General features: G+C 39.9%; 1 protein-coding gene across 5 annotated transcripts; it reads left to right on the plus strand.

The window, feature by feature from the left end:
* The first annotated feature begins 19,677 nt into the window (after positions 1–19,677).
* Positions 19,678–81,889, plus strand: BCOR (BCL6 corepressor). 5 transcript variants are annotated; one of them, XM_051985028.1, is made up of 15 exons: positions 19,678–19,774; positions 45,175–45,301; positions 46,804–46,882; positions 47,862–50,708; positions 51,397–51,450; positions 51,919–52,105; positions 60,083–60,361; positions 60,861–61,217; positions 62,062–62,390; positions 62,805–63,069; positions 69,634–69,796; positions 74,230–74,375; positions 75,446–75,523; positions 75,796–75,949; positions 80,717–81,889. In XM_051985028.1, the coding sequence occupies exons 2-15, from the start codon at positions 45,216–45,218 to the stop codon at positions 81,009–81,011; spliced, it is 5,319 nt and encodes a 1,772-aa protein (XP_051840988.1). In that variant the 5' UTR covers positions 19,678–19,774; positions 45,175–45,215; the 3' UTR covers positions 81,012–81,889. The 5 variants fall into 5 exon arrangements, with proteins under 5 accessions (XP_051840988.1, XP_051840990.1, XP_051840992.1 ...); XM_051985030.1 differs by having other exon boundaries at positions 60,963–61,217; XM_051985032.1 differs by lacking the exon at positions 60,861–61,217.
* The last annotated feature ends 62,290 nt before the right edge of the window (positions 81,890–144,179 follow it).

The raw sequence follows: 144,179 nt of genomic DNA on the forward strand, positions 1-144,179 counted from the left end.
GTTACAAAATATTTTCCATATACTATCCCAATGATTCATTCAATAATCTGTAACATAGATGCTCTTAGTCCTGGATTTGGGATCCGAGGACCTAAGTTTAAATCCTTACAACTTGTGTGTCTTTGTGTAAATTATATCATCTTTAGGCTTTAACTTCTTCCAGCATAGAGTAACATGCTTGTTACTTCTTGACATTGAAATTTCTTTCCAGCCCTACATATAAGATCCTGTATGTATTATTCATGCTAGAGAAACTGAGGCTGAAATTAAGTGACTTCCTCATATAATACAGTGTGGGAGCATTCAAATCCAACACTTCATCCCTTACAGAACAATACTTAAATTGAAGAATTTGTCTCATATTTATTGTTTTCTTTGCAAAAATAGAAACCTGTAATATACCAATCAACTCCAGGAACTTATCTTCTGCACATTTTTCATGTGGCAATGATGACTATGTCCAAGACTGAGAAACTCTGGTGAATCTTGTGAAACAAATGCATAAACAAAAAGGAAGTCAATTGGAGAAGAAATTCAGTACTACATAAATCACCATCAGATTTAACGAAAGGACAGTGGCTATTTTAAAGAAAGATTGTTCTTCTATTATTTTATGGATTGATCTTCAAGACACAGTTGGGGGGAGGGTTGTTTTTCTTTGCTTGTGCCAGTAGGCAAGTCATATGAATTTCATATGCAAACAATGGGGCTCAGATAATGACATTTTGAAACCCAGAAGACATCCACTGAGGAACTTAACTGTCTACACTGGGTGCAATGTGACAATTATCAATTCTTTGAAGCAGACCATATTCTAGGTTTTACCTCACAGAGAAGAGGGTATCTTCTTAATTCTGTTTCAGTTATATCTTAAAAAGCTCCTCCAGGCACTATGACATCTCAGAAAGACCAGGAAACAAATCACGGCCTATATGAAACCAGGCCACGATATTTGGACGTAAAAAACAGAGTATTCCAGGGGTCCTCAAACTACAGCCCGCGGGCCAGATGCAGCAGCTGAGAATGTTTATCCCCCTCAGCCAGGGCTATGAAGTTTCTTTATTTTAAGGCCCACAAAACAAAGTTTTTGTTTTTACTATAATCCAGCCCTCCAACAGTGAACTGGCCCCCTATTTAAAAAAGTTTGAGGACCCTTGGACTATTCTCTCTCACAACCAATTGAAATACATTTTTATGATGAGCCATCAGAACACTAAAGCCACTATGGAGCCACCACAAAAACAAAAATGGCTAAAGTTTACTGGTTTGACGTTTAACATAGTGTCTGGAGGTGATTAGTAGGAATGTGGTCTAGAAAATCTACTGAACCTCTTCTTCCCACCTTTCAGGTACTATCAAGTTTCAGAGGGATGGTGTGTTTTCCTCTTAATCAATTTATACTACCTTTGCTCCATAGTTGAGAGGAGGGCAGAGTAACTTTTGTTAAAATTCAAATCAGAAAGAAAAACATTCTCCATAAATGTAAAAAGCCAACTCAAAATTACAATGTAGTATTGCCCCCCCCCCCCAAAAAAAAAAGTAATCCTAAAGAATTACAGTTTGGAACATAGTAGGGACAAGAAATTTTCTAGGTATAATTCTGCACATGTGTAAAATCTTTACTGCATTTACCATCCCTACATTTTATAATAAGCCTTAATAATTCACTTAGTAGAAGGCTTGATCTTATATTCAGATTACAGAGTAAAAGATATCAATACAATATCATTAGCAATGTTTCTTACAGGAAGGAACAAACTTTTAAAAAATTCCGTTTCAATTTTGAACAACCAAGGTAGATTGTAAAAACAAACCAAGAGAATCGCTAGATGTATCCACAAAAAGTTGGTTTGGAGGGAGGACTATTGTTGAGAAGAGTTAAAAAAAAAAAAAATAGGATCTAAGATCTGTGGCTCTATATGGCGACTAAAAATGTAGCACTATACAGTTACTATGGACATCCCTCCCCCCATGAGTAAATTTGGTACTCTTTTTTTGGATGGACACTCTATAGAATGCAGGAGCACTGAATTTACAGAGGTTCTAGAGCCAAGTCCTATGATTGTCCAACAGTTAATTCTAAGTGACCTTGGATAAGTCATGTAAGCAGTCAGATCAGGTTCCTCATCTACAAAATGGCAATAATAATAATTCTTTTTACAACTTATGTCATTAGTGTGGTAGGGTAGGTAGTGTGAAGATTATAATAGAGGATGTAAATAAAGCTCTCTATAAAGCTTAAAGACTAAATATCAGCTTGATCAGATGACCTCTAAAATTCCTTTAAGCTCCAAATCTATGATACTATTATTATTAACAATAACAACTGCTTTGTTTAAACAAATTTCATGGGGTTGAAGAAGGAATGCATTTTCTTCTCACCTTCATATCCTGGCTTCCTGACTTTAATCAAGATTTTTTCAAATCCCTTTCCCCAAGACCCTCCTCCAGTCTAGTGCCTTCCCTAGAGAAGGCCCTCTCTCTCTAGAGAGAATCTTCAGTAATGGGAAACAACCAATGGAAAGGCATAGAATTGGAGGTAAGAGTGACTTGTTGAAGGCACAGAGGAGGCCAATGTCACTTGGTTATAGAATTCAGGAAGGGAAGTGAAATGTAAGAAGACTGGCAAAATAGAAAGGAGCTGGGTTGTGAAGGACTGTCACAGAGAAAGAGAGCAATTTATATATGACTTAGGTAATAGGGAGCCATTAGAATTTACTGAACAGAGTGGTGTGATTGTTGGAGGTATGCTACATCTTGAGGATATCTGTTCAAAAAATACCAAGATACCTCCAGCCTTGTGATTACTTAGGTCCCTTCCAGTCCTGAATATATGATTCTAGAATAAAAATACATTCTCATCTGTTCTCTATTTTCAGAAAATATGATCATAATTTCTTGACGCCAGTAACTACCACACATTAATAATAGAAAATGGTTGATCACAGCTGAGGTGTATGCAGGTTATTATTTAGTCTTTTTTGCTTCTAGAGAATTAATCTACTTTTCCAGATGTGACACATATTCCTTTAACCAAGTATGTTACTTCTGTGGTCTATCAGACAATGCTTGTACTAATGACACTCCGATAAGCAAAAAAAGTTTCTATAAATGGATTAAATATAACATTTACGGCTTGTTATGAGGCCTTATTTCAGCCTCCCTAGAAGATATCTGCTCCACTTTCATATTTTCTTCTTCTATAACCCTAAATAAAACCGTTATTGCATGTACCGAAGCATATGAAATGACATTGCTTTTAGGTTTGCATCCTTTTCTATCTCATTCCTTGGACTGGATATTGAGCTAAGGCACCAGCATTATTCTTACTGTAAAAAGTTTCCTTTAAAACCCCACCATCACTTGAGGTCTATTATCAGAGATCGCTTGGGACCCAAATTTCCAATCTACCTTCTAAAAATTTCATTGAGACTTTAAATGAACTGATGGATTTGTTCCAAGAGGAAAAGCAAACCCCAGATAAAAATACTTCAAAATAATTTATCATAATACTCTTGTCTGGATAACTTTATGTAGAAAATCTCTCGAAAACTTTACTTTGTGAAAAACTCAAATAAGTGTTTGTTTTTTTAAAATTGGAATACCATTTAGACAGTACAGATGTTGGGAGAAAAAAAGCATAGGGCATTCTTTTATACCATCATTATTCATAAAAAGACATTAGTATTAGCTAAATGCTACCTATTAAAACACGTTAAGTGGGTAAATAATTACACTTTACTTGATTTAGTAAATGTCTGCAAAAACCTGCCAGTTCATCCCCTGACTTCAGCAAATAAAACTTGCCTTTATAAGTTTTCTAAGATTCCTAAGAGAGAGACACACAGAGAGAGATCGGTCAAAAAAAAAAAAAAAAAAAAAAAAAAAAAAGGACAAGAGCCCACTCATTCCAAACCAACATGTTTCACATTAGTCTTTATGGTGAGGAAAAAAACAGCCTCTAATCAAGAAATTAAAAGTAGTGGGATGTGAGATGGCAGGCGACCTCAGAGTCCTTTGTGTTTTCCTCAGAGGAAAAGTAGGAGCCAAATAATTAATAAACAAGTAAATAAATAAATAAAAATGGAGTTTCCCTAGTAACTTTGTGAATCTGAGTTGAGTCTGGCCCGAGTCCCTACCATAATATTCCTCAATATCTGCAATTCAAACCTTGGGGTTCCATTCTTCTTCTTCCTCCAATATCTCCCCCCTACTCCCCTAAACACTAGAAAGGACTGACCTTGGAGCCTTCTCGGCTCCGCGTGTACCAGGCTCGAGAGAACAATTCTTGTTTAGTTTGCAAAAGACGAAAACATGTAACTCTCCAAGGAGGCCCCTTCCCCCAGCATCTCGGAGCGCTGCGTGCATAAGCAACAATACTCCGCCATCTGAGGGCAAAGCCTCCGGGCCCCACCCGAGCTCTCCCGCCGGGCTCGGCCCGGTTCTTGCGGCCGCGGATGCCGCTGCCTCCGCCTCCGCAGTAAGCGCGGGGAGCTCCAAGCGAGGGACCAACCACCCAGATCCCGGACTGGATAAGGAATGGGGGAGGGGTTGGGGAAGGAATGACTGCCCCGAAAGCATCCGCAGAAATGGTGTGCCTGCCCAGGAATGTGCGAAGAGAGGGATGGAGGAGACGTGCCGAGGCTCTGTACATGATTGCTCTGTTTAGGGTTTGGTGCTTTTCTTTTTTTATGGTATGGGGATGGGAGGGGAGGCAGCACCTAGTAAATGAGAAATTTCCTGTTCGCAAGACTCTGCTTGCAGAGTTTCTGTCCTGCCCTTGAACTGACAAGTGAATATCTGCATCTCAACCAGGCAGAAAGTAAATCACACGGCGCAAGACTCGGGCAGGGAGGGAAGGGGGGGGGGGGGAGAGGAAGAGGAAGAGAACTGTCTGCTCACCGCAGCTGGGTTGCTAAGAGCTCAGACTGGAGGAGGCCTGCTGTTTCCTAACGCTGCTAAGCCTAAGTCTCAGCCTCGACCGTCTTTGGAAGGTTGTGGCTACTCTCCTGGTTTAGCCTGGCCCGGCCTTGAGTGGGGGAGAGGTCCTCCTGGGTCCCTGAGCTCACACGTGAGAACCCGAGGCCTAGTGGTGAGTAATCTCCCACTCAAGGCCCTCTGGCAGGCAGCCTAGCCCTGTCCTCCCTCTTGCCCTCCTTGGCTGTTTCCCGGCTGGGGAAACTTGGTAAATGGAATCACGCACAGGCCTTCACCTCCTCCCCCTCCCTGTCTCCCACTGCTGTGCCCTTCCCCCAAAGTATGAAAAGTCAGTCGACACGGTCCCTTAAGGAATTACTTTAACTTTGGCCCCTTTCAAACCTAGTTTTGAGTGTGTTTGTGTTTCCTTCCCAGTAAGCACTTTGATCCTTTCCTACCAGCCCGAGGAGGAGCCAGCGCAGAGTTGTGGCTTTTAACCCATTGTGTGCCAAGAGGATAGTGGACTATGGGTTTTATGGTAACCAATAGTGGTTATTTGGTTTGGATAACAGAAAAGCGGGGAGACCTTGCTAAACTACCGGGAGAGCAGCTGGGTGGGGGGTGGTGAGCCAACTCTGCTAGAGAGCAGGCCTTGACTGAGACTCGCTGGCCTTTTGGAGCAAGAATTTCTAGTTACTATTCACCACAGATAAAGTGGACTTGAAGGACAGGAACCTGCCTTCCCCCGATGTCAGAGAAAGGCTTGAGGAGGTGGGGGGGAGAGTGAGTGATAGAAGGGAAGGGCTGAGGGTCCACACTCGATTTTTACCAATCCTTCTTGCCCACCTATAATGCCTAGGGACCTTTCCAGCTGCTCCTACCTCCCTCTCACCAGGTCATGCCCCACCGTAAAGCTGCTTTGGAATAAGCCAGGCACCCGAGTTAATGATTGATTTATTGGCCTCGAGGCATTGGGCCGGTCTCCTTTATATTTGCCTAAACTGGAGACTGGCTGTAAAAGCTCCCTTCGGCTATAGCCACAGCTAAAGAGAGCGGGGCAGTGGAAACCCCGGAGAGAAAATCAATGCAGCTGAAATGAAGAAGTGGACAATTTATTAGACCGCATCACGCGACACACGATGTCAGGATCACGAAACAGACGAAGGTCCGTGACGTCTAAAGGAAACATTGGGAAGCGCCACACGTAAACGCTTTGGCAGCTGGTGATTAGGTAGCCCAGTTTTATGACTAATAATGGGCTGCTCGCCTGCCCTCCACAACCTGTTCGGTATGAACTAGGGCTGCCCGAGCACAGACCGAGGGAGTAGGGAAGATGAATGCTCTGCGGGAGTCCGGCAGCCCGCGTTGATAAGGATTTCCTCTAATTTCTCGCAGAAGGCAACACAAACACCTTAAATCAAACTGCTCCGACAACCGAAGTCTCCACACAGACACATCAATAAGGATTTCGCCTCTTGCGTTCAAACCAGAAACACTTGTCCTATTTTTATGCAAATGAAACCACACAAATGGATTTCGCCTGCTCTGAGGGAGGGAGGAGATGGGAAGGGGGGAAAGAAAAGAGAGAAAGGGAGAGAAGCCAAGGCTAAACCTTTCCTCACTAGCACTCGGTGTACTGTATTGGGATAGGTGCAGGCTCCATATCCTGCGCCCTGCTGTTCCTCCCCCCAGCAGGGTGGCTCTATGCCAGAACCTTGAAGTCAGCCACAAATAAATGCTGGCTGGGAAAGCCCGATTAGGAAAAGGGGCGAAGTGAGTCTGTGACTAATCGTAGAGGCCTCGGCCGGAGTACAAGGCCATGTGCATCTGACATAATCGACACTAAAAGAGGAGATGGCTTAGCCGCACTTAATTGCAGACTTAGAAAAAATTGCCGGGTGAGCAGTGCCGATATAGATTATATGGACCCCGGGAGATCTAGAAGTAACCTTGCTCTTGAGTTCAGCACGGAGGCCACCTCCTTTAAGAGGTAGCTTGTTTTTTTGTTTTTTTTTAATGTAGTTGGCAGTAGGGAAGACTGGGGGGGGGGGGGGGAGAGGACAGTAAGCCTCGGGAGAGCAGTTTAGGGGCCTGCATGTTCAAGAGAACGAATAAAAGGTCTTTCTGGCCAACTCCACACTCCCTCCCTTTGATTTTATATTTGCTTACCTTCACTCCCACTGCCCTCCATCCCCCATAAAGACAGAAACTAAAGCAAAACCTATCACTAGCTGACTCCTTTTAGCAACAAGTCTCCTAGTTAAAATTCTGTCCCCTCCCTCTCCCAGTCTTCTTTCTCTCATTCCAGGGTAAGCTGTGATTACTATTTCACCACCCCTCTCCTCAATTCAACGAAGTTGTTTGGTCTATTCTCTTTCTGATCCTTTTGCCAAAGAAATGCCCCCATCGACATAAAGCCCCAAGTGATAACCCGGAAAGGGTGTGTGTGGGGGGCGATTTTAGCAGATTTGAGAAAGTGTAGGTAGGTCATATTATTTCAATCTCTAGAGTAGGCAGAACCCCCCCCCCCCAAAAAAAAAAAAAAAAGGTTCCTTCCTGCTCTTGTGGTCACTAGGACCCTCTGGTTTAATCTCCTTCCTGGCTTGGAGTTGTCTCTTGAAGGAGGGAGGAAAGGGGAGGTACGACGCCGCATAGGGAGTGGGGATGTGTATATGTGTATGTGTTTTTGTGTTGGAGGGCGGTAGTGGCGGGGAAGCTCTGCAGGAGAAGTTTCCACCATCCTTCCGTCCCTCCCTTCCTTTGCTGCCAAAATCCCCCGGCCCCTCCTCACACGAACTGCCTTACATTAAAACCATAAGTTTAGTTTAACCAGAGCTCGAGACAAAAGCGAACATTTTGCAAAGGCAATGGAAAACAAAAGATAGAAAATGGTACAGACCCACCAAGAGGCGCCTGGCAGTGAATGGTGTCCAGCTGAAAGAGTGCGGGGGAGGAAGTGAAAGGCCAGGAATAGACAGACTGTGATATCTATCCTGTAAAGTGCTGGGGGGAGGGGGGTAGTGGAAAAAGGAATACTTCGCCATCTTTTCATCACACACACACAGTCGCTCTCAATTCGGCCGCTACGTCTAGCTTTTTTTTTTTTTTTAACAGCAGAAAACGTGCGATTAACAGCCAGACAGGCGGAGACTCCGTGGCCCCGCTGCTGCTACACACAACGCCCGCAGCAGCAGCGCTACCTCCCAGCCCTTCTTCCCCCACCCCTTCCGCCTTCCTCAGCCCGAGCAGTAATAATCCTCGCAGCCAGCCCTTGTGTGCACTCTCATTAAAGAAGGGAGTTTCTCCCTACCCCCACCCCACTTTGCGCTCTAGCTCAACTCTCGCTGGCACAACGTCTTCTCGACCCAGAACTCGAGCTAAGAGGAGACGGCAGGATGATCACGAAGTAGGTGTGTGTGGAGAGGGGAAGGGGATCAAGTGTTGTCTCAGATTCGGGAGTCAGCTCCCCGCGCCTTGCACCTCCACCGTTATCCTTCGCCTTCTCTCTCCCCTCCCCCGCTGAAGCGCAGAGTGGAGCAATTGGTTTTGGGAAAAGGAGCAGCGTTACCAATCCCGTAATGTTTCAATGCCTAATTTCCAAAACGGTGTGACTAGGACATCGAGATCTGTACTAGTATCTAGTATTCGAGCTGCAGGCCTCTACCCTAAGAAATTAGTTGCTTTTTTGGGGTTATTTCCCCATGTCGAGGACAGATAAGAGACCCTCGATCCTGGAGGCAAAAGATGGGCTATCTTCTAAACTGGAGTTTGAGATGGAAGTAGGAAAAAGCGAAGCAGGGAAAAGACATTTTATATACATACTTTTAAAATAGTTTTACTGTGGGAAGCTCTAGACCTTGAAGACAAGAAAAACTCGAATGGATTCTAATGTGGTTTGTTCACCACCACCCCCCAACCCCGAAAAAACTTAAGACAGTTTGGAGCTTGGACAGTTGTGCATGTACCGAGGTGGGAGTACAAATCAGTCAGGAGACAACTCTATCTAGCCTCGATTTTGCTGGGGCCCATTTTCCCCGCCAGATCCTGCACACTACTCTAGCTAAAAGCCACTCCCAAGAGAGACATGCCCCTAACTGTAGGGCCCAGAGAACAGGTGTTCCCGCGGGGGGATGGGGGGAAGAGAAAAGGAGGGGTGGGGAAGACCGTGCCCCAAGTCAGCAGCTAACGCTTGCTGTCGGCCTCCTGCCCAGGCTCCGGGAAGTCTCTGGGGCTGCACTGGGTCGTCCGGCACTGTTCCAGTGGAGAAGGGAATAAGGGAAGCTGACGATGCGGGAACATGGAACGCTCCTGGTGGCCCAAGGCGCCACATACGGCGGGGGGTAGGGGGGAGAGCTTCCGGGCCCGTGACTGCATCGGCGGCTCCGACTGTTAGGTTTCCCAGGTTCGAGCCGGAGGAAGCACCCGGCAAGCCGCCGAGTTGCTCTTTCGGAGCGGCACCCGCCCGGGGAAACCTCTCAGTTTCTGGCAGCTCCCGCAGTTCACAGGAAAGCGCGCTTGCTCTCCTGCTCCTCCTCCTCCTCTTTCCTGCCTCCCGCCCTTCTCACACACACACATACACACACATACACACACACACCCCTTCCCCCCTTCCTTCCCCCCCTCGCCGCCACGGCTGCCAGGCTGTGGGAAGAGGCGGGGGTTTGTGGTGGGTTGGGAGGGAGAGCCGCGGGGCTGCTAGGGCCTAGGCCCTGAGCCCAGGCAGGGCGGGGCGGGGGAGGGGATCGAGGAAGGAGGAGGCAGCGGGAGCGCTGGGCTGGGCCGGGCTGGGCCGTGCAGTGCAGCGCTGCTTGCAGCCGCCGAGCCTCGTGAACTGCTGCTGCTGCCGCCGCTGCCGCTGCCGCTGCCGCCGCCGCCGCGGCTGCTGATACGGCCGGGAAGATGAAAAGCTTCTTGGTCGCCGCGGCGCCAGGGAGGGAGCGGCTCGGCCCCGCTCGGCTTAGTTTACAGTTCCCTTTCCCATCCCCCACCCCCAGGCCGAGCAGGACCGAGCCCAAGCGGGCCGAGCCCGAGATACCCGGGTCCCGCGTTCCCTGCTCAGTTTCCCGCCCGGGTCCCCACTCCCCCACCCCCCTGGTCCGGGTTGGGTTTTGAGCCTCCGCCAGGCGGATCGCCCGAGGGGAACTCTGGCGGTGACTAATCGTGCTCGTGTGGGGCTTACGTGAGGCAGATGCTGTCATCGGCTGCCCACTCGCTTCGGAGCCTACGCTGCGGCCGGGCTTCTCGGAGAAGGGCAAGAGGAGGAGCTTCCCGGGTCGTCTGCAACTGCTGCGGCGGCTGCTTCTCCTCCCTCTAGGGAAAGCCAGTGGCCAGGCTCCTAGCCCAACCGGACTGGAGGCCCCGGGCTGAATGGGGAGGGGGACGTAAACGAGGAAACTGTCGGGGTGTGTGTGTGTGTGCATCCGCACTCTTGCAGGGTGCAAATATGTTCATCGGGTTTGGGAAAGTATATCCGGGTACAACTGATGGGTGTGTGTGTGTGTGTGTGTGTGTGTGTGTGTGTGTGTGTGTGTGTGTGTCTTTTACGGCGTCGTTACGCATCCTTCGGGAGTCTACTTGGGTGAAATGTGTAAGTCATTGGGACAGTGGATGGGTAGCTTCGCAAATGTACTTGGGCTAATGAGTACATACATTCGTTACCGTGCTATTACTAGTCAATCGGAAACCTGGATGGAGAGGGATCCTCGGTATATCTAAGAGAAGAATGGCAAAGTTGGGGCGGCACTGGGAATTTTGTCGGCTGGGAAAGCCGAGCCCTGGGCTAAGGATGGATATAAAAAAATGTTTTTTTGATTAGGCCTAGGAGCTAAAGGTAAGTAGGGAATTGACCCAAAAAGGGAGGCCCCAATCAAGATTTCTTTGTATCCCTGAGCTCTTCAGGTGTAGCCTGGGATCAACTGTCTAGACCTAGGCTTTTAACTTAAAAATCTTCAGTTTCATCTAAATCATCAAGGGTAAACAAACTCACATGGCGAGTGATTTGGCGGAATACTCTCGGAACGTACTTGTGCACGAAGTATTTTATATTTAAAACCATGACAATAATCATCGGGATACTACCTACTTTTGGGTGCTCCTGTGTCCTGTGGCGAGAGGTGCTTTGCCTTCTTTTACTGAGGATTGTAAAAGTCAGCAGAGTTTCTTTGCATTAACAACTATCACATGTTGACATAGTTATGTGACCCTCCCAAATGCAACTACCTGTTTAGTTTCAACACTGAGTGATTAGTAAAACAAAAACACCATTCCTTAACTAGAAGAAAAACCTGGTAGAATACTTGTGGTTAATGACTGAGACGGTAAGGTTGGATGCAGAATAAATTCCATACACACGTCCCAGGTTTTATTTTGTCTAATTACTGGAACAATCTTGGCCCTCAAAACCCAGGCTTGAAAACTCGAGTTTGAGGTCTTCTTTTGCCTTTTCGAGCCCCGAGGATTCAGAGGTAACTCCCGGTGAAAAGAAGGTGAATTTTAAATGCCATTTCCCTGGGAAAATGCTTTCCTTTGGCGCTCTCTTGCTCTTTTAGATGCAGCTTTCGAAAAGAGCATTTTTGCAAGATAAGAAGTGACCGATCAAAATCGCTGGGGGGAGGTTGTAAGCAGCCGCTTTGCCCCAGCTTAGTGTTATCTTATCTTTCACACTTGCATGGAGGAAAAAAAAGTGGCTTATCTTTATACCCACCCCCATCTCTCCTTAATTGCTAAAAAACATTGTGTTGCCTTAAGCTGCTGGAGGTGGGGGGGTCCTCTCGAGTGTCCTAGAAAAAGGCAGGTTCAACAGTTTAAATTGTGGGCCTTTCGGGGTATGAGTAGGAATATATATTTTCTCTTCTACAAGCCATTTCTTGCTTAAGTATAGCCTATGGGGAAAATACCCCAATTGCTATTCCTTCTCTCTCCTTCTAACCTTCCCTCCCCCTCCTCGCCCCCCCCCCCTCCCGGAAAATAGCCTGAATGTTTTACTTCCTGGAGACCACAGGTTTACTTAGGCACATCCCCTCATCTCACACTCCCCTCCCCCACTGGATTGACCCCAAACCCAAATTTACCAAAAAGCAGATTGCTTGGGGCAGGCTCGGAGCAAACCAAGTCTTTGCTCTATGCTTCCCCCGTTTACCAATGGCTTCGACACCGCCCGCCCATCTCCGCTGCACCCAGCCCTGTGACCATCGACTCCCACTTTGCCTTTGCTTCCACAGTCCTCCCCTTACGCACACACTTCTTTTAGAAAAGGGGACTAGTGAGTCAGTGATTCATCGCCTATTTCAAATCATTGAAATGTATGCTAGTGTCTACAAAAACACACTTTTAAATAATGTCGTTCTTTCCTTCCATGCTGTTATATTTAAACTCTAGATCTAGCTGGATTTTTCTTCTCCTAGCGGTCATTTGTCTGTGTCATGGGCAGGCCACTAATGGCCGGGATTCCAGGCGGTGTGCATTATGCATTACGCCTCCATACCATAGAAACACTGAAGATTCTCTCCGACTTTCTCGCACAAACTACCGGCCATCTCCAGCCTTATTAAAAACAAAACAACAGCAACAAAAAGATTTAAGTGTATCTCTGCAGTTAATACTTGGGAGTGGGGGAGTGTTAGATTGGTGAAGGTAAAGCGTCTGGGAATCATGAAAATTGACTCCTGCTTGCTTAGACTATGTGGACTCTCCCTTACTTCTTCGCTTAGGTACCATTTTTTCCCCTTCCTGGTTTAAGCTTCTGCATTGGGAGATAGTCCTGACAGTTCTGTTTCCTTTGCTGACTTAATCGATGTCAGTGAGGCGCTTGAAGGTTCAAGATCTTACCAACCATCAGTACTTGCGTTCCTGTTATTTGAATTCTCAACTCCTCTTTGTGCCCCTTGCCTTCCTTTACCTTTTCTGATGCCTCTTCTTTTCCTTTCCTCTGAATTCTTGCTCTCACCCCACCTGTCAACTTCTCATTATTTAGCTCCCTTCTTTTCCTTCCTTGTCCCCCGTCATTACCCACTCCCCTTTGCCTTGCCCTGACCTGCCCAACCATGTTTGCATCTTTGTAAATCTAACCAAGGGAAAGAACAGAATTCCAGATAGTTTTTTCAACTCCTGTTTTGTTTCTCTTGAGTGTTGCCTTTCGGCTGGCTACTACCTTTCCAGCATCTCCTATCTTGGCAACTGAATTTCCCTACCTGCCAGTGGCGTAAGAGTGGAAAGAGAATAGAGGATGGGGGTTGGAAGAAGAAAGATGGTCATCTCCCAGCATACTCAGCTCCTTTCTAAACTACTGGTCCTTTAGTGAAGAGTCAGCAAATAGGGAAATTAAGAAACAAAATGGTTAGGATCATACTACTGGGACTATCCTGGCATTAGCTTTCATGCTTTGTGAGTATCCAGGCATTTGAATTGCCCACTCCCAGCTTCCCACTTACCACCTCCTGCTGCCTGGATTTAAAATATGCACAAGGGGAGGCTTTCTATATAAGCATTAGAGGTGGGATGTGGTGTTCAGGTTTATCTAGGAAAAGCATCTGGCCAACCATATTTGGATTGAGAGCTATTATGCAGCTCTATGACTCGATGACTTGTTCCCCCGATCCAGAGTGCAGAATTCTGCCCTGCCAGGATCTGCTGTGCTAATCAAGACCCTGATACAGTTATTTTCCTTTGAACTGCCTGAATACATATTAACTGAGAAAGGTAAACAGTGGTCATCTGCCATGCAGCTGGTATTTCACAAACCTGAGACTTATTTTGTGTCAGGGTTCTATAGACCTGTGAAACACAAACTAACAGCCTGGTTATGTTGAGATACAACTCAGCCTTCTCTCTATTTTTTATCCCATTTTAATTTCCATTCCTTTACCATCACCCCCACAATTTTAGAATGCTGTCTTGAGGATTTGTGTTCCTGACTATGTTAAATTATTTAAAAAATAATAATAATAACAATCACTCCATAATCCAGGTATACTGCTATAGTTTGGGGAGAGATATCTCGCATCTTTTGACAAAACTTAATTAGTTTTGTCTCAGAATATGTTTAGACTTAGTTTAGACTCAGAATGTTTTCAGACATATTCAGCTGTTATCATTGTGGAGTGTCTTGAAGGAAGATAGATGATGCGATCTGTGGGAGGATGGAAGGTAGACTGGAGAGAAGAGAAGGTGAAAATGGGTTGAGGATGGATTCATTTAATGAATCTTCTATGTCACTAACTGCTCAGAGTTATTTTTTTCTATGGGATATGGAGGTGTTGGAGTCAGGATATGGAGTGTAAGGGAGGGGTAGTAGGAGTGATGGAACTGCTTTAGTTGATTTTCATAAATGTTTAGTATTAATAGACCCTTATCATTTTTAAAGTAAAAGTACAATGAATGTAATCTCCCAAATCCTTTCTATTGGGGAGGCAAGAAGCTCACATTTTGTGAAAATCTCACGTTCAGTATATGAAGTATGAAGGAGCAGCCTCTATAAAATGACGGTGGAAGATTGTCTTGGCTTTTTATTTTGATTCCTACACAACCAGTAAAACCAAGTACCACAATAAACAATGTTAGGGACACATGAACAAATTGCATAGAGGCTGACAGCCACTAAACGTTTACACACAGGGCAAGGAGATTCAGAATTGCTGCCAGACTAGGGAACTAGACCAGAATGGGTAGTGCTGATTTTTGCCTGTGGTCGTTGGGTCACCATGGTGGTAGACTTCATTGTAAAGAGGAAGCTTTGACCTGGGGACTGCTCCCTGGAGTCTACCCCATATGTCAACACCTGGCCCATTTTCTGAGAGTGTGAGATCCTGGATCGAATTTTAAGCAGTTGTTGCTGCCAGCATGAAGCTTAGTCATATTTTATAAATGCTGTATACTTACAGAGAGACTATAGGGAGATGGAGGTGGGGGAGGACATTAATTGTGTATCCCCCAAAAGCTAGTCTACATCCCTCTATTTCTTTATATCTTGTGTCAGTTTCTCTCCCTCCCTGGCTTTTTTGCTTCATTCGTCTCCTTATTCCCTCTCTTGCTCACTGGCTAGCTAGCTCTCAAGCCTTTTGCTCACTGGCTTTCATTGAAATCCTCCCTTCACTGAGTGCTGTGTACAGCGGACTGACCCCCGGGTCAGCTCCCTGAGGGGCTAGTGGGAGGGGAGGAGAAGGAAGAGAAGGGGGGAGCGGTGGAAGAGGGGGGTGGGAAGGAGATCTGGACGGCCATGAACAGACCGCGGACTCCTATGTGATACTAGACTAACAAGCCTATTCAGCCCTCTCGGCTAGAAGTCAGGTAGTGCACGGAGCTGCAGATGCAGTTTAAGGCTATTAGTCTCTAATGTGATAGGCCGTAGAGGTGGTGTGGTGGTTGTTTTTACGTTTTGGTGTGTGTGTGTTTGCGAGAGGCGGAGGTCCCTGAAGCAAGATATTTACCCACCCTCCGGTCTTCACTCGCTGTAGTCCACCTACCCGGAGTTCTCGCTTTAGAAGGTGGAAACAGGGCCTCGGGGCAATGCGGAGGAGTATCTCGGAACAGAAAACTAGACCAGGCATTTTTATTCTTAATTCAGCACGGAAGTGACCCCTCCTTCCCTTAGAGTTATGTTAAATGGTGGAAAGTATTCAACAAAAATTAGTGGACAAATTGGGAGTTTCTTCATTAGATTGCAGGAAAACCTTTAAAGTTTGAGACTCATTGTGGTGACATAGAGCTTAATATGGGCAAGACCTCATTTTCAAAAAGATGAACACAACAAATTTTGTCAAGGGTAAATTCACTGACTTGTTTTCTCCAAGCATCAGATTTCCACCAAGTGCCAATCCCTCATTGGCAGGCCACTTCATTTTACAGCATTTTGTTCTATTTATTTTAACTAGCAGACTTTTCAAATAAGACAAACATGCCCCCAGGAACTCGAGGGAACTGAACGCTATCAGTTCAGCCACCTCGTCCTCTTTGGTCCCCTAGGTTTTCCAGAAGTTCTGGATTATACATTTGATACTGATATCCGTGAAAAGCTTGTGCAAGGAATGGGGGTTGGGGAAGAGAGGAAGGAGAGGCCGACTGGGTTCTTGGTTTAAAGACTTTTCCCTGAGGGTTGAGCAGAACAGAAATAAACTGGAGATGCAATTGGTTCTCCCAACCCAATTCTACTGTCTCAAAACTCTTTGACCTTTTAACCCAGTAAAGCCAAAAAAAAAAAAAAATCAAAACATTCAATCTCACTCTCTGATTCATATTCACAAATATTTTCTTCTTTTCCCTTTTTCTAGGAACACCCCAACTTTCATTCTTGATAAAATGAGATTGAATAAAAGACCATAAGATCACTGAGGATTTTTTTTAAAACTATAGTGAGACTGGAGAAAATAAAGTACAGAAAACCAGAGGCCTTTTCTCCAGCTGTGCATCTGTAACTCACGTGTGTTCACTCTAATAACTTTTAATGTCTGGACCTAAAATGTCTTTATAAAAAATAGCTTTACAACGTAATAGTCCAGGTGTCTTTCTGCTTGTTACCGGAGATTAAAAAAATGTGTGGGACAGTTTTCAGATCCACATACCCCCAGAAACCCAGTAAGAAAAAAAGCCTGCATTCCATTCTCAAGCATCGCATTCTGGAACTGTTCTTTATCGACCTATACAGGAAGCAAACATCTCTCCAAAGCTTAACTTCGCCCAGCCTCATCATAGAAGCTAGCTAGGTAGACTCCCAGATTAAGGCACATAGGTGAAAGGCGGTAGTCTCTGACATTTTTCATCAGTTGCTCCAGCAATTATAGTGCTTAGAGATTGAATTCTGACTAGAGTTTGTCGATATAGTTCTGCCTTGAGTTTCGGGTTTCAAACGGTAGATATGTTTCACTTCTGCTTTGAGAGGGCCAACATTTTTTTAATAGACAGAAAGACCGAGGACTTAAATAGAATGATGCCAGAGGCCTGTTATTAGAAGTGAAGTAAAAGAAGAAAGAAAACATCTGGTAGATAGAATATTTTCCCTTTCCACTTTGGCAATAGAGATCACTTTGGGTTTTCCTTTTTTATTCATTTTAAAGGCTCTCAAAAATTCACATTTGTGTACCAATGTGTTAAAAAGAATTAGGAGAAAAATTTTGCAAAGTTTTCTTCCTATACGTTTGCATGCCTCATCCATTTCAAACTGATTTCTAGAAGGTTTTGTAAGTCTAAAAGCACGGTCTTTTACTTGGACTTTTCTACAGCTCTCTTCCTCTCCCCCCCTCCCATTTTCCTCTCGTCCCCTTTCCACTCTCTATAGTATATTTATACTGCAGATCCGAGAAGCTTTGAGCACCTAGTAAGGGAGATCGTTGAGTCAGGTGCCAGGCTTTCCCAGATTAGTCAGGCCCCTCTAGGACTTGGCTCTCCTATCCCGCAATGGTCAGATCTGGCTCCGGCACAAGGAACACCTCAGTCACAGGGCTTTGCGATCTGGATGCGGCGGCAGCTTGGCGCACTGGGGCATTATTCAAGACGGGCGTGATGGACTGGAAATTTATGTGAAGAGTCTGAGCCAAAAGTTGCTCGTTGCCAAGAAAAATTAAAAGCTATAGATAATTCAGTAACTAAGGGTTAAAGGTCCAGGTGGCCCCTACGAGCGTTCTGAGGAAGAAATTGCCTCGGAGGAGTCGGGGAGGGAATATTTCTACCCCCTTTAGCCCCGTAACTCCAGGGCTGTTCATTCCCCTCCCCCAATCAATTCCCCCTACTCCCGGACCTGCCATTTCCAAACAATTCCCACACTATTAAAATGTGTAAGGAAACTTGGGCCAGGAGATTGGGCGGAGGAGCCTGCTAACAAGGGTGGCATTTTTATGTAGCCCCTTGACACATAAATGTGAAAGAGCCCAGAAGAAAGGGGACTGGAGGGAGGGTAGGGGTGGGATAGGTTGGAGGTGGGAGAGTGGGGTGGGTAGGTTGGAGAAAAGGGGAAGGGCGAAGCTTGAACCCTCTCTCTCTCTTCCTTTGGTCGAAAGGCTGGCGACGGTGCCGGGAGGTGGGAACGACACCGGTTGGGGGTGGGGGGGAGAGGGGGTTGGTGGCGAAAGGCGGCGGCGGCGGCGGCGGTGGCAGCAGCAGCCTCGGAGCGGAGTCTGGCGGCTGCTGCTGGGGTTTTGACAGCTTTGGCAGAGCGAAGTGAGAGGAGCTTTATGGTAATTGCGGTTCTCCACTGGCCTTCTGGGTAGCGAGGGGAGTCTCGGCAAACGGCTGGGAGAGACCCCATTCTCCCTCCTCCCCCTAACTCCCGCGCCCCCTCCCTCCCTTCTCTTCCTCAGTCCCTCCTTCCCTCCCTCCGCCTCTCTCCACTCAGTCTCTGCGGGCCGCCGCCGTCGCCGCCGGAGTCTCCCCAGCTTAGACCAGGCGCAGTGCCCCGGCCCGGCGTGCGCAGCAAACTCAAGCTAGCCAGAGTCAGGAAGGGAGGAAGCCGAAGGGAACCGAAAGCGAGTATTAACGCTTGGAGAGCGAGAGGGAAAGATTGGTGGTGATAGTGGCTGTGGCGACGGTGGTGGTATTGGAAGGGGAAAAGAGAGCGAGGGAGGGAGAGCGAGGGAGGAGAGGAGAGGAGAGAAGAGAGGGGGGAGAAAGAGAGAGAGAGAGAGAGAGAGAGAGAGAGAGAGAGAGAGAGAGAGAGAGAGAGAGAGAGAGAGAGAGAGAATCCATTAAAAGAGAAAATAGTGGGGAAAACCTTTAAAGGTGGATACCTGTCCACTTCTCCCCCGACCTTAATCCCAGATACCGATTAGTGAAGGGGTCACGAGTTTAGGGGAGGGGGAAATCCCAAACTTGGGAGAGAGAAACGAGACGGCGGTGGCCCGAGCGCTGCGCCGGCGGGGGGGAGGGGAGGCCGCGGCTCAGAGGAGGAGGAGGAGAAGAGAGGAGGAGGAGGAGGAGGAGGTGGAGGGAGGGAACGAGGGCGGGGGGGAACTGTGTTGGGAGCGCAGCGTGCAGCAGACGGAGCCCGGGCTCCCAGCGGCAAGGTGAGGAAGAGCCGCTTTCCTCGCGGAACAACGGAGGCAGCCTGAACAACAGCAGAAGCAGGCGCCGCAGCGCACGAAGGAGAGGGGCAGACTGAAGAGCGGGCGGTGGGGCGGGGGCGGGGGCGACCCCGCCGAGGGCGGAGGGGGAGCCAGAGAGCCCGAGAGGGATTCGGAGCCGCGGCGTCTCCGCGTAGGGGACGAGTTCGGCAACACACCCAGCCAGAGCCAGAGCTAGGGACAACATGGCGCTGTGGATCCGGCCCGAGCCCGAGCGGCCGCGGCGCCGGCGCTCCTACTAGCAGCCCCCGGGAGCCATCCGTTCAGCGCTCACCCAGCGCCGCGGCGTGGGGCGCTCGGCCGAGCTCGGTCGGGTGCGAGCAGCCGGGGGACGGGGAAACGAAGCAGCCAGAAGAGAGGAGACGGGGCCACCCCTGTCGCCACCTGCCTAAAGGATCCAACCCTCCCCGTCCCGTCGTCCCCCCTCCCCCTTCCTCCTCGCCCTGTCCCCTCCCCCTTCGGAGCCGAGAGCCCACCCCCGCGGCCGGCCCGACCCCGAGGGCAGCCGGCTGGCTGGCTGGCAGACACCGGGAGGAGAGCGCGCGGCAGAGCGAGCGGGCGACCAAGAGAGAGACGGCAAACTTTGATTCTCGCCCCGCTTCCCCGGACTGGTTCTTTCTCAGTTCATTAACACCCCCCCTCTTTTTCTCTAACCCTCCCCCCTCTACCCCACCCCACATCCTCGCCTCTTAAAGACTTGGCGGGGGGGGGGGAAGGAAAAAAAAAAGCCCCAACAACAACTTCAAAGCGCCGGAGCGGAGGCTCTCCCTCGCCAGCCACTCGACGCAGCTCTTCCCAGCTGGAGATTTAAGGTCAGTGCCCGGAACACCTTTCCCCGGGGAGACTGGGGGGAAGGACGGGCGGGCGGGAGGAGAGAAGGCGCACCATCTGGAGCTGTCCCCCGCCCTCCGGCTCCCCGGCCGGGACTCAAGGGTTTCCCCCTATCTCTCTTTTAGCGATCTTCTCCTCAGGACCCCTCCCGCGTGCCCCGGGGCAGCTTTCTCGGATCTGGTGGTGCCCTCTCCCCTTTTATATTTGTCTTTTCCCTCGTTCGTTCTTTTTTATTCAGTTGCTATAAGTTATAAAATATGCAACAAACCTAAAGCAGCCCGGCGTGGGCTGCAGGGAGGGACGGGAAGGTGGAGGGGGGAGGGGGAGAGGATGGGTTGGGGGGGAGGCGCTCCAGCCCCCGCTGCCGCCGCCGCTGCCGCCGCCTGGGGGGTTTGCTGCCTCCTGGTGTGCCGGGGGTGGAGGGAGGAGGGGGGCGGCGGCGGGGGGGAGGGAGGGAGGGAGGAAGGAGACGGCCGAGGATCGGAATGGAAGTTTGGAGGCAGTTCGTGTATGTGCGAGCTAGCAGCAGCGACTGTGAGTTTGGGGGGAGGTTGAGGGGGGAGGCGGCCGCGGTAAAATGGGAAACTGCCGATCGCTTCAGGTTAGCCCGGAGCAGGAAGAGAAGGAGGTGGCGGTGGCGGTAGCGGCTGTAGAGGAGGAGGATTGCCGTCGGCTTTTTTTTTCGGATCTAGAGAGAACTGTTTTAAAAACAACAACAAAAAAACCCCACGCCGCTTGGTTCTCGTATGACGATCGTTCTTTTCCGTAGAAAGACTGGGCGTGTGGTGTTGGGGGGCCCCGAGAGCTGGGAGCACTGCTGCGGAGGGCAGCCCTCCGCCCTTCCTTCCCAAGGCCAAGAGGGCGAATCACACGGATTAAAAGGTGGGGGGCCAGAGCTGATTGGGGGAAGAACCGGAGGGCAGAAGGTGGGGGCAATCTCCGCTTCTCCCCTCTTGGTCAGGCACTTTTTTTTTAAACGTTATTTTATGGTTGGGTTTTTTTTTTCCTTTACCACCAAGCACCCCCCACCCCCCACGGGGGCGTTGCGGACTGCGTTGAAAGTTCTGGCCTGTGAGGGGTGTGGGGGAGTGGAGTTAAGCCTTTTTTGGGGGGGAGGAGGCGTTAGATGGTGCGGACTCTAGGAGAGAGACCTTGGTTGTGTGGAAACCGATTCCTGTTCGGATTCTTTTCCTTGTGTGCGGTTGTTTTTTAGTGGGTCCTTGTCCAGTGCCAGCGAAAAGTTTATTCCGTCCGAGGAAGCTCTTGTCCAGCGTGTGGGAAGGTGGTGGGGACGATGGGGGGCGGGTGGAACTTGCGAATGGGGCGGCGATGGAGGAGATGGGGAGCTGGAGAGTGCGGGTGGGGGGCGGGGTTCGAGCCGAGGTGGACGCCAGGCCCGGCTGAGGGACCGCTCCTCCCCTGGAAGGCTGGGTGAATTCCTTGCCAACTGTGGTGGCTTATGTGCTGCAGAAGAAATGTATTTGCTGTTGATAATGCGAGTCTGGAGCGACATTTTCTGGGCGTTCGTGGTTTAAAAAAAAAAAAAATAGTCCCTTCTCTGCTCCCGCGTTCCTCCCTCCCCCTGCAATTTCCTTCGTCTAGTCTTCCGCTGCTCCGAGGTCTAGGAAACTGCTGCTACTTGCGTGTGTACCTGACCAATGGTAGACCGAGATGGGTGAAGCTTTAATTTTTTACTAATGAGTTTTTCCCAGAAAGTAAGCTGACTTGCCACTTTAAATATGGACGTATGGAGGAAGAGGAGGAAGAGGAAGGCTATGTGTATTTAAAAATAAACAACAGCAGCAACAACAACAAAAAAAAAACCCCAAAACGTCATAGCTTCAAATTGGTATGCACACAGACTAGTGGAAAAGGCTTTAGAGAGTCCAGACAGCTTTGGTTTTAACCTTATATTTTTGAGAGTTTTGTTAGGTATGGAAAGAGGTCTTTGGTCTCAAAGATAGGCCTTAGCTAGATTCTATTCGGAGAATACCTAAAATTGGTCGGTTAGCAAAGATAAGAAGGAAGTCTCCCACCCCAGAAGGTGGTGGGTGGTAGGCACAGACAGCAACTTGGATATTTCTGGCCATCTAACACTTCCTGTGGCATTGGAAACAGACACTACCAGCTGAAATCAATGGTTACTTGGTGTTGAATTCGACTTTGCTAATAAGATGGCGAGTGCGCGAGGTATTTTAATTGTTGGTCTTGTGTGGGCAGTTCAGTGATATTCTTTTGCTACCCTCTCTACTCACCCCCACCCTCAAGCCATTATTCAGTCTGCACTTTGAAATTACTGTTCTTCTGGGAGCGTTGAGGGGAAAATTGGGATTATTATATCTTGCCTGGTTTTTAATTCGAAGGTGGCCAGCAGTGTGCTGAGCACCCTAATTGCTGTGGGGGTGGGGTGGGGTGTGGATTATTAGGTTTCTTCTTTTGAAGGTCCAGGGTTTTGGTTTATCCCCAGTGCAGTACTTTGAGACGCCTTCACCAATAGGTGACTGAGAGTTAATTAGGAAGTATTCTCTGGATCAATGAGTTGCACAACTCATTAACTATTCTTCAGCCTTTTGCAGGATTGGGCCTCTGCCTCCCACGCTGCATCCACCTTTGAGAAGTGGGGGGTGTTTTGAAGGTAGACGTGGGAACTGAGTGAGGGGGAAGGGGAGGAGGGGCAGGAAGGAGGTGTGATTAAGAGGCATTTAACTTTGCTGGGTATTGCCTTCCGTGTGAGAAGCAGAGCCAGCCAAGACATCCATTTTTCTTCCTGCCTTCTCTGTCGCTGTCTGTCCTCTGGCTCTGGCTCTTTAACACACTCTCACTCGCTAGCTCTGTCTCTGCCTGTCTCTGCCTCGCAGTTCTCCCCCCCCTCCCCCAGTCTCTTTTCTCTTTGAGCTGGTCGCGGTTTGCTCCCCGCCCAGTTCGGGATTAAACAGATATAAATAGGACTGCCCAGAGTTAGAGCTCCGGGGAAAAGCCCAAGCTGACCAGAACATTGGAGGAGGAGGGCGGCTGTTCTATTGGAATATTCTTCCCGGGATTATTAAAACTCATTAATGGGGTATTGGTCAGCCTTACTCCTCTTTTCACCCCCCAGGCATCTCTAAGGTGAATTGAGCAAGCAGAGACGAAGATTCCTGGTTTCTCAGGTGTTCTGGCTGGGCAATGTCACTTTATACTAAGAGTCTTACTTTTCTTAGAGCTGCTAGATTGGAGCACAAAAAGGGAGAGTGGGGGGGGTAATGAGGGAGGATTTTCTTTTAACCCTTTCATGATGTGAAAGGTAACTTGAAAAATTAGTTTGATTAAGTATGAGAAAGGAAAGTATGACCCTCCCTAGGATTCCTTTTCTGTTGTATGTATCAGTTGGTTCCTGGGGTACTCTGTTGTGGTAGGTATGGGATTGGTTTTTATTTGAATTTTTTGGGGGAAGGCAATCCAAATAGTTTGAGTTCTTTATCAGAAACTCCAGCTAACAAGCATATTCTTGTACTACTTTTAAGTGAGGCTCTCTACCTAATTCTGTGTGTGTATGTGTATGGGTATTACAGACACACACATACACAACTCGAACTCATTTGAAGACTAGGGACTTGAGTAAATGAGTACATTGACCTTCACATATACAGAAAGAAAAGTTAACTAATGCACAGGCCCAGGATGACATACAGAATATGATTGGTCACAGAATCTGATATCTATAGGTCAGATTCAGAGATAGAAGGAAACTGAATGGAAAGGCATTTTTAAGATTTATTAAGTTCTTACAATGTGCCAAACACTGTGCTAGGGACTACAGAAAGCCAGACAGTCCTTGTTCTCAAAGAGCTCACATAGTAATTGAGGGAGACAAGACATGTAGCTGTAGGGTGGTTAAAAGGCCAGCTGGTCCTTAAGATTCAATGGCATGATTCTGTAGTAGAAGGAGTGTGCCTTTTGGAGTCCTACAAGACAGGAAATTGAGATTTTAGTAGATGTATAGAATATGTAATGATGGGAATCCATAGGGAAAATGCAGGCCCACAGTTATATCGAGCTAGCTATGTGTATGCAGAGATAATCATGACAAGTTCAAAGAAATGTGTAGTATGATGTGGGTAGGACCAATGGGAAATTGGTTCAGAAAGTGAGGAATCATTTGCTAATGAGTTCCCTTTGTTAGAGTGGGATGGATGAGGGGATAATAGAGAATTCCTTCATTCTTTCAGTGTCTAAAGATTCTGTCTTCAAGGAGAAAGCTCTACACTATATTACTAGCAAGTTTTCCCATTACTTTGGTCATGGACCAGACTGCTCAGACACAGCCCTATAAAATCAGATGACAGGGTAGAGAAGTGTATTTAGACACAGGAGCAAGAGTTTCAAGGGCACACCTTAAGATACCGATATCTAAGTGTGTATGTGAAAAGACAGGCTACACAGATACTTACAGAAGAGAACACCAAGAGAGACATACAAAGTAAGAGACACATATATACATGTTCAGACAAACTCTGTTACAGATTCTTAGGGGAAGAGACCAGTAGAAACAAAGACCCATTAAAGGTGTATAAAAGGAATCGCTCAGAAATAGAAAATGCTTGCATACTTGTATAGGTAGTTCCTGAACACACAGACAACACACACACTTAGACACATAGTACAAAGTCACTACTGCAAAGTGAGACATAGGAGAAATAAGATTGTACTCTTTTCTGCAGAGATTCTTTATCCAGGCACATGTACATGCATGGGAAATACACTCATTGGAATGCATTCATTGGATAAAAGGCAATTAAATAAGTGCAAAGTGGGATTTGGAGTTGGGAAGATTGAAGTTGGAATTCTGTCTCACATTTAGTAGCTGTGTAATCCTGGGAAAGTCATTTAACCTCATTAAAAGCCACATTTTCTTGAGGTTCAAAAGAATACATGTAAAGTATTTTGCAAACTACAAAGTTCTAATTGCTAGATGTTATTAATATTAATAATAAAAGCAAGACATGTCTAAATAGACATTACAACCGCACTTTAAAAAAGGGAGATGTTGAAATGGCCTAGCCAAAGAGTGAGGTAGCAAATTTGGAGGTCAGTACTTGATATACCTCTTGTCTTTTGGCATCCTTAAAGTATCAAAAGTCATGAAAAGAGAATTTATTTGGAGGTTTTTGGGTAGAAACAACTTCCTTCACGTTTTACAGCCTCTGTTAATAAAGATTTGAAGAGAAGACCAGCTCTTACTGTTAATCATAATTTGTTTTATGGAATTAGGTACTTTTTGAATCACATTTGTTGTTTGATTTACTGGCAATACAAGGTCAGAAACTAATACAATAGAGGGCAACCAGGTAGAGCAGATTGAGAGATTAAGGTTGAAGGGACAGTGTTTCAGGGAGGAAAGAAAAAGAAGAATGGAGATTTTGAGGGTGAGGAACTTCATAGAGAGGAGGCCCACACTGAAATCTGGATTATGTTGAATATGTCTGGAGCATGCAACATTTGTGTTCCTTTTTGAGCCTAAGCTTGGGATAACCTAACCTTTATTGTATTGGGAATATAGTCTTCTTGAGGAGGTTGAAGGAGCCAGACATAGTAGGATAACAAAGGTAAGGTAATGATGTCCATTACAGCTAAATACATTTTCATAGTCAATAAACATTTATAAAGAGCTTCCTAAGTGATAGGCACCGTGCTAAGTATTAGAAATTTTTTTTAAAGACACAGGATAACCCCTGCCTCCAAGGAACTTAACAATTTAGTGAGGGAGTCCACATTTAAAGAGAATTGCAAAGGGGGATGATGTTTAGAAATGTTAACATTGCTTAGGGCCTGATGAAGTCCTGTAGTTGGGGTGGGAAATAATCTGAGATGGTATGAGTTTGAGTTGGTTTTTGTCTTGCATGGAATGATGATGAGTGTCTGGATATCATGATGTCCAGGAAAGCATACTGGTGAGAAGTGATAAGGAGGAATTCTCTGGATTCTCCTTAATGTGGTGGTAAATGAGAGAGGATCTTGTTATTAGAGATAGTCATATTAGAAACACATTGTTTGTGTATTTGTTAACTAATAATTTGTTCAATCATGCCTGATTTCTTAGTGATGTCATTTGGAGTTGTCTTAGCAAAGATACTGGAGTGATTTGCCATTTCCTTTTCCAGTTCACTTGACAGATGAGGGAATTGAGGCAAACAGGATTGTCAACTAGCCCAGAGCTACATAGTTAATAATAAGTAACTGACAACACTAGATTTGTACTCAGGAAGGTGAGATTTCCTAATTTAAGGCCTTGGCACTCTATCCATTCAGCCACTTAATTAGCTGCCCTAATGACAATAATAGCTAGTATTTGTGTAGCCCCTAGTATATATATTAGGTACTGTATTGAGAACATTTATGAGGTGAATGCAGTTATCCCTGTTTTAGGATTGATGAAACTGAAGCAGATAGATTAAGCGATTGGTCCAAGGTTACACAGTATTACAGAAGTTACAACTATTACTGTGAAATAATTCTAATGAGCAATAAGCGTTTATTAAATGCCTGTTGTGTGCAGAGACTGGATTTGAACTTGGGACTTTTGACTCCAGATCCAAGGGTTCAACCCACTCGTTTGAACTTAGGTGCCTAATCTTCAATAGAGAACAAGGCAGCCATCTCCCTCTTTACCCATATTTCTTGAACATTCTCTGCCTAATTATAACGTGGAAACTTTGTGTGAAAGACGCAGTTAGCTGACTAAAACAGCCCACCCTGCCTCTTGGAGGTCTCCTGGGTGCTTGCCTCAGGGCAGTTCTAAGAGTATTGCTGAGGTTTATATTAATATTATACTCCTGTGCAAACTTTGGCAGTGTATTTTAGAGAGCACCAGTGAGAAATTGTCTTGTTTTAATATCTTCTCTATAGACAAGGATCTTTTTTTTTTTTTTTTAGCCTTCCTAACAAATATCAATTTGAATGTATAGGAGTTGGCACCAGGAGGGCAAGGAAGCACCTCTTGGTGACCCAAACAGAAAATCCATTTTTTGGACCATAAAAGAAATCTTTTTGCTGGGCACCTGGGCCATAAGTCGTTGCCTGTGTAGTGATGGGCAGAGATTAGGGGTGGGGGGTGGAGTTAATTGTTTTATTTATTTTGGTGAGGCAGTTGAAGTTAAGTGATTTGCCTAGGGTCAAACAGCAAATAAGTATGAAGTGTGCCTGAGGCTAGATTCTAACTCGGGTCCTCCTGATTTCAGAATTGGTATTCTATCCACTGAGCCAGCTCGCTGCTCCCGATTATTGGGATTTTGTGATAAAAAGCTGATTTTTGGAGCTATGGTATTGGAGGTAGGGGTAGTTTACTTGTATTTCAAATCTTGTTGAATTGAGATTTTACAGGACTTGGACTTGGACTTCTGGTATTAGAGACTTTTTTCCTACGTCTTTAACTCTCCTTTATATACCTCATATATACCTGCCTTCAGATTTGAGCATCTCATTGGGTGTAGAAAAGGATTATAAGCTCATGGATTGTAAATTTAAGGGTCCTTAGAAGTTAGGGTTGGGTCAACCCTACCTCCATTTTACAGATAAGGAAATTGAAGCCCAGGGGGAAAGATAACTTGCCTAAGGTGACACTGGTGGTAGAACTAGAATTTGAACCCAGTTTTTATGACTCCAATTATCCTTTACACTCTTAACATTGAATCCTAGTTGTTTACTTTTCCTGAGTGAGAAAAAAGGAGGCATTGGAGCAATATGGCATTTTGTGGCAAATCTAAGCCCTGCATCTGAGAAGGTGAATTCACTCTCCTCCTTTAGCAGTTTCTTTTTGCTTACAATATATTCTCTTTAATAAAAAAGCATTTCTTCAGAAAAGGAAACCACCACTTGTCATTTTAAAACTCATGAGAGACATGTAGCCCATTTTAAAAGGAAGGGGGGGTGATGTTCAAAGTAGGGAACAAACATCTTTTGCATCTAGAATTTAGAAGAGGATGGGGAAACAGGGAGCTTTTCTTGGTGGGGTAAGCAATCTCAGGCCCTTGATGGAGTTGTAATAGTATTTAAACCGAGGTCCCTTTACGGAGCCTGCAACTGATAACTAATTCCAGCCTGGTCGACCTCTTAGTCCTGCCTGAAGGTCTAGGACCTGAACCTTTGGCCGGGCAGCTCTTGGCACTCTCTCCCAGGTCAGAGTTAATGAATGTTTCGCCCAGGACTTCTCTGGCGGGCCTCAAATTCAGCCAGGGTCTAATGAATGTTCTGTCTTAGTCTCGGCACAGGAAGATCTGAGGCCACCTACTCTCCGGGAAACCTTTTGTAGTGAAACCATTCCACTCTTTATTTTTGTGACGGCCCAGATTGGATGATTGGGGGGGGGGGGAGGGGAAGAAGAGGAAAAAAAGCAGGGGGTAGGAAACACCACTAGGTGAAGTAAGAGAAGTAGAGCACTGAAGGAGTAAAACAGGGCATTTTTCTCCTAAAGAAAAAAAGGAAGATGCTCTCTTCAGACTAGTTTTGTCATAGTTTAATCATTTTTCAATAGATGCTTCCTGGGTGTATGGATTCAGTGGAAACCTTACTTTTATTTTTTATATTGTTCTTCCCATTCGAAATTTCCCTTGTCACTTAATGGGTTTGGTGCCTTGTGATTAGACATGCAAGGAAGTCCGCTTGGAGAAGATCCTGACAGCATGAAATATAATTTGTGATCTGAAAGACAGTTTCCAGTATAATCTCATTATGCACCACAGACTCCCGGTGTTATTTTGTAGAAGGCGGACAATGATCAATTTACATTGACCCGGGGCTGGGCGAGCTTTTAGATGGTAATTGCCATATTGATTTGCATGCAAAAAGGAGACCTGCTAAAATTAAAGACCGGAAGCTAAATTAAACTAAATTTATTGTCTAGGTGAAAACTGGAGGATGGGGGGAGGGGAAGCAGCGGGAAAGGGAATAAAGTGAGGGTGCTTTGCAGTGGGTGGGGCTGATAAAAGTTTCTGGAGAGTTTCTAAGGATCGATACTCTAAGTTAAATGTAGAAAAGCCTTTTTCTTGACCTTAAAAAGGATATTTTTCTACATTCGAGAGAATCCCTGAAAATAGACAGTTTCGACGAAGCAAAAGCTAACTTTCCCATTAAGAGCAAGGAGGTCTTTTAATTATACGATACCTGAGAAGTGGTTTCATTTAAGGGTTCCACTGTTTTTATCCTTCCTTCCTTCCCCCCCCCCCTTTTTTTTTAATCAAAGGACTCACTCATCAGTTAACAAAAATACTATCTCGGGAGAGTTAAAATTTAAAATCTTCTTGCCTCCCCTTCCCTTTACTCCTCCCCCCCAAGGCAACAGTCTTTATTAGTCTGATAAGACAATTAAAAGAGAGAATGGGGGAGTCCACCGGAGCTGGAGCTGGAGCTGGAAACTCACTCGCTGCCAGTGCTGAGTGTATTCACTGGACCGTTAGGAAAGGGGGTGGAGGAGGTGGAGGAGTTCCGCTCTGTGGCACAATAATACTCTGGGCACAGTTGTATTGCCTCAATTCGGCGACGGCGGGGTCGTTTTATCGTTTTAAGGAAGCGTCTTTTTCGAGGCTTAACTAGTAGGAGCCAGGGATGCTGCCCGTTTTCTCACGCCTTTCAAGCCTAGCGAGAGTGGGGGGAGGGGAGGCCAGGCGGTATTCTTCGGAAAACCACGTTTGTGTGGCCCGCCAGCCCAAGCGTGGTTTCCTTAGACCTGTGGTCAGGTCATGCTGTTGGCCAGAAACTTGGCCTGGCCGTGAGGAGGCTGGTGAAACGTTGAAGAAATACATATGACTTGTCTCACCTTTCTGGGTGAAGTGGTAAGGAATCAGAGTGGTAGAAAGAGGGATCGCTTCAGATTCTCCAATCCAAACATATCCTTCCGCTTGCTTGCCTTTATGTCTTCCCCTTTCTTCTCTTTTAAAGAACTTAAGGAAGAACTTGAGTTCTAAACTTATTTCCTTAAAGGGGGGGGGGGGAGTGTGTCTGTGTGTGTGTGGGGGGGTGGCTTTAAAAAAGGAAACGACTTTCTGGCCTAATTCCCAGTAGCTAGATCTAATAGACATTTAGCCACCCCTTCCCAGGCCCTAGAAAAGTTGACTTCCACTCCGTCCCTCCCTTGCCCTTCCTTCCTCTCTTAGAAAGATGGCTCAAGTCACCGTTTCCCTATTGGATGCTTCTTTAGGGAGCTTCCGAATAACTAAGCTCAATTTTGATAGAGGGAGAGAAGTGCCATTTAGATCTACCAGATCAATTCTCATGGAAGCAGTTCCTAGGGATCTTGTTCTTGGATAAAGTCTGCCTGGTCCTCAATGGAATTGCTTTCCATTGGCAGCCAAGGCACACGCAATCAGGATTGCTTTTTTCTTCCCTTCAATCTTAGCATTGTCAGTGGTCATAGTTGGCATGACAGAATGGCCTATCCATCCATAACAATCTCTGGAAAGGTCCTTTGGTCCTGCTTCTCTAGTCCTGGATATTATGCATTTATTGCTTGGTATCTTCGAAAAAGTAAAAGGACTAGAAGAAAGAGGACGTTTTTAGTACCTCCTTTTGAATTTCCATCCTACCACCCCACTCATCATACTCCTCCCTTTAGCTTCATTTTCAAGGGTTTCATTAAGGAGTGAGGAAACTTTGTGAAGAATAGAGCTTATATGAGGGAGGAGGCAGGGGAGAAAAGTTGCTTTTGGAATTCAGTCACCCTTGAAGTGTTAGTCGTTCCTATAAAGTTAGGTGTGCTTCCAATAGCTTCCCCCATTCCCTTAACCTGGCAGATATTACTTGGGAGTATAATGACTCAAGTGACTTCCTGAGGGGAAGTACAAATAAAAATTAGGTTTTCTGTTGTGGGTACAGAAATAGTGGAATGGGAAAATTACTCTGAAAAAGTGGCTCTTTTTAAAAGCACACCCTCATTCTCCAGTGTTGGGGAAAAGGAGACTATCTTAATTTGTCTTTTTAATTTCTTAAAGTCTAGCATATTTTTCACATAGCAGGGATGCTAATATATATTATTATAAATAATATAAATATTGCATTTTTAAAATAATACATTAGGTTTCTGTTTTGTCCCTGACTTAGTCCAGGAGAAGAAACATTATGCTTATTCAGTGTGTATGTAGCCTTAACCTAGATCAGACAGGGAAACCCTGTTTTTTTGTTTTGTTTTGTTTTGTTTTGTTTTTAACCTGTTAAACTATAGCTCCAGATAAAGCTCCAATCCCAGATTCTATCAAGGGCGAGTGTCTGCCTGGATATCTTTTTGCCATTGTAATGAAATACATTTACTTTTCCTATCACTGTTTTGTGGTTCAGAAATGACTCCAGAGAATATTGATGTCTTCTTTGGAAAGTTCTCTTCATTAATTGGGAGAGGGAACAACAAAGTACAGAAAGATAAAATTAAAAAGATTAGAGAAAATCATCAGAAGAGGATGACAGGAAGTAGAAGTTTGAGATGATTTTTTTTTGTTTGATGGTGAATTAAGTCCTAATGTTGGGTGAGGTCTTAGATTGGGTTTCCAGTAACCTCTGGGGAATTTTTCTTGATTTATCTTGTATATATGAAAGAAGAAATCCTATCATTAGAAGAAAGACCTGGATTGTATGTAATGAAGCTAAAGAAGTAAGTCAGTGTGATCAAATTTCCCACTTAGTTCCCCTGGGAGCAGTCAGCATTTCACTTATGCTACACTTTGGTTCTTGATTCTCAAGGGATGGCAGCTCTGAAACAAGAGACCTCTCCTCCTTCCCTCATCTTTTTCCTCTTTTCCCAAATGCCTTTGTGTGGAAGGAACTTCAGTTGCTATGTATTGCTATTCTGTCTTTGGAAAGAATTTCTTTGCAGACATTGTTTTGTGAACACTAAGTAGATTTGTGTTTGTTTGTTTGTTTAAACCAGGCCAGGAGTTCTTTTCTCATTCTCTCTTAAAGGCTATACTTAGTAGTATGCCCCTATCAGTATGATTTTCACTTTGTGTGAGGCTCTGACTAACAGGTCCCAACCAGTTTTACTTTTCTGAAGAAATCTTAGCCTTTATATACCAGGTGTCCTTGGATCTGTGGGTTGATTTTAGGGAGAGCAAGGGAGAAGGGTGTAGAATCATCAGGGTCATTTTAATATGTTTTTATTTTTCAGCCCTCAAGAGCAAATTGGAGTTATGAAGTCAGAATTGATATACCTACTTTTAAAGCGATATTTCTTTAGATAAACTCCTAAGCATTTAACAGTTCTGTACAAATATAAACTTGAAATAACTCTAGACATACGTCATTTAGGAAAGAATAAATGAACTACAGAAATGTCCAAACTATGTAAATCCTAGAGTAGTCTGTTCTCCCATAAACACATTACAAGAGCCAAGACACTTCCAGTCAAAACATCATTGGAACCAGCAGCCTCTGTCCTTCTTATTTATTATTTTATTAACAGCATTTTACATGGTATTTAACAATTGTGGCCTGCCTGCTTTGCATCATGACAGAATACAGGCAGAAATAAAGGCAGAAAATAGATGGGGGAGGGTAGGAACATTCCCTCACTTTCTAATTTAAAAACATTCCTTAGATTGGAAGGACATGACAACTTGGCACTGGGGTGTCAGAGGAGTTGTTTCTACTACCTGTAAGTAGATAGAACAAACTAGTTTCTAAAATGCCCAATAAAGTAAACCATTACTTTTAACAGTTCTATAGCCCTCCCCTCCCCCCTCAAAAAACACCAAACTACAGAAAAAATATGTAGGAAGTTGTGTTTTGTAAACAAATGAAATTTTGCAGTATAGTTTTTACTTTCTTAGCTATCACGGGAAGCTGGGTGAGTTCCAACATGCTCTTCTCAATAAATTATTGGTTATTCTCTGAGAGAGGAACTATTTGCCTGATATCTTGCTGGAAAGTTTATAACGAAAACTAATGCCTTTCTTAAGTCATAAAATGAGCCTTGTGTGATTATTTAATTAAAATCTATTTAAAGACCGATTAGGCATGTAATTTGCACTAATAATGACGATTATGGAAATGTTCAACTTAACAAAAAATATCATAAAGGCTACGTTTTGATTAGTGGGGCGACAGTGTCCAGTGATTTGAGCAATTTCTGAGAGGCAAGTCATCAAGCTTCTCTTGAAGATTTCCAAGTCCTACCTTCTTAAGTTGCTTTGTAACAAAAAAAAAAAAAAAATATTTGAACTTAAAAAAATTCTATTTCTGCCCAAATTGACGTGCTTACAGGTATATGAGAATAAATAAACTTTACCTCCATGTCAAAAACCCCTTTCCCCTCCTGTGTCTTTAGGACAGTTTGAATGGATCCTTTCCAGGAGGGAAAAAAGTAGTTACAAAGAGGTGATGTATTGCAAATAGACAGGTGGGACATGAGGATAGCTATGTTGCTTGAATAATCAGCTGTAATAAACATGATTGTCGTCTTTATCCTTAGGTAGAGGATGGTGGGTAGATGGGGGGGGGTGTCCCCTTATCCAGAGGGACCAGCCAGCTGCAGTGGTTGGTGTCTTAAGGCACTGAAGGCAGACACAATGCTGCTGTTGTTGGTTTGATCTCTAACTGTGGATTGTTAGTCTGGATTTAACTATGTGGTAAGGGGGAATGTGAAGGCTGTTTACAGCTAGTGCAAATAATGTGACAGCTGTTGGAGCTCTAGCAGCCCTGCGCCTCTTCTGCACTTACACAAAGCTCTCACTATGGGAGCAGGGAAGCAACCCCTGCTGCAGTAGTCACAGCAGCAACAAGCAGAGTTGATTCCAGTTTGTCAGAGCCCTACACAGGGAGAGTCTGAAACTCCCATTGATATATTTACAGATTTGGGACTTGTTTTGTCTGAGGTAGAAAAAGATGTTTATTGTATGAGAGTTGAGTTGAATGTCACATTTTTAAAAAAATAAGTTTCACCCTTATATCTCTAAATTTAATTAGCAAAGGAGCTTAGGCTTAAGGTTGGTCCAGGTTTCAACTGCTTCTTGATAGTCTGGAATGAAGAGGAGGCTTCTTTTCACTTCAGGATATAAAGTGATGAATAAAACAACTTTTATAGGAAAGCAAGTCTGTTGGAAAGCAGGTGTGTATTTATCTGTTGGATTCTCTGCAAGTTGAAGGTAGAGGCTAAGCAAGGTCCTCTCAAAGTCAAAGTAAATTTCTAAACAAGAATGTCATGCCATTAGGTCTAAGTATGGATATAGTCTTAGGAGGCTAAGGGACTGTGTTTAAATTTCACTCCTATAATTGTTGACTGAATTGTAAATGCAAGTATGTACATTTGCATATGCTGAGGATGGTTTTGGTTTATAGCTTTTTTTTTTTTTTTTAATATTGCCTTTTCTCTGTCTTCCCTTTTTCTCTCTTGAAAGGTTCCTCCCTTCTATGACCTCCTAGCCAAAAAAAAAAAAAAAAAAAAAAATACTTAAATGAAGTAGAAGTGTAATCCTGAAATCTGCAATAGGATACCACCCACTCTGTGACATATTAAACTATACTGCACACTACCACAAACCTTCCACTGAATTACTGGTACAAGAGCCAAAGCACTGTTGAGTAGTCAAAATGAAAAAGCGGTTGGTTCAGATATATCACTCAAACCAAAAAGTGTTCTGCTGTAGCCATAGCTGCCTGTTTTGCTGCTTTTCTCATTTCTCCAAACTAAAATCTAAATATTATGTACCAAAGAACTGAGATGTTAGGATGTTTCAATCTATATAGATTCTAGTACCAAGTCAAATCCTGTGGTCTCTAAAATCTTGATCTTTAGGCCTTCCAGAAAATGTTGTAATATCGGCTTCTATGGTTTTAAAATGAAGATTTCCAGAATTAGTCAATCCAGTTAACATTTAATATCTATTATATGCAAGGCACTAAGTACAAGACCAGAACTTGCATTTGAAGTAATATCATTCCAGCTTCAATTCTGTAAATCATCTAATGTAGTCTATATAAGATGGGTGCCATTTTCTGTAGGAATGTTGCTTGCGAAACCAGTTTCACCTTGGCAAACAGATAAACAAGTCTCAATCTCCAAAACAGGCAATTTTTTTTTCGCCTTTCAAACCTCTTAAAGTAACCCAGCAGTATTTTCAGGATTATCCTAGTGCCTGGGAGGAGGGAAGCTCATTGTCTATTTTTTTTTTTTTATTAAAGGCAAATGCAAATTACAGAAAAATAATTTTCTCTCTACGATATGCAATGTATTAGTCACTTGTTATCGGACTTGGAGGCAGACCTCATTTGCCCGCCTGCCAACTCACATCTGCTCAGAGCCGTTCTAGGCATTTTAACCTTGGTGGTGTAGCATCTTAGTCCCACGAATCAAACAGGAGTAATTAAGGTCTAAACCAGCCACAAAAATTCATTGGCCTCTAAATGTATGAGTCTGTTTTGGTGCTCCAGACTGGTATCCTTCATATTGTTTTAAAAAGAAAAAACCAAAAAAACTGAAACTAAATTTTCTTTCCAAAAAAACTTTTTTCGAACCCACTCGATCTGTCTCCCTTTCCTCAAGTAGATTGATATGGCCCAATGTTGTCAAAAAAAAAAAAAAAGATGCAGAAGCTGTGGAAAACTTATTTTTAAAAGTAATGTAATGCCGCCATTGCCTATAGTCAAATATAAATATAACATTTCACATTTACTATCAGAAATTTTTTTGCACGGGGGCGGGAGGAGGTCACATTGGGATACAGTTGTAAGGTTGTGGTCAGTTTGGCTTATAAGTAAAATCGGAAGGCCTGGTTTTCCACTTGGCATTTTTCTTTGAAAACAAACCTTAGAGATGATTGGTGTTGCAATCTTTCTTTCTTCTCCTCCCCCCCCCCCCCCCCACCTCCACCCCCGTCCCTTGTTGTATAAAGGTCACTAGTTGAATCTGCCCGGAGGGTTGAAACGTAGGGGGTCCACGTTCTCTCGAAAAGAAGCCCCTGCTCGGACTTAATTAAGACTGGTTTTCCAATACTCCAGTTTGGCTAGCCGCAAACAAAGGCCCCCGTAACTGGAGGGCCTATTTTGAAAAGCACCAACTTCCCGATTTCCCTGTCACATTATGCAAGCGGTCTTGTCCCAACTTAAAGCATATATTTCCAACAACTTTTAAGGAAGAAAAAAAAAGACTGAGTGAAATGGCAGCCATTAAAATGACTCGACCTTTTTAACTATAGGTGAGCTGTTAGAGGCAGCGAATCATGTTTAATATCTGCCTGGCTGCACGCCGGCCATTTGCTGAATAATGAGGGAGCTGCTTTCTCCTCGGGAGTAGGGGATCGAGGATCATCCCATCATTCAAGATTCTAGGTTTTGGACGTCTGTGAACGAAGTGAGCTCGAGAAGCTCCTGACGTTTAGTAACGGGTGGTGTCAACTCAGTGCCACAGCTTTCTCCGGGGGTGGGGAGTGACGGGATATCGGGGTCAGGCCGTATCTGCCACGCTTAGACAAATGTGCAGTCCCAGGATCAATGCCTACTAACGTCCTCCAGTGGCAGATTTGCGGAGCCCCCTTTCCCAACCCCTCCGCGCCTCTGGCCCTTGGCTTCCTTGTTTGTGTGAAGGTTTTTGTTTTTGTTTTTTGGGGCGGGGTGGAAAGAGGAGGGAGTAAATCCAGAAGAATCGGAAAGAGGTTTGTGGTGTGTTGCCCTTCTCGATACCCTATCCCGCTCCATATCGGGGTATGGGTCAGCCTCGAGCTTGGTTTCCCGGTTTTCTTCTAACATCACCTTGCGCAAAGCTTTGCACCTTTTCAATTTAAATTGTAGACCAGCTTTCTATGGCAACGTGTGTGTTCCTCCCCCCCTTCCCCAACCCCCATGAAACTTCAAGACTGCAGCAGGAGCAACGGGGCGGGCACGAGCGAAGGAGTGCATACCTCTGCGGTGGCTGCTTGATGCCCTGAGCTTAGCTGGCCAAACAAGCTTACAGTGAAAAAAGCGAGAGGTCGAGTGCGCCCGTAGCTGTTGGTGTGCTGGCCCCCCTCCCTCCCCAGTCGGGCCGGACGCTGCAGGCGAAAAAGGGTTAAATTAGGGGCGGGTCGGGGTAGGGAAGGCCCAGGCCTGTTTCTCCCTGAGACTTTGCCCGGGGTATGAAACGTTGGCTTAATTACCTGAAGTGCGCATTAGTGTCAGGCTCATCGCCTCTACCCTTCTAGATCTCTCAGCCCGGTCTCCATCCCTTCCCCACCCCCCACTGAGAAGCCGCCGCCGAGACAGCCCCGGCGCTGCTGCCGCCGCCGCCTGTTGTCCTTGGCAGCAGCCGCGGCGGAAACCTCGTGTGTGTGTGTGTGTGTGTGTGTGTGTGTGTGTGTGTGTGTGTCTGCATGCGCGTGTGTTGTGTGTGTAAAATGGCGCGGCCGGTTCAGCCCGAGAGACTTGCCGCTGCAAGGCTTAATCTCCGGCCTGGCCTACTGGGTCTCGGGGAGAAGTAGAAGGGAAATCCGGGGCGGAGGGGGAGGGACAGGGAAGCCCGGGAAGGGGTGGGGTCAGAGTCCTGGCTTGGGCCTGAGGGCTGGTGCTGGTTGCTTGTCTCTAATCAATTCAGTATCTGGGCGCCTCTCGTCTTCCAGCGACTGAGGGGTGTGTGGGGCGAGATGAGTCAGCCGGGGGGCAGGGGAGGAGAGGGGGAGTTCCATTCCCGGGGTTTGTCGTGGCAGAAAATCTCTTTGTTGCTGATTGCAAGGCGGGGATGGAGGGGGAGAATGGTGGAGTATTTATCCCCTCAGTTTTTCGTTGTTTGGGGGGGAGATGCTGTCAATCCAGCGAAGTTCAGTAGCAGGACCGAGAATCGGGATAGTGGTCGTCTGCTTATTTGTTACCTGTCTCTGAATCCTGCTATCGTTTCCTTCTCTTCTCTCTCCCCTTCCCCCTTTATTAAAAATGTTTTGAATTGGTCGTCTCACCTGCTTGTCCCTAATGAAGGGAAGGAATAAACGGTCTGTCCTATTTTGTTATTAAATTCCCTCTCATCCCCCACTCACCTTTCACGCTGTTAAATTTATTACTAATGGGGGGGGGGGCGGCGAGCGCTCGCGAGGGAGCTGGGAACAGAAATATTTGCCTGGGGGGAGCATATGCTTAGGTGCCGCTGTGAGACTTTAGCCAGTCGGAGGCGTGACTGCCGAGAAAGGCGAACAGCCTCCTTCCCTGTCCCTGCTCTCCAGGCCCCTCACTCCTTCCATTTGTCCCCATCCCCCTTCTTACGACCGAGCTACGTCTATCCGTACCTCTCGGGTTCGCTCTTTCCCTCCTACTAAGCCCATCTGAGACTGAGCTAGTGGGCGAGCCAGAGACAGATACACTCACGCACATCCGGGGGCGGGGGGAGGGGGAGAAAGTGGGCCTGTGGGGCGGGGCTGGCGGCGGCAGCGGCGGCTCCAGCTGCCTCGGAACTGCAAGGCAGCCGCCGCCGCGTTTTGTTTACCAGCCTGCCGGGTGGAAAGTCCGGGTAGCCTCGCGCAACACGTGATTAGTATGGGAGCTTCGGGACTTTGTGGGGAGGGAGGAGTAAAGAGGACTGGGAGCTTTTGCTCCCTCCCCCCACAAAAAGCATTCCTAAAATAGAATCTTCATCACTTGCTCCTTTTTTTTTTTTTTTTTTAATTCAAAATGTATCGCTGTCGTGCATGACTCAAGATGTATTTTCGAGATCGAGGATTGGGGCGAGCTCTAGCTGCTCATTGTAGTTAGCTTTATGGTAATTAGAAATACCAAGGGATGGGTAAAGGTCAAACCTTCTCTGCTAATCCATGGTTGCTGGGAGGAGGCTACTTTGCTGCCTTCTGTCTTGGCTTCCCGACTTTTTCTGTACTTCTCCCTTATCCCTCCCTTTGGGGTAGGAGGTTAAATCAGGGGCAAGAAACTAGGCGAAACTAACTCTGGGAGATTTATTTGTTGTATTTTATAATCGAAGAATGGTAGACTAATGTCTGCAGTATTTTCTTACATAAGGTTTACCTGAAGTTTAAAAAGAGAAGGGCATTTAAAATAAATACTCTGGGGCCAGAGCTTGTTCAGGTAGTTGTGATAACTAATCTATTGGAGGTTCACAAGGGGACATAGGTGTGCCACACTCACTACATGGTACTTGACCCCGATGCTTAACGGAAACAGGCTCGATCCAAAGAGAAATGGTTCTGAGGTTTGTTTAATGGTAGAAGGTACCTGCCTGGAGATAGATATTTTTTGGTTGCTTTTTATTCCCACCATCCCCGACCTCCCTTATCTTTTTGACTTAGTCTGCTTCTGTGGGCTTTTTTTTTTTTTTTTAACCTAAAAATGATGGTTGCCGGAGCCTTGAACCAGAAAATTAGAAAGCTGAGGTAGTTTGTAGCATTGTTTATTTCTGAAAACCAAAATTGTTTGTTTTACCGTTTTTTTCTCATTGATACCACTTGACTGTCATGATGTGCAGATTTTAACCCCATCAGTTGTGCTGATGATCAGTCAGGGAAATTGGCTATTTGTCGGGAAGGTCAGATTGAAAATGAATAGAAAGAGATGAAGGGCTCCAAAAGGAACCTGGCTGCTTGCTATGCTTTCTTCTGTAACTTCATTGTAATCCTTCCATTTAATTTCTTGTCTGCCTCTTAGCACTCTCCCCCTTTTCCCTCCCCCCCCTTTTTTAAAATACAGCAGTAAAGACATCCTCATTTCAAAAAGTCATATACAGATGAAGTTTGATGAAGGTTTCATACTCCTGTACCTCTAAATGGCATCATCTTTCCAGATCCCAAATAAAATGTCATTTAATTAATACTTTTCTCTTTCTTGGCTCCAGGGCCTTTCCTAGCTCCATCCTCCACTCCCTTTCCCACAAAACTGGATTTTTTTCAGTGGGTTTCCTGGATGCAGTTCCCTGCTTAAAAGAACTTTTCTGCTAGAATCACAATGGGAAAGTCTCCCTGATTCTTTTTAACGGATGCCCAAAAAGAGAGACAGAGACAAAACTTTGAAGAACAGATATTGCATGTGTGTTTGCATTTTGCAAACTTCTTTTTGGGTGTTCCATATTTCAGTGGCTCTTTAGAAACAGATAGCAGCAAATCTTTACAGAATTTCATTTTTCTTTCTCTTTTAGAATAAAAAAGTGGGAGAAAAAAAAGCAAAACAAAGATTCGGTTTTGCAAAGTTAATAGGTAGGGAGTGTTTCTCATTATGAACTTAATAAAATATTGTCATTCAAAACTTCCCCATCCCCCTACCATAACTTTTTTGTCTTCTTAAACCCCATTGAGAACTGCAATCTGGTGACACAGTAAGACCCTCCTCCATTTCCCTAGTCCAGGCATTTTCACTAGTTGGCTTCCATGCCTGGAATGCTCTTCTCACCTCCATCTCCTGACTTCAAGGCTTCCTTCTAATTCAAGCTAACAGTCAAATTTTTATGGAAAACTTTTCCTGATGCCTTTCTCTGTTGATTATTTTCAATTTATCCTATGTGTAGTTTTGTCTGTACATTGTATTTTGCATGTTTTCTCTTCCATTTAATTGTGAGCTCTCCAAGGATAGGAACTCTTACCTTTCTTTGTATCCCTGTCAATTGGCAAGGTGCTTGGTACATGATAGGCATTTAGTAAACGTCTGTCACCCAGCTAAGTAGCATTTGGGCAGTTATTATTCAAACCATGATCCCTATGGAGATTGTGAAAAAGTTTAAGGGTAAATCAGCCTCTACTTTACACATTACAGTGAGTCGGGTCTACCAAGCATTTAGAAAACCTTCAAGTTCTGTATAAACATTAGTGTTCAATATGTTGTCTGTGTCTCATTTCACTGCACTGGCTATTCCTGTAATGTATTTCCTTTACAGTTTGCTTCTTAGAAGAGTCCTTTTTTCTCACTTCAAAATTCAGCTGCGGTACCGTCTCTTCTTCTCTCTCTCTCCCCCTTCCCCCCCCCCATTTATTTAATATTTTCCCCAGTTACATATAATACACACTTCTTTTTACATTTATTTTTAAAACTTTGAGTTCTTCCTTTCTTCCTGACCCCCAACTCACATTGAGAAAGGCACATGTGAAGAAGTTAAGCAAAATCTAGTACCATCTTCTAAATCAGAATTTCTTAGTCTGTCAACTTTAAAAATAAATATTTTTATAACTGATTGGTTTCTTTTGCAATCATATATTTCATTTTAAACATAATAAAACTTTTTCCTGAGAAGGAGCCCTAAGTTATGGGTCACAGAAAAAAAAATTAAACTATTGTTTTTATGAAACTTTTCTTGATTCATGACCATCCATAGTTATCTTTCCTTTGTGGGTGTTGTCTCCGTATAATAATATAATAATAATAACATAAATTGTAGTGTGTTTCATTTTATCTTTGAATCCCCAACACCTAGCAAATCATCTGGCACATTGTAGTTGCTTAGTAAATGTTGGTTGATTGACATAATTCTCTGCCACCACACATTCCCTAGTGTTCCATGGGTAGTCCCCTGCATCAAGGTTGTTGGAAGTCATTAGTTAATTGCTCAGTCAGCACTATCAATAGTTCTTGGTTGTTGTGGTAGAATATTTGTCAGAAGAAAGTGTCATTTTATCCATGGACATACACATGCTTTTTGCAAAGGTCAAACTATCAGTAAATCAATCAAGGAGCATTTATTAAGCACATATTATGTGCCAACACTGCTAAGTGCTACAAAGGCAGAAGTTAAAAAAAAAATAGCCCCTGGCCTCAAGGAACCAAAATTCTAACATACAACGGATTCAAAGTGATGAATACTTGAGTAGTTTGGGGAAGGTGTAAATTAGTTCTGCAGTATCAGGAAAAGGTTTGTATTGAAGATGGCAATTGAGCTTTTTAAAGGAAACCAGGGATTGTGGAGTTGCAAGGGAGGGGAATGTGCACTCTACAGAATAGGAGTTGAAGCATTATATGACTGAAACAGTAGGCCCATGTGACAGTATTGGTAGAGTATGTGGAGGGGAATAACATGCAAAAAAACTTGAAAAGATAGAGTTGAGCCATGTGAAGAGATTAAAATTTTAAGATGAAATTAAAGTTATGAAATTGCCTAGAAAGTAGTGAAGGGAGAGAATGACTTTATTACCCTGTAGCCACACATAAATAAGAAAAACAGATGAGGTGGGAAAGAAAACAAAATAGACTTTGGTGGTGATGGGGAGAGGGGGTGTTGGCTACAAGATTTGAAAATCAGCAACTACTTTGCAAAAGGTAAATCAGTAGTAGCCTGTTCTAAGGATCCCTGAACACTAGAATTCCTATTGTTTGCTCAGGGCAGGAAGAGATCTGCTTGATTTTCAGTGGACCTTTTCCCATCCTGCTTTCTGCTTTGACTAGGGAAGAAAGGAGAGCTTCAAGAGTTAAAAGTCTGTTGCTCGTTGAAATGAAATTATGGCTGGCAGTGGCGCCGCTGTTTGTACAACAGACCTCCACTTTTAAACAGTTCACAAAAAGTTCATTGGGGCCGGGGAAGATTATAAATATGTGTGCTTGTTGTATCCCACAGTACCATACAATAGCAGAAACCCCCTCTTCTATTCCCCTTCTCAACAGACCTAGTACCTTAAAAAGAGTTCCCCAAATATTAAGAAAAAACCTTTGTGCATTCTCTTGGAGAAAGAGAAAACCCATTCTCTTGAACTCGTGTCAGTTATTGATAAGATAATAAAATTGTGCAACTTGTAGAAAGAGGCCAGGAGTAGCATGTAAGTGTGATGATTTTTTAAAAACCTAGCACATTTCCCCTAGCAGCTGGTTTAAAGGACATATTTAAATATATTTAGAATCAGGTGCTTCTTATGCTGAAGCAGGAACTGCTGCTTCCGCTGGGGGTGTAGGGGGTTGGGGAAGGGGAGCACGGGGTAAGCTAGGTCTTGGAATTCAAAGTGTTTTCTGAGAAGGGGGTAAAAAGCTTAGAAGTCTGTGCTGTCTAGGCAAAGTATATCGTCCTAATGAAGTGAGAATTCAAGGAAATTATAGAGCAAATTTAATCAGTATGGATAACCAATATGGATAATTTTAGTAGCGCTTTCCCCTTTTCCCCCTATTTAGACCCATAGGCTTCTTTTAAGTTTGTTGTTGTTGTTATAGTCTGAATTGTTTCATTTCCCCATTGGATCCTTGCCCTTAAACATATTGAGGAAAGTGAAGATTGTGATTTTTTTTTCAGTGTTACAGACAGGATTTCTTAGATTTTTTTCTACTTGCTATTTTTTTTTTTGCTTGAGAAATTTTTACATGACCCCGAGTATATAGGTATATAAAATAGGCATACAAATCAAACATTTACTGTAAGTTATAACTTCAAGTTTAACAAACTTGGGCTAAGAGGGTTTTCACTATTGTAGCTTGATGCCCATTTGTTGAATAAATCTCAACAGCTTCCACATTTCATCATTATAGACATCAGGGGAATGACATACTTTAATTCAAACATAATGTAGCTTTCATAATGTAATCTCATGTTAATGATATAAGAAAGCAAAGATCAATGGCATAATTCTTTTGACATTAACCTATATTTTGTTTTTAAGTGGGAGGGTTTGGGGTGTCTTGGATTCTAAAACCATCTCTCTAAACAAAACTTAGCTAGCTCCATACATATGAGAACAGTTGATTACTAAGCCTTATGAAAAACCCTAAATCCATCTTGCCAGGCTGGTGCTGCAGACCTATCAGCCTCATGAGCCTGTGCATCTGGAAATCAGTAAATCTGTCTAAGAAAAGTATTTTCCTGGTGAAATAACTCCTGAATAACACTATCTTGTCTCATCTCTACAGATTTCTATTCCCTTTCATTGGATTTTTTTTTTTTTTTCATTTCCAATGTCATTTTTGAGTGATATATACTATTCTGGGAATGGAAGTAAAATTAATCTACTATTAATACATATTGTTCTAGGTGTTGGGTGGGAAGACTGGATGAAAGACCTTTCCAGGAGAAAGAAATTCAAAGGGATTTCCTAGCTTTTGGATTCCTCTCCTTCTTCCCTCTCCCTCCTATACACACATATACACACTCTAGTGAAATGTAGTGAAATGTTCTCTGGGAACGTGTGGTGCCTCCAATCGACCTCATGCAATCTGGTCCCCTGCTCTGCTCAGTACAAATGTAAAAGCAATCATTTGCATATTTTTCAGGCTAACAAAGGAAGTGTGTCTACTTGTGAAGCATTTGGGCTTTCGGAAACTGTGTGGGTGTGTGTAAAGGAGAGAAGAAAGAAAAGTTCCCCCAGTGGTCACATAGAGATTATTTCACGGGGGTGACACATTTGTGGGAAAAATGGGGAGGAAGGAAGAGCCCAGGGATGTCCTGAGCATTAAAGGATTCCTACTTATTAACCCAGCATTTAGCAGCAGGATTCAGGCAGAAACTCAGTCAAAAGAAACAACTCAACCTCCAAAGAGCAATTAAAATCCTGCACTGGGATAAATCATGTGCTGTGATAATCCTGTTAATAAAATGCAGCTTGTTCTGACACTTCACTCATGCAGCAAACTAGAATTTAATGCAGGTAGGAGATGACAAGAGGAAATAAAAGGTGAAGAGGCTTTCTCATCCTCCTCCCTCAGTCTCTAGACTTCTCCACTTAGCTGAAGTCTGGTTCTCTTTTTGCCAGCAGCTCAGTTGGGTCAGAACTGCTAATACTGGTGTTGCTGGCTAATGATTTCTTTCCCCAAGTGAGCAGATGTCATTGAATTGACTTGTCTCTCACCCTCAGCATCACTGAGGTGAAATAGCCCCAGGTTTGGTGCTTAATCTAATCTAGAATTAGGGTGGAGGGTCGCTTACCCACTTATTATTTTTAGCCCTCAGATCTTTAAGTTACTTAAGTTACTCAAATGGCACCATTCGGTGTTTGTCCTAGGCCTTAATGCTTAAAAAAACCAAAGCCCAAAATATGTATGGGAGCTTAACTTCGGGACAAAAACCACCACAAACTGTAAGATGACTTGGATTTGCCTTCCCTGGGTTTCTGTGAAATGATTAATCATTAATGTTAAACTTTAATTGTATCCTTAAGGGGAGGAGAAAGGCTGTTTTGGAATTTTGCTTGACTTCTTGTATCCACTCAGTCCGTTTTGAAGTATGTAGTAGTCCAAGTTGATCACTTTTGTCATTTCCCCAACTCAAATGAAATACACTAAAAGAACTTTGTTTTTGGATGGATCTATTTGTGATCCTTAATTTTATTGCTTGGTACTGAAAAAATTCCATCTTGTTTGACTTAGAAATGCCCTTCATTTCCTCTCTTTTCTGCTGGGTATCTGCCTCCTCTTCCAAGGCCAACAGCATACTATCTGCACTAATTTAGCATGTTATTAATTACTTAGGCCTGCCATGTTGTCCTGTTTTCTACTTCCCTCTCTGAATTTTATCTCAACTTTGTGGTGGTGTTGTGTTTTTTTTTTTTTTTTTAAACTTTCATAGCCTAAAACCGTGAAGAAAAGCTGCACATATAAGAAGACGTCATGCTTTCTGCAACCCCCCTGTATGGCAATGTTCATAGCTGGATGAACAATGAAAGGGTCCGAATGTGTGGAATTAACGAAGAGAGGTAAATGTTCTAGTTTAGGTCCAGAGACACCCTTTCCTAACCATTTCCCCCAAAGTGGGAGGATTTGAGCTCCTTGGACCTGATGCCCTTAGGTCCTGCTTGGAGGGAGGTACAAAGGGACTCTGACTATCACCTTACAGGAGCCATAGCTTTCCCAAAAGGGGTGGGGAATAAAGATCTGCCTGTCTAGCCTGCAGCCTTTGATTTACAGTTTTAACAGGCAACCTGGCTCAGTGAAGCATTGACGCCCTTTAAAAGATTAGCCCCTAAAGCGGCCTTTCAATGCACTTTCATACTTAATTTATTATTTCATATTTATGAAGGAGAATTAATCCCAGTCTATATGCTGCTTTAACTCTAAATGTCAGGAGTGTGGGCCCAGGTGGGTTGGCATTGAATATGGGTTTAAAACAAATAGTTTGCTCAGTAATAAACGGAGAAACAGCCGCCCTTTTCTTCATTTAAGTCTCAGGTTCCTTATTGCCCTCCTTGTGGCTTGCCCTTCCTCCAAACACATTTTCTCCTGATTTCAATCTTTCAACAATTCAGTTATGCTTCCTAATCAGTGATTTTGGAGCAGTGGGGTAAAGACAGCTCAGCATTAGATGATTGAAGCTGCTCTTCTGGGTAATGAGGAAACTTTGCTTCTGCTGCATGCCAGTGGTTTTATCCTTAGGATTTGGAAGTTGGCACCAAGGTATATTCTTTATCGATACTTTCTGTGATAACAAGTCTCAGTGCTACTGTGCCAGTATGGTACAGATGTGCACTTTCCTCTTTAGCATTGAACGGCTGACATGTGTATGATATTAATGTGTATCTCCCTACACAGATACTCTTTTAATCATTTCTTTATCCATAGTCAAATATAGCTTCAACATTGTAGAAACTAATTTTTGTAGTTCATGCCAAAGAACTTGACTTTAGGGACAGTTGTGGGGGTGATTGAGACTTTATTAGGAGCTTGTTCTCTGAGCCAATCGATTCTGGGCCATTCAATTCTGGATAATTCAGGGGTTTTTGGTCCAGTTGGAGTTTATTTAGGCTATTGAGCTTCTTTCCATCCCTTTTGGACCATCTTACTCTTGATAAATCTACAGTTTGGTGAGATGGCTAAGGGTAAAATGAAAAAGTTCACATCAGCCTAACTAGCACCTTTTCAACAAGACTAAATGGAGGGGGAAAGTAGTTACAATAGCTAGTGACTTTTTAAAAAATGGAAGTCTTGTCCATGAATTTAATGTGCATCAATGCCACTTATGGGCTTCCCTTTAAACTGTGTAATAAGGAGAATGGACTCTTCCTTTTAAGAAAATTTTTAAAAATCACCATCACTGGGACAATAGAAGTAATGGTCATAGTTTATTTCAGAATGAAATACTATTAGGCAGGTTTTTGTTTTTTAAATGGAGTTATTAGGAAGCAGTCTATCCCGGGGAAATTTGAGAATGTTTTCCTGAATGAGGAATGTTTCATGCAGCTGGTATAATCCTTTGTAATAGGAAAATTCCAGTAAGTGATGGTGAAGCTCCGAAAGCCAGACTGGAACTGAGGGAAGAAAACCCCTTAAACCACACCGTGGTAAGAGACAAATGGTGTCATACTGACATTTTCTGATTCTGTGGTCATTTTTCTGTTGCTTTACAATGAATTTTTACAATATTTTATCATGGGGAAACTGTTTCCTTTGTAAAAGGCACACACACACACACACACACACACACACACACATACACACACACACAAGACATTTCTGCTAAAAAGTCTTTGTCATGAGGGATCATGTCGAGCTTTCAGGCCTGTCTTCTCCCTTCCTTTCTTAGGAGAAGCACACCTGTACCTTCTGGTGAGTCGAGGCTACCAGCCTTTACTTTTAGCAGCAGCACATTAGCAGTTCTGGCTGGACCAATTTTCCAAGGCTTCAAATCGAGACTTAAGAAGCTTTAGCTTTATAGTGAAATATGAAGCATTGGCCATCCCTCCAGACAGTAGAGCCCGCTTCATTAGTACACACTTTTGGGCCAAAGCCATCTTGAGTCAGAAATGAGACATTTGAGACGCCCATTGCTAGTTTTCTTTGTAGCATACATATAGTCTCTTTTTAGGTTAATGACTGCTTTTTACTTCCAAGGATGGAAGACATTAGGGAGGTTTACTGTTTTTCTTAAGGGGTGTCACACTATATATATCAGGATTGCTCTAATGGTATTGGAACTATTGTGATCTCAATTGCAGCAGAGTTTCTGCTAAATAGATGGAAATTCAAGATAATATATTGAGTTAATGTAAGACAGGCCAGGCCCTAAGTAGAAAGGAATGTGTATGTTTCAAACTGGCTAAACAGAGGTGAGTTTTAAGAAACAATTTTAAGAGAGGCCTGTGGGCAATGGGAAAACATCTTTGGAGTCTTCCTACTTTGTGTTAATACCCTCGTGTTTAATTATTGTCATGACCCAGTGTGTATTGTTTCCCTTGAAAGTTAAGAATGCATCTCTAGTAAGTTAAGATTGGTTTTAGTCACTGAGCTCCAAATAATTTTTGCATTTCTTATTCTACAAAGGTGGATGCAGCTACAGCACAGCGCATTGACAGTCTTGCAGCTCTGACTATGGACAGGACTGGACTTATACGAGAAGGACTCAGAGTCCCCAGTAACATTGTCTATTCCAGTTTGTGTGGACTTGGCTCAGAGAAAGGACGGGATACTGCCACGAGTGCTATAGCTAGTCTTGGATTTACCCCTGAAAGAAATCCCGAGATTCAATTCAAACCTAATCCTTCAGAGACAGTAGAAACATCAGCTGTCCCTGGAAAACCCCCAAATGGTTTTAATACTATATACAAAACACCACCAGGAATACAAAAAAGTTCAGTTCCTACTGGGGAAACCTTAGGGCTGGACAGAACTGCAAATGACAAACAGAGTCCCCTTAACATCAATGGTGCTAGTTATCTGAGGCTCCCCTGGGGGAGTCCTTATGTGGAGGGTGGCGGTACACCAGCCATGTATCCTTTCCTTGAGTCACCAAATAAGTATTCGTTAAATATGTACAAGGCATTGCTACCTCAGCAGTCCTACAGCCTGCCCCCACATTTGGCCTATTCGCCGGTCTGCACCAATGGTGAGCGTTTTTTATATCTGCCACCACCTCACTACGTCAGTCCCCACATTCCTTCATCCTTAGCTTCACCAATGAGGATTTCTACCGCTTCAGCCTCCCCCGCCATCCCCCCTCTCGTTCACTGCCCAGACAAAAGCTTACCTTGGAAGATGGGAGTCAGTCCTGGGAATCCTGTTGATTCACATGCCTTTCCACATATTCAGAACAACAAGCAGCCTAGGGTCCCTTCTACCAAGACAGCTACTAGCAATCTGCCAGGGGACCCTGCCCTCTTGTTGCCCCCTTCGCCCCGACCACCCCGAGTCCACCTTCCCACACAGCCTGCAGACACCTACTCTGAATTCCATAAGCATTATGCCAGGATCTCCAATTCTCCTTCTTCAGTGACCCTGTCAAAGCCATATATGAATGTAAGCAATGAGTTCCCCACAGCTAGACTCTCCAATGGGAAATTTTCCAAGACCCATGAAGTGGGTGAAAGTGCACAGCCAGCCCCCGGGCACTCCAGGAAAACGACAGCTCATGAGAGAAAGGATGGTAGATCACCACCTCTCCTAGAAAAGCAGACAGCTACCAAAGATGTCACAGATAAGCCACTAGACTTGTCATCGAAAGTTGTGGATGCAGAGACTTCTAAATCTGACCATATCAAAAAAATGGCTCCCACCACAGTCCTTGTTCAGGGCAGGGCTGGAAGCGGGATAGTATTATCTGGAAGTGACGTTCCAAAAGAAACCGTTTCTCCTTCAGGAAATAGCTGTACCATATATAGACCTGAAATCATTAGTACAGCTCCCTCATCCTGGGTCGTTCCTGGTCCAAGTCCCAATGAAGACAACAGCAGCAAAAACATGCAGTTGAAAAACAAAGCTTTAGACTGGGTTCTACCACAACAGAGGAGTTCTTCTTGTCCTAGAATGGGAGCCACAGATACCATAGTCAATAATATTTCAGGGTCTTTGTCAAATGCAGGTCGCCCAGCATCCGCGTCGCCTGCTCCAAATGCCAATACAGACTGTGTGAAGACAAACAGAAATGCCCTAGATACAACACCATCAGTCATACAGCATGTGGGTCAGCCTCCTATCACAACAGCAACCTCTGCCAAGCATAACAACAGCAACAACAAGGTGACTAAACCCAGTAATCCAGAACCGAGTTTTAAAGCAAACGAGAATGGCATCCCACCTGGTTCAATATTTTTGTCTCCAAATGAGACCTTCCGGTCCCCACCGATTCCTTACCCTCGAAGTTACCTCCCCTATTCGGCTCCTGAAGGCATTGCTATAAGTCCTCTTTCCCTACATGGAAAGGGACCTGTTTATCCTCATCCAGTATTGTTACCCAATGGCAGCCTCTTTCCAGGCCACCTTGCCCCCAAACCAGGAATTCCTTACACCCTGCCTACAGGTAGGCCTGAATTTGTGACCTACCAAGATGCACTGAGCTTGGGCATGGTACATCCCATGTTGTTACCCCACACACCTTTAGAAATCACTAAAGAGGAAAAACCAGAGAGGAGATCCCGCTCTCATGAAAGACCACGCTATGAGGATCCAGCTCTGAGGAGTAGATTTCCAGAAGTGTTGGAAGCTAGCAGCGCTAAGTTACATGCTGAGGCGCCTCCTGATAAGAACCCGAAATTGCACTCCAGCTGGAATCACAATAAAGCTGTTGTCAAAACCGATAAGCTGGTCTACATAGATCTACTTCGAGAGGAGCAGGATACTAAGAATGAAACAAATTTAACCAAACCTGGCTTTGCAACTGAGAACAGCAATCAGACCGATGACCCTACCAAACCCACAGCTGAGCAGGTGCTGCAGCAGCACAGAGAGTTTATTGCAAGGAGAGAGGAGTACGGTCGGAGCAATGATTTCCACGAAGCATATAATTTTAAGCAGGCTTCAAACACACCAGTGTTCAGCTTGAGGAAAGATAACATTTCAGTTAGCCCTAACAAAGAGAACCTAGTTCAGCCTTCTGCTCCATTCTTGGAGGCAGCTCATGGAAATGATGGTACAACTGTAACTTTTGGTAAAGCCCAAGATGATACCAAACCATTTTGTGTGGGAAATGCCCCAAGTATTGATGTCAACCCCACATATACCAAAGATGGATCTGATGACTTAGATTCTGATAGCAAACTTTTGAAGCCCAAGCCATCTAAGTTGGCAAAAAGAATTGCGAACTCTGCTGGTTATGTAGGTGACCGATTCAAATGTGTCACAACCGAACTGTATGCAGATTCCAGTCAACTTAGCAGAGAGCAGCGGGCACTGCAGGTGAGTCCTGAATACTTAAATACCTTCAGCATTTGCCAGTTTTGAAACTGAACTGTATTAAACAGTATTGGGGGTGTGTGCTAGCTCTTGTCAGGACTCCTATCAGAGATTGATAACTTAAAGTTTATAATAAATGTGTATATGTTAAATTTGTGCAGTAAGAGAATGTGAGTAGTGATAGTAGCCAGTAGTTATATGAGGTACATGTAATCAAGCTGTTTAAAATGATAATTTTAAAAGAACTCCACTGAAAGGCTGATAACTTAAGTTTTGTTAAGTATGGTGGATGATAGCCAAAGACTGCATGATGTTAACCTATTGGTTTCTGTGATTTCTTGGCCTTTTAGATATCAAATGTACCTAGATAGAAGTTCTGATTAGTATGCTGTAGTAGGTGATACTTGGTGAAGTAGAATAGCAGCTGCTTCATGTGTATAGATAGGCTTCATGCAACTTTTGACCAACAACAAAAAGAATAGTTTAAATGGATAGAAGCTGTATTTATTTTGTTAGTGAGCTATAACAGATATTGTACTGGAATTTCCTAAGGTTTTTTTTTTTTTAATTTTTAGTTAAAAGATGAGTATAGCCAAATTGTTTTGCAATGTTAAGAAAAAATTGGTTTATGCTTATAAAAATGGATGAAATTATTTAAATGATCCATTGAGTGCCCATTTTAATTACATAGATGGAAGGATTACAAGAGGACAGTATTTTATGTCTACCTGCTGCTTACTGTGAGGTCAGTTCTTCAAATTTTTATTACTAGAATCTTACATAAACCTTTGAGTTAAATTTCGTTTCCAAATACACAAAGGGAAGTTTGTGGGCCATGGTCGTCTTTATTCATTGTGCAGTTTGTTTGTGTCTTTGTTTTTTCTTTTCATTTTTTCTTGTTTTCTTTGTTTTTGTTTTGTTTACTTCCAAAAGAGAACACTTTTGTCTTTAATATAGTGTGTGTACATATACACACCTCTATAGAGATATACACTTGTAACTGTAATAAAGAAATGTGTGGTTATTTGCATATAGATACTTTTAAGTTTTGTCTTGTGCAACTCAGATGTATTAAATTTCTATATGTCATAAACTTTGGTTGGTTTTGACCAGACTTTTCTTTGGAAATGCTTTCCTGTAAGGTAAGGTCAATAAAGTAGTTTTTATTGTGAGTTTTTTTTTTTTTTTTTTTTCATCTCCATTCTCTTTCTAGCGTGCAATGATGCGCTTCTCAGAGTTGGAGATGAAAGAAAGAGAAGGTGGCCATGCAACAACCAAAGACTCAGAGGTCTGCAAATTCAGCCAGGCAGACTGGGAAAGCTCTAAAGGAAATAATGAAAAGAAGCCAAAGTCTGTCGCATTGGAAGATGCCATTGCTGACCAGAATGATAGTGACAGATGTAAGTAACCTTATGGCTTTTTATAGTATGGGTGCCTACCGTGCCATCATTTCCCTGAATCTGCATCCAGAGTGAGGTGCTTACTTTAGAATCTTTCTGTGATCATAATGACAAGATTTAATAGTTCACTTCTAATAAACCAGATTAACATATGTTCAGGATGGGTTTGTTTTGATGTTGGGACATGAGTGGCAAATTATAGCTTTAATTCTTCTCCCAGTCAGGAACATAGCTTCTATGAAAACAAGTTATTGCCTTGAACACATCTCATGTTTGAAGGAAAAACTAGTCCCCTTGCTTGCAAATTTAGATCTGGTGAGATGAGTATATAATATTGAGAGCTTATTGTAATCATTTGCCTTACTAATGCTTTCTCCAAGAGTGATGCTTGCAAGATACCTTTTGTTTGTAGCTTTGGAATGATTTGTGCTGTCAGTTAATAGAAGGAGGCTTTGTTCTCTTTCTTTTCCTCCTCTGAACCTGTATTAACATTCTGGGATGGAATGAATGGGTACTACTATTCTTTTCCTAGAGGCACAGGTGTCATTGAAATGGAGTTGGGGAAAAAGAATAACAAGATAAAATTTTATTTTACTGGTCTAGGGTCCGTTTACCATCAGTAAGCGTAAATGGCATAATTCAGAATAACCTGACCTAAATGTGATATTGATATGGTGGGGTCCAAAGGCCAAATTATTCACTACTCAGGGATATTATGACTTGACCTGATTTCTTAGGGAGTGGATACAAATGGCATAAAGTCACTGGTGCTTTTTTCTCATTTCATGAATCTTTATTTCTGAGGCTCCAGTTAATACTACAGAAGTCCTCTTGACAAAAGTATTAGGGTATCTTGCCACAGCATGTTTATAGCCAAGATTCTATATCCTGATGTAATAAGCGACCCAGGGTAAGCTAATCTTTTTAGAAATCATTATTTGTTGGCTCTCTGTACATTTGAAAGGGGATGTATGGGGGTGCTTTATACTTGTGTTTTGTTATATTTTTTCTCTCAAAGAGATTTAGATTTGGGGAAGCCTCTTTCTCCACCCTCAGGTCCCGATAATAGGAATGGAATGCCTAGATCAGTCTCAAGATTGTGACAGACTCAGGAGAATAAACTGCCTGGAGACCAGTTAAAAGAGTGTTTCCACACTGACAGAGTCAGCCATTTCTAGTTGTAAGTGAGGGAGCAGAGCTTCTCATTTTCCAAGTTTTAGATGCCTGAGAACAAGAAGAGGCAGATCAGGTCCTTCCAAGAGGACAAACAATCAATCATAGGTTGAGAGTTAAAAAGAATTTTAGATGACCCGTTTTTTTTTTTTTACCTCATTTTACAATTGAGAAGACTAAGGCCTACAGAGATCAATTGGTTTTTTTATAAATAATGATAAAATGATCTGTTATTTTGCTTGTTTAGAGCCAGCAAAGAAAAACTATGGGCGAGTGGTAGGGAGAAAGGCTCACTCTGAATTCAAAAATTTTCTTCCATATGTGAAAACTTGAGTAAGGAGCTTGATTCAAGACGTGTGTGTATATACATACATACATATACACACTTACATACATTTGGGGAAGAGATGGTGTTAAAGGAGGTAGAAAGAATAGGAGAAATCAGCCAGCACGAGTCTTTAATTTGTCCTTTGTGTGATAGTGGTCTTAGATTTTAAGACTTGCTAGGAAGCAGAGACTCAGATGTGAGTCAGTGAGAGTCACTGATTCACTCCTCATTCTCCCCTCATTGGGTCTGTTAAAAGTGAGGGAGGAAGGAATCCTGTATTCTGGAAGTAGAGTGGCCTGCCAGCTCCTAATGGTGGGTGTTGGACAGTCCTTACAGGACAGGGAGAGGGTCTGGGTGGGGTTACTACTGCTGCTGCTTCCTCATGACGTAGAAGGCTCATGATTCAGGAGGTTCTTGCTTCATTCAGCTGTGAATTGATTAGTCAATACTGTCTTTTCAATAGTAATTTCTACAAATGCTTATAAATGTGCCAGGGAAGCAGGGTGAGAAAAGCATGGGGGGGGTGTAAGGTAGGAGAAGATAGCCTGTGTTGTACTGCTTGTAGCCGTCTTCTCTGAACTCTCTTGTGATAAAGCACAAAACAGAAGTAAAGAGGGTGAAGAAAATTGGCTGGCTGGGCTTCTTATTTGTATTTTGGCTTACAGTGATGTCATTGCCAGGCTCTTTTACTAGTTGGTGTTTCCAAATAAACTAACTGCATAGTGGCCAGTTTACCTTAGCTAGAGGAGGATTGTTTCACAAAGCTGATGATAACCATTTCCAGCTATGAGGAGCTTGATTTTTCCAAGCTTGGTTCTAACTTTTACAAAACATTGTGGCTTTAAATTCCAGAAGGTCTCTACTGAGATTTTGGCATGTCTTGAAAGTGCGAACCCCCTGATGTATCTGTTCCTTTACATGGTACTAACTGGTAGAGTGAGGTACAAATAGCTTTTGAATTTGACAGCTGGTTAAATATGGGAGGGGAAACAACGGAGACTGTTACATTTTCACAATCTTCTACTAAAACAAAGCACTTATGAATTCTTTTTCAAATCTGAACTAATTTGAACCTACAGCAGGCCAGGAAATAGAATGAGCATCCTTGAGGGTGTTTTCCATCACTGCAAATGTTCTAGCAGAAGCAGGATGACCATGTGTTAGAGATGTAATAGAGACTATTCATATATTGGGTGTAGGAGGTTGGACTTTTTACAACCTTTTTTGGCTTTAAGAGGTTTGGTTTTACTCTTTGCCTTTAAATGAGACAGTGCATCTGAAAGGGATTTTGGGATGGACCTGGACAAATATTTAAATATGGACAAATGAGGTCTACTTTAGTACCTTTAGTAAACAGTAACATTTATTAGAAGGGAAGTGTAACTACCAATTTCCTTTGGTTTGGAAAAAATGGGTCATAACATATATGATTACTTTTAACTTCCTGAAATTGCAAATGTATGCTTGTTTTCTGTGATTGCTACTGACAGATAAAACGGGGGATACTCAGTTTAAAGGGAGTAGTGATGATGTACCTAAGTATAAAATGTTTTCATGTAGCTTCTTAGCTCCTAAAACTTTCCATCTTTTTGGTCGAGTATACTCTTAAATTTCACACACTACTTTGGATACTTACTTGGAGAGATTTTGCACTGGCTTATTTAAAGGAATATAACCCTTATCAGTGGTAGAGTTTTGACGAGGTTAACCCCTACTAGATATGATTGACTACCTGCAGAAAGAAAGATTTAAATCAAGGATAACCCACAAATGTCTTTAATACTCTTCCATCTTGTTTAGGACTCACTGGGCATTGTTAGAACAGTGGTGAGGCTGCTTTGTTGCCACAGTGACTTGTAAATGTTACCATGGCAACACTTCTATGGAGCACTGCCATAGCACAAACATGATAAATTATGGGATGCATGTGCTGTGAGTCATATGATTGTGCAGCAAGCAAGTGATTTAAGCAAGTGACATGCAGACGCATTCACATCTGTTTAGGTCATGTGACCAGTATGCACTGTAATATAGCTCGCTTTTAGAGTGACATTAAAGTACATATGATGAGTGCTTTGAATGTCCTTGGTTCGTGATCTTGGAGGCAGTCATTCCCTCCAAACCCCTTTTTTGTCTTTTTTCCCTCAACAATAATTCTGTCTTTGTGGCATAAAATGACTTTGTGGCTATCAGAGTTGAGGTATGCAGGAGTTGGATGTGTATCTTAAGGGATCTTCTTGATTATTTTATATGGAAACCCCAATATCAGAGTGAGCGAAGATCATACCACAAAACATCTATTATTGCCCTAGTTGGGATTGAAGATCTTTGTGCTGTAGAAAAACACTGCTGCAAATATATTCCTTAGATTTTTTTCACAACAACATAGGGGATGAAGTGGCTTGGTTATTAGCAAGACTAATTTGGAAAATGGCCCAAATCAAGAGAGATGCAGAAGAAACCAGTAAATTATATGTGGGTGGGTATACTTTGGATAATTATGGAAAAGAACATTCCAGAGTTTCTTGTAATGATTCGATCTTTAGAATAAGAGACACATCTAGAGTAACTAATCAAGAAGAAAAAGAAGCTTCCTTCTGTTATCTGGAAAGAAGCTGATACAGAAAGTTAGAATTGGATAATCCTGACACCATGGTACAGGAGGTGATATTTTGAAGGTATAAGAATTTAAAACTGGACTAGAGATCCTCTACTTCAGGACTATTGGAGAATGGAAGAGGATGTTGAGGCTTGTGGAAGTTTTTCTTGACCTTTCTTAACATAGCAAGGACAATATTCAAATCTCAGTCTTTTAACTAAATCCAGTGCTTGATTGCTTTTTTCAAGTTCAATGGGAAAAAAGTGACACTCCAACTTGGTACATAGCTCCATCTCCTATCTCTCAGGTTTTGAATCATGACCTTTTTTTTAAGAGAGGGGGGTGAGAGTAATAGATTGTATGTAAAAGGGATCGCTTCCAAATTTGATGACTTTGACCAGATCATGATTGCCAGGTAGATTGGTGGTACTAGGCACAAACTAGAGAAAAATTCTTTAATTGGTAGTTAAAAAGTAGAAGGAAAGAAGAAAATGAGTACCTCTGCCCTGGAGCATTATTCAAAGGAGGTATCCTGAACATGGATTTTGGAGTGAGTTTCAAATCCTGGTAATGTGTTAACACTTGAAAAATAAGAATCAGGAAGTTGCTAATTTAAGTTGTTCTTCTGTGAAAGGTACCATTCCTCTTGACCAGGGTTCAAGTTATTGAGATGAAAGGTTTTCATCCGTGCACTGATTAGTGAGTTAACTAGATTGCCAATTTCTCTGCAAGAAAGAAAAGTACTTATGGACTTTCATGTTTGAACTTAGATAAGGTTGGATGGGATCCACACCATTATTAATCCAGGTGACATCATGAAACCTGTTGGTAAATTAATGAAGAAATTCTTGGAAAGTTGACCTCAAGAAACCTAAGTTTGACTGAATGAAATGAAGATGAGGGGTCATTATGGGAACTCATATGCTCTTTTTACTTGGAAATCTGATATAAGAAGAGCAGTACTGTGGCTATAAAGGGTAGTTCATTTTGAACCTGCATAGACCCTTCCAGATAGCTCATAAATTTTGCTGAATTTTGCTTTTATCTTTATAAAACATATTATGAGAAGTGAATGAGTCATTGTAAGGGGGAGGGGAGGAAGGAGAAAAGAAAAAAGTCAATAAGAAAACAATTTTCATCAGTTTCTCTCATTTTATCCTGGTTCTGAAAGTCTATCTAGACTGGAGTTATATCTAAGCTTCCCTGACAGCTATTTTTACTGTGTTTTCAAAATTCCTTCAAAAAGGATGTTGCAAAATTCTAGAAAGATAGGCAGAAATTCTCCCCCCCTTCTCTCCGCCCTCCCCCCCCCCCCCCCCCCCCCCCCCCCCCCGCCAAGGTCCCCTAAGTTTTTTTTTTTAAAAGCAAAAGCCCATTTTAAACTTAAAAAAAATTATTCAGTCTTCCCATAGATTCTTTGAAGGTATTGCTTTTTCAGTTTCATCATACATAAAGTTATTGGCAAAAAGTGTGGCTGGTTGAATCATTCATATAAAGAAAAATAAATTATTGTATTAAAATGAATACCATTCTCAAAAATTATATAAAGGAGTTAAAAATATAATTGGCTCAAGTGTTTGGCATCATTTTATTGTAATAATTTCCGTGGCAGTTAGTTTTGTAGAAGCATTTGGTAGTCTTGTTGGGGGCATGAAGGTGATGAAGCAGCATTTTTGGAAGATATCAGGTAAACGTTATTAGTTCTACTTTCCACTTTGAATGTAATTACATAGGGTAAGAAAAAATAAAGAGTGGATTAGAATTCACAACTCCCTCTTGTTTTCTAGTCTAATACAAAATCTATTGATTAGTAGTGCATTTTATGACTTGTAAACATTTGTCTAGTTCAATGTTTATTTCTCTTGCTGTTACAGGGATTTTAAAAAATTTAGACACCTTTGACTCTAGGTATCCTAGAGATATTTCAGACTCCACATATCCAAAAGAGAATTCCCTGGTTCCAAATCTCAGCATTCTCCTTGCTTTACATGTCATCTAGTTGTTTCTCCTTCTGCACCATATATCTGGCCCCTTCTCTTTTATCTACATCACAGCTACCCTCTTAATTCAAACCCTAGTTGTCTCTTGCTGGGTTTAGTGTGATAGCCTCCTTCTGATGGATTTTTCCAATTCATGCTTTTCCCCTCTCCAGTCTATCCCACATACATATACTTATATATGTCCTTACTGGCTTCCTGTTAGCTGTTAGATTTCTTGCCAGTAGGAATTATTTTATTCATTGTATTTGTACCCCCTGTTCTTAGCACAAAGTCTAGCACATAGCAGGTACTTATTAAATGCATATTGATTAATTGATGCTACTATTGTGCAGGACACCCAAACCTGGCACTTTGTTGAAATGCCTTCACTTGGTCTGGTGTAGTTCAGGCAAGTGGTAGGAATGACTCTCTAGAATATTGGGATTATTTGATCCACAGATATGTTCCCCTCATTTAGATATTGTGTCTTCCTATTTAGATACTATGCCAGTAAGAATACTTAATAGAAGTATTTTTAAAGTAACCATCTTCATTACTTAAAAGCACATTGAAGAATATGGCGTGAGAACAAATGCTCTTATAAAAGTAGGGTTTTGTTCCTGGTAGTGTCAGATGTTAATGAGTTAGTGATAGTATGCCAGTGATCAGGTTGATAGGAATGTTGCATTTACTTTTTCAGAGAAAGGATAGTGATCTAAAATAGTATTATCTGCCTTTACTAGTTATTCATCTTATTTTGTCAGTTCCAGGTAGGGCTTTTGCCTCATATTCCTACTTTTTAAACACGTACAGTCCATAGCAAATGAGTGTATGGGCATGGGGCAATAGGATCAATTTCTTTTGAGTCTGGAGTGATCACACTTTTTCTCCTGAGCTCTCCTTCATTTCTTGGTTTCCCTTAGGAAAGCTGCCCTTGGTTTTCTGTCTCTTGTTCCTCTGTGGGAACTCCCAGTCTTTTTCTTCTACCAACTCCTCAGTCTAAGAACTTTTATCAAATTTAGGAAATTTAATATCAAATTTATTTGTTTTCCTACATGTTTCTTTCTCCTTCATCTACCTCTTCTACTGCCGTTCTATTTTATGAGTTGGACTTCATTGTGGGGACTCTACTATCCTATTTGTTTCCTAGAAAATGTTATTGTTTTTAAGCTTCAATTTTTTAGGCCAGACGGGGGGACAGCTATTCCCTAGTTCTACACAATATTGAGGGTAACTAACTGTTCACAGCCTTCTTTTGCTATCTCTCTTTGTTTCTCATCAACTCTCATTGATATTGTCTAGTGAATTCAATCAGTAAACCTGTTTTAAAGTCTTTGCTGTGTGACAAGCACTGGGGATACAAAGACAAAATGATACAGTATCTGACCCTAGGAAGCTTACATTTTAGCTATCCATGGTGTCCCTGCTATAGGAGACAAGGAACTATTTTTCCTCTATCTGTATTAATCTATATATTGCCTAAAGGAAGGGAGAAATTACAGTTTTGCTTTAGAAAGTTCCAGGGTAGACATGTGTACTTTACATTTTAAAGGGGTTCTAATGAGTTCCTTTAAACATTCTAGACAGTTAATTCCTATATCTCCCTATCCCCAAAAGGGGGGGGGGGGGAGAAGATAGAAGAAATTTATGCATTGTCTCCCATTTCAGAAAGGAAATCCAACTTTCTTTTCAGAAGACTACTGTTGCAGGAATATCTCTTAAGTTTTTGTGCTTCAGATCTGTAACACCTTTCCCATCCCCAGTCTATAAAGATTTGTTCATAATAAATTGGTTTGGGAGAGAACTTACCCCTATGACCTCCCCTTTGTCTCTTCCTAATGGTAATTTTTTGATGTGGTCATTATTGGGATTTTTTGCTTTGTTTTTGTGTTTTTCAGGTGACTTTAATAATACAGGAAATAAACTTGATCGCTTTGAAACCCTAGAGGAAAAAGATCTTCACCTTGAGAAATGTTTCTTGGAGAGGCAGCCTCTAAGTGAAAGGACTGCAGACCTGCCGACCTCAGATATGCCCCATAGCCCTGGCCCCCGGCTGGACAGAAAACGAAAACTCTCAGGGGAGAGTCTGCAGCCTGATGGCAGCCAACCAGAGGCCGTGGCAGAGGAGCTGCAGGAGGATTCCCTACTGAAAGCCAAGAGGAGACGGGTCTCCAAAGGTGAGCTCCCCTGGCTTAGGCCAGGCTGGCCTTGGGCTTCCGTGCATGGGACTGTGGCGATGTGTGTGGATGTGTGGGTGTGGACACGAGGCACTCACCCCTCCAAGTACAGTCTGGGATAGTAAGGAATTACTCGCACAAGCCTCCTGACCATGCCCGTGCTCAGCCCTTTGGATTCGTGCTGTTTGCATTGGGGAAAGGAAAGCTGGCAGAGCCCAGTCAGAGCGGCGGCGAGGCACACATAGCCACGACCGTGCAGATACCCACAGTCCACATAACCCTCCAGCACCAGACTGACAACTAAGCCAAACAGAAACAACCCCCCACTGCCCCACCCAGCCACAGACAACAACCCGAACCACTCCCCGGCGTGCGGCGAGGGGCCGAAGCAGAGGCGCCCATGCCCTCCTTCCTCCCCGCGAGTGACTTGTAGCTCATTTTGTTTTTAGACTTTAGTTGAGGGGGCTTTTTGATTAATTTTTAGTTATTTTTCCATTAGATGACTGGCCTGAGAGGGAAATGACAAACAATTCCTCTAACCACTTAGAAGAGCCACATTGTAATGAGGTGACCAACCTGAAGGTGTGCATTGAATTAACAGGGCTCCATCCCAAAAAACAGCGTCACCTGCAGCATCTTAGGGAACTGTGGGAGCAGCAGGTGTCACCACCAGAGAGATCCCCGCCCAGCAAGTTGGGCCGGCCAAGCAGGAAAGATTTAGCTGAGGCTGTGCAGCCAGAGGTCACTGCAAAGGTTAAAGACTGCACCGAAGAAAAGCACCCCAGGAAAAGGTCAGAGGTCAAAAGCAATAGAAGCTGGTCTGAAGAGTCCCTCAGAACAAGTGACAATGTACAAGGTACGCAGAGGCCGCTAGGGAACTGGAGTTGGCTTACTCTTAGTAGTGATGCATGCTGGCACCACTAGCGTGAAGGGATGGATCGTCTACAGTTCGTATCTCTGTCTAAACCTATCCCCATACTACCCCAGTGGGGGGAACCTTACCTCCTTAGAAGAAGATGACTACTGAAATGTGCAGGCAAGGGAATTTTTATGATATGTCTGTGTTAGATTGGAATATATTCTCCCCCACCTCCCTTTTTTTTCTTCTTTTTAAAACCAAACTGATTTGGTTTGATCATATGACTTACGAGTGTTCAGGAAAGAACCCTCATTTCTTTGGATGCCTTTTGACACTCAGTAGCTCTGTGGCAGCTTAACTTAAAGGAGTGAGGGAAACCATTGTAGGCTGATAGTCCACAGGCTGGGTAAATGCCAGAAATAAAGTTGAAGCAGCACCAAGGAGCTAGCTAATAACTCCATCACTCCAGCCTCAGCCGATCTCCGATGAGCCTCAATGTTGCAGCACCTAGACTAGCTATAGGAGTGCCTACTGCCTTTAGATCCCTGCAGCACCTAGGCACAATAGGCAGGGGGGAGGGGAAGAAGGGAGAATTTGCATTTGTGTGCTTGTCAGGCCCTTTAAAATGACTTCCCAGCTCCGGGCTTTGTGGGTTAACCTATTTGCTGTTTGAATGTGGGTAATTAAAATATTAATGCTTTGAAAACATAATTGGTATATCTTTAAAAAATGAAGCTGCTTTGGTGATAAGTGTTAACAATACGCCTTTCTTTCAGCACCCGCTCGCTCCAACGGTGTAATGCCTTCTTCCTTTCCACCCTTCCCCCCTCTCCCCATTTAGGCTTGCCTGTATTCCCGGTGTCTCCGCACATGAAGAGCCTTTCATCCACCAATGCGAACGGCAAAAGGCAGACTCAGCCAAGCTGTACGCCAGCCTCGAGGCTGGCTGCCAAACAGCAGAAAATTAAAGAAAGCCGGAAGACAGATGTGCTGTGCACAGACGAAGAGGAGGATTTCCAGCCTGCATCCCTGCTGCAGAAATACACCGACTGTGAGAAGCCATCAGGGAAGCGCCAGTGTAAAACCAAACACTTGACTCCACAGGAGAGGAGGAGGAGGTCATCTCTGACAGGGGATGATACCACAGATATAGAAAACAACGAAGACAAGGTATCCTTATTTTAAAAAAAACAACCTATTTAAGGTCCTAGTCATACACTAACTTTGCCTCCCACAGTCACCACCAGTCTACGTCATAATATGCTGTAATAAAGCACCTGTTTTCATTGGCCCCTTCTGAAAACGTAACTTTCCTGTCCTTAAGGTACACAGAGGTCTACTCTTTCTCCCAGGAGAAAGTAAAGTTGCAAATTTAACTTTGATAGATTTTTTTTTTTTACACAATCCTTCCCCCCATGTCCATCTTCCATTTCTTTTTCCCTATGAAGCCTAAAGACATTATTTTCTGCCCTCAGTGAGGTTTATAGCCCATCAGGGAGGTGGTAGGAGGGTGGTTAAATAGACACCAGTAAACATAACCAATAAATGATTATTTTATTTGTTTTATAAATTTTTTTTGGACAGGTCATGGTAACAAGAAGGTTCAGGAAGCGACCAGAGCCAGCTTCAGATTGTGACTCTTTGGCATCCAAGTTGCAAGAGCAGAAGCCGTATGATCGCCTGCCACAAACTCCCTTGTTACTTTCCTCTCACTCTGCACAGCTTCCAAGCCCCCCTCAAGAGACCACCCCGACTCGCCCCATGCCACCCGAAGCCCGGAGGTTGATTGTCAATAAGAATGCTGGTGAAACTCTGCTGCAAAGGGCAGCTCGACTAGGATATGAGGCAAGTCTTGCTATAGAGCATGGAAGTTAAATTTCAGCTTTTAGGGGTCTGAGGGATAGGACCCCAAGGGAGATGTGTCTTAGTTTGGGGAAAACATGACACTCTTAGAATGGTGGTTCAGATTCAGAGGATCAGGTATCAGCAATAGTCCACTGGATTTGTTTGGAATAGTTGGGCATTTGCGTTCCTTCTTTTCTCCTTAACAAATTATTTAGGGTCTTCAGCGAAACAAAGGTCTTTCCAATGTTCACTTCATGTTCAGGCAGGTAAGATCTCTCTGCATCCAAGTTTCGCTGGTTTATCTGTGAAAGAAAATCTGATATAACCCAGAAGCTTCAGAACTTGAAGACTGAAGAATTTTAATGAGTCCTGTTGCATTTTGATTAGAGTGAAAGGAGGAAAAGTTGTTTTAGTTTCTGTCCTGCAAACATGCTTATAGATGTGGAGAGACATGTGGAAAATGTTCAGGGTGTGTGCTTTGCTTTTCAGGGTAGGATGAAAACTAGTTTTATGACTGGAAAATCAGTTGTTTTGTTGTCTTCCAGTCCTGGATACAGGACCGGAAATACAAAGGGATCTCTAAAGGTTGGGCAACCAATGAAGACGATAAAAGTGGGATCATCTTATTCTTTGATGACATTTTGTCTCTGCTTTCAGTGTTGTGGGCATTTCTCTGATCTCTTAAGCATGTGTGCGGCAAACTAACTTTAGACTATCCTTTCTACTCTCTCCTCTGTTCACAACAAACCAAAATAGTGAAGTTTGGGAGGCTCTGCCAAATATTAAAATTGCCAAGCTGCTTTGCCTGTTGATCTTTTCTTTCACTAGTTCCTCTTTAGGTCCCTGTCTGTTGTCAGTTTGAATGGTGACGGAACAGTTCACAAAGCAAAAGCATTTTTAGTGTTGGCCAGCATCAGCGCTTGAGGAAGTTAAATGCTGAAATGAAATGCAGTATGGCCACAGTTAGGCTTGGAAGCCAAGCTCTTGAATGAGTAGGTTTTGTTGGATGTATACATTTTTTGAAGACTGAGACCCGACTAAAATTTTTAATGCTTTGCAGAAATACACTTTTCACTTCCTGACCAATTCTCTGCGTAGTTTGTCATGGTTGCTTTCACTTTCTTTAGGAAGAATCCTTGATAGGGAATCTCTATCTCACTTGAGTTCATTTCTGAGGACCGATTGTGTTTTTAAAAATTGTAATTTGGTCATATACCAAATTATATGGTGGAATAGAATAGGTCGTTCGAGACTTGGGGTTCCGGTCTGTTTTTGCCACTAAGTTTAGCTGCTTGACATTGGGGGAAATACTTAATCCTTCTGTACCTAATCCATAAAAATGATGGTTTGGACTAAGCCAATATTTCCCTAGTTGTTTTTCATATAATGTGAATAGGGTGTCTTTGAAATATTTTTGATGCTTTCCCTATTATGTAGGTTTAGAGATAGAGTTAAGTGTTGAAAATTTTGAATATTTGCTTTTATTTTGCTGCAATTTCTCTCCTAAAACAGCTTTATATGTTTTCATCAGTATATTTTGAGTTCCAGAGTGTTCCATGATTAAATTAGTTTAAGAAATATTGGAGTAGATGATCTCAAAGGGCTTTTTCAGCTCTAAGATTCTCATGAAGTGTTCTAGTATATTAGCAACTTTCAGATTTTTTTTAGTTCACATTAGGATTTCTCCCCTCCTTTTTCCTCCCCTAACCAATTTGATCTATGTTGATAAGGGGGAAAGAATTATCTTAAATGAGACATGTTACAAGTTTCTCTCATCCATTAATTTTAACCCAGTTAATGCCTTTGGTTAGAACATGGAAATACTGAGTCAAGGTCATCCTCATGATAGTCAAAGGTTTTTGACTATTACCTGTTTCATAGCTGTCTGGCAAATATGTCATTAGCTAGTCAGGGAATTGGGTGAGAGATTGAATGTTAATTCATCATATCACCACTGGTGAGGAAGGAAGTGTTCAAATTCAGTGCCCTAAAAAACAGCATTGTTACACTCCAGACACAGGCAGATTATTGTGAACAGTTGGATTTATTAGTTTCTCATTTGGAAGGGGGAACAAGGGTTTTAACATTTGACCTCCTCTTTTCCCCATCTAACATACAAACAGTTTGCAAGTGAGGTCACAGTGCCAGAAAGATGATATGACTTGCCCTGTGTCACATAGCTCTCCTTCCTTCAGCAAATAGAAATGAAAGGGGAAGGAACAAAGAAGAGAGAGGGGAAAGTACTGCATACCGTAAGGACATAATAGTAGACAATGTTTGCCACTAAGTGGTTTTGTGACCATAGTCAAATCCCTTCCTCTCTATACTTAGTCTCATATGTAAAATGATGGGATTGGACTAGATATGAACTCTTTCAGATTCTTTCCAATACTGGCATCCAGCAGTTCTGATTCATTAGAGGGTGTCATCATCATCATTACTGTCATCTTGACTTCATTAAGAGTAGGAAAAAAGTTCATAGAAAGACAAGGCATGATCAAAGAAATCTACCAATGAGGATAATAACAAAACGATCCACCTATGGGAATCTGAACCAAAAGTACACTTGGAAAGTGACTGGGGCCTTCAAGTTGGAGAAATCACTTTTTATGTATTTTATTCAATGATTGCCTCTTAGATAGTTATAATTTCATTCTTATATCACTTGCATTCTTACCTTGGATGAATATACTACATGTAAATTATGCCTGTCACTGCTTATTACTTTTGATTCAGTAGCTTAGGCACTTGGAAAAAAAAAAAAAGTAATTGGAAGATTGTCTTGCAGTATTTAATCAAACTTTCTGAAATATCCTTCAGCATCATTTGAGATCCTATGCCACTCCTTGGGATGATAATAAGGACGAGAACTTTATAAGGTTTTCAACTATTTGAGCTCTAGTTGAAGGGCAATTTACTTAACCCTCTTTTTAAGGATGCACTTTAAATGATTAGCCATGCCAAGATATCCATGTAGTTAAGTTTTTGCCATTATGGATTATTGCTTAGTTGGGGGAACCACATTCAATAAATAGGTTATTGTCTAATTTTGTGTGTGTGAAATGGTTCTGAAATTCTTAAAAGGCCCCCTGTCTTCAGATACTGCTTTGAATAGACTACCTAAATGAATGTCAATTGCCATAGAAGCTATGAAATCTTTTCCTCAGTTTATAAAAGCTTAAGTTTCTGAGTCTAAAATCTACATGTCATCACATGCTTGTACTTTTAGTGGTAATGGTTAAATTTTTTATGAATTAAATCATGTTTTTTAAAAAGTTAATGAAGCATTTAATTAATTAACAATGTTGAGTTTTATGGTCTTTATAGTTACATTTTGTGGTTAATGGCATTCTACTTACTGCTTACCACTGTACTGTCCAAGTCTTCCTCCCCCAAAAAAAATTTTTCCCCCACAAAATTTTGGGGAGGGGATATTGTGTATGCTGTCCTTAAAAATGTTTAAAAAATTTTAGGTAAGCAAAATTGACAACTATATCTTGCATTTTTATTTAGAGGTTATAAGCTAATCTGTAGTTTCAGGATTGGAAAAGACAATTTAGATGTCATATAATCAACCCCTTAATTTTACATGTGAGAAAATTGAGCCCTACATGTAGAAGATATTTGTCAAAGGTCAGGGGTAAGAAATGGTACAATTCTGTTTGAATTCAGAACATTGGAGTGCTTTTCTCATTTTTAACCGTTAAAAATGTTCGTGAAAATACTCTTCCTAGGTTGGTAAGCCTAAATTGGACTGCATTACTCTATAGACTTTATTCATCCTAATGAGCAATACTTTGTCACTAAATATAACATACAGTGGAATTTATTCTGCTCTCCTGAAATAGCATGTTTTGGTCTAAGCATCAGCAAACCTGTGTGACCTGAGCTTAACTCTTAATATTCAGTAGCTGGATCACCTCCTTGAACCTTAGTTTCCTCATCTACAAAATGAAGGGAAAGGAAATTATCGTTTATATAGCACCTACTGTGTGTCCCAGGAGCTATGCTAAGCACTTAACAAATGACGATACTAGCTTCCCTGCCTATCTCACAGTATCTGTGAAGATTTTTACTTAAAGTGATCTTCTTGATTAGGCATAATTCTTTCCATCAGCACAAATTTCTCTCCCCCCCCCCCCCCACTCTACCTTTAACACCTGACTTTAACACCACCGCCCCCCTTTCCTTCCCTCCCCTCTTTATGTATTCATGGGGCCTATAGCCCATAAAGTTGGTTACCTAATGGTCAAACCTTGAGTAATAGCTTCTGTCCAGTTAAGTAGACTAATCCTTGGATAAAAGTTTGTCACTAGTCCATTCTAAATTAGGCTTTTTTGCTTGAGTGAGGTCTGTGCAGTGTTTATCCACATCTAGCTTCCCTTTTCTACCCCAGGGAAGTATTAGAAGAGGGGTTTTTTTTTGTTTTGTTTTGTTTTGTTTTTTGTTTTTTGTTTTTTCCCTGAGGCAATTGGGGTTGTCACACAGCTAGGAAGCTTTAAGTGTCTGAGATCAGATTTGAACTCTGGTCTTCCTCCTGACTTCAGGTACTTTATCTACTGCACCACCTAGCTGCCCCTAGAAGAAGTTTTGAATCAAGTTTGTGAGGACCCTTTGGAATATCATGTGAAACATGTTATTACTTGGTGGAAAGGAAAAATCTAAGTTAAAAAGGTGACTAGTTATTGATGTAGCTTGTATAATTTTATCTTCAAAGCAAAGAGAATTAAAACAATATAAATGCTGGGGTGAGTTGAGTATGGGATGGAGACAGACAAGAAACTGGGTTCATAAGCCTTGGAAGCTTCAGGACATCCTAGACATTAATTATATCCAGCTACTCCAGGTAGAAGTGGAGATTCCAGGTGAAGACTATAGTTGCTAAACTAATTTGAGTCCTTGAGATTTATTAATAGGAACAATTAAGCTCTTGGTTGGTGAGACACCAGACTTCTGGGATCTGGTTAAATTGATCTGTGCCCCAGCGGGAAGTGGCTCCTGCACTTGATCCCAGTGTCATGTGACCAAGTTCCTTTCCTTGGCTGGGGCATGCCACTCATTAGCTTGCTGCAATCCACTTTACTCTGGTTAGTGAGGGCCTGTGAAAAGAACAGCTTCATGCTGTATCCTAGATACCAATTCTCAGGTCAGGTATACTAAGAGCGCAGATTATTGTGGGCTTTCCGGCAGATCTCAAACTGAACGAATAAATGTGTTTGTGCCCCCTACTTTCCTGTTTGCCTGCTCTTGTTTGAGCAGAGAGATACCCCTCAGCATCACTGTGTGAATCAGTAGACAAGATGAGTAGATTAATAGGAATGCCAGTTAAATTTGTCAAGGTGGACTGTGTGACTTGTGGTTTTTCGAGCCTTTTGCACTGTCTAAATTCTTCTCCACTCCCATCTTCTTCCAGGTGATCATTTGATTGATCAGCCATAAATTGGTTTAAGATTTTTCATTTTTTTCTTAATTGATGTGATGGAGCAACTGTTATCAGATGGAAAAGATAGAGAGTTTTGAGAATTTCCTTTCAGTGGGTCTTAAGGGGAAACCTATCCACCCAGACCCAGCAGTCTGGCTGTCATCAAAACTAAGAAAAATCCACATTTTTCTTCCTCACCTTCAGGGAACTCTTGAAAACTGACAGTTCTCTGCTGGGTGACTTGGAGGAAAATATTGTAATATGTTTTCTGATGGCAAACATTGTTCTATGTGTTTGAAAACTTTCTTAATCAAGGTAATAAAACATTGAATAAATTACTGCTCTGCTTACAGGGAACGTTTCATATTAATATTTTAACACTCTAAGGAAGTAAGATTAATAACAGTGATTCTAAGGCAAACTATTTACTCAGAACAAAATCTGGAGGGGAGGAGGTGTGGCAGACATCAGCTTGTTTCATGTAGTTCCTGAAATGTGTAGGTTATATTGGTTGGATATTTTTTTCTGCTATTACCTCAAAAAAGCAGAAATATTTATATTATTGCCATCACTGGAGTGGAAAAAGGGCATGAGTGAGGTGTGCAGGACAGGGTTTTTAGAGTTGTATCACACAATTCTAGGACCAATGTTTAAAAAATCCTGAACTGATTTATATGTTCTGGAAAACTTCATTCCATGATATGGTACAGTGAGATCTTCAACCTTTCGGCACTTTTCTTCAAACGCTACCTATAAAAAAGCAAGACTGGGATTCTCTCTGATCCATATATTCACTTTATATAGCAACTTTCAGGGTCTCAGAAGTCAGGGGGGTATTTAATAATTATTAAGTATGTTCTCATCAATGTCTTAATTTCTTTGAATATCCTATTATGAATCTGTCACAAATTTATCAAAAACTAATTTTTGGACCTTTAGCTTGGATCTTTTTGGAGATACTAAGGACCATAAATTTACTCTTCTTACTTTAGTGTGTATACAACATATTATTATACTTCTTGCGTTTTCTGTACCCTAGACCACAGGCTTTCAAGCCTGATATTATTGATAGCACATCTGTAACAGTGCTGGTTACTTTTTGTAGGTCTTCCTAGTCATCGGTAATTCTGTTCTCTTTCTAGGAAGTGGTCCTCTACTGTTTGGAAAACAAGGTTTGCGATGTGAACCACCGGGATAATGCAGGTTACTGTGCTCTACACGAGGCCTGTGCCAGGGGGTGGCTGAGCATCGTTCGGCATCTCCTCGAATATGGAGCAGATGTCAACTGCAGCGCTCAGGATGGAACCAGGTCAGTGGTGTTTCAGGTTGCAGAATCCTGAATGTAGCCAAGGCAGCTTTGTGGGAGGGAAGATGTGTACTAGATATAAGGGAAGTAAAGAGAGTTGTTTCTTCATAGTTAATGGTTACTTCTTGGGGTTTCTAGACTTGAACAGTTGATTGACACAGAAAACTTAGAATGTTTCTTTAATTTGTTCTCCGGAAAGAGAATTAGTTAACATCGTTTTGAATCACTAAATCCACTAAACCTAAAACCATTATGAAAAATTCATGGTTTTGGGGGGCATCCCCCCTCCCCATAAATGTTTATTATGTTGGCTTCTAAAACATTCAGATTATTACTTCTCAGTTTTTAACTTTGATATCCCTTTCTCTCTCCCTTCCTCTTTCTCTTCTTTCCTCCCTTCTTTCCTTTCCTTCTATAAAAATGTTCTTCAGTAACACTCACTCTCTGCTGAAAAATAATCAACAATGATTGATCTATATTTAAAGTCTATACTGATTATAGAGTTAGTGTTAGTTTTTAAAATGGGTTATTTCTCTGATGTATAATTTTTTTTGGCCAGTTGAGATATGATTTGGTTTTGACAATTTGATATGTTGTCTTGTATTTTCCAAATTTAATTGTTTGTAATGAAGTGTCTTGTTTGATTTGCTAAAACTGGATTCCCTTCCATCCTGTTCCTTTCTTTCTCTAGCTCAGTGAACTTTTTTCATCTTCAGAAATACCATGGTTAAACTTATATAGGTATACTTTCAATTGTATCTCTTAAATTTTATCAATTTTTTTTTTTTTGAAGAGCCTTGCATTAAAATACTGTATCATGGTGGATAAAAGGGATAAAGTCAGGAAAACCTTAGTTTCTGTTTACCAGCAGGAACTTCCTATATCACCCCCAAGCAAGCCACTTAACTTTTTTATGCTCAAGCAATTCTATAGAACTTGGGTTGAACTGTTGTGATTTTAAAAAGAAAAGAAAGAAATTATTTTCAGTTATTGAACATTGTACTTTGTATATAAACAACTAGTACTATCAAATAGTGGTGGGTGCATACTGAGAACTAGCCATGACTCAATCTTCTTTCTCAAGTTTTAGTTGTCTTGAATTATATAAGTTCATTTGAACTTAATTTAAAACTTTTCTTACTCTTAAACATATTAACATACCTAATTAAAAGTACTCATTCTTTTTTTAAAAAAATCTATGTTTCAAATGAAATCACTTTGAGTGAAAGTATGTGTTTGTAATATATTTGACAAAGTTCAACAAGTTAAATGGAGGCACATGAGAGGAGAACAGAGCAGGAGGGATGCAACCTTGTCAGTTTTTTTTTTTTTTTTTTTTTTTTTAAGAATGGTGCAAAGTAGCTAGGTCATTAAATGCTTTGAAATACAGATAAATAGGGGACAAACAGGAAGAAGATAGAAAGGATGCCCAGATTTGTTGAATCTGTCAGGCAGCAGATTTTAATAAATACCCCAAGCCAAAACTTTTTGATGTCAGCACTTCTCTAGGCATGTGATAAAACTGTTGAAATGATCTAACTTGAAAATAGCAAGAAGAATCTGTAATTTTCAATGTGCACATTTCACATTGTTTTCCTAAAATTGATGAAAAGGGGACAGCTTCTTGCCTAGTTCATTCAGACAACTCCCAGGTGAATGGAGGGCCAAGGAAGACATACTAGCACATACCGAAGAGCAGTACTGGGATAATAAGACTTCCTGTTGCTCTGTTGGAAAACATAAGTACTGTAGTGAGCCTTGATAGAAACAAGATTTTTGTAGTTCATACTGCATATTACATATCATATTGTAATCATTTTAGCTAACTAATAAATTAAAATCATTCTAATGCAAAATCCAGAATTGCATTTAGATTGTTCATCTCCTTCAAATTATTATTTTTTTTTTTTTACTGTGAGTGTTTGAGTCTTACCTCTGATTATGAGAAATAAGAGCATTGTTTGTCCTTCAAGAAAGAAGGCGTTAACTTCCCTTGACTTACTTGTCATGGCCATAAGAGCAAATCTTGAAAGTCATTTGGTTTAACTTCTGGACAATGGGTATCCCAGTTGTGTAGTAAATTTGTTTTCGTAAATCTTTAGTCACATGGAAGCTCCTCCTACTTATCTCTGCAGATATAGGTCTAGAACACTACTTTTGCTTCTCTCTTGGTTAATTTTGCTGAATTTTTTCTGCACTGTTTTGTTCCCTTTATTTTAAGGAATGACTCTGAGGTGATAAAGTAAATGTAGGTGTCATAAAAACAAAATTCATTAATATGTATTTTTTAAAAAGGGAGATGCTAGAGTATATAACCAAAAAAAGCAAAAACAAACCCAAATGCCTGTTACCTCTAGATTTATTGACTCATACATCCCCTTAAGGTTTGACAGAGTAATTTACTGGCAATGATTTCATTAGTTAGCACAAATCTTAATGTATTCCAATTTTATAAGAAACCAAGAGTCAAAGACATCAGATGATTTTGTCCAGCCAGCATCAACACTAGGCTTCCTACACAGACACAGGAGTCTCTCTGAAGCAGCATTCACGTTACTCTCAGCACTTAAGGGTTTAGAGGGGAAGTGTCCTCTTGTTGCTTCCTCTTCATTTCCCCCAAACTTCCAGATGTTTATGTATACTCTGAGCTCTTGAAACAGTTATTTTTTGTCATTTCATGTTCCTCACTGGTTGGGTCTTACCTGATGTTTCATATTTTCTGTGGTTTTCTTGGCCCTTCTCATCTCTAGCTCAGGGTCCCCCTTACCCCTTGGTCTTGGTCTATCTCATTTGATCCTTACCTGTGAATGAGATAGTATAGTTATTGTCTTAGTCTAGTGAAAGGTTAAGTGCTTTGTCCATGGTCAGACTACAAAGTGGGGCTCTGAGGCAGAATTTGAACCCATTCAAATTCTAGCATTTTTGAATACTGTCTGTATTATTCTTGAATCAGAAATTCTTTGAAAGAGCCAAAAGTATTAAAATGTAGGACAGAGCTTAACGTCACTAAGGACTTTTAAAGAGCATTTTTCTCAGTCTTTTCTTCTAGAAATTACATCATAGACTTTTCTTAAAGATAAATTTTGGCACAAAAGAAGTATATGTATGTGTATGTCTGCATTTTTTTAATATATGAGTTGACTTTATCTAATTCGTTAATTTTTGTATCCCAAATTACCATTCTTGATCATAGCAGCCAATGGGTAGCCCCTGTCTTCATCATTCAACTACATTGGCAGAATTTCCTTTATTGTATCTAAGTCTGGTTGCTAGGGGTTATCGAAGGGAGATGCATATTAATGGCTCCCCAATTTCTTCCAGTTTTAGTAAATCTTATGAATATAAAGATGCAGGTCAATTTCAAAGCCATGTCTCAAGCTAAGTCTTTCAGAGTCTTGTGACTTTTGCACAGCCTAAAAATGCTGGATAAACAACATTGAACCAGTAGTTGGTGAACTTGGTCTCTAAGCCTTTTTGGTGACCTCCAACAAGTCGTCTAACCTCCTAGCTTTACTTTGCTTCTTTAAAAAATGAATGGATTGGACTAAATTATTTTCAAGGTGTATTTTCTCTACACCCCCTCCTCCCTCCCCCTCCCATTCACTTGTTTGGGGAGGGGGATGTAGAGAAAGAGAGACAGATAGATTTGTTCCTGTATCATTTAAAATTAATGAGTTGCTTGTGCCTTAAGAATATGGAGAAAAATTATTTTTTGAAGATCATTTAGTAATTTAAAATACCAAAGTAGTAGTAATTTAAAGCTTATGTTTTCTTGTGACTATTTTGGCCTCATCCTTGCATTATGGACTGAGTACTCTGTTCTCTACAAAGTACAGATTGAAAATCTGCTTTAGATACTTACCTCCTGACCAGGATCTTATGTAATGATCAAGAAGAAAAATGTTATTTCAAAGGGAACTCTCCAAAAATTCTTTCTATGTCAGGTTCTATTTCCCTTTTTTTCAGTATTTTCTCGTTGTTTTCGGTCTAGCAAATAGGAATACAATTTCCCATATTCCTTCCCCTGGTTTCTTTGGTAATAGATTGTTGAATTGATCTCTCTCAATCTCTCTATCTCCCTCTCTCCTTCTGAGTGTGAATGCCAGACTCTCAGAGAACTTAACTAATTAGCACCATTTTAACTCCATTTTCCCTTTTAAAAAGTAACTACTCTTTTGAACAAACTGTTGAGTTTTTGGGTTTTGTTTATCACTATAGCTTGCATTTTCATAAGTTTATTTACATACTCTCCTGCCTGTGCCCATTTAAAAAATCACCTAAAAACTTTTTTTTTTTTATGAAAAATGTGCCTAATGGTGCATTCTAAAGTTATAAATATAGGAAGAAGGTATTCTTTTTATTACATGAAGTAGACCATTGGATCTAAAAAAGAGGGATACTCAGCATGTTGAACACCAAATGCTGTCTTTTCCTAGGCCTATCCATGATGCAGTAGAAAATGATCATTTGGAAATAGTTCGCCTCCTTCTTTCTTACGGTGCTGATCCAACCCTTGCCACGTACTCAGGTAGAACCATCGTGAAAATGACACACAGTGAACTAATGGAGCTTTTTCTAACAGGTTGGTGATTCTTTAACTTTTGGCAAAGAAAATTACTAAAATGATTATTTGATAGCACTTTTTGAATGGAAGGCAATTGGAGAGGGGGGAAAAGTCTTCAGAACTTTTAACTTAATTTTTAAGAATATAAAATTCTGCTTATTTGGGAATTCTAGTATAATGTAGCATACTTATCATTCTCTTGACAAATAACTTAATGTGGGAATATTTTCTATGTTCCTTTTTCTAATACTATAAGAAATACATTACTAAGATATCAAAAAGAGTATTTTAATTCTTTTGTACTGTTGATATTTATATAGCAAGGTTTCTGGAACATAGTGGGTACTTAAATGTTTACTAACTGATTTACATCTGCTTTATTATTTCTAATAGAATGTAGTTTTTAAAAATTTTGCATGGAATAGAACAGTATTTCAGAAATTTTAGTATTGGGAATTTAAAACCATCTTATATATTATAAACAAGTATTTTCAGAGTGAAAGCTCTTAAATTGGTATTTTGGTGCCCTAATGCATGCTTTAAAAGAGATCCATCCTTAAAGTTGAAACCTAAAATCAACTTTAAAATTGATTAATTTTCCAAGTAGCTTAACTTAATAGACCCTACCTCAAAGTTGGTGTATCTGAGATTTTCATGCTTACCAAAAAAAAAAGAGAGAGAGAGAGAGAGAATGGAATTGCTTGAATACTTACTGTGCTTCTGGGAAAATATGTGGAATTACAGTTTATCAAGTGCTGCTTCTTTTTGCAGTTCAAATCAAGTTACAAATCTATTTGTCTTTAACACATTTGGCTGGCGGGGAGGGGGACTAAGTAAAGGATTGCTATGTCTTTTGTGGGATTAGGGTGAACAGAAAAGGATGTATGTGGGTGAAAGAAATTCTCAAGTGCAAAGCTGTGTATATTGTATGTGCATGGTAAGTCCAAAAGTCTGTGTTGTGGATTTAGACAGGAAGTGACAAGCTAGGCTGATTTGACTTTGCATGACATACGGTCCGACTAAATCTGTGAACATTTTGTTCTCATCAGCATGTTTTTTTTTGTTTTATTTTTTCTTTTTCTCTCTAGAGTATTTAACTGACCTGCAAGGTCGAAGTGGGGATGACCCTGGTGTCTGTTGGGATTTCTATGGCAGCTCTGTGTGTGGTGAGCAAATGTTATTCTTTTATTTTGGTCTGATCTAAGTGCATTTCAAAACATTCCTAGCTAATCCAAAAACTCCCCATCCCCTGTACCCTTCTCTCCCCTTTTTACTCTACCAGGCAATGTTGGGAAAGGGACTCTGATTTTATTTTGGGGAAAGGGAAAAGACTGATTTTATTTACTTCCACTTACTGGACTACACTTGAAACTGCTTATAGATTCTCTCTTTTCCCTGCTCTCTTCTGTCCCCTTTTCTCCCCTTCTTTTAACAAAAGATCCAAGTGATGAATCCGGGTTTGATGTGCTGGCCAATCCCCCTGGTCCAGAAGATGATGATGACGAAGATGTCTTCAGTGATGTGTTTGAGTTTGAATTTTCAGAGGGACCTCTCTTGCCATGTTATAATATCCAAGTATCTCTCTCTCAGGGGTAAGTAATTGACATTACTTGATTGAAAAATGATTGAGAAATGCTTGTAATGGCAGGCATTAGAGATCTTTAAAAACAGGTGGGGTAGATGAGTTGAGTCTTTTTGTGCAATAGATATTCTCTTTACTAAATGGATTTACTAATTACTTAATGAAATACCTTTGCCAAGAAAACAGTTATTCCCTTATTTTATCTGTTTTATAAATCTCGACTTCCTTCATATGATGAATTTGAAAGGGGAGAGAGATCAGGAGGATAATATACATTCTGAGAAACATTCAGAGGCTATGTTCTCCAACATGAATATAGTATTCTAAGGCACAGGGTGCTTAATATTGGGATTTTCTTCAGTTCACAATACAAGAATACTAGTATTATCCCTATTCCACAGGTGAGGAAATTGAGACTCAGGGAGCTGTAAAGTATCGGAAGCAAGAATTCGAATGATTCCAAGTCCTCCAGGGACCTGACACAAAGCCAGATTGGAAGTGAAGAAAATCACTTCCATAACCTATCCAAACATATAGTTTGACCTATATATTAGACTGAAGGTTAAAACATCTCTGGGATGTAAAGTTTAAGAAGCAAAATAGCCTTATTCTACACTTGGCCTTGGAATCTGTGCTATGTAAGCCTCTGCTTTATACTGGATTTCCTTGTATAGCATAAGGCATATCTGCTTTGCTAATCAATCCTAGCAATGTTTAATCTTCTTCAGATCCTAATTTTAGGTAATTTCTCTTTCCCAAGGTATTGGTTATAAAAATCTTGTGAAAGAATTTCTCTTTGCTTTTCCTTCCCCCTCTCTTACCCACTGAAAACAACTTGTTCTCTTTTAAGAACACTGTCATAAATAGGGTCTTAATTGCAGGCCCCAAATCCTGGGCAAAAAGCCAATGTTTCAACCATTATTTGTTATACAAGGTAAAAGAGACATAACTTATTTTGGACTGTAATCTCAAAAAGAATCTTCAGGAGGGATGACAGTATAGTTTTCCTTAAAAGTTGTTTGGAAAGTCCCTTCAGTGTTGGTGATTGCAATTTACAGGTGATCTAGTTAGCTAAGAAGATCGAAGATAATTTTTTTTTTTTTAAACAAAAACAAAATGTCTTGTTTCTTTTTCATCTGTTGTAGTAAGTTAATTTCACAGTAGATGTAAGACCTTATCCCCTACCTATCTCGGGTATCCTGAATCATAGCTTAACAGTAATGTTTATGAACCAATCTTAGGATATCCATTGTTGCGGTTGGAAATTGTGGAGCTTCTTAGATTCAAATATGAGGATACTTGTTTATACTCTCATCAACTCATCCAGGCTTTTAACTTTAACTTTTTCTTTTTTTCTTTTCTTTTTTTTTTTTAATTGAAGCTTTTTATTTACACATATGCATGGGTAATTTTTCCTACACTGACCTTTGCATAGCCTTTTGTTGCAAATTTTCCCCTCACTCCCTTCCCTAGCTGGCAGGTAGTCCAATACATGTTAAATATATTGAAAAAAATCAGATCAAGAAGGAAGAAAAAGAAGAACTGAGAAAACATAAATACAAGCAATAACAGAGAAAGTGAGAATGCTATATTGTGATCTACATCACACTCCACCCATGGTTCTCTCTCTGGGTGGAGATGGCTCTCTTCATCATTGAACAAATAGAACTGGTTTGAATCATCTCATTGCTGAAGAGAGCCACGTCTATCAAAATTGATCATTATATAGTCTTGTTGTTGCCATGGATAATGATCTCCTAGTTCTGCTCATTTCACTCAGCATCAGTTCATGTAAGTCTCTCTAGGCCTCTCTAAAAACATCCTCCTGATCGTTTCTTAGAGAACTGTAATATTCCTTAACATTCATATACCACAATTTATTCAACCATTCTCCAATTGATGGGCATCCACTCAGTTTCCAGTTTCTTACTACTATGTAAAGGGCTGCCACAAACATTTTTGCACATGTGGGTCCCTTTCCTTCTTTTAAGATCTCTTTGGGATTTAGACCCAATAGAAACACTGCAGGATCAAAAAGTATGTGCAGTTCCAGAATGGTTGCATCCAGTCACAATTCCACCAACAATGTATCAATGTCCCAGTTTTCCCACATCCCCTCCAACATTTATCATTTATCTTTTCCTGGCATCCTAACCAATCTGAGAGGTGTATATTGGTATCTTAAGAGTTGTCTTAATTTGCATTTCTCTGATCAGTAGTAATCTGGAGCATCTTTTCATGTGGCTACAAATAGTTTCAATTTCTTCATCTGAAAATTGTTCTTATCTTTTGACCATTTATCAATTAGAGAATGGCTTGAACTATTATAAATTTGAGTCATTTCTCTAAATATTTTAGAAATGAGGCCCTTATCAGAGCCTTTGGATATAAAAATGTTTTCCCAGTGTATTGCTTCCCTTCTAATCTTGTCTGCATCAGTTTTGTTTGTATAAAAACTTAATATAATCAAAATTATCTCTTATGATAAATAATGATCTGTAATTCTTCTTTAGTCACAAATTCCTTCCTCCTCCACAGATCTGAGAGATAAACTATTCTATGTTCTTCTAATTTGTTTATAGTACATTCTTTATGTCTACATCATAAACCCATTTTGACCTGATGTTGTTATATGGTGTTAGGTGTGAGTCTATGTCTATTTTCTGCCATACTAGTTTATAATTTTCCCAGCAGTTTTTGTCAAATTGTGATTTCTTATCCCAAAAAGTACAGTCTTTGGTTTTGTCAAATACTAGATTGCTATAGTCATTGACTGTTTTGTTCTGTGAACCTAACCTATTCCACTTCTCTTTTTCTTAGCAGTACCAAATGGTGTTGGTGACCGCTGCTTTATAATATAGTTTTAGATCTGGTACAGCTAGGCCACCTTTTGCTTTTCTCTGCATTAATTCCTTTGAAATTCTTGACCTTTTGTTCTTCCATATGAATTTTATTATTTTTTCGAGTTCAGTAAGATAGTTTCTTGTGAGTTTGATTGGTATAGCACTAAATAGGTTAGTTTAGGGAATATTGTCATCATTATTATATTTGCTCAACCTATCTAAGAGCACTTGGTATTTTCCCAGTTACTTAGATCTGACTTTATTTTCATGGAAAGTGTTTTGTAGTTTTGCTCATATAGTTCCTGACTTTCCTTTGGTAGATATATTCCCAAATATTTTATACTTTCAACAGTTACTTTAAATGGAATTTCTCTTTGTATCTTTTGTTGTTGGATTTTGTTAGTGATGTATAAAAATGCTGAAAATTTATGTGGATTTATTTTGTGTCTTGAAACTTTGCTAAAGTTGTGGATTATTTCTAATAGTTTTTTAGTTGATTCTCTGGTGTTCTCTAAGTATACCATCATATCATCTGCAAAGAGTGATAATTTGGTTTCCTCATTACCTACTCCAGGCTTTTAACTCTTTTGTAAAACTTCAACGTTATTGAAGGGCAGACTCTCCTATTTGGTTATTTTGTGTCTTGTGTTTTGAAACTTTATTTCCTTAAGCCCTTAGAAGGAAAATCTATCTGGACAATTTTAGAAAAATATTCATCAACAATTGCACTAATATCTTAAATATGGATATAGAATAAAATGAATAGCATATTTATTGGTTGGTGCTGATGTGAGTTGTACAAATAGATCACTTGGGAATATTTTTTTACTTCAGAACATGACATTGAATATTTTTTTTGGTCCCAACATAATTGCATTGGTGTAAGGGTCTTGTAACAGATGCAGAGAGATAAACTGCTCTGCCACTGAAAGTCTCAAGAGAGTTGCTTAGGACACAAACAGGTTAAGTAACTGTGTCCCCCAGTCACATGGCTAGGATGTGCCAGACAAGACTTGAACCTGGGCCTTCCTAACTGAAGCCCTATCATTTTATAGTATTTTTTCTCAAAGCCTGGTAAGAATATGTATCTTTATTGTTAGTGGGGTTTTATTTGTTTGGGGGTTAAAGGAGGGGAAGTTAATAGGGATAAAATGGAAATAACGGTCTAAGATCCAACTCCATTAAAGTTGTAACATGGTTTGAATTGTCTAAGGAAGGAACATCACTTCTTTAGAAGGTAGAAAGACACAAAACTCTTGCTCACTGATTCCATAGGGTGACTTCTATTTTCTCCTACACTCCTCAGATCATCACCTGATTCTTAGACAGAAACAGTGATGCAGTTTTTCCCCTAAAACAAAAACCCTGAAAAACTTGTTGAATCTTCATAAGTTTGCTTAGTACATCCTCTGATCCCTAATCCCCATACAATTATTAGTGTGTCTTCAAGGAGGATTGCTGCTAGAGGCATTTCTGCTATAAAGAGCATTGAAGTTGGAAACAAAAGTTCCCAGTTTGATTTTTTTTGGCTGTCATTGACTTGTATGGATGAGCCATTTTGTTTCTCAGAGAGTGCGTCTCCTCATTTGTAACATGAGAGTACAAATAGATTCAAGGCTGATTAAATAAGAAGACTAGAATGATGCTGACACATGAGGGACCAGTGGTCTCATTATCACCCTTATTTTACATCACAGGTACGATTCTGGTTGGCTGGTTCTTTTACCTTTTTGTTGGCTGGAGGAATATCCATAGACTACCCCAAGCTTGGGGCTAAGGATCACCATGCTAATGTGAAGCAGATCAGAGAGCCAAAAGGGACACTGCGGCTCAAGTTGGCTACTTAACATGTTAGACTTGTGCCTGTTATTTAAAACTACTCCTTGTTTTGCCACTAACTTAAAGCACTCATCTGCCTTTTTGCTTTTCCTCAGGCCTCGAAACTGGTTACTGCTCTCAGATGTGGTCAAGAAGTTGAAAATGTCGTCCCGAATATTCCGCTGCAATTTTCCAAATGTGGAAATTGTCACCATTGCAGAGGCAGAGTTCTACAAACAGACATCTCTGAGTCAGTTGTTTTCATGCCCCAAGGACCTTGAAGTCTTCAATCCTGAAAGCAAGGAATTGTTGGACTTAGTAGAATTTACAGCTGAACTTCAAAATCTTCTTGGATCCTCAATAGAATGGCTACATCCAGATGAAGACCTTCTTCCTGAGGTCCATTGGTGAAACCAACAGGCCACTTAATGTACAGTACATATATTGTTAATCCTTTTGCTTTATGTATATGTGTTATATTACAATTGTTTCTGTAAAGAAAGGACACTATTACATATGAAAATATCTTTTCCTTTATATAAGAAATGAATTCCAGTTGGAAGGACTTTGAAAGAATTTTTTTTAAGTAACTTTAATCAGTTTTTATGAAAATTGTTATATAATGTTTCTTTACTTTTAAATGCACACATGCTTTGGAATAAGTTTTGTTTTTACTTGGAACACTTTTTTTTTTTTTTTAAAGGAAAAATATTCACACATTGACTTTGTTTCATACAAAGCACTGATGATACAGACCATAATTTTTATAAGTGACATGATCGAAGTCATGTGGCCTGTTTGGGAGAATGAATTTGATAAAAAAAAAAAAAAAGGCACTTCATGATATTATTTTTTATGTTTTGTTTACAGAATTGCCTGCTTTGGCCAGGTAGATACTATTGGATATAATCCAGTAGTTTGTAATATAAATTAAAACCATATCCATACACAGCAACTAATTGTATGAACTTTTATATCCTAATTTAAAAGCTGTGAAATTAGTTTTCACGCATCAAACCGGATTGTTTATATATGTTTAAACATTTTATGCTCTTATTTAAAGAAGACTTTGAGCTATTTTTTCTGTACCTTGTAAAATATTGGAAAAAACTAACATAATATGTTGAGGTTGCTTGGAGATGTACATAAACTAAAATTTTCTGAATTGTGTGTTTATGTTTGAAATCTGTGTTTTAACTTTGTAAGTAAATTCTTCTGCCTTTGTATTTATATTTTACAAAATTTTTCTTAAAAGGCAATAAAACTGTTGAGAAAATGAGAACATTGAAGTAACTTGTACCTGGTGTGTTTCTAAAATGAATTATAAACTTCATTGTTCTTATTAGTGGATTGATTGGGGGGACAAAGAGAGGTATGCCAGTGAAGGAGAAATGAATAGCAGAAATTATTTACAGGAAGCTTCTCTAGATGCCCACATCAGGCATCTTGAGGTAATGATTGGTATGTTCTAAGGAATTAGAACTCAGAACAAACTAATAAGAATAATAATCGGCAATTAAAATTTTTTATTTCAAGATTTACACAGGACTTTGTATTTTTTCATTATTGTACTCAGTAGAAACTTGGGAGTAAAAATATTGTTATTGTCCTTATTTTGTAAGCATGGAAACTGAGCCAAATTAAGTGAATTGACTTAACAGATCCAGTTAACTACATTTGTTAACTTTATTTTGGTTTCCAAGCCCCAAAATCATAAGCAGATTTACCTTCAAATCCCAGGAAATAGAAATACAAAGTTGGTCTACTATAAAACAACATACTCATACCATCTGTATGAGTTGAGGAGTTATTGGTACGTTTTAGTACTTTTTATGTCGAAGGCCTTAATGGAACCAGAATTCAGTACATGTGGCTATGAGATGGATGCTTTTCTAGATGTTATTTTTCTTTCTCAGCAAACAAATGAGTAATTTTCTATACGTACATAATGGAACCAAATATAAGAGTTCTTTGTGAAACCTACAGTACTATCTTAAGTAGCTTTGAAAGCTGTCAGGTTTCCTTTTATCTTATATGGTATTTTTTTGCTTTTGTTTCTTTTAAGATGTCTCAATGATTCTCTTTCTCTTTCTCTCTGTTTTGTTTTGTTTTATTCGTATTCTCTCCCTGCCCCCTTAATTTCCCAACCACTCTGGGGAAAAAAGGAAGCAAACTTTTGTAACAATATTGGCTGTGTCTGAAAATGTATGTCTTATTTGACATTTGGAATCTATTATCTCTTAGGTTTCAAGAGATGGGAAGCAAATGCAGAATTGTAGTGGACACTGTATTGCTCAGAGTTCTCAAATCTTTAAAATTGTGTTTCTTTGGTATGTTATTGTTATGGTAGAAATTCTCAATTTGCTCCTTTCACTCAGTTCTTACAGATTTTTCCAAGTTTCTCTGAAATTCTCCCATTTTGTCATTTCTAATAGCATTACAATAATCCATTGCATTAATATATTACAGTTTTGGGTTAAGTAAATCGTTCCCATCTCATAATCAACTCTTTTAATTACCAGTTCTTATCTACTTAAAAAAAAAAAAAACACAACACAACAACAACAACTGCCAAAAACTGATTTTTTTTCTTGGACAGATATTAAAAAGAATTCCTGAATAGTCATCCTGGACTTTTTTCACATTTATCTCTAGGGTTAGAATGGTCAAGATTCAAGACCAGATAACAAAACTGACTTCAAGGCTTCACCAGGCCACTGAAAAGTTTTTCATGCTTTTTCCTGAAGACTGGTTATTTGACACACTGAACATTGGTCTATGTCCCTAGGGCAATATGTAGTTAGCTGACGAAAGTCTCATTGGTAGGTTCTGCACAATGAGATCAAAAATCCAGACCAGAAGAAATTTCTCCATTGCCAAAATTCAATATTTGAATAATATAAGGAACTCGAGTGCTTGTGATAAACATTGAATGTTTTGCAGACTCTGATACCTGTCTTGCAATATATCAAGTATTAATTTAACACTTAATATGTGGCTGGTACTGTTTTGTCTACCTCAAGTTTTATTGTCTTGGATGATGTACATGTATAAAATATATGCAGCAATTTAAGCATGGGTACTAGCAGTCATGGGGGTCAGAAAAGCCTTCAGACTATTATACTGGGGGGAACTAAGTATCAATGAGAGAGTGTATTCCAAACATGTAGAACGGGAGATGTAATGTTGTACATGAGAAGCAGTGAAGAAAGCCAATAATTTAAAATTCACTGTAAGTTGAAAATCTTAATATTTGAGGTTAACTCCATAATTCAGAAACATTCATTCCTTTTATGCTTCTTAAGATCTCTTTTTGCATCTGTAGCTTTCACATTCTCACTGCTAATATTTTAGTCCAGACCTCCTTCACCTCATACCCAGATTAGTGCAATATCTTCCATTATGGAGTCTCAGGGAGACAGCCTCCAATTAGTTCCACTTAATGACATCAGGTTAATCTTACTAAAACACAGGTCCAGTAATTTCTCTCTTCTGTTCAAAAAAACTAATGACTTCTCATGGAGTAGAGGAGGAAATCCACACTCCTTAGCCTGAGACACAAGGTATTCCATGTTCCTCTTTGGCTGAATTAAGAAAGATCTATCTTATCAGGAAGAAGGAGGTGATTGCCACTTTACCCTAGTCAAGCCACAGAATGAGGATTGCATTCTGCTTTTTTTCTATGATTATCTTTATGCGTATTTGCATCCTTAAATTATCATCTTCCCATTTCTTTGAGGACTTAATTGTAGATTCAGATTTTTGTAATCTGCCAATTATTTCTGCTATGCGGGCCATGAACTCAGCTTTTGTACTTCTTAGTTGTCTTTTAGAGGATTCACAGATCTCCTGCTATATTCTTTTGGAAATCCACGGGGTCTTCTGCCTCATTGGGTATTGATTTAACGTTCCTTTGTACTGAAATGTATTTTTTATGTAAGTATGTACTCTTTTACCAGACTTAGAGGTCATATTCCCTTCTTTTATTACTATCTTCTCTAATGGGATTAATCTGCTTATGCTCAAATTTTCATTCTCCAAAGCTGAGATGCAACAAAGTGTGCATTAATTTTCTGCTGCTTGTGCTAATTTTGGCCTAACACCAAGGGCACACGGTTCCTCCATCAACCAGCACCACACCATCCATCAATTACAGCAAATGGGGAAATTTTGAAGGCTGTGGATAAATTCACTGACCCTGCACAGTCTGCTTTCCAGGGATGTCCACACTGATAATGAGGTGGATACACATTGCCAGAGCTAGCTCGGGGTTTGGGAGGCTCTTGAGGAAAAAGTATGGGAGAGGAGACGCATTAGACTCGCCACCACACTGAAGCTGCACAGAGCCCTTGTTAGCCTGTAAAACCCGGTCAGGAAACTGAATTGCTTCTATTCAAATTCTTAGCAAGATTCTGAAGCTCACCCGGCAGGAGGAGGTAGCAGACACCGAAGACCTTAATGGAACCCTACTGCCAAGCATTCCACCTCCGCTGCAGAGAAACACCTCCGCTGGGCTGGTCCCCGCTCAAATGCCCAATGAACACTTGCCCAAAGGATTATTCTGTGGAAAAGCAAAGCAAGGAAAATCTCGAGGTCTCTCCTGAGAACTTTAGAGGTGGTTCCATGACGTGGGAAACACTGGCACAGAACCGCCCAACATAGCACACCCTCATAGAAAAGGGGCCGTGCTCCATGAGCAAAGCAGGAGTGAATTACCCCAGAAGATGTGCAAAGCTAGAGAGTCCACCCCAAATGTTCGTGGGGACTACTGCTGAGCCTTCTGAGCTCATTTTGGTCGGTTTAGCCGGTGGGACACATCATATCTCAACTCCAAGATAATGTTATCATTTTGGTCTGATCAGCAGGTCGGACACATGTATCTCAATTCCAAGATAATGTTATCATTTTGGTCTGATCAGCTAGTCGGACACATTGTATCTCAATTCCAAGATAATGTTATCATTTTGGTCTTCAAGAACAAAGGACGGAAAACCATTCTCCGGAGAGCTTTGGAAATTTCATTTCTCCCCTTTCCCCCTTCATTCTCCTGCTTTACCCTTTGGAATATGGTTAACTCTGGGATTTGGGCCTTGAAACTGTCTCAACCCCTTCCCTCACTAGGTGGATCACCATAAACCAGCCCCTAGTGACTTCCGGCCTCAGCAGGATTCGGGAGCCTTTAATTCAGATAGAGTGGAGTGTGATGCAGTGCGATGGGTGCCCTGCTCTCAGCCCTGTTCCTTAGATCTATGGCTAGGTAGGTTGTGACTTGGTATGTCGGGGAACAATCACAGCCCGAGCCTTGTGGATTTCTGTGCAAGGGAGAGGGAGGGAGGTCTGTGGGTCAGCTTATACAGCCTTCTTGGGATACGGAGGGCGGGAAGGAGACAGGTGAGTAAGCTCAAACTTCTCCAACCAATGCAGGAGAGTATAATAAGCTTATTAAATAGCGTCTAACACTACTAAACACGGTTTCAAATATCTCTTAAAACTAGGAAAACTGTGGGTCAAACAGTGTTTTCACCTTTTTTGTATTGTTGCTTTTCCTTTCTCATGCTTTTTTTCCCCTTTTATTCTTATTTTTTTCCTTGCTCAGCATGATGAATATGGAAACGTGTTTAGAAGAAGTGCACACATTTAACCTATGTGAGATGGTTTGCTGTCTTGGGGAAGAGGAAGGAAAGGAAGAAAAATCTGGAACACAAGGTTTTGTGAAGATGAATGTTGAAAACTTTCTTTTGTATATGGAAAAATAAAATAGCATTAAAAAAAAAAGTAAAAACAAACAAAAAAACCCAAATATTTAATCCTCACAACAACACTTGGAGTTATGGGCTGTTATCCCCATCTTACAGTTGAAGAAACTGAGACCCAGAGTCACACAGCTAATAAGTATATGAGGCTGGATTAGATTTCAGGTCTTAATTCAAAATCTAGTACTAGGTAGGTCCATTGCCATCAGCTGCCCCCACATCACTGAATTGTTATCTCATTTGGGATCTTAGTGTCCTAGACAGTTGAAATTGCTTTATCTCTTGTGCATAATTCCTATTATGAAAATGTCTGAGAGGTTCTAGGGATTGGAGAAAATTTCTAGTCCTATCCTAAGATCCAGAAATGCAAATTTTGTACAAGCATCTATTGAGCTGATAGAAGGTATTTCAAAAGAAAGGTGTTAGTAGTGAGAGGAACTGTGAAAAGCCTTACTGCGAGAAAAAAATTTTTTTTTTGCTACCTTCCTTATTTCACAATGGAAAGTGGAAGCATTGAGTTCTAATTGTGATTCTGCAATAGGCAGAGCAAATCCTAACTTGACCTTTATTTTCTTTCTCTGGAATAATTAATAGAACTAGTAAATATCGGAAAGGTTCTTCCAGCTGTAAATCCCCATAGTTATATATAGACGTCATAGATTTGTAGTGCATAAGGCACACTGTAACCTCTTTCCTTCACAGATATCTCTGACTTGCAATGACCCCCCAAATTCATCACTTTCCATGGTCACCTATTTAAACATTTCAGGAGCCAGAAATTTCTTTCTAAGCTTTGTAGCACTTAACAGAACTTAGTCTCCACTGAAATAGCTTTTAAAACCCCACCTATATGATGGGACAATAACAGAATTTTAGAAGAAAAGTTTGAATATAGTATTTAGGAACATAGAAGATCTTCATCTATTGGTCTCCTGGTAAATGTGTAACAACTGATTCCTTCCCCCTGCCCCCCCCCCCAAAAAAAAAAAAAAAAAAACAATTACATGACATAAATGAATCTGCATCATTTACTCTTTCTCCATCTCTTTTTAAAAACCATTCAACAAAAACAAATCAAGCCCTGGTTTTAGGATTTGCTGATTTCTGAGAAATAAATGCTCACACAGATAATTTTGCAATCAGTTCTCCAGTACAAACTTTCTAGATCATATTTGTGACTTCATCCTTTAGTAGCAGCCTTAGTTATTGAACAAATACTGAGAATCTTCTCTGTGCTAAATAATGTATTACATAGGGATCCTTTAAAATTAAATATATATATGTAAATATATATGTATATATGTAAATATATATGTAAAAATATATGTATATAAATATATGTATATACATATATTTGTTTTTATATTATATCCATCTCCAAACGTATATTTTGTCCAGAGAGCCATTCCATAAAGAGGGACATCCCATAAAGAGGAAAAAATAATTCAGCAAAACTTATCAAGCATATGGGGGAAAAATGCATTATACGCAATATTCTACATCATAGTTACTCACTACAAAGAACAGTGATTTTATCCCATATGCAACTTGAGGGCAAGGCCTATTTTCGTTTTTCCTATTTTCTCCCACCCCTATCCTTAATATCCACTCCAGTGCCTTACACATAGCATGTCTGTTGAAATGAATTAGCTAAGGATAGAGTCAGGATTTTTAATGTACTATAACATTACCGATGGCCTAAATGTGGTAATAGAGTAAGGTGGAAATGGAGAAATAGTATGTCCGTAGCTTGCCTTATGTTACGAATTCCTTGATAGACTGCTGATATCTCTAATATATGTGCTCTTTTGACTATAGAAGAATTGTATTGAATGTCTATAACATGACTGTGGTCAGCATCCATTGAGTTCAGTTTTGGTATTTTTGAAACAAGTTTTGAATGGTAGAATAGAGAAAGTAAGAATTTCAAAAAGACTTTCCACAAGGACCTTTCTGCTAGTTAATGCATTGTAAAATGTAAACCACATTAAAATGATGGAAAAAATACATCCTTTTTTATCCACCTTAATCCCACAAAAGACATACCAATCCTTTGCTCACTTTTTTCCTTGTCCTCTCCTCCCCACCCCTACAGATATCTTAAAGACAAATAGATTTGTAACTTGGCTTGAAGTGCAAAAAGAAGCAGCATTTAATAAAATGTAATTACACATATTTTCCCAGAAGTCCAATAAGTATTTGAACAATCCCATTCTCTTTTTTATAAGCATGAAAATCTCAAATCCATTAACTTTGAGGTAGAGTCTATCAGTTAAGCTGCTTGGAACAGTAATACATTTGACTATTCACCTACCCACAATAGATGATATAGAATATGGATCACAGGGACAATACACCACAAATAGGGCTCCATTTGAAAGCACTAGAAGAACCTCCATTTTGTGTCATAGGTCTCCCCTAGAATTGTGAGAAAGAGATATAGTTATCTATATCTCTATAGGAGATTCTAGGAATATGCTTGGTTAGTTTTGCTGAATTATTTTTCCTTCTTTGTGGGATGTCTCTATGTTATGAATTCCTGGACAGAAGATACTTTAGGAAATGGAGATAATATAAAAACAAATATACATATATATATAATTAAATTTAAAGAAAAGGATCCCTATGTAATACAGTATCTAGCACTATATATATATAATTTAATTTAAAGAAAAGGGATCCCTATGTAATACAGTATCTAGCACAGAGTAAATTCTCAGTATTTGTTCAGTGACTAAGGCTTGATACTAAAGGATGAAGTCACAAATATGTTCTAGAAAGTTTGTATTGGAGAGCTGATTGTAAAATTATACATTTGACCTAGGAAACTAAGTCTAGAACTTGGTTACATAAAGAAAAATAATTTTGTACAACCTAAGAACACTGATCAATATATTGATCAACTATAACTCCAGAGGACTAGTATTGAAGAAAGTTACTCACCTTCTCACAGAGAAGTGTTGGACTCTAGGTGCCTAATGAGGTATTCATTTTCAAAATAGCCAAAGAGTGGATTTATGTTACTTGACTATGTTTCTTCAGTAAAAAGGTGTTTTTTTTCTTTCCTCCCTCCCAATTTGAGATAGTGTGAGGATGGGGGCATTGGGAAAAAGAAGGAGCTAGGGATAATGTAGCCAAAAAGGTGTATGGGAAGTAGAAGGAAGAGGTCACTTTTAAAGCATTAAAAAAAACAAATGAAACCCATAGATTCAGTCCAATTTTAATAGTCTTGCGATGACTGGAGTCATGTGGGAATTGAGTGTGGATCACAAGATGTTTTCCCTTTTTTGTTGTTGTTTGCTTGAATTTTTTTTTTTTGCCTCATTTTTTCCTTTTTTGATCTGATTTTTCTTGTGCAGCATGATAATTGTGGAAATATGTATAGAAGAATTGCAGATGTTTATCATATATTGGATTATTTGTTTTTTAAGGGAGAGGATTGGGGGAAGGAGGTAAAAATTTTGGAAAACAAGGTTTTGGAAGAGTTATTGTTGTCATTTGTTTTGAAAATAAAAAGCTTTAATAAAAAAGAATTAGAAAGTTAAATTTTTCAGTAACATATAAACACACAAAAAAGTAATTTCTGAAGGAAATCCAGACATGTAACACAGTTTTGAAAGTAACACATTGAATTACTTATAGATTTTTTAAAAGCAAATTGTACATAATAGAAACTCATAGTTTTATTATGTAAAATCATCTTTTTCTATTCTCTTCTGTATGTGGAAATGCTTTTTTGTGCATGTTAAAAGTGAAATTTAAAAAAAAAAAAAAGAAGGAAAGAGATTGATTATATGTGCAAAGTTAGGACAAAGAGCTACTGGGAGTTCCTAAAATTCAATTTTCTCCTTTTTCTACAGAATCACTTTTAATGTCATCCCTGTGTAGCTCAAGACATTAGACAAGAAGTATGTTTCTGAAATGTGGTATCATTCTGTGGGGCTGGTTTATATGCATCTAATAAAGTGGAGACAACTTTGAACTTCAAGGCAGTCATCTTGGGAAAGGGTGAAAACAACTTCTGGAAACATGAGTACAGTATACAACTTTCTCACAGTGCTCTCTCTTTAAAGTTTAATTAAGCACTTTTTAAATGAAAAAAAGTCTTGAGCTGGCCTCTGAAAGCTAGTTTCTCTCTGCTTTTACAGGCTGATTTTGTTCTTTAAGCTAGTTTCTTGTTAACTCCATTTCTGCTTCTATTTTTCTTATCTCATTGAGAAAATTGGCAAAAAGAGAAAGAAATAGTTAAAATTGGTGGCTTTAATCTCAGGTTTTTCTTACAAACCTCTCTTATTTCTACTTCCTGGTGAAAGAGAAGACAGAACCAGCTTTTTAAAAAAGGGGTTAAAATATCTGTTCATTAGATGGTTAGTACACCCAGAAATGATAACAGAAATCCCTGTCAGAAATTGAAGGCAGGAGCTCACAATGGAGTCTATAAATGCCAGTTTCCAAACACCAAGAAGGAATTGTTTTAGTTGGTTTTTGTTTTGGTCATTGTTGTTTTGTATCTTCCACACTAAAGCCTCCATGTGCTTTGTACCAATGCAAGGATTTCCGAAAGCATGAGTTTGACTAGTCACAAGCTGAGTCCTTCCAGCAAATACCTGCAAACAAGCAGCCAGAAACCAGTGTGCTGTTTGAAACTACCCTTTTCATAAAACACCCAAAATAAAATAAAACAGGTCTTCATAATGGGAATTGGTATGAGGAATGATTTCCTTCTTGAAGTAGAGTATATATATATCTCAAATATATATCTCAAAAAGAAAAGACCTCTTATGTGGTTTAGTGTATAATGGAACATTGGATTTTGAAAAAGATCTGGTTCTGATTCCTAGATTATCAACAGAGCTTGAGCCCTGGATGGAGGGGTTGGGGTGGGGAGGAAGGTGTTTGTTCCCTGGCTGCCTTCCCTTCCCAAGCAGACATTTTTCCCACTTCCATCACCAGCCACCCAATCAGTTTGCTACTAGAGCACGGGGTGCAACCTCTGCCTTTCCTACACCAATCTCATTGTAGTCATCAATCCCCTTGCCTGTTTGTTTTCTCACCAGGGCAGGCAGACCGTTTCCCTTCTCCACCTCAAAGCAGATGCTTAGGGGACCCATACTATGCAAGCCACTGAGAGATCAATACAGGATCAGCTTGGGGAATGATTGGTGAAGGCTGCAGAACAGAAAAGAGCCTGTCAACTCTTGGCCTCCCCCAGTCACTTTTTTCCATGGCTATCTCTCTCTATTACATCTTCTGAGAACTTGGTGTAGAGAAAAAAAAATGGGAAACTGAGTTTGAAAGCTGGAGCTCTTACTTACTAAAATGACTAATTTTGAGTATCACCTCTTCACACCTCGTTTTCTCACCCCTGAAATGGGAGAGATAGACTTCTTAGAACTTTAAATCTTTAGTTCTAGATTTCTTTCTCTTACTTTTTCCCCTATATATTAGAGGTCCCTGAGACTTCAGTTCTTTCTTGATGTTCCTTTTCTAATGTAGCATAAGAGAGTTCTTCTCCATGACCACTTTTAGATCCTCTTCTTCTTCACTTTGCAAGCACTTCACCTTTTCCTTTATGGATCCTTGTGACTTTCATGGATGAATCTTCAGGTTGTGTTCCTTCCTCCCCAATAATTTTGGGACCTAATTCAGGGTCTCCTCCATCCCAACCCCTATTCCCTTGGAGCATTTTGGTCTCTGGTTTTTCAGTATCATCAACATCCATGACTTATTTCTGAAATCTACCCCTTTGCCCAAGAGAAATCATGCCTTAGAGTGAACTTGAGTTCCAATCTCAAGTGAATTTGCCCTAGTTGCTGGAATTCCTTGTTATGACTCTGCTCTCACTTATAGCAATCAATTAGCATATATTAATGCTTAATTGATAATGTAAAAATATTTGTATTACCTACTATGTATGAGATATTATATACAAAAATGAAATAATAAATATTCAGAGTTGGATTAAATTATTTCTAAGGTCTGTCCAAGTACTAAAATTTTAAGAAAGCCTTATTCCTTACCCCAGTATTTTCAGCATAATTTAAAGTGGATTATGTGAAATTTTACTTTTCCCAATACTTGATCTCTTCAACAAGCTTTGCTACAGAAGACTACTTTTCATTACAGGACTTTATGATAGAGCCCAGGTCTCTATAAGCAGAGAAAAGCAAAGAGTCAAGATTATTACCCAGAAAATGAAATTTTAAAACTCACTTTTCCTTGGAAAAACTGTATGACTGCTTCAGTTTTCTGGACTTGTTGTTGTTTGGGGGAACAGAAAAAACCTGTTCTACTGGGTCTTGGGGATAGAAAACTTGCCAAGACATAAGAAATCAGAGTTCAGGAATGGCTTTGTATCACTAGCTCTCTTTGGCTAAGAAAGTAAAAAGGACTTCTACAATTCAGGTAAATGGACTATCCTTGGTGGAGACTTTAACTTAGAAAGCTTGGGGTCCAAGGAAGAAGAGACGATAGAGAGGAAATGTGCAATTTTTCCAAATCATTTGACCTAGTCTCCTCTTCTACACAATATTTTTTATAGTGGGGGGAAAATCCTTAAAGTTATCACCCCCACATACAAACACAGAAAAGTGGAGCAGAAGGGGAAGAAGAGACACAGTCTTGTTTTATCTTGGTGCAATTTGGTGCCATAGTGCAATGGTCTTTAGCACCATGAGTAGGAAGCCATCCTTTCCTTCTCTCCCATCGAGTGCTTCCCTCCCTCACTGTCGACAGCAGTCCAAAGTAGCCTCAGTCTGATTCCCTTCCTGAAGTCTAGGATCCTTGGGTATTTTACATAAATAGTAGCAGGGTGCAGCGTCCTTAACAGAGTAGAAATGACAAAGATGTGAACTTTGGACCTCAACGTTTCTTTGGATGAAGGCCTGCCTAGTAATTATAATATTAATGCTTAACAGTGATTACAGGAACCAAGGTAGACCTTAGCAAATACTCAGTCAAGGGAAAGATGTAAGGGAATCACAAGAGACTTGAGTTTGCAAGATTTCCAAATCTATTCCCGTTTCATTCAATTTTTTTTTTTAACAAGATGGAGGATGACTTAGGATCCAACTCCAAAAAACAAAGATCAGTCAGTTAATCAATTAACAAGTATTTATTTGTTGCCTACATTGTGCAAGATGCCACAAAAAGAAATGAAATAGATGAGATAATTTCTATTCCCAAGGAGTTTATATACAAATGCAAGAGTCAGGAGAGACAAGGAAAATAGGTTTTATAGATGAAAATGTACTAAGATTTTTGGGATATCCTGTATGATAAAAACATACAGAATAACTATACAGAAAATGAATATAAATATAAAATAGTTTAAAACAAGGAATCTGGCCTCAGGTACTTAACTAGCTGAGTGACCCTGGGCAAGGTACTTAACCTTGTTTTCCTCAGTTTCCTCTTATGCAATATGAGCTAGAGAGGAAATGGCAAACTAGTCTAGTATCTTTGCCAAGAAAACCTCTAAAGGGATCACAAAAAGTCAGATATGACTAAAAATGACTCAATTGTTCTTGTTGAGTTTAAAACATGATAATGTGAGGGGGAACATACCAACAGTTTGAAAAATCTGAAAGGAAGATGGTACTTGAGTTGTGTCTTGAGAAGAGAGGGTGAGTTGAGGTGAGAAGAGGAAGGAACACATTTTAGTTACAGAGGGGACAGGTATTGCAAAATTAGTGCAGTGCTGTGTGTGAGAAACAGAGAGAAGGCCAGATTGGCTGGTTCCTGAGTGTGAGATGGGAAGCAAAGTACAATGAGACTGCAAAGATGAGATTGCCAAACTCCAGCCACCTGCCTTCCAATATGACACTCCACAAACACAAGCTCAGCTGAATTTATCTACGTGGGAAGGATTCCTTTACTCTACACTGGTAAGGTCAAACTCAATAGAAACAGATCTTCCTAGGGTGGCAAATTGACTTTAAAAAACCATAAATTCACACCATCTATAGCATACTGTATTTTTGTGTATTTTGTCTCCAAATTACATTTTAATCTAATTTGGCCCATTTGGTCAGTCAGCCTCAAATTTGAAACCTCTGCTCTACATCCATTGTCTCTTCATTTCTTCTTTGGGATTAAATTTGGTGGTTATTATTACTTAGTATATGATTTTGTTTTATTGTTCTTTTTATTAATGCTGTGTTTTTCTGGTTCTGCTAAGTTCCCTTTGTGTCAGTTTATTTCTTCCTGTTTTTTTTTTTTTTTCTGAATTGCTTACATTAATTATTTCTGATGTTGCAATAAGTATCCCATTACATCAATGTACCATTATTTGTTTAGTCATTCCAAAATTCATGGTGGGTGACATTTTATTTTTTTTCTTTCCTTTATGTCTATGCCTATTTATTCATATTTCTTTTAAAACAAAAATTGTGCTTACTATTAGTAACTTTATCTTGACCTTTCTGTTTTAAGTATTCTTTTCTTGACTGAACTTAATTAACATGACCACTTCAATAAACAAAGAGAAAAGAAGCCATAAACTTCTACAAACTTATATAAGAAACTGCAAATGGTTTGATTTTTTTAAAGTGTAGTATATATTTAGCATAATAGTACTAGTTTGGTTCAATGGATAGAGTGCCAGACCTAGAGTCAGGAAAACATCTTCTTCATTCCTCAACAATTTACTAGTTGTGTGATCTTGGAAGTCACTTAATCCTGTTTGCCTCACTTTCCTCATCTATAAAATGAGCTGAAGAAGGAAATGGCAAACCAGTCCAGTATCTTTTCCAAGGAAAGTTTAGATGGGATCACAGAGTCAGCCAGATGATTGAAAAACAACTGAACATAGACAAACACTTAACATGATAGTCCTGCTTTTCTGTATTCCCCTTTTGACCTTCCTTCTATTCTCTTCTATGCATTTATATTTTGGATGCCCCTTTTTTTCTTTGCACCATTTTCCTACCTACTAATTCTTCTACCTCCAATAGAAGCCTTCCCTTATAAGTAGAATCAAGCAAAACAAGTCAACACATTGATCTTTTCTGTAAATACATTTTTTTCTGTTTCATCTTCTTGATGCTAAGGGATAATCATTATTACTCATCATCAGTCATTTTAAAGTTGTTTTCCTTTAACTTAGTGTGGTCCCTGGTTCTGCTCACTTTACTCTCCATCAATTTATGCAAGTCTTTCAGGTTTCTCTGAATCTGTCATATCCATCATTTCTCAAGGCACACTAATATTCTATTACATCTATATAGTAAAATTTGTGCAGCCATTCCAAATTGATGGCCATCCATTTTCTTTAGATTCCTTTGCTGCAAGAAAGAGTGAAACTATAAATATTTTTATATGAATGAGTCCTTGGGTGCCATACTTTATAAAGGACAATACCAAAAGAACATTTTTCTATAAAAAAGTGCCTAGGATGATACAAGAACAGCATGCAGGCTGTTTTTTTGTAGTGGCAAGGAACTGGAAACTGAGTGGATGCCCATCAGTTGGAGAATGGCTGAATAAATTATGGTATATGAATGCTATGGAATACTAATTCTATAACAAATGATCAGCAGGATGATTTGAGAAAGGCCTGTAGGTATTTAAATGTACTGATGCTAAGTGAAGTGAGGAGAACCAAGAGGATGTTGTACACCATAACAAGAAGATTAGAAGATGATCAATTCTGATGGACATGGCTCTTTTCAACAGTGAGGTGATTTAAGCCAGTTCCAATGGACTTGTGGTGGACAGAGCCATCTACATCCAAAAAGAAGTCTATGGAGACTGAGAGTGGATCACAAGATAGTACTTTCACATTTTTGTTATTGTTTGCTTGCATTTTGTTTTTTTTCTCATTTTTGCATCTGATTTTTCTTGTGCAGCATGATAACTATGGAAATATGTATATCTGCCATCTAGAGGAGGGGGTGGAGGGAAGGAGGGGAAAAGTTGGAACAGAAGTTTTTGCAAGGGTCAATGTTGAAACATTACCCATGCATATGTTTTCTCAATAAAAAGCTATAATAAAAATATGTATAGAAGAATTGCACATGTTTAACATATATTAGATTATTTGTCATCTAGGGAAAAGGGTGGGGGAAAGGAAGGAAGAAAAAAATTTGGAACACAAAGTTTTGCAGGGTGAATGTTGAAAACTATGCATATGTTTTGAAAATAGAAAGCTTTAAATAAAAATAAAACAAAAAACCCATGCATGCAGTAATGCAGTAAAATGATCCTTTTCCTGAACTTCAAACCCAGATCTCGAATTACCTGCTCAATAAACCCATATAGGTGTCCCATAAGCAACCTGAATTCCCAATATTTCCTTCTAAATATACACCTTCCCTTAACTTCATTATTACTGATGGAACTGTACCTTTATTTCATTTACTTTGGTTTAACAACTCACAGTAAAAAAATGACTTTTCCTATTCCCCTATACTCCATATCTAAGCAGTTATCCAGTTCTATGTAGTTTAGTTTACCTCTTCATTCATCTTTCTCCTTATTTTGCCACAGTACAAGTCCAGGACCTCATTACTTTCCAGATGAACTCTTTTCATAGCTCCTTTTTTGAGAATTGGCATGTAATTATTTTTGGAATTATTTTCTAAGTTTGTGTCTTAGAACTCTCTAACATTTTACTGAGAAGGGAAGGGCTAATGGGGGTAGGGTCTTTAATATGATAAAGAATCTTAAATTCTTTACTGTGGGGATTAAAATTTTTTTTTTTTTTACTAATTTTTCTGGCCTTACTTTCTGAATTGGAGCTTTGTACTAGGGCCTGGTTTTACTCACTTCTGAAGGAAACACGGTGACCTTAAACTAGAACTATTCTGAATTGTCTGGGGTCCCCTTACTGATTCTTTGGATATTGCTTTTCAAGGAATTCAGAGATAACTCATGCTGGGTACCTGCAATATTTCAGTGGGTGCTAAAACATATGATCAGGGATGAAATCTCCAAGCCCTTGACTTAAATGTGAAAAGTAGACAACACTACTATAGACTAACCTGTGGTTGGCGTGCCAGTAGATTGCCCCTATCAATTGACTATAAGCATAGAAGGGTCTGCAGGTCTAGAATGAAATAGCTATTGGTTGCTTGAACTTTCTGCCCACGTCATGCAGCTACAGCCCTTACCAGTGGTTCTCAAAGTATGGTCTAGAGAATCCTGGGGATCTCTGAAACCCTTTTAGAGGGTCTACAAATTCAAAAATAGTTTTTATTTCCAATATGGTAAATGTCTATAAATATAATCCAGATAAACAAAAATGCTTTGGAGAGATCCTCAATAATTTTTAATAGGATAAAGATACTGAAAACAAAATTTTGAGAACCACTGCCTTAAGACCATGTAGGAAGCCTTTGGAAACAATGTCATAAAACTCATTCCCATTTATGTTCTTGCTCCTTGAAGAGTATACAGCCTCAAGCTAGGTCTAAGCTAGATCTACTGATAACTCACTTTTCTGGAACAAGACCTTAGCCCTGCTCTTAGTTGAAGATTCCCTCCTAAATCTACTTTTTGCTCCTGTTCCCTGGTCTGGGGTTTCCCAATTACTTCATCTGTCACTCTTCTTAGATCTTTGTTAAGTTATTGAGGAAGGGAATAGAGTGGTCTGGGCTGTATTGCTTTTTCTTATTCTTCCGTACTAATAGCTTCTTAATCGGTCTCCATGATTCCAGTTTCTCCTCTTTCTAATCTATGTTTCACACTGATGCCAAAATAATCTTCTTAGGGACCAGATCTAATCATGTCAACTCCATGCTGAAAAGCCTTCAGTGACTCACTATCCCTAAGATAAAATACAGATTATATTTAGAGCCTGCCACAATTTGATTCCAAACTACCATCCTAGCCTTATTTCATATTACTTCTCTCTAGATAGTCTATTTTCCAGCATAATTCAACTCTTAGTTTTCCCTAAAACCTGAAATTCTATCCCTAGCTGAATTAACAAACATTTTTTTTTCTTCTTACTCACCCTAACCCTACCTCCAAAAAGGAAGGAGAAAGCCCTAGTAACAAGTAAGCACAGTCAATAAAAAATTCTCACAACCATCATGTCCACAACTATATCACATTCTGTATCTTGAGTCCATCAACTCTTTGACAGGAGTTAAGTAACAATTTTTCAGTGTTGGGTTCTCTGCAATCATGATTTTTTTTTTCAATTAATATGCATTTTCTGTTAAGGTTCAGTGAATTTTTATAACTTATCTTCATCTTTATCTCTAAAGACTGATGCTTCAGTCATGAAGATAAGCTGCCTATATCAATGAGAATAGTTTATATATCTCTCCAGTAATTCCCATTATTTTCTATTCTTTCTGTGGCCCTGGGAGTGGAAAATGCATTTCAGTTATTGCCGCTGCTACTCAGGGAAGGAGAGCATTCTTTTCTGGCTCAGTGACCTCCACTTGGTGCCTCCATATTCTTTTCCTGGCCAAACAAATGGGTTGGTGGTTGCTGACTTTCCAGTTGAGAGAATAGGAACAAGACTGAATTGTGACTTCTTATTTAACCCTACTCTGCCCAAAGCTAATTTTATTCTATTTTCTAAAGTTACTTTTTTTTCTTTTCCCTTTTTTATTAAAGCTTTTTATTTTCAAAACATATGCATAGATAATTTTCAATATTCACCTCTGCAAAACCTTGTGTTCCAATTTTTTTTTTCCTTTCTCCCACATCCTCTTCCATCCCTGGATGACAAGTAATCCAATATATGTTAAACATATGCAATTCTTCTCTATATATATTTCCATAATTATCCTGTTGCACAAGAAAAATCAAACCCAAAATGGAAAAAAAATAAGAAAGAAAACAAAATGCAAGAAAACAACAATTTAAAAAGTGAAATATTATGCTGTGATCCATATTCAGTTCCCACAGTTCTCTCTCTGGGTGTGTATGAGTTTCTTCATCATAAGACCATTGGAACTGGCCTGAACCATCCTGCTGTTGAAAAGAGCCACATCCCTCAGAATTGATCATCTTATAATCTTGCTGTTGCCATGTACAATGATCTCCTGGTTCTGCTCACTTCACTTAGCATCAGTTTATGTAAGTCTTGCCAGGCCTCTGAAATCATCCTGCTAATCATTTCTTACAGAACAATAATATTCCATAACATTCATGTACCATAACTTACTCAACTATTCTCCAATTAATGGGCATCCACTCAGTTTCTAATTTCTTGCCACTAACAAAAAGGGCTACCACAAACATTTTTATTCACATAGGTCTTTTTCCATTTTTTATATTCTTTTTGGGAGACAGGCCCAATGGAGACTCTGCTGGATCAAAGGGTATGCACAGTTTGATAGCCTTTTTGGGCATAGTTCCAAATTGCTCTCCAGAATGGTTGAATCTGTTTACAACTCTACCAAAAATGTATTACTGTCAGTTTTCTCACATCCCCTCCAACATTTATCATTCTCTTTTCTTGTCATCTTAAGCAATCTGAGAAGTGTGTAGTAATACTTCAGAGAAGTTTTAATTTGTATTTCTCTGACCAATAATGATTTAGAGCATTTTTTCATATGACTATAAATGGTTTTAATTACTTCATCTGAAAATTGTCTATTCATATTATAAATTGAATTCTTATAAATTTGTGTCCATTCTCTATATAATAATTTAAAAAATGAGGTCTTTATCAAAATTCTTGGATGCAAATTTCCTTCTCCCCCTCCAGTTTATTTCTTCCCTTCTAATCTTGTCTGCATTGGTTTTGTTTGCACAAAAATTTTTTAACTTAATATAATCAAAATTATCCATTTTGCATTCTATAATATACTCTAGTTCTTCTTTGGCCACAAATTCCTTCCTTTTCCACAGATCTGAGAGGTAGACTATCCTTTATTCTTCTAATTTGCTTAATAGTGTCATTCTTTAGTCTAAATGATGAACCCATTTCAACCTTATCTTGATATAGGGTGTTAGGTGTGAGTCAATGCCTAGTTTCTGGCATTCTAATTTTCAGTTTTCCTAACAATTTTTGTCAAATAGTGAATTCTTATCTTAGTGTAAAGTTACTTCTCTAAAACCTGTTTAAGTAGTTTAAATTTCTTTTCCTGGCCAAACAAAAACAAAAACATAACCAATCTACTCTCTGGTGATTAGCATTTTTTATTTGCAAATAGTAGGGCTGCAATAAGAAGAAATCATATTTAGGTATTGCTATAAAATCATTTATAAAGGACCAAGACTTAAACCCAGATACAAAGAGAGTCAGATTTTTTAACTAGGGACTGTTCTAAGTTGAGGGAAAAAAAAAAAACAACAACTATTGATTTAACAATTTAACAATTTAAAATAAACTTCTCCCAAAGTAGAATTAAACTGGGATAGAAGCTTTCCTTTTTTTTCCCTCCATGTTAAAAGGAATCAGACCAAGAAGGGATAAAACATATAGCTGGAACTAACATCACCCATATTCCAAAGATGGAGGCCAGAGGAGGGAGTAAATGTACCTTTTATCTTCTAAAGCATGTATGCATATACATACACACATATATGCTTTAGAAAATAAAGCCATATGTATACATACACACATACAAATATATGTATGTACATATATATGAGTAAATAAATGTGTGTATATATATACATATATATATAATTTTTTTTTTAGACAGGCACATATATTTCCAATACATTCTCCATTTTTGTGCATTGGCCTTTTCCTTTTTCCTTATGTACATTGTTCCATATCCAATCACTATACACAGCACAGATTGTCACTTATGCATGGAATATGTGATTGACTCTGGTCCCACTGTCTAAGGACCAGACCTGTTACATTTTATTTTATTTTCAGTTCCAAATTCTCTCTCCACTCACAATCTCTTCCCCACCCATTGAGAAGGCAAGAAACACAAACCCTATTACATATATGAACTTATGCATAACAAATTTCTGCATCAGTCATATGCCAAAAAAGAAAAAGAAAGAAAATGGAGGAGAAAAGCTCCAGTTTACAACCAAGTCCATTAATTCGCTAGCTAAAATGGTATCCATTTTTAATTATTATTATTATTAAAATGGAAACCATTTTTAAAATTATGAATACTTTGGAATTGTGATGAGTCTTTGTGTTGACCAGTAACTCTTTTACAGTTGATTATCTTTACAATATTTCTGTTACTGTATAAATTCTCCTGGTTCTGCTCATTAAATTTTATACCAGTTCTTATAAGTCTTCCCAGATTTTTCTGAAACCATCTCCTTCATCATTTCTCATAGAACAATAGGATTCCATCACATTCTTGAACTGTTACATTTTCATGCAAACAAAAAGTTGTCTAGTACCTTGAAGGGACTGGAGAGTCTCTTTTTTCCTCCATTTTTCTTGCCACTGATTGTGTTCCTATTTTTAGGGGTCTAGCATACCTATTCTACTCAATCATTTAACATCAACTTAGCTTTTACAAAAGCGTATTTCTTTAAAAGATATAGCAAGAACAATGATATATATTCCCCCCATATCTAATAGATATAATATCATCATATACATATATTACTGATATTAAACTGCTTGCTGTCTTGGGGAGAGAGAGGGAAAGGGCAGAAGGAGAAATATTTGGAGCTCAAAACCTTACAAAAATGAATTTGGAAAATATATTTACATGCAATTGTAAAAAAAAAAAATACCATTAAGATAACAATGCCAAAAAAAAAAAAAAAAGATACCTCATTCATTCCCTTCCCACTTCCACACCTCCTGTGTTTTCAGATCCCAATAGCAGAGTGTAAGCTCAATTCCAGTTTGAAGCCTGCTGAGGAATAATCAGGGTAGGAATTCAGGACCAAAAGGGAACTTAAAATTTCTTAACCAGCAGAACTTCCCATAAGTGAAAAAGGCTGAGTCAAGTAATGTTAATGATTGTTCAGACCCAAACCTAGATCAGCAATTTATAGACTTCAGATTAGGGGATAACAATCCTAATTTAGCTAGGATCAGACCATTTGGGGAGCATTAAAAGTTCACAGGACCCCAGCTGGGCTGCCCTTGATACTCTGAAATAAAACAATACTCAATGTCCCAATAAAGCAGTGGCAGAACCAGTTCAGACCTTTCCTCCGAAAGTGCTTAGTGGATATCCTTAATATCAAGTATGAAGTCAGAAAGCAGTCTAGAAGAATGAACAAAAAAAAATCTCATTACAAAAAGCTATTATGGGGACAAGGGTGTTCATAACACAAACATAGAAGAAAAGGACTCCAAAATATCTTTAAGCAAAGCCCAAAGAAAAATCCAGCTTGGAATTCTTGGAAGAGATATTTAATCTAGAATTTTTTAAAAAGTTTAAAATGTTTTTATAAATGAGAATGCTGGAAGAAAGAATGGACAAGAAGTGAGAACTATGGAAGAAAGAATTGGAAAGGAAATAAATAGTTTGGCACAAGAGGCACAAAACCTTGCCCAAATGATAACGTCTTTTTAAATTAGAATGTATCAAGTAGAAGCCAATGATTTCAGTGGCAACAAGACATATTAAAACAAAGTCAAAAGACTTAAAAAAGGAGATGAAATTAATTTTATAGCAAAAACAATTGACTTGGAAAACAGATTTAGGAGGAAAAAAACCTCAGAATCATTGGATTATCTGAATGCCATGACCAATAAAAACAAGGAATCTAGACATCACATTTTAAAATCTTAAAACTATTTAGATCTCTTAGAATTGTAGGACAAAATGAAAACAGAAAAAAAAAAACCTCACTTGCTATCTCCTGAAAGAAACCTCAAAATGAAAACTTCCAGGATCATTATAGACCAAGTCCAGAGCTTCCAGTCAAAGAAAAAGTATTGCAAGCAGTAATTAACTAAAGAATTAAAGTATTAAGAAGGGAGAGAGGATCACACATCATTATAAAGTAGTGGAGACTTTGGAATATTATAATTCGGAAGGCAAGGGCCAACCTATAGATTTGCAGCCAAGACTGCAAAATTGATTATAATTCTACAACAGAAAAAATAGGTTTTTAATAAAATTGAGGACTTCTAAGTATCCCTAATGAAACTATCAGAAATATGGAGGAACTTTGAAATTCATGAAAAGCATGAAAAACATGAATGGACAATCATATAGGATTAAACACAGATCAACTGCTTACATCCAAATATGGGGGGATGATACATTTGTTTCATTTGAACCATATCTCAAGACGGGAAAAACATAAATCTAATTATACAGAAGAATTAGGAGTTATTTTGGTATGTTTGGATGAATTTGAAAGACTTGAAAGGTAAGATTAGACCAGTTAAAGATAGAAGGTTAAGGAAAATTATCTCACATCAGAATGGGAAAACATATCCTATATAAATAAGGAGAAAGGGGTGGAAGGATTTTCAATCTCACTATCATCTGAACTGGTCATAGGAATAAAGAATGCAAATTAATGGAATATTAAGAACAGACTGAATTTTGAGGACATTTCACGCAACAGAAAGGGAAAATTAGAGGTAGAGCAGCTTAAGAAAGGGATTAATCTTAGGCAAAATAAACTCTAAGGATGTACAAAAATATTTATAGCAGCTCCTTTTGTGATGACAAAAGAACAGGAAACTGGGGGGATGCCCAACAGCTGAGGAATGGCGAAAAGAATTATAGTATGAAATGTTATGGAATACTGTTGTGCTATAAGAGATGATGAAGAGAATGTTTTTCAGAGAAACTTGGAAAGACTGGAACTGAACTGACATAGAGTGATGTGAGAAGAATCAGGAGAACAATGTATGATAAGCAATTTTGAAAGATTTTTGAAAACAATGATTCCAGAGGACTAATAATGAAACATACTATCCATCTCTTGATAGAGAGATGAAAAATTCAGAGTGCAGAATAAGATATAAGTTGTTCCAGCCAATGAATTTTATTCGGCTATATGTGCTATTCATGTGTTTTGTTTATTTTTTTCTTTTTCATTGAATAGAAGGAAAAGTAGATTTTTTTTCTGAATGAGGAAAAATATAATTTAAGAAAAGCTTAGTTCAGTTCCTACATATTTTGTGTAAATTTTATAAATATTTAGGTGGTACTTCACAAATATTTCACTTCACAACAATCCTGAAAGGTAAGTGTTATAATAATCCCCATTTTACAGATGAGAAAAATAGACAAAAGTGACTTTCTCAGAGTTACATAATTAGTCAAGTCTTCCTGTCTCCATGGTCAGTGCTTTATAACACTGTAAATGAACTGTATATTACCAAGAATGACTTGCATTTTCTGGATCCAAGATTCTATGTGGAAAGTAGCACAAAAAAATATTACCGAAAAATATGCGATCAGAAAATAAGTTAACTGATGAGAGAGTTTGAACTCAAGACATTGTTTATGTCCAATATTTTAAAAGAACTAAAGATAGGTCAAATATATTGGGTAGACTTTTCTACTCACCGAAAGGACATGATCAGGAATCATATAATCTGAGAAGGACTGAATATGATCCAGACCGAGAAAGAATGACAATATGGATGAAATCACAGACCCATCTGAGTATTACATTAATAATATCTTTTCCCTGCACAAGAACTTGTTCCTGCATAGTCTACCTAACCCAAATTCCTCTCCCTTGCGATCTTATTTGTCGTTACTTTCCAGCAATCGTCTTGGGAAAACAAATCTGATTGTATGCCTGATCCCAACTTCTCCACATTTTTGTCCATGCTGTTTCCCCATACCTTACTAATTCTTTATCATTCTATTGTTCTTCCTCTTTAAAAAAATCCAAATGATAAAACATTAACACAATTTTTTGCTAAAAAAAAATTAAACATAATTTGATTGGAGAAAATCTGAAAAGAAAAAGTGGTGTAAAAATTAAATGAACATTAAATTAAGAATGTAATGTCCAGGCTAGCTTTCTTGAGTATCTCTCTGGAGTCTGATTATTTAAAGTCCTCCCAGCTGTTAGTACAATTACATCACTATAGCACACTAAGCATGTGCCAACTGCAGAACTATTACATCACCTTACTAAGTACTAAGTATGTATGAACTAGAGAAGCATCATCTCATTAATCACACTGAGTTAACATCCTGCTGTAAGTATCTTTGCTTCAAGTATACTTTTCTGAGAGTTCCCCAATATCTGTGGTCCTCTACATAAGAATATAAAGAATTCAAAGAAGTATGAAAAAACATAAACTGATGCAAAGCAAATAAAATTAAGAAAACAATATCTGCAATGTGTACAACAATACAAATGGAAAAAAAAACCAAATCCCCAAACTCAAGGATGAATAGTTACAATAGCAAAAATTAGAGAAAAATTGAAAAGATGTGCCTCCTGTTCTTTGAAAAGGCCATATAGATTTTGAATGTGGAATAGTGCATATACTATCAGACACAGAAAGTATATCGATAGATTTTTCCCTCCTGCTTTTCCCCCATTCTTTTGAAATCTTTTAAAAATGTCCTTCTAAACTGGGAAAGAAGAGGAATTTATTAAGAAATGAATGTGATACAATGAAAATTAGCATTAAAAATTGGATCTGGAGAAGGAACTTGAAACCCCATTGAACAGAATACTTGTTTTTTTCATGCTCAAGAATATTTCTGCCCCTAGCACAATTCATGTTCTTAGTTCAAACAAACAAAAAAAGCAAATACAAAGTAAATACAACAAAAAAATGGGACAAACATTCTGTTTGTGGTTTGATTTCTTTCTGTATCATCTCATTGGTTTCTGTTGCAATCCAGGGGTAACACCTAAGAGAGGGGGGAGAAAAGTGCATATTTTAAAATACATTCAATTAATTTTGACTTTTGAAAAGATAAGCTAAGGATTTAAATGTACTGGGCACTCACCCTCTTTCAAAAAAGATCTTACTGCATTCAGTGAAGTGGTGCAGTGGATGAGACAATCAGCTTGGTTTGGAAGATCTCAGTTCAAATTCTGACTCAGATGCTTAACTATGTGATCCTGATCAGATCATTTAAATTCCATCTTTTGTGAAACAAATCTGGGATAGTATCACTTACCTTCCAGAACTGTTGTGAAAATAAAAAGAAAATAACATAATTTTTGTTCAGCTGTGTTCTCTCTAACTGGGGGGTACACTTTCCTCTCTGCACACATGGTCCCTAAGGAAAACAAGCTTTTAGGGCATAAAGGTCCCTAGTAAGCACATACACAGAGAACAGAGGGCTGAGGAGTCTCTTACCACTCTTGGCCCTGTAAGTCTTTTTCTTCCTCTCAGGATTAGGAAGGAAGGAAATACACATTTATTAAGTCCCTACCATGTGCCAGGCACTGTGCTAAGTGTTTTACAAATATCATCTAATTTAATCTTTACAATAACAGTGGGAGATACCATAATGATCCCCATTTTACCATTGAAGAAACTGAGATAAAGGTTAATTCAATCAATAATATCTAGCAAATACCCAACATGTGCCAGCACTGTGCTAAGCACTAGGGAAACACAATTAGTATCTAAGGCTGGATTTGAACTCCCATTTTCCTGACTTTAAGCCCAGAGCTCTATCTACAATGCAGTCTAATTACTTTAAAAATACCTCACAAATTCAGCCCAGCTAAACTAGGAATGAAGCATCTTGGCTTCCATCGTTAGACTGAGTCAAGTAAATTGTTCAGCAGCTATTGCTAATAGCTCCAAGTCCTGGGGAACCTCTAATCACTTTAATCACTCTAATATTCTAATCACTGATCATAAGAAGAAATAAACAAAAAATAAACAGGTACCATGTTCATAGACAATTGGCATCTGAATGAGAGATAGGAAAATTACTGTCCTTTTGCTTCCTAGAAGCTCAAAGCAGTTTGTCCTTTTGGGGTACCAGGAAGGAAAACCACCAAAAAAAGCTTGAGGGACTGGGGCATTAATCATTTTGCATGTTACCTCAGTTCTGGCTCAGCCCTCTTGAATTAAATCACTCCTCTATTTCTTACAGTACACACACACACACACACACACACACACACACACACACAAAGGTCCCTTGTCACGATACAGCATTTACTTAGCCTCCCTTTTCCACACACCCCCAGTCATAGCCATAAAAAGGCTCACCAAGCCACTCCATTTGGTTGACTTGGAAGCAGACCAGAAAATAACTGCATGTCCTTGGTAATAGTTATGGAGAAGGGCAATTCTGAGCATGCTCTAAGTACTGAACCCTCACTGGTCAACCTCATACCACCACTCACAATTATGTAGTGACTCTAAGAGACAGAGATGATGAGAGAAATCATTCTAGGCAAGAGGCACAACCCATCTCTGATTTAGTAATAAATGGAACTGAAAGTGCCCCCTCATGTATGGAGAAGTGTTTCTCGAAAGCAGGGACTATCATTTTTCCTTTTTAAAAATTTACCTATAGTAATAATAACAATTGCGTTTGAGAAGTCTACAAATTCTTAATCATTAATATTGCTAGACAATATGCATCAGTTAATATGTTTTCCAATGTTTAGGGTGCATGTGAAACTGGTGCAAAAGATATTATGAAGAGTATATATTACACGATGGAAAGTAAATATAGGCAAAGAAAAGAGAAAGGAGGAAAAAGAGGGGAGGGAGAGAGAGAGACAGACAGAGAGAGACAAAGAGACAGAGACAGAGACAGAGAGAAAGAGAGAGAGAGACAGAGACAGAGAGACAGAGAGACACAGAGAGAGACAGAGACAGAAAGACAGAGAGGCAGAGAGACAGAAAGAGACAGAGAATGTTTAGACTGTAAGATAGTCTAATTTTCAATATAGAAAATATTGACTAATCCCCTTCCCAACAGACAGAATGTTTTAAAAGCTTAAAAGAGTTCTGAGACCAAAAAGTTTAGAAACCATTGCTTTACTGAATTGAATCATTGCACTTATATACTACCTTGTATTATTAATGCTCCATTTAATGCAAGCATGTCTTATCTCTTACTATTTTGTACTATTTAATTAGACTTTCATACTCCTACTTCTTATTCTGTTTTATACCTTGAGCACTTTAGCTGTGCTATTATTCATCTTTATATCCTCAACTCAGATGTTGCCTGCCTAATTAGCTTTCCCCCTTTACCAACCCCCCCCCCCAAAAAAAAAAAACCCAACAAAAACACAAATTGTGCCATTCCAATTCCTTCTTGGTGACAAGGTGATTTTGTATTTGTATTTCTAATTCAAAACATAGAATCTAATACTTATTAGATACTTCGTTCATTGAATTATTGAATTCTGAAAGTCCCTGAATTTTTAGACTATTTTCTTTTGTCTTTTTAATCCTAGCACAATGTTTCACACATAGTAGTAGATACTTAAATATGTTTATGTGTTTAATTATTTTTTTGAGGGTATTCTCATTGTCTTTCATAGTACCAGGACAAATGCTCAATAAAGTATATTTTGAAACCTACCTTTGATATTTATTTATTCACAAACATTTCTTAGTAGTCTTATTACATACGAGAATGTTTTGGTCCACTGAATAGGAGGATGGTGGTGCTGGAGAAAATCTGATTTTTAAAAATTAAAAAAAAATTTTCACATCATCTACATTTTTTTCTCTTCTTCTTTCCTACTCCCAGAAAACCAACTTGCGTATATATATATTTGGCAAGGCAATTGGAATTAAGTGATTTATCCAGGGTCATACAGCTAGGAACTCTTAAGTGTCTGCATCCACATTTGAACTCAGATCCTCTTGACTCTAGGGCCAGAGCTCTTTCCACTGTGCAATCTACCTAATCCAGCTTACATATCTTTATTTTTATTTATTTTTTGTTTTTTCTTTATTTAATTTTTTCCCTAGCTATTTTCAAAACATTGTTTATGTTTGTTTTTAAGATTTTTGAGTTCTAGGTTCTCTCTCTTATCCCACAATTAAGAAACCATATGTGTAGTTCTGCAAAACATTTCCATAAAAGTCAAGAAGTGAAAGAAAACATAGCTCTCCCACCATAATGAAAATAAAAACCATCAAGAAAAATTAAGCTAAAAATAGATGGAGAAAGTAATAGAGAATGATTTGATCTACATTCAGACTTGATCAGTTCCTTATCTGGGTATGGATAGGATTTTTAATCATTATTCCTTCAGAATAGGTGTAGATGATTGTATTATAGCTGGTCATCCCAGAACATTGCTATTACTTTGTATATAGTTATTTCACTTTGTTCCTGAAGAACTTTTCTTTTTTTTTTCCTTGAGAGCATCCTACTCATCATTTTCCAGAGAACAATAATATTCCATCAGAGAAACTTGCTTCAGTTTTTTTTTCTGTTTATACTTTTTATTTTTTTATATTTTATTTTATTTTATTTAATAATAACTTTATATTGACAGAATCCATGCCAGGGTAATTTTTTTTACAACATTATCCCTTGCACTCGCTTCTGTTCCGATTTTTTCCCTCCCTCCCTCCACCCCCTCCCCTAGATGGCAAGCAGTCCTATATATGTTAGATATGTTGCAATATATCCTAGATACAATATATGTTTGTAGAACCGAACAGTTATCTTGTTGCACAGGGAGAACTGGATTCAGAAGGTAAAAATAACCCGGGAAGAAAAACAAAAAAGCAAATAGTTCATATTCGTTTCCCAGTGTTCTTTCTTTGGGTGTAGCTGCTTCTGTCCATAATTTATCAATTGAAACTCAGTTAGGTCTCTTTGTCAAAGAAATCCACTTCCATCAGAATACATCCTCGTACAATATCGATGTTGAAGTGTAAAGTGATCTCCTGGTTCTGCTCATTTCACTCAGCATCAGTTCATGTAAGTCTTGCCAGTCCTCTCTGTATTCATCCTGCTGGTCATTCCTTACAGAACAATAATATTCCATAACATTCATATACCACAATTTACCCAGCCATCCTCCAATTGATGGGCATCCATTCAATTTCCAGTTTCTAGCCACTACAAACAGGGCTGCCACAAACATTTTGGCACATACAGGTCCCTTTCCCTTCTTTAGTATTTCTTTGGGGTATAAGCCCAGTAGTAGCACTGCTGGATCAAAGGGTATGCACAGTTTGATAACTTTTTGGGCATAATTCCAGATTGCTCTCCAGAATGGTTGGATTCGTTCACAACTCCACCAACAATGTATCAGTGACCCAGTTTTCCCGCATCCCCTCCAACATTCATCATTATTTTTTCCTGTCATCTTAGCCAATCTGACAGGTGTGTAGTGGTATCTCAGAGTTGTCTTAATTTACATTTCTCTGATCAATAGTGATTTGGAACACTCTTTCATATGAGTGGTAATAGTTTCAATTTCATCATTTGAAAATTGTCTGTTCATATCCTTTGACCATTTATCAATTGGAGAATGGCTTGATTTCTTATAAATTAGGGTCAGTTCTCTATATATTTTGGAAATGAGGCCTTTATCAGAACCTTTAATTGTAAAGATGTTTTCCCAGTTTGTTGCTTGCCTTCTAATGTTGTTTGCTTCAATTTTAAAAAAATTATTGCTAATTGTATTCCCCATTTATTCTCTCTCTCCTTTTACCTTGTCCCTCCTTATAAGTGTTTTGCTACTCACCCCTTTCTCTTAATATGTCCTCTCTTTTATCAGCCTCCCCCCATTCTCACATCCCATTCCCCTCCTATCTTCCTGAAAGGTAAGATAGATTTCTATATCCCTATTGAAAATGTATGTTATTTCTTATTTGGGCCAATACTGATGAGAATGAGGTTCATTCACTCCCCTTCTCCTCCTCTTCCCCTCCACTTTAAAAGTTTTTTTTCTTGTCTCTTTTTTATGGCAGGTAATTTGCACCATTCCACTTCTTCCTTTAGCTTTCTCCCACTACATTCCTTTCTTATCCCTTAATTTCATGATCAAAAAAAGATATTATCCTTTCATATCCAACTCACACCCTCTGTCTATATATACTCCTCCTAACTGCCATAATAAATGAGAAAGTTCTAATGAGTTACAAGTATCATCCTCCCATGTAGGAATGTAAACAGATAAACCTTATAAGACTCTTATGATATCACTTTCCTGATTACCTCCTTATGCTTCTCCAGAGTCCTGTATTTGAAAATTAAATTTTCAATTTAGTTCTGGTCTTTTCATCATGAATGCTTGAAAATCCTGTTTCACTGAATGACCACTTTTTCCTCTGAAGGATTATACTCAGTTTTGCTGAGTAGATGATTCTTGGTTGCAATCCTAGCTCCATTGTTGTCCTGAATATCATATTCCAAGCCCTCCAATACTTTAATGTAGAAGCTGCTAAATCTTGTGTTATCCCGACTATTGGCTCCAGTATACTTGTATTGTTTCTTTCTGGAGTTGTAATATTTTCTCCTTGACCTAGGAGTTCAGAAATTTGGTTATAAAATTCCTGGGAGTTTTTATTTTGGGATCTCTTTCAGGAAGTGATGGGTGGATTATTTCAATTTCTATTTTATTCTCTGGTTTTAGAATATCAGGACAGTTTTCCTTGATAATTTCTTGAAAGATGATATCCAGTATCTTTTTTTTTTTTTTTTTTGGTCATGACTTTCAGGTAGACCAATAATTTCTAAATGACCTCTCCTGAATCTATTTTCCAGGTCACTTGTTTTTCTGATGATATTTCACATTTTTTTTATTACTTTTGGTTTTGCTTTATTGTATCTTGAGTTCTCATAAAGTCATTACCTTTCATTTACTCAATTCTATTTTTTAAGGAATTATTTTCTTCAGTGAGCTTTTGTACCTCCTTTCCTAATTGGCCAATTTTGCTTTTTAAAGCATCTTCTCTTCATTAGTTTTTTGTATTTCCTTTTCCCTCTCTCAATTCTTTCCCTAATTTTTCCTCTATCTCTCTCACTTGATTTTCAAAGTCCTTTTTGAACTCTTTCATGACCTGAGCCCAATTTGTATCTGTTTTTGGAAGCTTTGACTTTGTTATCATTTCCTGAGTATGTATTTTGCTTTTCCTTGTCACCATAATAACTTTTTTAAAAAAATAATTTTTTATTTATGAGTTATATGCATGGGTAATTTTACAGCATTGACAATTGTCAAATCTTTTCCAATTTTTCCCTTCCTTCCCCCCACCCTCTCCCCTAGATGGCAGGATGACCAATACATGTTAAATATATTAAAGTATAAATTAAATACAAATAAGTATACATGACCAAACCGTTATTTTACTGTACATAAAGAATTGGACTCTGAAATATTGTACAATTAGCCTGTGAAGGAAATTAAAAAAAATGCAGGCAGGCAAAAATATAGAGATTGGGAATTCAATGTAATAGTTCTTAGTCATCTCCCAGAGTTCTTTCACTGGGTGTAGCTGGTTCAGTTCATTACTGCTCCATTGGAAGTGATTTGGTTCATCTCATTGCTGAAGAGGGCCATGTCCATCAGAATTGATCATATAGTATTGTTGTTGAAGTATATAATGACCTCCTAGTCTTGCTCATTTCACTCAGCATGAGTTCGTGTAAGTCTTTCCAGGCCTTTCTGAAATCATCCTGTTGGTCATTTCTTACCTAACAATAATATTCCATAATATTCATATACCACAATTTATTCAGCCATTCTCCAATTGATGGGCATCCACTCAGTTTCCAATTTCTAGCAACTACAAACAGGGTTGCCACATTCTTGCACATATATGTCCTTTTCCCTTCTTTAAGATCTCCATAATAACTTTCAACGATCAGAAATTTTTTGATTGTCTGCTCATTTTCCTAGCCTATTACTCAGCTTTTAACTTTTTGTTAAACAAGAACTCTGTTTCCAGGGTGGAGGATGCACTGTCCCAAACTTCAAGGATTTTGTGCAAGTGTTTTCAGAAATCCTTCTAGAAATCTGATCACAAGCCTTTTTTTCTGCCCTGGAACTGTTGTGTGTCCCTGCCCTACAGTATCAGTAAGATCTAGAGTGTTGGCCCGGGCTGAGGCTCTGCTGACCAGAGCTGACCTGGGACTGCATATCAGCCTCCATCTTGTTGCCACAGACCCTCTCCACTGAACTTCTGAGTCCTCTCTAGTGTCTCTCTAGGCTGAGAGGTCCAGAAGCCTCCAGCACTGCTACTAATTTTCAGAGGTCTCACCTTGCTGATGGTCTGGGCCAGAGATGGCACTAGGGCAGGCTTGTGCTGGGATTGCACTGGGCTCCCACTCTGGGTCTACAGACTTTTTCTGCTGACTTTCCAGCTACTTTTTGGTGTCTCTGAGCTGAGAGGTCTGGAAGCCACAAGTACTGGTGCTGATTCAGAGGCCAAGCTGGAGTTGGATCTAGGTCAGGGCTGCAGTGGAACTCTCACCCTGATCTATAGACTTTTTCTGCTGAGCTTCTAAATTGTCTTTAATTGGAAAATGTTCTACTCCATTTCTGGGGGGTGTTCTGATGCTCTAAAATTTGTTTACTGTCATTTAAAAGAATTTGACGCAATTTTGGGGAAGAGATTCTTCAAGTTTCTGCTTTTATTCCGCCATCTTGGCTCCACCTCTCAGTTTACATATTTTTAAATAATTTTTTTCAATTAGCAAAAATCTGCCTACTTTCCCTCTAATCTCTTCCCTCACTAACTGGAAAAGAAAGAATAAAAACTCCTATTACAAATGTAAAAAAAATTAATAATCCTGTTTTGGGTCCTTCTCTTTTAAAATTCTTCCCTTTAAGTCTTTTCCTTCTCTATCAAGAAATAGGTAGCACATTTCATCATCATCAGTTTCTTGGAATCATAGTAGTCTTTACACTTATCAAAAGTTCCCAAGTCTTTTAAAGTCATTCATCTTTATAGCATTATTGTCATTGTAAAAATTATTCTCCTGCTTCTTCTTCACTATGCATATCAGTATTCTCATATTTCTCTGAAACCATCCCCTTCATCATTTCTTATATCACAACAATTTTTTATCATATTTATATGCTATAACTTCTTTAATCAGTTTCCCAATTGATGGACACTCTCATAGGTTCTCATTCACTGACACCTCAAAAAGAGCTATAAATATTTTTGTACATCCTTACTATTTGTTTTGGTTAGGATTAATTCTTCTCTTAATCTACTCTATCTCTAATTCTCCCCTTTCTTTCCTATTTGCTTATTGAGTAAAATGTATTTTTGTATTCAACTTTATGTGTGTATGTGTGTGTATTTTTCCTTCCTTGATCAGTCCAAATGAGCGTGAAGTTCTAATATCAGCTGCTTTTTTATCCTCCTTCCTGTTTGTGTAGCTATCTACTTTCCTTTCTCTTACTGTATGAGATAACTTTTTCCTAAACTTCCTATTTATCTTATAACTATTCTTCCTTTCCCTTTCCAGCAAGACATTAATAGAACTACTCCAAGCCTTTTTGTCTACTTAAGAGTTCTTCTAAGAGCCCTGATGATCCAGGCTTCAGCTGGCACAAATGTATCACTTCCCCACCTTTGGATGTAAGCAATTTATCTTTGTGTAGTGCTATACGAATATTTATTCTCATTTACTTTTGCATCTTTCTTTATACTGCTATATTTGTACTTCAAAATTTCTAAAAAGCTCTGATCTTTTCATAGAAATGCTTGGAAATTGTCTATTCCAATCATGATCCATTTTATCCATTGCAGGATTATACTGAGTTTTGTGGAGTAAGTTATTCTTTACTCTAAACCTGTATGCTTTGTATTCTCGAATATCATATTACAAGCTCTCCATTCCTTTAGAGTGGTGGTTGCTAAATCCTGTGTATTTTCAGTACTTCAATTCTTTCTTCCTAGTTGTTGGTAATATTTTTTCTTTGACATAGAAATTCTGAAATTAGATTATAATGTTCCTGGGAATTTCATATAGAAATCAGAAGATGACAAATGAGGTTTTTCTATTTCTACTTTTCCCTCTGATTCTAAAAGATATGGATATGTTCCTTTTAAAGCTTTTTTTTTTGAAATATTATGTCTAAGTTATTTTTCTCATGATGACTTTCAAATAGTTCAATAAGTCTTAAATAATTTTCTTTCTTTGATTTTTCATGTCAGTTTTTTTTTTGCTACAAAATATTTCATCCTTCTATTTTTTCAGTCTTTTGATTTTGCTTCATAATTTCTTATTGCTCATGATATCATCTTCTATTTGGTCATTTTCCATGAGACTAGAGACCATTTGGGGGAGTTTATTGCTTGGACAAAGTTTTATGCCTCTTGTGCCAATATGTTAATTCCCTTTCTAATTCTTTCCCATATGTCTCATTTTTTTTCTTCTAGTATTCTCATTTGTTAAAAAAAAAAACATTCTAAAACTCTTTTTAAAACCCTCTTGCTTCATCCTTTCAAGGATTTTTTAAGTTTTATTGAATTTTTGTCCAAGCTGTGTTTTTCTTTGAAGTTTTAGTTATATGTGTTTTGGAGTCATTCTCTCTTTTCTCTATGTCTTGAATATCCTTGACACCAGACTATCTTTCCATGTTAGATTTTTTGTTAGCTCATTTTTCTAACCTATTTTCTAATTTTAGACTGTGTTAAGGCCAGGAGCTGTGACTTCATGAGGGAAGGTCCTTCTGCTTCTTCTTAGAATAAAGAGTGCTGTGCAATTCCAGGATCTCAGTGACAACTTGGGATAGAGATTTTCAAGTTTTGAGTGCTCCCAAAGGGCAAAATCTTTTCTTCCTCTACATTGTGTTAAGTTGCTGATCTGGATTTGGGTATGAGCACAAGGACTGTGGACTTTTTCTTGGTTGGAATTTCAATATATTCCTTCCATAGTCATTTACTATCAATCAGGTGGAAATCTCTCCTGGTTCATAGTGACAGAAATATCAATTTCCCTTTGGTCTTGGATTTCTATTGTGATTTTTCTTCTATAGTGTCCAAACTGGTATTGAGGATGAATTTGAGACCTAGCTCCAATCACTGCATCACAGTCACATAAATACTACTTCCTTCAGCCTAGGATCTGTGACCCCTCCTCACTCTGAGGTGCCATCTCTAGAAACAGGTCCCTTCCATTCTTTTCTTTGGATCTATAATCAGAATGGGGTAGTAAGCAATAGAATTGCTTCTTGATTGGGAGCTATTACTTCATCTCATAAAAGATCTGTGCCCTTTGTCCTGGATCTGAAACCTCTTCTTGATGTGGTATGTGCTTTCCCCTTGGGATGGAATGCTCTGTGCTGTTAAAAGGAAAATTATTTATTCAGGCTTCATCCTACTCAACAAGACAAAACACAGGAAAAAGAATTTAAAAAGAATTAATTTGAGAAAGAACCCCCTGAAGACCTCCCAAACTCCCCTTCAAACCACTAGAAAACCACATCAGAATTAATCTAAAAGAATAGAAGCAGCTCACCAGCCTGGTGTGTCTGTCTTATTGACATAGAAGGGGAACAAGGTTTAAGAGCATCAGCAGCAGCCAGTCTAACAGCAAGGGGCTCTATGCCCCTTGGCATATCCTCCAGTAAGGCCCTACCCTCCTGCAAACCAGCAGTCCCTTAGGCAAGTGAGAAGTCTGTATAAGCAGCAGGACCCTACCCCAGTGACCCCACCCCAAGTACAAGCCACCATTACTGACCAGTAATGAAGCCCACCCCAGGACTGGTCAATAGTAAAACCAAGCCCTTGGAACCTACAAGCAAAGATCCTTTTCCATAGCAACCCATCAGCAGGCCTCACCAGAAAGACTCTATTATCATAACAACCTTGCCTTGGGATAGGTCAACAGTTAACTCCCCACACCCAGAGTAGATGAACAGGAAGGTCCCACTTCTCAGTACAAGCCAGAAAGGAAGCCTACCCTCCAGAGAAAGCAAGCAGCTAAGCCCTGAAGCCTAGTGAAAGCAATAGGAAAACCCAAAGCACAAAAAGCTAGGGACAGTACAGGATCAGAGCCTAACTCTCACATAAAAGCACCAAGACATAACAAAGGCAGAAAAAAAAATGAGCAAAAAACAAAAAAGAATTTGACTATAGAAAGTTACTGTGGTAATAGAAAGGATCAAGGTGAAAACTTAGAACAGGACAATAGTGTCAAAATGGCTACAAGCAAAGTCACAAAGAAAAATTTAATTTGGCCTCAGACACAAAAAGAACTTCTGGAAGAGCTTAAAAAGGATTTAAAGAGCAAATTAGAGAAGCAAAAGAAAAATTGGGAAAAGAAATGTGAGTAATTCAAGAGAATCATGAAAAAAAAAGAGTCAATAGTATGGGAAAAGATATACAAAAATTTACCAAGGAAAATAACTCCCTAAAAAGTACAATTAGACAAATTAAATAGGAAAAACAAAAACTCACTAAAGAAAATACTTCCTGAAAAATTAGAATTGAACAAATGGAAACTAATGATTCTATGAGAATCAAGATATAAAACAAAATTTAAAAAAAAATTAGAAAGAAATGTAGAATTACTCACTGGGAAAACAACTAATGTAGAAGATAGATCCAGGAGAGATACTACAAAAATTACTGGACTACCTAAAAAACATGATTTAAAAAAATCTTGGACAATATCTTTTAAAAAATCTCATTTTCAAAACATATATGCACCCCTGCAAAACCCTGAATTCCACATTTTTTCTCTCTCTTCCCCCATCCCCTCCCCTAAACAGCAAACATACGTTAAATATGTGCATTTTTCTATACATATTTCCACAATTTTTATGCTGCACAAGAAAAATCAGATCAGAAAGGGAAAAAAATGAGAAAGAAAACAAAATGCAAGCAATCAACAATAAAAAAGTGAAAATACTATGTTGTGATGCACCCTTAGTCCCCACAGTCCTCTCTCTGGATGCAGATAGCTCTCTTCATCAAAGATCATTGATACTGACCTGAATCACCTCACTATTAAAAAGAACCACATCATAAGAATTGATCATTGAATAATCTTGTTGTTCCTCATTTCTGTAATCTCTTGGTTCTACTCATTTCACACAGCATCAGTTCATGTAATTCTTTCTGAAAGCATTCTGCTGATCATTTCTTATAGAACAATAATATTCCCTAACAATCATATACAATAACTTATTCAACCATTCTCCAATGGGCATCCACTCAGTTCTGAACAATACCTTTAAAGAAATTATTAAAGAAAAATGCCCTGACATAAGAACCAGAGGTCAAAATAGAAAATGAAAACATCCATCAATCACTACCTAAAGAAGATCCCAAAATGTAAACTCCCAGGAATATTATGGCCAAATTCTAGACCCCACAGATTAAAGAGCCAAAAGGAAATAATTCAGGTATCATTGGAGTCACAGTCATAATCGCACAGGATTGGCAACTTCTAGATGAAAGGACCAGAGGGTTTGGAATATTATATACTAGAAGCCAAAAGGGTTAGGCTTACATTCAAGAAGCACCTTTCCAGAAAAAATGAATATAATTTTTGAGGGGGGAAATGGATATTTAGCAAAATAGAGGCCTTTCAAGTATTCCTAATTAAAAGATCAGAACTGAATAAAAAATTGACCTCCAAATACAAGACTGAAGAGAAAAAAAAGATAAAAAAGAAACAAGAAAGAGAAAACAAGAAATTCAGTAAGGTTAAACTATTTATATTTTTATATGACATGATAACATTTGTAACTCTTAAGAATTTTATTACTATAAGAGCAATTAGAAGGAGTAAATATAGATAGAAATATGAAGATAAGTAGCGATGTGAATATAAATGTAAATATAAGATGACCTTGTTGGAATGATACTTCCTGAAACAAAATAAGGAGTGAGAAATGAAACTTCCCTGGGAGAAGGAAGGGGAAAATTGAATGAGGTAAATTATCCCATATAGAAAAGGCATGAAAGAGCTATTATAATAAGGAGGGGAAGTTGGGAAGTACAGGTGGCATCATCATCAAGATTGGCTCAGAGAGGGAATAATACACACTATCAGATATAGAAATCTATCTTATAATATAAAGAAGCAAAAGGGGAGGAGAGATTGATACAAGGGAGGATAGATTGGGGAAAATGGTGATCAGAAGTAAAACATTTGTGAGGAGGCAAAGGGTGGCAGGCAAGAGAGAAAGAAGGATAAACAAGTGCAAAATAGCATGAAGGAAAACACATATTTATCATAGCTATAAATGTAAATGGAATGAACTCATCCATAAAACAAGATCAGATAGCAGAAAGGATCAAAAATCAGAATCCTACAATATGTTGTTTAAAGGAAACATATTTGAAGCAGAGAGATACAACCAGGATAAATGTGAGGTCTGGAGCAGAATCTATTATGCTTCAGTTGAAACAAAGAAAGCAGTGATAGCCATCATTGTCTTGAACAAAGCAAAAGTGAAAATAGGTCTAATTAAAAGACATAAAGAAGGAAACTATATCTTTCTGAAAGGTACCATGGACAATGAAGTGATGTCACTATTAAACATATATACACTAGTGGTATAGCATTTAAATGTTTAAAGGAGTTATAAGCAGAAATAGATAATAAAACTATATTAGTGGGGGACTTCAACTTTCCCCTCTAAGAACTAGGTAAACCTAACTAAAAAATAAACAAGAAAGAACTTAAGGAGGTGAATAAAGTTCTGACAAAGTTAGATATGATAACTCTCTGAAGAAAAGTTAATGGGAATAGAAAGAAATATACCTATATGACAGCTACACAAAAAGTTACCATGTATTAGAACATTAAAAACCTCAAAACCAATGCAAAAAAGTAATGCAACAAAAATTATATCAATAATGGAATGAGAGATTAAATAATCGAGTCCTAAAAAATAAAAGATTCAAAGAACAAATCATAAAAACAATAAATAATTTCATTAAAGAAATTGATAACAATAATACAACATTCCAAAATTTATGGGATTCAGCCAAAGTGGTACTTAAGGGAACATGTATATCTCCAATTAGAGGGAATTTTATATCTCTAATTGTTTATATCAATAGAATAGAGATCAATGAATTGGGTGTACATTGAAAAACATTGGAAAAAGAACAAATTAAAAATCTACTATTAAACACCAAGTTGGAAATACTGAAAGTCAAAGAAGAGATGAATAAAATTGAAAGTTAGAAAACCATTCAACTAATAAATAAAACTAGAAGTTAGTTTTAAGGGGGGAGGGGAAATACAATAAAATAGATAGACTATTGGTTAATTTGATTTAAAGAAGAAAACTAAATTACTAGTATCAAAAATGAAAGGAATGAATTCATCATCAATGGCGAGAAAATTAAAAAATTGTTAGGAGTTATTTTATTCAATTATATGGCAATAAATTTGACAATCTAAATAAAGTAGATGAATATCTACAAAAATATAATTTACCCACCTCTATTATATGATAATGCCCTAGAATGTTAACTATAGCAATAAGAGAAGAAAAAGAAATCAAAGGAATTAGAATAGGCAATGAGGAAACAAAACTATCCCTTTGTACACATTATATAATGGTATTTTTGGAAAATCTTAGAGAATCAACTAAAAATTTAGTTGAAATTATTAGCAACTTTATTGAAGTTGCAGGATATAAAATAAACCCACAAAAATCATCAGCATCTCTGCATATTACTAACAAAATCCAGCAGCAAGAGATAGAAAGATCAATTTCATTTAAAATAATTGTAGACAATATAAAATACTTGGGAGTCTGTCAAGACTTGACAGGGATACCTGTCAAGACAAATCCAGGAACTATATGCATATAACCAAAAAATATTTATTATACAAATAAACTCAGGTTTCAACAATTGAAAAAAATTAATTGCTCTTAAATAGATGATGCCAATGAAACAAAAATGACAACTGTATCTAATTTAATCTATTTGTTCAGTGCCATATCAATTGAACTATCAAAAAATTATTTTCTACAAATAGAAAAAATTATAACAAAATTCATTTAGAAGAACAAAAGCTCAAAGACATCAAGGAAATCAGTGAAAAAAATGCAAAAGAAGGTAGGTTTCTTGAACCAACCTCAAATTGTATTATTAAAAAATAATTATCAAAACAATCTGTTAATGGTCAAAAAATAGAGTGGTGGATCAGTGGAATAGATTAGTTAGAAATTACGTTACAGTAAGTGACCACAATAATCTAGAATATAATAAACCCAAAGATCCAAGTTTTTGGACAAAAACTCATTATTTCACAAAAACTGCTGAGGAAAATGGAAAACAGTAAGTAGAAAGTAGGTATAAACTAACCTCTCACACTGTATACCAAAATAAGGGCAAAATGAGTACATGATTTACACTTCAAGGCTTATGGCATAAGCAAATTGAATAGTTTTTTTTTTGCCAAATTTATGGAGAAGAGAAGACTTTGGGACCAAGGAAGATATAAAGAGCATTACAAAATGTAAACTAGATAATTTTGATTATATAAAATTAAAAAGTTTTTGAAGAAATAAAACCAATGCAATCAAAATCATAAAGAAAGCAGAAAACTGAGAAAAAAATTGCAACAAAGATCTCTGATAAAGACCTCATTCCTCAAATATATAGAGTGATAAATCAAATTTAGAAAAAATACAGTTATTCCTTAATTGATAAATGGTCAAAGAATATGAAAGGCAGTTTTCAGACCAAAAAATCAAAGCTATCTATAGTCATATGAAAAAGTAATCTAAATGACTATTAGAGAAATGCAAATTAAAACAATTCTCTCACAATTATCAGAGTGGCTAATGTGACAAAAAGGGAAAATGATGAATACTAGAGGAAATGTGGAACAACTGGGATCCTAATGTACTAGTTAGTGAAGTTGTAAACTGATCCAACCATTCTGGAGAACAATTTTGAACCTGCCCAGCGGGCTATAAAGCTGTGTATTCCCTTTAATACAGCAACTACTGCTGTGTCTACATACCATAGGCAACTCCCAAAATAGGAAAGGGACCTATTTGTACCAAAAATATAGCAGCTCTTTTTGTGGTCGCTAAGAATTGGAAATCAAAAGGATGCCCATAAATTAGGTAATAGTTAACAAGCTGTGGTATATGGTTATAATGGAATATTATATTATATTTATTTACCACAATTAATTTACCTATTGTCCAGTTAATGATGATGCCTTTTTCTTAACAGTAAAGTCCTATTTCAAATACCCTATCGAATCAATCAAAAAAGCATTTTCTTTTTATAAATAAATGTTTACTATGTGCAAAACATTATACTTGGGGGGAGGTGTTAAAAACAAAGATTTAAAAAAAAGGAATCTTTGTCCTCGTACTGGGAACTATGTAAATACAGGACACACACAGAATAACAGTGGAGTTAATAACACTATTTTCACTACCTCCCATATATGTATATTTAATTCATATGGTACTTTGAGGCTCCCAAAACATATTATTTGATCCTGCTAAAAATCTTCTAAAGTATATACTGCTATTACTCCCCATGTTATAAACTGAGATAAGCAATATGACTTGCTCAGCTAATAAGTGATAGATATAGGATTATATCAGGACAATGCTAGGCACTAGACTAAGCTATGGATAGAGAGAGGCAAAAGGCCATTCTTTCCCTCAAGGAGTTTACAATCTAATGAGAGATATTCCTCACTCCAAGTGCTCTATCAATTGTACCACCTAGTTGCCTCTTCCCCTTCTATCTACATCTCTTTTCCTTACGAAGGACTGCCTACACTAATCAATGTTATTCACATATTAAATTTATCAACAATAAAAAGATATATGCAGAGTAGAAAGGGGAGGGGTGTATGAGGAACCACCTACTTCAGAAGGTGAGTTTTAAGTTGAGATTTGAAGCAACAAAAAAATAAGAGCAGAAAATGAGTGATCAGAGCATTCTAGGTATAGGAACCATCCAATGGAAAGAAATGGAGGTAAAGAATGTCTTTTTTTTGAGGAATTGAAAGTAGACTGATTCCACTAGATAATGAAGTTCATAGAAGAGAGTAATATTTAAGAAGATTGGAAATGTAGAAAGGATCCAAGTTTTAAATAAACTTAAAATGCCAGAGAACTTTTCTTTTAAAACTGAAGGAAATAAGGAACCACTAAAACTTATTGAGTACCACTGGTGACTTAGCGATGTGGGCAAATCCTAGGCTTTAGGAAAAATAACTGTGGCAGGTATGTTGAGAAAGGTTTAGAATGGAGGGAAATTTAGGACAAGAAGCCCAATCAGAAATCTATTGTAATAGCCCAGTTTAGAGGTTATAAGGGTTTGAATTAGGGTAGTAGCTATGTAAGAGGAGAGAGAAGGACCAAGGTAAGTATAACCTGGGTTTCCCAAGTCCGGTATAGACAATTAGAAAAAATGCCTCAGACTTAGTTGGATACTTTGGTTACACTGTCCTGTTGGGATAGAAATATCAAGATTTGACAACTGATTGGCTACATTGTTAAATTTCTAATTTGCAGGGGTGATTGAGTAGTTGAAGCTGATACTAAGTTCCTGTATCTAAGGAGGATAGTAGTGTTCTTAATAGTAATAGGGAATATGGGAAGTGGAAAGCAATTTGGAATCGTGCCCAAAGAGTTATAAAACTGTGTATACCTTTTGACCCAGCATTATCATTATTAGGTCTGTTTTCTAAGTGGTCAGGGATAAAGGAAAATAAACTATATTTTCCTTTTTAATGGTATTTTATTTTTATTAATTATATGTAAAGACCATTTTTAGCATTAATTTTTACAAAAATTTGAGTTCTAAATTTTTCTCTCTCCTTCCCTTCCCCTCATCCCAAAGAGGTAAGCAATTTGTTATAGATTGTATTTGTACAATCATGTAAAATACATTTTCATATTAGTCATGTTGTGAAAGAAAAAACAGACTAAAAGGAAAAAATCATGAAAAAAGAAAAGTAAAAGTAGTATACTTTAATCTGCACTCTGGCTCCATCATTTCTTTCTCTGGATGTGGCTATTATTTTCTATCACAAGTCCTTTGGAATTATTTTGGATCGCTGTATGTCTGGGGAGGGCTGAATCATTCCTAGTTCATCGTCACATAATGTTGCTGTTACTGGATAAAACGTTCTCCTGGTTCTGCTCACTTCACTCAGTATCGGTTCATGTAAGTCTTTCCTGGAAGAACTTGTATGTTCCAAAATATTAAAGTACCACTTTTAGTGATAAAGACGTAGAAACTGAGGGAATGTCCATCAATTAAGGAATGAAATACCACTATGGTGTAAGAAATTATGAACAGGTTAATTTTAGAAAAATAAAAAAGACCTGCATAAAATAATGAAGAGTGAAATGAGCAGAATCAAGAGAATATTGTATACTATAAGAGCAATATTGTTCAAAGAGTAACAGTGGATCAAACTATTCTAATATGAATATTCAAATAAATTACAAAAGACATATGAAAAAAATACTGTCCACGTGTAGACAAACAATTGATATATGGAGTATATTTTGCATAGTTTCACATATGTGATCTGTGTCAAATATTGGCTTTTTTTAGGTGGGAATTGGGAGGAAGAGACAACACTTAATTCAAAATGTAACAAACACAAATAAACAATAAGCTAAAAAAAAAACAAGAAAAAGAATTTGAGAGAATGTTGTTTCAGACATGTTGAGTTAGATGTCTATGGGACATTGAGTTAGATTTTTACAAAAGACAATTGGTTGATTCAGAATTACAGTTCAGGAGGCAGCTAGGTGGTGCAGGGGATAGAGCACCAGCCCTGAAGTCAGGAGGACTTGAATTCAAATTTGACCTCAGACACTTAATACTTCCTAGCTGTATGACCCTGGGCAAGTCACTTAATCCCAATTGCCTCAGGGGGGAAAAAAGAATTGTTGTTTAGAATAGAGACTAGGATTGGACCTTTAGATCTAGAAATTATATGCAAAGAGATGATAATTGAATCACTGGGAGTTGATTAAATGGTCACCTAAGATAGTTTAGAAGGAAAAAGAGAAGATAGTCCAGAGCAGATACATTTGACAAATAGATATGACATGAATGAGGACCTCATAAATAAATTTTTGCTGTTTCATGAAGAATGGGAGCCTACTCTAAAATTATAGCTTCTTAAACTGTGGGTTTCAACCTTATATGGGGTCTCATATTTGAATGTGAGGGGTCTTGAAATTATCATTTATCATCTGTAAATGTTTGATTTGTTTACCTATTTTGTGTACTTATGTACTGGGGGGCTGTGTAAAAATTTCTCAGGTGAAAACGAACTGTGAGTGGAAAAAAGACTAAGAATCCCTTCTCTAGACTATTTGAAACTACTCAGCAAGTCTACAGGAAGTCTCTGGAATTTGGAAGCCTATGGCATTCTCAAAACTATTGCTATACCTAATTCAGCATCTCCTTTGGGGTGCTTCCCACTTTGTGTTTCTGACTTAACAACAACTAAGGGAACTATCCCTTACTTCGTATGCAACTGTATTTTGTCTCTTTACCTTCCTGCCAATCTTTCACTAGGTTTTTTCTCCTTATACATTTCTCCATTCTGTTCAGTACACTGATATTTCACCTTTCTTGCATCTTACATTTTCCTGAGCAAATGTCATTTGAATAGGAGAGTGTGAAAACTGGGTTGGCTTTATGGAGAGTGTGAAAACTGAAGTAGTTTTACTGAAAGATCTAATATAAAGCATTTTTTGTATTTCAACCAAAATATCAACAGGAAAGACACTACTAAAACACAAAACATCTCCATGGCAAAATCAAACACAAAAACTAGAGCCCCAAATGTAGCCGACTTATCACAGGGCAATTTGGCTATATGGTCTTGCTCTTACAAATAGATCTATATATTACTAGGTCAGGAACTGAAAGAAAACAGCATGATGTCTCCCTTCCCCGCCTTTTTTTCTTAAAGAGCATTGTGAGTTGTCTTAATATACTGAGTAGTCTATTTTTCCCCCTAAGGAAAAACTAAGCAGACTATTTTTTTCTTTGTGTATAATGAAGTAGGGGCATTTAAGAGGTGCAATAGAAGGAAAGCTAAACTTGGAGTCTGGAAGACTTATCTTTGAGTTAAAATCTCTCCTCAGACATTTACTAGCTGAGTGACTCTGGGCATATCCCTTTATTCTGTTTGCCTCAGTTTCCTTATCTGTAAAATGAGCTAGAGAAGGAAATGGCAAATCACTCCAGTTATCTTTGCCAAGAAAACTCCAAATTGGATCAAAAAGAGTCTGAAACAATTGAACAATAAAATATTTTTAATTCTTACAAAGAGAAATATATGTGTGTGTGTGTGTATATATATATATATATATATTCTGAATTTGCAATATGCTACTACTTCATATTTTGTTAAGTAATTTTTTCAGTCACATCTAACTCTTTGTGATGTCATGTGGAGTTTTCTTGGCAAAGATACTGGAGTAGTTTGCCATTTACTTCTTCAATTCATTTTATAAATGAAAAACTGAGGCAAACAGGGTTAAGTCACCCACCTACTAAATATCTGAGGCCAGATTTTAACTCAGGAAGGTTCATCTTCTTGACTCCAGGCCTGGCACTCTATTCACTGAGGTACCTAGTTGTTATCCAGTTTTAAGAACTACATTTCTGCATTTTGGAATCCCAACCTTGGGACAGCATTTCATCCTAAGACATACAAGCCACACAGCCCAAAACCTTTTCAAGTAAATGAAAAATTACACTATGGATAAAAAGGGAGTTGTTTTGTCTTTAAGTTGATTTTGGTGTCATACATATAGAAGTCCAAAATTTCAACTTTATCATGCTCATTTTGCAATTCACACTTCACTTTGAGGTATAAATATGTATCCTATTTCATTTTGATTTTCTCAGGAAGACTGTACTTTCCTCTAAGTTAAAGTAGTAATGAATTCTTACAGTGTCCTGATTTTCCACTACAAAGTGATCAAAAGCATGCTATAAAACATTTTTACTACTTTTGCTAGTTTAAAGTGACAATTACCATCTTTGAACTTTATTTCCTCATACATACTAACTCTTTTTCCTTGCTCTCCTGATTCCCCATAAGATGAGTCAGTCTATCTTTCTTCCTTTACCTAGTTTTGATGTTCAAAACAATTGGTCGAGAGATTTGGCATTTAAGACTGATCCCAATTCTTTTACTATTTTAAGCAAAATAGAGTTTTGCCAGATCCTCTCAGACAGTTATACTTCTGAGAGAAAAGTCATGAGGGAATGAAAACTGGTGGGGAAGATTTATTAGTAGTTGATTTAAAAAACTATGAAATGCAAAAAAAAAAAAAAGAAAGAAAGAAAGAAAGAAAAAGAAAAGAAAAAACAAATCATGCATATAACCTATGGAAACACTATCCCCATGGTTGCTTTTGTTCAGGGCTATATTTTTCACATATGCTTAAATGTAAGTCAAGTTAATATACTCTCTTAACGTTCACCAATGAACCCACTGTCTGCTATCCAGGGGAGGATGACAATACAGCAAACACGGAAGACCAAATATGAATCAGTGGAATCTCCAGAGAATTAGGTGAAGAGGAAAGCCCTCAGTTTCTGATTCACAATTAGCAGCCAATCAATGAAACTACTCTTGTCAAAAATGTCTTTGTCCAATCTTCTATTTTAAAAGATGGTACCCATTTGTGAAGAGACTCTCTTTATCAAAGCAGATTATATTAATGCTCAGTTCTCAGTCTGCTGCTCTGAGCCCTAAATGTGGAAGACTTGATTTTCAATGCCAATTGATGGTTATTAGCTGTAAGATTGTTGGGCAAGTCACAATTTCTGAGCCTCAGTTTCATCATCTGAAAAAGACTTCAATATAACTACTTTGGAAGGGTTATTGTGAGCAAGATGGCACATCAAATGTGTAATGTTGTTATAAAACAACAACAAAAAAATCAGATGATATCCAATTTTCTGATGAAAAGCTTCTTTAAACTTATAGCAGGCCTAAGAAAGCAAGTTGTCACCTCAATCTTACCGTAAGCTTTTTGAACTTAGCAGAACCTTAAACTCCCAGAACCCATGCTAGCTTCCAAGATGAGTCTTTAAAATTATCTCGTTAATACCTTCTAGATAATTAGGGTAGTAAACATTGTTTGAAGGAATTTGGGCCCAAGTAGGCTTCAGAATTTGGTTCATCTAGCCTCTGCATAAAAAAAATGAGCAAGAATGACATTTCACCAACAACTGTATTTCAAAGTGTGAACCGTTTTTCATTTTCACTCCCCCAACTGAATCTGACTGAGTCAGTATTGAGAATACTCATTCTAATGCTGATATTTCAGACCAAAAGCTCTATTAGTTAACAAGACAGTACTGAAAGAGGTGGATTACTGTGGTTATCCCTCCCTGCTTTTGCCATTTCCTGACCCTTTATCATTCCCTTTACTCGCTAGGATGAGACTTCATGGTCTCACACCAGGTATGAACTTGAGTCCTCTACTAAATAGATTTTCCTTTTGTTATCACATTAATTTGCAACTCATTAATAGTGACAGAAGAGAGGTACTGCACGGATGCCTATTTGCATATTCATGAGTGACTTATTATTAAACAAATAAGATTTTCCTATCTGAGGAAGCACCCAAAGTAAGGCAGAACAGTACATTACACCAGCCCGATGCTTTATTCTCTCTTTAATATGTTAATAGATGCAGTTGATTTCTTTAAGTAAATATGCATCTATAAAACAACGCGTAATTTTAAAAAACTAAATCATTTAAATAATAATCTATTAGCAAAGTTGGCAACAATTTAAGGAGGAATAACCCATTAATACTAAAGCGTGAGAATCAATTTGTGTATAGTAACTCAGCTGGGTGGTGGGCTGCAGACGACTAAGGAGCATCTGCGTACGTTCGTGCGCGCGCGCGCTTTTAAAAAATAAACAAATCTTTTAATCGGTTTCCGGAGAAACAGGCGATTAGTCGATTCTCGTATTCAGGTGCACAGACCGGGAGACTAAAACTACTACAATCCAGACGGTTAGCAGTCAGAGAGGGCTCCCTGGCAGATTCAAGATTCAGAGCTGAGGCTGACGATGTGGGAGGTTTTGGTTTGAAATACAGGGTCTTTTCTCCCGAGCTGCTCGGCAGTTCCCAGGGTCCCCTGCTGTCTCTTCTGCGTTACCGGTGGTTCGTCTTGGGCAGTATAAAGTGTGCTGGCAAAGTATTTCTTTCTCCCCTTCCTGACCTCCTCTTGCCTAGCAGCTTAGGCTCCCCCACCCCGCAAACACAAGATTGCGCAACGAAGCCAGAACAGGGGAGGTGTGTGGGTGGGTAAGGAAAGGCTCTGACTTGACTGCTTACAGAGTGAAGCTGGTCTCCAGGCCCCAAATCGTGTACGGTTGGTTTCCCTCCCTGCGGCTCATCACCCTCCCTCCCAAGCTCCTCTTTCGTCCTCATTTCGTTTCGCCAAGGCCTGTTCTTTCCCGTGATGGGCTAGGGGCTTGCTCCCAAAGCCGCAGCGCTGAGCGGAGCCAGAAGCTGCAGCGCTCACCCTTATCACTGTAGAGTCAGGCACTCGCCGCATGGAATCTGTTGACATTTACTATTGTTCAGCGAAGTCCACTCCGTTCAGGCAGGGGTGGGGGAGAGGGAAGACGGGGAGGCCAGGAGAAAAGAGGGAAGGGATGTGGGGGGTAGGGCGGCAGGCGGGATGGTGGTAGAGGGATTGGGAAAGGAGGGGACAGCTGAGGGGCCCCTCTCGTTTGCTGAAAAAAAAAAAAAGAAAGCGGCCTGTGGACCAGCAAGCCCCCGATTTTAGTTAAAGTGGGATCTCCAGCCCAAGCTAGGAATTAGGGGGCGGTGACGGGGGTAGGGGAGGAGGAAAGTGGGGGAAGGGAAGGGAGAGGAGATTGGCAGCTCATTCCGCTGGCGTCGGTGGGGGTAGGGAAAGGACCGCAGGGGGTGGGGGAGGGAGAAAAGGGGGGGTCTCCTAGCGCTGCCCCCGGTGACCCGCGGGACACAAGTACGTTTGTATTTAGTCGTGGGTTGGGATTAAGGTCTCTTACGGTGCGAACGAGAGAGCAGCAGCGTAAAAAACAACCGCCTCTGTGTACAAAGCTTAGATTGTTCCAGCTACCACCATTATGCTACGCTTCAGCCAAAATCCCATTTCGCAATTCTCCACTCCCCCCCCTCCCCACCTCGCTAGTACCCAAACCCTCCATGCACCTGTGCCCTGAACCCTAGAGACACGTTTTGCTCGGGTGGGGAAAGGTACGAGGCCCTGGTTTAGCGTTGTCTTTTTTCCTGCTCGGGGATCGGCAATCCTATTCATAAGCTTGCCTTCCTGCCCTCCTATATTTTTCTCGCCACTTCGGCGTTTCTATATCTCCTGCGAGCTTTTCACCACCCCCACCCCACCCCCGCTCGAGTACTGCTGAGCTATTGTAATCCTTTCGCGCGTACGTGGGGCTCTCCAGGAGAGGCGGAATAAACTGGGTTGAGAAGCAGGAGATTAGGGGTGCGATGGGGTTGGCTCACTCACAAACGCTGTCAAACGTGGATCATAAACCCCCCTCTGTGTCTTATTTTTGTGCTTTGCAAATTACATGTGTGCGGTGAGGGGGTGGGGGAAACACGCGTGCCCTGCTGGAGGCGCTGGCAGCTCAGTTCAGCGGAAAGGCTCTGGCAGTACTCTTCCCCCCACCCCCACCCCCCTTTCTTCTTCCCCAAAGGCTTTTCGCGGGGCCTGGGGGTGTGAGTTGTTTATGCCAAACTGCCTGCAGGCGACTACGCTGGCGCAGTTAGCCAAGTCCCCGGACCTTTCCATTGCCCCTCTATTCCTAGATATGGGGCATGCTACGTTCGGCCAGCTGGAGACCTTCCCAACCTATCGCCCCTCTCTTATCTCTTCAGGACGAAGCTTTTACCCTGCTGGGTTATCCAAAGAATCCCTGAGATGAGTTTTTACCGCTTCTGCTGAGTCTCAAAACCTTTGGCTCTAGTGGAAGAAGAGGGGTGGTGAGGAGCGCGGTGGGGGTAGAGGTAGGAGAGAGGGAAAGAAACTGAAGGAAGTAAAAGGTGAATCGGGGCCTGGGGTGACGTCCTCCTCTCTTACTCTGATCCCTCCAACTGCGGACTCCCTGGTGGGCAGGTGGGAAAAGGAGGGAGCTGGTTACAGAGGAGTTCTAGCGCCGGTTGGTTTCCTTTACGTTTACAAGCTATAAATAAACTTCCCCTTGGGCTGATGCAGGCAGCTTCCAAGGGCGGCTTCCCGCCTGCTAGAGGCTGGTAAATTAGTTTATTATCCCCGGGCAGGAACGGGCCTAAACTCAGTCTTAGTTAACCTCATTGGTAGTCCATCTCTAAGCCTAAAAACTAGGTCCTAGAGTCTTAATCTATCTGTAAGAGACCTTACAGATAAAACCCAAACCTTTTATTTTACAGATCAGGAAACTGAGTCCCAAACAAGTGAAGAGATATCAAGGTCGTGAAAATATTCTGTGGCAGAGCTTGTCAGCTCTTTGAATCCCCAAGTCTCTCTCCCTCCCCCGACATGTTTTCTAAACCCATTGCCCGATTTTTTAAACACCGTGATTCTCCCAAGGCCCACTTCCTGGAGCTAGGGTGGAAATAGTAGATTGTTGGAAGGGGAGGGAAGGGGAGGAGAAGGGTAGGTTGTCTTGGTTTCCTCCTCACCAGTTCCTCTCTGCTTCACATGCTTTCCTTGGGTTAGTTTGGGATCAAACATCGATCTCTTGTTCTCTTTTCGCTTCTGCCAGAATTAAGGCAAGAGCTAAGAGACTGGCAAAGGTAAGGGTGAGAGCTAAGAAAATTGGCATACGTAAGGACCAGAGCTAGAGACTGGCAAATGTAAGAGTGAGAGCTAAGAGACTGGCAAAACTAAGGGCGAGAGCTAAGAAAACTGGCAAACCTAAGGGTGAGAACTACATATTGGCAAACCACGGCCCCAAAGGTGCAAGCTCGAGTGTGTGTTAGTGTCAGGGGTCTTATCTGGAGGACAAGACGCAGTGAAGTCTTTGGTTAACTCATGCTCCCCCGGAGTTCACTCCAATTGTTTTGCGCCCCCGCTGACAGGCAGCCAGGCTGGCAGGCAGGCAGAATGCAGCGAGGCGAATCGGCCCCAGTGCCATGGAGCCGATCGCTTCGCTAAGCGCGCCGGGGATTGGCGGCAGCAGCGGCCTTGGCTGGAAAACCGAGAAGGAAGGAAGGAGCGCGTGGCTCCGGAAACGGAGGGACTGCAGGGCTAGGCTCACGGATACACCCACAGCCCACTACCACCTCCCACCCCCTCCCCCTTCTCCCCAAGGTCAGGACACACATTAGTAAAACTCTTTGCCAAATAATGCTATTTCCGTGGGAGTCCGGTTGCCAGGATCGAAGCACTCCTACCTTTTCTTGCAGTTTTAGTTGGTGGACTTAGGGGTGAGGAGGGAATTGTGTGTGTGTGTACTGAGGTGAGGGAGTGTGTGTATTGTTAGGAGGGAATATGTGAGTATGTGTGTGTATGTGTGTGTGTGTGTGTGTACTGGGATCAGGAGAATGTGTGTGTACTGGGGTCTGGAAGGTGTGTGTGTGTGTATGTGTGTGTGTACTGGGGTCAGGAGGGTGTGTGTGTGTGTGTGTGTGTACTGGAGTAAGGTGGGAATGTGTGTGTGTGTACTGGGGTCTGGAAGGTGTGTGTGTGTATGTGTGTGTGTACTGGGGTCAGGAGGGTGTGTGTGTGTGTGTGTGTGTGTACTGGGGTCTGGAGGGTGTGTGTGTGTGTGTGTACTGGGGTCTGAAAGGTGTGTGTGTGTACTGGGGTCTGAAAGGTGTGTGTGTGTACTGGGGTCTGAAAGGTGTGTGTGTGTGTACTGGGGTAAGGTGGGAATGTGTGTGTGTACTGGGGTCTGAAAGGTGTGTGTGTGTGTGTACTGGGGTAAGGTGGGAATGTGTGTGTGTATGTGTGTGTGTGTACTGGGGTCTGGAGGGTGTGTGTGTGTGTACTGGGGTCTGAAAGGTGTGTGTGTGTGTGTGTACTGGGGTAAGGTGGGAATGTGTGTGTGTGTGTGTGTGTGTGTACTGGGGTCTGGAGGGTGTGTGTGTGTGTGTGTACTGGGGTAAGGTGGGAACGTGTGTGTACTGGGGTAAGGTGGGAATGTGTGTGTACTGGGGTCTGAAAGGTGTGTGTGTGTGTGTACTGGGGTCTGGAGGGTGTGTGTGTGTACTGGGGTAAGGTGGGAACGTGTGTGTACTGGGGTAAGGTGGGAATGTGTGTGTACTGGGGTCTGAAAGGTGTGTGTGTGTACTGGGGTCTGGAGAGTGTGTGTGTGTACTGGGGTAAGGTGGGAATGTGTGTGTGTGTGTGTGTGTGTGTATGTGTGTGTGTGTGTGTACTGGGATAAGGTGGGAATGTGTGTGTACTGGGGTCAGGAGGGTGTGTGTATGTACTGGCTGAGGAGAAAAAGGTGTTTTGAGAGGGAGTAAGGGAATGGTGGTGTGTATGTATCCTGGGTTGAGGAGAGAATGGTATTTGTGGATTAGGGTGAGGAGAAATTATGTCGTGTGTGTACTGTCAGGAGGAAGGAATGGAGTGTGTGAATGTGTACTGGAGTGAGGAGGGAATGGCGTATGTGTCTGTAATCCGAGTTTATAAACTCGAATAAAACCCTAACTCTGAGCCTCGTTCTGTGACTCGGGGTGCCCCACCCTATGCCATCTTTGCGAGAGACTTCTAGTCTGGTTGGTGGAGGAGGAGGGTAATTATGAGTCGAGGCGGTGGAGTGTTTTTCGAAAAGGCCTAAAGTTATTTTGGTCTCCGAGAGATCGTCATCTGCTAGTCTCGCTTCCGCGCTGCTCCGTCCCACTGTCAACTTTGCGTTGCGGGCGGGGTGACGAGCGAGAGTGGGTTTAAAAGAAGACTCGTACTGCCGCCGAGTCTGGGAGGGGAGGGAGGCCGCTTGGCACGGGAGAGGGATGCGGGTGCTGCACTCGTTAGAAGGCGCCGTCAAGAAACAAGATGCAGCGATGCCCAGCGTGTCCTCCCTCCTTCCCTTCCTCCAGGCTTCCCAGAACTGTAAGGCTACACGCAGGCTGCACAGCCGGTTTATTTCTCCTTCGGGTATTTGTTTAACCCCTTTAAGGCTGCGTCTTCAAAGGAGATTTCCGTCTGCTCTCTCTAATCCTAAGGGAGACACCCTCGGACACTCTCCAGCACCACCCTCGGCGTTATCACCCGCTCCCCAGCCTCGGTGCTACAGGTTTAATCTGGAATCTGCAGAAGGATTCGTGGGTTTCATGTAAAGTAGTCAGATGATATGGCGAAGAGAGCGAAGGTGATTGCCTTGCAGTAACAGCCTTTTGGGTCAGGGATTCATTTCCCCTTACCTAAGAGCTAACTAAAAAGAGGGAGTAGAAGTTGAGTATTTATTTTTTAAAATGGTTCTCTTTGCAGGACCGCTTTAGATTAAATTCTATTTAGAGCACACGTTTTCAATTAACATTTTGAAGGCAGGAATGAATGTTGGGCAGAGCACCTCTACATTCAGTGTGTGCTAAGATTCACAGCCTAGTTGACAGATCGGACCCTGATCTTTATGACTGGAGAAAAAAAATGGCCAAAAAGCAGAGGAGGGGGGTGGAGATGGGATAGGGTTTGAGGATAATATATAGGGAAAAGCATTTAATGACATTTTTTCTCTTCTCTACCCCAAAGGACCCAGTCTGCTTACCTGTTGCCCTTTTCTACCAAAAAGAAAATGTTGAATTTTCTGAAAGTTTTCTTAAAAAAAAAAGTAAAGGAAAAACTCAACCCATTACTGTTGGCATGGGGATTCGGGAAGACAAACTACTCTTGATAGCTTGTTCTAGTAAAGGCATCCCCTGTCTGTCTGGCATTAAGGACCACACCATGACAACCATGGCTTCAGGGTGGTGTTTAAAACATAGCAATGAGTTGTGAAAGAGTTACGATTGAAAGTCTGAAGTTCTGGCAGCAGCTCAGAGAGTGGGGTGGTCCTGTTAGGGACTGCAGGAAATTGTCTGAGTTAGATTAAACATTTTAGAAAATCTTGGGGGTGGGGGTCCAGAGTTAACTTGAAAGTTGGCAGTGTTAAACAAAACAAAAGCTAAAGAGTTTTTCCTCTGACTTTTTTTTTTTTTAATGTAGAGTTCAGATAAAAACTGGAGGTAGCTTCCTTAAAAGGAAACTCCCTTCTTTTCTGATACACTCAAATATTTTGGATATTATTTCCACAGCTCACCTCACCCCCAGCTGGCCCTTCTAAAGTACTGTGTGGAGACCAATGTTGCAAAAGATAAGGGAGGGGTCCTTAGAATGGCAGGACAAAAGTACTTAGCACTCCCTTGACATCTAGTTGATCATATTATTTCCCAAGGCTGCTTAAGCCCAACCTTCCCCACCTTGCTTTATCCCTTAGAAATCAAATGAGTAAAAATCCACCTCCCATTCATGATAGAAGTAAACAGATTTGTAAACAAACTTGTAGAACGAGATGCCCCAAACTATGATGACTTCAGTCACTCAGAGGTGACCAAATGAGTACACTAGATTTAACCTCAGAACCTTATGTGCACATTTATTTCCTCTCATCCCCATCTGGGTAAGAGGGTGGGAGTGGAGATGGGCAGCCCTGTCCAAAAAAAAGGCTTATAAGAGTCAAGGCCTAACTCTTTTGCATTTAAAAAGAGAGAGAGGGAAGAGACAGAGACTGAGAGAGCCACAGAGAGAGAGCCAGAGAGATAGGGGTGGGGGGCGTTGTGTGTGTCCTGCTCTTCCCAATCTTCAAAGCTGAGCCATTTAAGCCTTTTCTTGTAGTTATCTAAATGTTGTATGTTGCTTTTGCTTTGTTTTCTGAATCCTCCAACTAAGGCATCCAGATTATTCCTTTCAATCCTGCTTGGAAAACTGGAGACAATCATACATTCTGCTTTCTTGTTCAGAATTAATTTCCATTCTTTTTATCTCTTTTGCCCCCACCACCATCTCTTTCGAAGGCTGGGGGTAAATAGCTTTGACTTCAGTAAAGTTAAACTTCCCTGGTCCCAGGGAAGAGAGACAACAGTAACAGAAAAGGGGTGGCAGAATAAATTCCCATTCCTAGGCACTGAGACGAGAGACAGTGAGCTAGGAGAAGGACAGCAGAGAGGAGTAGACACAGCTCCCACAGACCTAGTTTGGGGTCTACTTATGAGAGATGGCAAGAGGAAATGATTTCAGATCTGATTGAAGGCTTAGAGGGGAAGGAGGAGGGAGGTAGGCTTTCACAAGGGAGGAAGAGCCCGAGGATAGCTGTGGGTGGAGTGAAAGAGGGGGAAGTGTGTGTGTGTGTGTGTGTGTGTGTGTGTGTGTGTGTGTGTTTGTTGAAAATAGGGCCTCTGGAGAGGGCATGAACTAGAGGAAACAGTTTTTAAAGGAACTTTACCAAGGGAGCATCAACTGTTCAGATTATTCAGTGTGAAGATTGACAGTAGGCAGGGAGAAAAGGAAGGTTCTGATTACCACAGGGCATAGGACAGGTGTGACTCTTGGCTGGTTTTTAAAAATTCAAGTTGATTCACTTGAATCATGGAATTACTTTGATAAACTTGGCATTAGATGGTAGTAGATGATGTTCTCTTTTCTCCACTCCCTTCATAACTGAGGAACTGGGGACTGTGTCACCACAGTCTAGAATTACAAGAGAACTTGTGGGGCCTTGGTCAAATCATTTAATTTCTGAGCCTCAGTTTCCTCAGCTGTAAAATGTTGATAACTGGATTTGTTATGTGAATCTCATAGGTATCGTGTAGGGAAAGCACTTTACTCGATAGTTTCAGATACCAGCCTTTCTTTTTTTTGAAATAGTGAAATATACTCAGATGCTTTAATAGGATTTGTGATCTCATAGACTAGATTCAACCAATTGCTGGAAACTTTATTCCCTTTCTCCAATCTTTGAAAGGATACCAGTGGGATACCCCCTATGTCAAATTCTTGATAGACAGTTCTTTGAGGAAATTTTTTACCACCTGTTCTGCAGAGTTCTTTGTATGTTATAGCCTGCCGACACCCACCAAACACCTTTCCATTGCTCTTTGTGTAATAAATCTAGGTTCCAATTAAGGTGAATTAGTCTGAGTAATGAATCACCCAGAGTGGTCAGTTATAGTCCAATTTGCACTATTTAGAATTATAATTATGTAAAGTTGGTCACACAGTAGGAGAGGATTCAATAGAAGGGGTGGGGTGATAAGTCTTTATATGACTCTTATTGTTTGCCAGGTATTATACTTAGAAGTACAAAGTAGATACTATTGTTTCCCCCATCTTACAGTTGATAAAATCTAGGTTAAGTCACACTGTCATTAACTGTTCATTAATAGATTTGAAATCTGTTTAAATGCCAGATTTGAATTCAGGCATTTCTGACTCCAGGCCCAGAATGTAGTCCGTTGTGCCACTATTGCCTCAATGGAAATAAGTCATGCTAATTGGAAAAATGTGACTTCGGGGACTTATTAGTTTGCATTGATAGAGACCTGATCATTTTTAGTGCTCAGGAGCCAGTGTCATAAAGCAAAGTTGGTGTTGAAAAGTTAGCTTTTGTTTTCAAAGGAAGTTTAAGGTTAATAAAAGCCAGTTTCCTAAACAAAGTCTAGCGTGATTTCTTTTTCAACTCTGGATCTAGATCACTGTCTCTTTATGCGTGTTGACTATTTTAGATATCCATATGATTGGACATCCTCTTGGGTCTCTGTCCAAATAAATGTTGAAATCTAGGCCATAGACCTTCTCCATTCACAGTGGGCTTTGTGGATGGCCAGGCCAATTACTTTTACATAACTCTTTCAGAAGGCTCTCCATTGTCCTGGGGTTTGATAAAATCAACATGTTATCAATGAATATTAAACATCTAGAGAACCTCACCATGGACAAAGAATCCTGCCTCTACCTGGACTTGTACTGGATCTTCTCTATCACAATGTTGAAATGTTTTGGGGAATATTATCTGTCTTTTCTGTTTTATGCCGCCTGGAATTATCAGAACCAGGTTATTTCTGTTGCTATACCTTCCATGGAATCTCAAATGATCTTGACTACTGATGAAAGACAATCTGGCTATGAATGAGTCTGTAACACAGCATTTTGCTCTACTGAATAAAATGCTTTTTTTTTTTTTTTCATAATCAGCAAACAATAAGCACAATGGGATCTTATATTCCTCAATTCTTTCAGTTAATTGTATTATAGTAGAGAGACCATCCATTGTTGAATTTGTTTCCTACTAATGCCTCATTGAGGAAGCTTTCAATTCATGTATAGATAACTTTTATACTTTGTATAGATGGGAAAGTATCCATATAGGTTAGCAGCTGTTGGTATTCTTTCAATTTGCTTTTTTTTTTTTTTTTTGGTAGCATTAAGCAATGTCTGAGATTTTTTTCCTTCCAAGATCCTCTCCTTCAAATTGCAAATCTTTTCTATTTTCCTTCTGTTTACAATCCTTCAGTATTTACATCCTGCAATGCTCTTGTGATGACTTTGCTTAGTTGGCTATCATTCCAACCTTTCTTTAAACCGGTTTTACCCTCCACTGCTTCCCTTTGCTTTATGAGATGATACTGCTTGCTCATCATCATCCATCATCATTCTTCCTAAGATTTTGAAGATGAGTTTATCTTTTAACTAGGTGTTGTTTTTGGCATCCATATCTCTCTGTTTGGCAAGGAAGTCAAACATTTGCTGACTAAGATATTTTTGGAGCTCTTTTGGTGTTCCTGTCATGGCAATTGGTTTATGGTGATTCTGAATGAAATTGTTGTTTCTAAATGAAATTATTATTGTGAATGTCAATGTAATTTCTGTTGTTCATGGTTCTGTTAAGTTATGCATGTATACACATATAGGGACTTGTGGAAGAGAGATTACATATGTATGTATGTATGTTATATATGCATATATGTGTATATATATATATATATATATGGAAATATATATGTGTGTGTGTGTGTGTGTGTAGCTTGTACATGCTTTTATGGAGCTGCATCTTCCATTCATTAAACAATTAAGTGCCTGCTTAGTGTCCTGGGCACAAATGACCTGGTGGTGCTGAAAGAGTAATTACAACTGCCCTACTTTACATATATAATCACGTTTGATCCATTTAACAACCTTGTAAATTTAAATATTGTTCCAGTTTTACAAATGAAGAAATAGAGGCTCAGAGATTTTTGTAACAATTAACAAATCATTTATTTTTTCTGAGCCTAAAGACTGAGTCTTTAAGTTTCCTTATCTGTAAAATGTGATCAAACTAGGGTTTTCTGAGGATCAAAAGAGACCATTTATATAAAATTTTTTGCCAATCCAAGAAAACCATTTAAAAGTCAGTTTTTGTTTTTGTGATACATGCAATTAAGCAGTCATATGAATCAGGATTTGAACCCAGATGACTCCTTACTCTTATGAGTGCATATTTTCTATTACACTCTTCTCCCTTTATAGGTGAATGAGGGAGATAGTATGCCTTTCTGTCCCTAGTTCTCAGGGTTTCAGAGTGCTCAATAAAGAGGAGGTTGGGGGGTTGAGAGGAACTCTCTATAGTGAGTTTAAGAAAACAATGTGAAGTTGTGAGGGGGTAGGGGAGGAAAGAATGGAAGAAAGAGAGGAAGAAATAACCCCAAATTTAAACTGTCAGCTTCCCATAATGCATATTTTGGTACATTCAGCTAAGGCTTTGGGAACCACCAAAACAATCAGGAAGCTCCAACATTTATTGGAGTGTGGAATTGCAATCGTGCATTAAGCCAACTGCCAGGACTGGTGATTCTCAGAGTGGAGTGGGCTTTTTGAGGAATCTGAGATATTTATTAATGCTTCTTTGCCTGGAATTGCAGAAGGGTAACTGGCCCACACTAGCCCCTTTTTGATCATCCTTTCTCCCAGAGTCCACTCTTGTGATTATCAACAGATAGCAATCTAAGTATATTTCACACAGAAAGTGTACATGGAGAAACCTGACTCTTTGGAATTGACTAATATTGACTGATATTTAGGAATCATATTTTTTCTTCTTCTAACCTCTAAAAAGTGCCATCTTTGTGCTGGCAGGCGTAAAGGCTGAGCTTATGTTGTACTCCTATGTCCTCCGCCAGATAGGGCAGGCCTGCTTCCACCCTGATTCTGGATGAATTCATGCTTGTGCACTCCCAGTTGTAATCACAACCCCCTCTATTTCACTCCTCCCCTCAAGCCTCTAGATTACTCCTGTGGTATTCTCTTGTGACTGACCTGGTAACCACTACAACCTGAGCACTTCTGGGTCATTCTACTGGCTTGGATTTTTTTTCTGTTAGTTCCCACCCTTCACCTTCCTCCTTCCTAAACTATCCTCTTTTCCCTTTAAATAAAAAAAAAAAAATGCAACACAAACTATCCTTTAGAGTTTGGATGGTCTTATACCCAGGAAGTCATGGGCTGTTTCTATCTGAGCAAATAGTAGAAGAGGCAGGAAAAGGGCTGAGACTAATTCCTGTGGGAGTAAAAGTATCTCAGAGCAAGAAGCCAAAATGTTGATATTTTTAGAGGCAGTTGAGGGAAAAAACTCAGGACTATAAAGTAGATCTGGGGTAGAGGAAGAAGAGAAGAGAGGTAGATGTATAAGTGACCAAGGAAGATGGTTCTATCCTAGTTCTGGTCCCTAGAGCATATACACTAACTTTTGCTCCTGTTGTTCATGTAGCAAACTTTCAACACATTTAAAAGGCAACACTTAGTTTATCTTGCAGACATTCAGAAACTATTACAGAGGAAAGATTGTTCAAGAAGCAGTATAAAGTTACCAGTTAATCATGGGAGTTAACCAGTATATCAAACAATCCCATAACAGTTTCCTTATTATTAAACACTCTCCATCCCTTTAAAGTCTCCTATCCCTTTCACCACCTCTCAGCCAAAGGAGAGGTGCAGTCTTTTCACTCTTCTAATTAACAGCAACCAGTTAATATAAAAAATGTTTATCCTCCCACCCTTGGTGCAGTATCAAGCTGCGCCACTGTGCATGCTATATGCGCACTGTGCGAATTAGCAGGGCCTGGCAGCTAATACTTGGAGCGCTGAGATCTAGCCCCAGAGCTAGTCAGAGAGATCTCGAGGGAGCTTCACTACCAACCGATTCTCCGAAGCTTTGGGCTCAGTTGTTCCCATCTCACTGCGGCACTTAGGCTCTGAGATCCTGTTTAAATGCCTCGGTGACAAAGAACGAGGGAGCAGAGCAAAAGGCTTTTTTTGGCCGATCAGTCAGCAGCAGACTATACGAGCTCCCTTCCCCTCCCTTTTTTCTTAGCAATCAGGGAAGGGCTGAGCGTTTGCAAGCAAAGTAAACAGGGAGCTATGCGCAACTGTTGTTCGATTGCTCCTACTCGGGTAGTGGGCTATCAAAGCCAAGAGCGCTTCCTTTAAGATTGTAGCTCCTCTGTTGCTTCCGAGGTTACACACACACACACACACACACACACACACACACACACACACACACACACTTTATTTATTTATGAATTTTTTTTTTTTTTTGGTGAGAAAGCAACGTATATGTGTGTGAGTGTGTTCCTTTTCGTGCTAAGGCTCTGCATTAAATCCTATTTTTTTACTTACTCAAACACAGTCCTCTCTCTAATAGGACAGGTAGAGACAGTATGACTTGACATCCTTTTAACCCGAAACAGCCTGGGACTCAGCCTCAAAACGGACTTCTTGAATTCCAATTCAGTAGCTCAAACCCCGAAATCCCCTAGTGTGCAAAAAATTTCAATCATCTACAAAACTCTAATCTCACCAATTTATTTTCCAGGCCTGTCTAGGTTGCCACACCATGGATTTCTGCAAGACAGAGCAGTCTTCGGGTACCACTCCGTTCCAGAGAGGCCATAAAAAGCAGATGGTCTCATTAGAAACAATTTATGCATATATATTTCTAAGAGTTCATCACTGCCGGGGTAGGTTTTTAGCCCGTTCACCATACAAGAGGAAAATATCACCATTTGCAAATGTTTCCAGTTTGCAAAATAATGACCTCTCCAAAGTAGCTAAGCAACTAATTACTCAAATACTAGAAGGTTATATGCCAATATTATCACATTCGTGGTCTCTTGGGCAAGCAACTTCATATTCCTTAAACCACCATATAGCGTCATTAGATTTGCAGAGGCTCTTTCTCAGAGCTGAACTGGGCTCTCCGCCTTGGCGCCCCTACACTCGTGGCTCTGTTTCAACTATTATTTCCAATCTCCAAGTCAAATCACTTATTAATTATAGAGGCAACTCCTGCAAACCCAATTACCCGCCAGCAGTTCTTCCCAGATGGGAAGTCCGTCTTGCATGTCTCCCACCATGCTCCCAACTGCTGTGGAGCGCCCCCCTCCCCCAATTTGGATCCAGTCTGTAAAATAAACCCTTAACATTTCCCATTCTCTATTCCAAATCAGTCTCTTCACTGTCTCACCTTGCTCTCTGTTTCCTCTTACTTTTCTCTTCCATCTCTAGTAATTTGTCTCACCATTGCTTAGTCCTATGAATTCGGGCCAGGGACATCCTACCAATTTTAAAATCCTTTGATCCTTAGGGGTCAGTTCAGCCTCACCCCACTTAATTGTGTTTTAACACCGGTCCTTCCCACCCCCTGCAAAGTCTCTGCTGAATTTTTAGGAATTTGTTTGGACCACTCTTTCAGCCACTCTCAATCCCACAGTCTTACGGGTGTGTGGCGTTTTGGCCATATAATTAACCCTTACCCATCAGGCTCCCAAAAGGCAAAAGTAGTGGACCGTGCAAATAAAGCTCACCGTCTGCACGGCGGCCTTGTGACCCTCAGGGGGAAAGAATGACACCATACTTAAAGGGTGGATTGTGGATGGTTTGTTAGAATATGGCTAAGGGGGATGGGCAAAGCCATAATGCAAGTCCTCTACGGCTGTAGTAGACTTCTAGTCAGACCCTGGAGACCTGTGACTGGAGAACTGAGTGGGGAAAGGGGAAGTAAGCCAAAATGGGATAAGGGAAGAAAAGCATGGATTTGCATGTAGGGTGAGTCTTGATGACTGAGCTTGCCAAATGTACCAATGCATAGATACTAGACATCGTGTGAAGGAGGTGTATGACTTACATTGGGCACCCCCGGTGTCTTGGTGCTTGCAGGAAACAGTCAAATTCAGATTGTGTGCTTAAGTCTTCTGGTGTGCTTTTAGCTAGGGGTGATCGGTGTGTAGGAAGCGTATGCATTGGGCCTATTTTCCTCCCAATGCTGCTCTGCTCCCAGTGGGATAATCACGATTTTGCACGAAATTCCGGGGGAGACGAGGGAAGGAATTTGAAAGGGGGAGTTTGTCAAGATGATATTGGGTAGGCCGGTAACTCAGCTGCTGCTGCTGTAGTTTCCCTTGATGGTTGCCTGTGCAAAGGGCAAAGGCGTTTACATAACCCACAGTCCACCAGTGAGAGTAGGTGTTTGGTTCAGTAGATAAGAACTTCAAGCAATCGGCATCTTTGAACTGCACCAGTAGAACGTGAAGTAGGAAAGACCAAGGAAGCAGTATTTCTTCCCTTCTGTTCCCTCCACCCTTGCCCCCTTCTCCTCCAAACCCTTCCTCGGTAAGCCTTCTTCCCGGTCTGTTAGCGGAGTTCACAGTTACAGTACGAGTCTCCCAAACTCCGGTTAATCCCATGAGCTGCTAGATGACAAACCACTGTCTCCATTTACCTTAACTCCGGGTCTGGGGCTCCACACACACAAACTTTGGAGGATACTAAGGGTTAAAGTGCCTTAAGCACGATGCTTAGATTGCACTAGTGGCCCATACTTCTCGACCCAGCCTCTAGAGAATCTGTGTTCAGCTTCTGTCGGGAGAATGTATGTGTGTCACGGACACGGTGGTGTGGAGCTAGGGTTTCTCCACTGCTCCCTCCTGGGCTGACTCCCCTGGTGGAAAAACAGCTGCGCAATCCCTTCAGTTCAGGGGTGGTCGATTGCGATCTCATGTGCATACTCTCCTCATGGCCCATTCCCATTCTTTCACTAAGCAAGCAAACAGTACTAGACACTTCTCTTTCTCCCTCCCCACTCCCCCCGTTGGGTTT

The sequence above is a fragment of the Antechinus flavipes genome, chromosome 3, assembly GCF_016432865.1.
Source record: "Antechinus flavipes isolate AdamAnt ecotype Samford, QLD, Australia chromosome 3, AdamAnt_v2, whole genome shotgun sequence".
Taxonomy (NCBI): Eukaryota; Metazoa; Chordata; class Mammalia; order Dasyuromorphia; family Dasyuridae; genus Antechinus; species Antechinus flavipes.

What these genes read in the sequence shown, in the direction of transcription:
- BCOR (XM_051985028.1), top strand. Translation starts at nt 45,216, where the DNA reads ATGCTTTCTGCAACCCCCCTGTATGGCAATGTTCATAGCTGGATGAAC. An exon ending in CCAGAATGATAGTGACAGAT is followed by an intron (nt 52,106 to 60,082) that starts GTAAGTAACCTT and finishes TGTGTTTTTCAG; the next exon opens with GTGACTTTAATAATACAGGA. An exon ending in AGCGCTCAGGATGGAACCAG is followed by an intron (nt 69,797 to 74,229) that starts GTCAGTGGTGTT and finishes GTCTTTTCCTAG; the next exon opens with GCCTATCCATGATGCAGTAG.